At 43.4% G+C, this 144,179-nt stretch overlaps 1 protein-coding gene, 1 long non-coding RNA gene and 1 pseudogene across 3 annotated transcripts; 1 reads left to right on the top strand and 2 right to left on the bottom strand.

Annotated features, from left to right (window-relative positions):
• Window positions 1-7,642: 7,642 nt before the first annotated feature.
• On the bottom strand, window positions 7,643-8,387 carry LOC133229410 (ubiquitin-conjugating enzyme E2 variant 1-like; annotated as a pseudogene).
• A 56,320-nt stretch (window positions 8,388-64,707) lies between these two features.
• LOC133230141 (uncharacterized) lies at window positions 64,708-69,641 on the bottom strand. Its single transcript, XR_009730759.1, has 2 exons — window positions 69,488-69,641; window positions 64,708-67,586 (listed from the first exon to the last, which is right to left on the bottom strand). It is a non-coding gene; the product is annotated as an uncharacterized LOC133230141 (long non-coding RNA).
• Window positions 69,642-69,808: 167 nt separating this feature from the next.
• N4BP1 (NEDD4 binding protein 1) lies at window positions 69,809-132,963 on the top strand. Of its 2 annotated transcripts, XM_061387113.1 has the most exons (8): window positions 69,809-70,097; window positions 71,492-71,512; window positions 105,864-107,557; window positions 114,058-114,188; window positions 115,744-115,840; window positions 118,170-118,277; window positions 120,211-120,318; window positions 122,104-132,963. In XM_061387113.1, exons 1-8 carry the CDS (start codon window positions 69,900-69,902, stop codon window positions 122,459-122,461), a joined length of 2,715 nt encoding a protein of 904 aa, XP_061243097.1. In that variant the 5' UTR covers window positions 69,809-69,899; the 3' UTR covers window positions 122,462-132,963. The 2 variants fall into 2 exon arrangements, with proteins under 2 accessions (XP_061243097.1, XP_061243098.1); XM_061387114.1 differs by lacking the exon at window positions 71,492-71,512.
• The last annotated feature ends 11,216 nt before the right edge of the window (window positions 132,964-144,179 follow it).

The raw sequence follows: 144,179 nt of genomic DNA, 5'->3' as shown, positions 1-144,179 counted from the left end.
GGTAAAAGCAAATATTATGAGATGTTACATTACCTTAAGGTGGCATATCTGCAAATTCCAATGAAGGAGCCAAATAGAACCTCGCTGGTACAAAGGCCTCGGAACATTCCAGTTTGTGAACTATGCCTCACTCTGACTCTCTGACAGTTCTCAGGATACGTCCAAGTCTTATCTCTTTTTTGCCACATATATCCTTTTGGTAAAATCTCATTCTGCAGCCATCTTTGTAAGGTCCTCATCACTATACCAAAGCATCCTAATGAGCCAGGGCTTTTAATCAAACAATGCGTCTGAGGGTTTACACAGCTCTTTCCAGCCCGCTAGCACCAAATCCTCACAGTAGCTCAGAGTGGGAGGCAGCAGAGCGACCACTCCATCCCCCAGATGTGGAGACTGAGGCTCACAGAGGCTGAAAGAACTGACCGAGTTCACCCACCTAATAAGGTAAGTCAGGGCAGAGCTCAAATCCTATTCTACCTGCCAGCCCAGTGCTGCCTACGTAAAGGAATAGCAGAAGAGACACCAAGCCACTGAGGACCCTCCATATGACAAGCACTGTGCTAGCAGGGTTGGAAACACGAGGAAACAACAACAAAGATTTCTGCCTCACTGAGCTTCCGTTCATATGTAGCCATGTGACGCACACTGTAGATGGAAGGTGAATTCCAGAAGCCCACCACGCAATCTGCCTCGTTTTACTGCAACTTCAGCACTTCAGGCCTTGTATATAACTGTTAAGTACACTCAGGGACTTCCCTGGTGGTCCAGTGGTTAAGAATCTCCTTCCAATTCAGGGGACATGGGGTCAATCCCTAGCTGGGCAGCTAAGATCCCACATGCCAGGGGGCAACTAAGCCTGTTCCAGCCAACTACAGAGCCCACGTGCTCTGGAGCCCACATGCTGAAACTAAAGCCCGATGCAGCCAAAAAGACAATAAATAAATATTTTTAAATAAATACACACACACACACACACAGAGATGTATTTGTTTATACCTGTAATTGCTATAATTGCAAGATTCCATCATTATTATCCAGACAGTTTGGGCAATTCAAGCCAGGATCCACTTACTAGATTCAAAACTTCCAGCCCAGCTGCCTCATCCGAAGAGTGGGGATAACAATAGCACCTGCCTCACAGTTGGGTATGAAGATTCAACTAGTATAAATATGTAGGGTATTTTTATTATCTTTTTGGCTGCGCTGGGTCTATTAGCGGCATACAGGACCTTTGGTTATCCTTTTGGCACGTGGGATCTTTAGTTGCGGCATATGGGATCTAGTTCCCGGATCAGGGATCAAACACAGGAGCCCTGCATTGGGAGTGCAGCATCTTAGCCACTGGACCAGCAAGGAAGCCCCTGTAAAGTATTTAGAATGGTATCTGGCATATAAATTCATGCAATGTTAGTAGAATTAGTAGGATTGTGAGTATGATTATTAAAATTCTTACTATTGAAAGTTAAAATTGTGTTTTCCTCAAGGGGGCAAGGGAAGGAACTAGAAATGTAAACCCTAATTTAAGTCGGGCCCTGTCTATCACTTGCTGTGTGTCTTTAGGTGAGCCGCTTCACCTCTGTAAACTCCAGTCCACCTACCAACAAAATGGAGTGCAGTAACATCCATGACTTTTGGTCTCTTGTGAGAATTCACTGGTGTGTTGCACTTAGCACTGTGACTGGCACATATTCAACACTGAATAAGCAGTACCCACTGCTATAAGTACAACTGCACTCATCTCACACACTAGTAGAGTAATGCTCAAAATTCTCCAAACTAGACTTCAATGTACGTGAACTGAAAACTTCCAGATGTTCAAGCTGGATTTAGAAAAGGCAGAGGAACCAGAGATCAGATTGCCAGCATCCACTGGATCATAGAAAAAGCAATGGAATTCCAGAAAAACATCTGCTTCTTTGACGACACCGAAGCCTTTGACTGTGTGGATCACAATAACCTGTGGGAAATTTTTCAAGAGATGGGAATACCAGACCACCTTACCTGCCTCCTGAGAAATCTGTATGCAGGTCAAGAAGCAACAGTTAGAACCAGACATGGAACAACAGACTGGTTCCAAATTAGGAAAGGAGTACGTCAAGGCTGTATATTGTCACCCTGCTTAATTAATTTATATGCAGAGTACATCACGCAAAATGCGGGGCTGGAAGAAGCACAAGCTGGAATCAAGATTGCCGGGAGAAATATCAATAACCTCAGATATGCAGATGACACCACCCTTATGACAGAAAATTAAGAGGAACTAAAGAGCCCCTTGGTGAAGGTGAAAGAGGAAAGTGAAAAAGTTGGCTTAAAACTGAACATTCAAAAAACTAATATTATGGTATCCGGTCCCATCACTTCATGGCAAATAGATGGGGAAACAATGGAAATAGTGACAGACTTTATTTTCTTGAGCTCCCAAATCAATGCAGATTGTGACTGTATCCATGAAATTAAAAGATGCCTGTTCCTTGGAAGAAAAACTATGGAAAACCTAGACAGCAATATTAAAAAACAGAGGCATTACTTTGCCAACAAAGGTCCATCTAATCAAAACTGGTTTTTGCAATAATCACGTATGGATGTGAGAATTGCACCATAAAGAAAGCTGAGCTCCAAAGAATTGATGCTTTTGAACTGTGGTGTTGGAGAAGACTCTTGAGAGTCCCTTAGACAGCAAGGAGATCAAACCAGTCAATCCTAAAGGCAATCAGTCCTGAATACTCATTGGAAGGACTGATGCTGAAGCTAAAGCTCCAACACTTTGGCCACCTGATGTGAAGAACCGATTTATTGGAAAAGACCCTGATGCTGGGAAAGATTGAAGGCAGGAGGAGAGGGGGATGACAGAGGATGGGATGGTTGGATGGCATCACTAACTCGATGGCAATGAGTTTGAGTAAGCTCCAGGAGTTGGTGATGGACAAGGAAGCCTGGCATGCTGCAGTCCACGGGGTCGCAAAGAGTCGAAACTGAGTGACTGAGTGACTGAACTGAACTGATTGCTACCTAGCATCATTGTTGTCGTTACCTCTGAACTTCAATGAGTGGCAGCAAAGCAAATTTAATTTTGAAAATATGCATATTTTATTAGGAAAATTAATAGTGTGGCCTATTATATAATTAGATATTTCCTATTTGACCCTGGTTCTGATATGACAACTGGGAGGAATGTTTGACCCATAGGTGCTATCCAACACAATTTTTAATTTAATTGACTAGTATGTTGTCTTGAATTAATTAATATTCAAGATCCATTTCCTCTTTGCATCCTCTTCTTCACTTGTCCAGGAAGGAAGGATCTCCAAGGACTGGATAGATCTGTGAACATTATTGGACTAAAGAGTGGAGACACTCCGTATTAGGTGGTGAGAGGGGTAAGGAGGCCAGCTCTGATACCCAGCCCCCTCCTCACCTCCTGCCACCTCACCTCCTCCTCACCATCCCACATGGCACCAGCCCTGACACAGGACTAGATCAGCCTGGTGCCAGGCACTGGAGACTAGTGTTTTCTTTTTACACTGCCAGTCCCTCTTGTAAGTCTTCTGGCTCTGGATGGAGGGGATGGGTCAGCCTTTCTTCTTGATATTAAGAACTGATCAGGCTTCCCTGGTAGTACAGTGGTTGAGAATGTGCCTGCCGATGCAGGGGACATGGGTTCGATCCCTGTTCTGGGAAGATCCTACATGCCTCGTGGTGACTACGCTAGTGAGCCCACACGCAGCAGCTACTGAAGCCCATGCACCCAGGGTCCGTGCTCCACAAGAGAAGCCACCAGAATGAGTAGCCCATGCATCACAGCTAGAGAGTAGTCCCTGCTTCCTGCAACTAGAGAAAGCCTGCACAAATCAATGAAGACCCAGTGCAGCCAAAAATAAATAAATAATTTAAAAAAAAAGAATTAAGCCTTCAGTCTTCACACTGAGGGACCACAGAGGCAAAGCAAGACCCACACTGCCCTCCATTTCCACCGTGTCTGTGCGAAAGGCTGGCCTGTGTTGTCCAGCTCAGCTTGCCAGAGTCCTCTGCATTGGGAGGTAGTGCCAGTTCCCATCTCATTGTTCATTTCCTCAGGGTTCCTGGTGGCTCTGACAGTAAGGAGTCTGCCTGCAATGCGGGCGACCTGAGTTCAATCCCTGGGTCGGGAAGATTCCCTGGAGAAGAAAATGACAACCCACTCCAGTATTCTTGCCTGGAAAATTCCATGGACGAGCCTGGTGGGCTACAGTCCATAGGGTCACAGAGTCAGACACAACTGAGTGACTTCACTTCCACTTCACTTTTCTGGGGGGGGAAAGAACAAGTGGAATTTGGGTTTTCTTGTCTTCTTGGCCAAACTTCACCTTCACACTATCTCTCATTAGGCTATATGACAGAATGAATAAACAGACGAATATTTATACATTTATCACAGTGCCGACCTCAGGTAGCGTATCCTCTGACTTCGGGGGCACACCAGGCACTCTCCAGTGCTCTCTTTTCACTTAGAGACTGAGAGGACCGCAGGGTCCACGTGATGCAGCTACAAGAAAGTGGTGACTCTGGCTCCCTGAGTGTCTGTGTGGAGGAGCCCCTTCCAGCCCACATGGCCCAGGGTTGGTTATTAACACAGCATAGCTCAGACCATCCGGACTCTGTGGCTCAGGTGTGAAAGCAACATGGCTTAATTTCAAAGACATGCTGCACGTTGAGTATCAATAATCAGTATCAATCTCCTGAGAGTCAAACTGTCTAGTTTGTTTTAACTTCTTAACATATAGATATATGTATTTATTTGGCTGTGTTGGGTCTTAGTTGGGGCATGAGGGATCTTTCATCGTGGCACTCGGGGGTCTCTCTAGTTGTGGGGCACAAGCTCCAGAGCGCGTGGCCTCAGTAGTTAAAGCAAGCAGGCTGACTTTCTCAGTGGCACGTGGGGATCTTGGTTCCCTGACCAGTGATCAAACTCTGCATTGGAAGGTGGGTTCTTAGCCACCAGGCCACCAGGGAAGTCCCAAGGCTGTCTTAATTTCTTAAATTACATTGTTCTAGGATCCTAGGGATCATGACTGCTGAAGAGATAGGTCCTAGCAATCAAAATATAGCAGTCAGGAGAGGGGGGGAAAAGTGGATATCACCAAAAAAAGAGAAGCAACATAATAAAAATTGTATTCTTGGAAGACATTTTTGTTGTAACATGAAGATATATTGGAGGAGGTAGTGACTTGAAGGGCGGAGAACAAATAAGGCTAGGAATAAGAAAGATACAGGGGGAAGAGGCCATAAAATGGTGGCACTATGAGAATGACGGAAGATGATGGGAAGGGGGCCCTGGAGACTCCAGGCAGCCACGTGAACTTTGACCTTCCCTTTGCCCGTAGTCCTAGTGTCCCCAAATTACTTAGCTTCTCTTTATCTTCGCTTTCCTTGCCATCCCCACAAATGTAAGCAAGCTTAACCATTTTAAGCAAAGCACCACCTTTCTCAGCTGATAAAAAAAAAAAAAAAACTTGTTACTCATCATAGATCCACCTAGTCTTGGATCCTATCTCCTCCTCTTTTATTAAAAATATATATATATTAGTGCACACTTTTTTATTACATTAAAATCAAGTAATGGTCTGACAATAAAAAGATTGTTTATGGAATACTGTTATGTTCATCTTTACTTATAGGATGTTAAACCCTTAGAACTAAGGTTTTTTCCCAGAAAAAGATTCATGGAAACATCAATTGTTTTTCAGACTTGATAGTTGTTGCTTCAAAAGGTAATTTTACACAAATACTAAATTTAAAAAAAAACCCTTAGAACACAATGAATCACTTTTATTTCGATATGCATCCACATTTTAGAATTTCACGGTCCTAAACAGAAAATTGAAAAACACTGCAATTTACCAGGAATTTCAGGGATCTGCCATGCACACTGGGTTCTTTTTTCATCTATGCTGAGGACCGTGAGAAGCAGCAGCACCAAAACGAAAAAGTATGCACTGAATTCAAGGCTCTTTTTGTTCCAGTTGTCAGATTCCAAACTAAACCCAAATGGATTGCAAGTATGACCATACAAGAGCACTGTTTAAAACATCTTCAATTTTTAAAAGCAAAAGCCATTACTGGAAAAGAAAACAATGCATTCAGAGGGATCATGTGTGCTTACGAGTGTCTTCTGTGGCCTTTCTTCCAGTTTAACCACCAAGGACTTTGAGAGCTGGCAGGTCTGAGTAACCCTGGTGACTATTCTTCTCACTTTATTAAAACCTGAGCTAGAAAAACCTGCATCAGCGGATGATGACAGCAGAGGGTGGCAGGGCTGAGAACCTAACATTCATTTCCCAGGCTGGTGGAGAGTAAATAAGTGTGGTTCCAAAACTAAATGAGGGAGGTCAGAGACTCTTTCCAACCTTACCTGATGGTGTCCATCCAAAGCAAGGAGGTGTCATGGAAAGTGTTGGGTGGCGACATTGCCAAAAGGGAACTTGAGGAGGAGGAAGGAAAAGTCATCACCCCTCATAAAAGTTGGGGGAGGAGATATGGAGAAAGCTAGCACAACTGAGAGACTTCCCTTTCACTTTTCACTTCCATGCTTTGAAGAAGGAAATGGCAACCCACTCCAGTGTTCTTGCCTGGAGAACCCCAGGGACGGGGGAGCCTGGTGGGCTGCCGTCTATGGGGTCGCACAGAGTCGGACATGACTGAAGCGACTTAGCAGCAGGAATTCCTGAAGGGAGCAGAGGGGGTAACAGTCTATGCTTTGCCCAAGGGTGATAGTACAGAGTGGGGAAAAGGATGATGGCTCAGAAGAAGGAGCATCATTTAAGACAAAGAAAGAAACCAGGGGTGCAGAAGAAGCACACACACACACCCAGCAGCAGTCACACAGGCTATGACCTGAAATCTTCACATCTACTCTAACAAGCCACCCCAAGCTGGAGGGCTGTTGCAGGGAGGGAAGGAAGTAGGGGAAGGGAAGGGAGAGAAGGCAGAGACCCTAGGCCAGGTAATCAACAGCAAGGGGATTATGTGATGTGTATTTTCACGGTTGAGTCAGATGTGCCTCACCAGTTATAATGAGAATCAGTGTAAATGTACCTTCTTGATCCCAGAAGTTCAACTATGTGGAAAGTGGTTACACTTGACAGGATGATACTTTATAGCACAACTTCAGTTCAGTTCAGTTCAGTTCAGTCGCTCAGTCGTGTCCGACTCTTTGTGACCCCATGAATTGCAGCATGCCAGCTTAGGTATTTCAAATCAACAAAAAATTAGCATCATTTGCAGTAACTTAAGACAAACTGCCTTTGAATGGGGGTTTCCTTTCCAGTGGACTTCCCTGGTGGCTCAGATGGTAAAGAATCTGCCTGCAGTGCAGGAGACCCAGGTTCAATCCCTGGGTCTGGAAGATCCCTGGAGAAGAAAATGGCAGCCCACTCCAGTATTCTTGCCTGGAGAATTCCATGGACAGAGGAATTCTTTCCAGTACTTTGAGGTCTGTAAGACTTATCTAGAAAATTTACTCCTATGGAAAATGTTTGCAACCCTATGAACTGTAGCCCACCAGGCTCTTCCGTCCATGGAATTTTCCAGGCAAGAATACTGGAATGGGTTGCCATTTCCTCCTTCATGGGTTGGGAATCTTCCCAACCCAGGGATCAAACCCGCATCTCTTGCACTCCTGCCTTGGCAGGTGGATTCTTTTCCACTAGCACCACTTGTGGAAAATGAAGACTGCTTCAATCAAATAGGGGTTATAGGGGAGGGCCTGTGGTTTTTCTTTTTGATTAATTGCTGTAACACTGTCCTTCAAGGGGCTGAGGGAGTTTCACATTTTCTTTAGACATCATTAGACGCTGAGGCTCTTGCAGGACAACTTTGATGCTCTATGAATTCTGCCATTTTGCTAGCAGGGATATGACTCTTGGGCCCACCACTCCATTAGAAATATTAACTCCATTCATATTTTTGCTATAAATCTTACAAAAGGGATAGTGCTTTGGGTATTTATGTCCACATTCTATTTTAAGGCTGTATATTCACGTTTCATAAAGAGTCCGAGCTCATGGTGGCTGCCATCTTGCATTGCTGTTGCTCTCTCCTCCTCTTTACTGGAGATTCTGAGAGCTTTCAACTTTCTATTTTGACAGATTCTGCTAACAGAGGTGAATAATAGTAGCAAGGGAAAGCTCCCTTCTGAGAGGAAAAAAAATTTCCAACATAGAGAAATGCCTATCTTTTCCCTCAAACCATTTCTCCTGGTACCTGAGTGGGAATAATATATGGAGTCTGAATCATAGGTCCAGCTGACTTCAATAAAGACAGGAATACTTTTAGAATTGAAGCCACATGTTATAATGGTGGAGGAAAAGAGGGTAAGAAGTGACTCCCTCCTGACTTTGTGAAGCTTGCATGTTTACCACCAGATTTAATTTACTGATACATGAGAAAGAAACTTCTATAATATCTCTTCAAAGTATTCTTATCTTCAATTTTCAGTTATTCGTGGATAAGTCTAATTTTTATCAGTACCATGGGGCTTCCTACTTTGCCCACTCTTTATTGAAGACGGAAGTGAAATATATGAACTGACCTTTCATATCACACAGTTAATAGGAAGCAAAACAGCATAAACCCAGATCTCTCTGACTCTGAGCCTAAGCTCTTTCCACAGTACCACAGAGCTGCTCTGCCTAGCATTTTGATAAGCAAAGAACAGCACACCTGAGGTCAGCACAAAGTACCAAAAGCAGGGAAATCTCCTGGGGTTAGTGAGTAGCTTTTGTAAAGCTATAATCTATTATAAAAACAAAGGGAAAACTGCCCTAAATGAAATTCTTTCAGATATAAGTAAGAGAATTTCAACTCAAACTCTATTAAGCAAAAGGAAACTAATTACTCCAATGAACTGGTTAGTGTCGGGATTTGCCACCTTCATGCACATGTGAATCAAGGGACTTAATGCTCTGTCTTGCATCTTCTCTATCTTTATCTCTGTCTCTTTGTCCTTCACCTATCGGGCTGATTTCATTTGCTCCTACAGCAGTAAATCTTTCTCCATTAGGCAAAGGAAGATGGTCCTTAACAGTCCCAAATTTACATTCTCCCAGCCTAACACACTTAGACAAAAGAGCGTCCCTTTGTCTCAGTATCTACATATCAGTCCCAAAGAAGACCATGATTGACATTATCTACCTCTGGAACAATCACTATTGCTGTGAAATGAGGTACCAAGACTGGCCAGCCAGGGTGGGTGAGTAGGAATGGAGTAAAGGGTAGAGAGGTATATTTCCATTAGAATGTAGTGGGGGGAGATGGTTTCCAAAAGAAAAAACATAAGAGCAGGAAAAACATTATATTCACTCCAGGAGTCACTAAATATTTTTGAGCAAGGGAGTAAAAAAATGAAACAAGAAATAAATAAATAAAAATAAACATGAATGCCCTGAACAGATGGGTTGGTGGGTAAAAAGAAGGAAGCTTTTAGAATAATCAGGAAGAGAGTAATGAAGGGCTTAGCCAGAGGGATGTGAAAGTGAAGTGAAGTGAAGTCGCTCAGTCGTGTCCGACTCTTTGCGACCCCATGGACTGTAGCCTACCAGGCTCCTCCCTCCATGGGATTCTCCCGGCAAGAGTCCTGGAGTGGGTTGCCATTTCCTCCTCCAGGGGATCTTCCCGACCCAGGGATCAAGCCCAGGTCTCCCACATTGGAGGCGGACGCTTTAACCTCTGAGCCACCAGGGAAGCCCAACCAGAGGGATGGTAGTACACAATAAAAAATGTCAGCCCCATTTCTACTTCCAGTTGTGAGGGAATAACAGTCTAGACTAACCCCTCATCACAAACAATTGGGAAACTATACAAAATATATTTTCAGATATTGGACACAGGCAACAAAACACTGTGATCCCTGAGAGAAGGGAAATAAACAAGGTAAATTCCATGATCACCCTAACTTCCTGTCTGGAGTCAATTTCCGGATTGTGGTGAAGGGAAGGGGAACCTAAACAGAGAGAACAGAGGGTATTATTGAATTGAGGAGTCAAAGATCAGCATTTGAGGGAGCTGAGTTATCTAAAATTTGTAGGGCAGAATGTCAAAAAAGAGGAAACTATCACAAAATGAGGTCTAAATATCTGCACAGAGATTCCCTTGATTCTTTGTTCAAATAACAACCTATATATGGTGAAACTCGATAAAGCTGGGCAAAGGATAAACTCTGGGGAAAGAATAATCATTAAAGAGCTATAGGCTAAATAATTTGCAGAGCTCACTTTGGACCTGGAATCATTCAAGTTCTCACCAGCAATAGTGGAGAGACCTTACTGAATCACAGAATCTTTAGTAGAAGGCAAAAAAAAAAAAAAAAATGGTGTCTTAGTAGTGGAGCTAAACTAACCCTGGAGGAAAGGTCAGTGTTAAGTCACCCTTAAATAGTTCAAAAACAAGCATCAAAACAATCAAGCTAACCTGGAGTAACTTAACTGCCTTCCAGAAAAAAGTCCAAAACTCTTTAAGAGATTACAGAAAATGCACCACTCAATGCATAATATGCAACATCTAGCATTCAATAAAAAATTACTAGACATCTGTAGAAATGTGATCCATAAAGAAAGAAAAAAATCAATAAAAACATATGTATAAATGACAAAAATTACATATTTAACAAGTTCCTAAAACAATTCTTGAAAATACATTCAGAGTGCTTAAGTAGTTAAAGAAAAACATTAACATGGTGAGAACTGAGTGGAAATTATAAAAAAAAGAATCAAACGGACCTACCAAACATGAAAACTACAAATCACAATAAGAAAAACTTCACTGGATGGAAATAAGTGCATACTAGACACTGCAGAAGAAAAGAACTATGAAGTTGAAATCATAACAATAGAAACAGAAATGGTAAATATTAAAGGCTTTTTTCTCATTTTTAAAATTTCTTTAAAGGTAATTGTTTGAACCAAAAATAACAATATATTTGGGGATTTATAACATATATAGAGGTAAAATATCTGTGCAAAGAATGGGAGGAGGAGAGGGAAGTATAGTGTTGTAAGATTCTTATATTGTACATAAGTCTGCAATGTTACTTTTGTTCATTTAATTTTAAATACTAAAACAACCACATAAAAAATATCTAAGGGACATCCCTGGTGGTCCAGTGGCTAAGGCTGCACACTGCCAGTGCAGGAAGCCCAGGTTCAATCCCTTGTTAAGGAACAAGATTTCACACGCACAACTAAGAGTTTGCATGCCATAACTAAAGATCCCACATGCCACAAGTCTAAAAAGATCCCATGTGTGTGTGTGTGCATGCTAAGTCACTTCAGTCATGTCTTTGCAACTCTTTGCAACCTATGGAGGTAGCCCACCAGGCTCCTCTGTCCATGGGATTCTCCAGGCAAGAATATTGGAGTGCTTTGCTATTTCCCTCTGCAGCAGATCTTCCTGACCCAGTGATTGACCCCAGGTCTCCTGCACCGCAAGCAGATTATTTACCATCTGAGCTACCAGAGAAGCCCAAAAGATCCCACATGCTGCAACAAAGATCCAGGAAAGCCAAACGAATAAATAAATATTTTTTTTAATATGTAAAATATGTTTAGCTAATTAGCCAATACAGTGGAAGTGAGAAATAGATTTAAGGGCCTAGATTGGATAGATAGAGTGCCTGATGAGCTATGGCATGAGGTTCGTGACGTTGTACAGGAGATAGGGATCAAAACTATTCCCATGGAAAAGAAATGCAAAAAAGAAAAATGGCTGTCTGGGGGGAGGCCTTACAAATAGCTATGAAAAGAAGAGAAGCGAAAAGCAAAGGAGAAAAGGAAAGATATAAACATCTGAATGCAGAGTTTCAAAGAATAGCAAGAAGAGATAAGAAAGCCTTCTTCACCGATCAATGCAAAGAAATAGAGGAAAACAACAGAAGGGGAAAGACTAGAGATCTCTTCAAGAAAATCAGAAATACCAAAGGAACATTTCATGCAAAGATGGGCTCGGTAAAGGACAGAAATGGTATGGACCTAACAGAAGCAGAAGATATTAAGAAGAGATGGCAAGAATACACAGAAGAACTGTACAAAAAAGATCTTCATGACCCAGATAATCACGATGGTGTGATCACTGACCTAGAGCCAGACATCCTGGAATGTGAAGTCAAGGGGGCCTTAGAAAGTATCGCTACAAACAAAGCTAGTGGAGGTGATGGAATTCCAGTGGAGCTATTCCAAATCCTGAAAAATGATGCTATGAAAGTGCTGCACTCAATATGCCAGCAAATTTGGAAAACACAGCAGTGGCCACAGGACTGGAAAAGGTCAGTTTTCATTCCAATCCCAAAGAAAGGCAATGCTAAAGAATGCTCAAACGACCATACAACTGCACTCATCTCACACGCTAGTAAAGTAATGCTTAAAATTCTCCAAGCCAGGCTTCAGCAATATGTGAAACGTGAACTTCCTGATGTTCAAGCTGGTTTTAGAAAAGGCTGAGGAACCAGAGATCAAATTGCCAACATCCGCTGGATCATGGAAAAAGCAAGAGAGTTCCAGAAAAAGCATCTATTTCTGCTTTATTGACTATGCCAAAGCCTTTGACTGTGTGGATCACAATAAACTGTGGAAAATTCTGAAAGAGATGGGAATACCAGACCACTTAATCTGCCTCTTGAGAAATCTGTATGCAGGTCAGGAAGCAACAGTTAGAACTGGACATGGAACAACAGACTGGTTCCAAATAGGAAAAGGAGTACGTCAAGGCTGTATATTGTCACCCTGTTTATTTAACTTTTATGCAGAGTACATAATGAGAAATGCTGGATTGGAAGAAACACAAGCTGGAATCAAGATTGGCGGGAGAAATATCAATAACCTCAGATATGCAGATGACACAACCCTTATGGCAGAAAGTGAAGAGGAACTAAAAAGCCTCTTGATGAAGGTGAAAGTGGAGAGTGAAAAAGTTGGCTTAAAGCTCAACATTCAGAAAACAAAGATCATGGCATCCGGTCCCACTACTTCATGGGAAATAGATGGGGAAACAGTGGAAACAGTGTCAGACTTTATTTTTCTGGGCTCCAAAATCACTGCAGATGGTGACTGCAGCCATGAAATTAAAAGACGCTTACTCCTTGGAAGGAAAGTTATGACCAACCTAGATAGCATATTCAAAAGCAGACACATTACTTTGCCAACAAAGGTCTGTCTAGTCAAGGCTATGGTTTTTCCTGTGGTCATGTATGGATGTGAGAGTTGGACTGTGAAGAAGGCTGAGCGCCGAAGAATTGATGCTTTTGAAGTGTGGTGTTGGAGAAGACTCTTGAGAGTCCCTTGGACTGCAAGGAGATCCAACCAGTCCATTCTGAAGGAGATCAGCCCTGAGATTTCTTTGGAAGGAATGATGCTAAAGCTGAAACTCCAGTACTTTGGCCACCTCATGTGAAGAGTTAACTCATTGGAAAAGACTCTGATGCCGGGAGGGATTGGGGGCAAGAGGAGAAGTGCAGGACAGAGGATGAGATGGCTGGATGGCATCACTGACTCGATGGATGTGAGTCTGAGTGAACTCTGGGAGTTGGTGATGGACAGGGAGGCCTGGCGTGCTGTGATTCATGGGGTCGAAAAGAGTCAGACATGACTGAGTGACTGGACTGATCTGATCTGATCTGAGAATAAAATGGAATGTTAGAAGACAATCCAAAAGAAGTCAAGAAAGGAGGGGAGAAGGAATAAAGAGTAGATGAGGGAAATAGAAAATAAATATCAAGCTGGTAGACTGAAATCCAGTTTTTTAAATTACTACATTAAATTGAAACAGTATAAGCATTTCAATTAAAGTCAGTTTGCCAAATTGGATTTAAAAAACAAAAACAAAGAAAAACATAATCCAACTATATGATGAATTCAAGAAACTCACTTTAAATACTAAAATACAAAGTGTAAGTGTAAAAAGTATAGTAAAATATATATAGTGTAAGCAATAATAATAATAAAAGTTAGAAGGCTTTGTTAATATCAAACAAAGTAAACATCAGATCAAAGACTATTCAGTTCAGTTCAGTCACTCAGTCGTGTCCGACTCTTTGCGACCCCATGAATTGCAGCACGCCAGGCTCCCTGTCCATCACCAACTCCTGGAGTTCACTCAGACTCACATCCATTGAGTCAGTGATGCCATCCAGCCATCTCATCCTCTGTCATCCCCTTCTCCTCCTGCCCCCAATCCCTCCCAGCATCAGAGTCTTTTCCAATGAGTCAACTCTTCACATGAGGTGGCCAAAGTACTGGAGTTTCAGCTTTAGCATCATTCCTTCCAAAGAACACCCAGGGCTGATCTCCTTCAGAATGGACTGGGTGGATCTCCTTGCAGTCCAAGGGACTCTCAAGAGTCTTCTCCAACACCACACTTCAAAAGCATCAATTCTTCGGTGCTCAGCTTTCTTCACAGTCCAACTCTCACATCCATACATGACCACAGGAAAAACCATAGCCTTGACTAGACAGACTTTTGTTGGCAAAGTAACGTCTCTGCTTTTGAATATGCTATCTAGGTTGGCCATAACTTTTCTTCCAAGGAGTAAGCGTCTTTTAATTTTGTGGCTGCAGTCACCATCTGCAGTGATTTTGGAGCCCAGAAAAATAAAGTCTGACACTGTTTCCACTGTTTCCCCATCTATTTCCCATGAAATGTTGGGAACTTACCAGGGATTAAAAGGAATAGTTCATAATGATAGTCAATCTATCGAGAATATGTAACAATACTCAATTTAAGTACAAATTGATAATAGAGCTTCAAAATATATATAGCAATAACTAACAGAATTAAAAACAGAATAATCCATGATTACAACTGGGTATTTCAACACAGCTTTTCTCAGTAATTAATAGAACTGGACAGTAAATCAGTAGGGCCACAGAACACTTAACACTTTCAATCAGCTTGACACAGTTGACATTTACAGGGGAAAACAATAGAATGGGGAAGACTAGAGATCTCTTCAAGAAAACTGGAGAGATCGAGGGAACAGTTCATGCAAAGATGGTCACAACAAAGGATAGAAATAACAAGGACCTAACAGAAGAGAAAAGATTAAAAAAGAGATGGCAAGAATACACATAAGAACTATACAAAAAAGATCTTCATGACCCAGATAAACACAATGGTGTGGTCACTCACGTAGAGACAGACATCCTGGAGTCTGAATTCAAGTGGGTCTTAGGAAACATTACTACGAACAAAGGTAGTGGGGGTGATGGAATTCCAGCTTAGCTATTTAAACCCTAAAAGATGATGCTATTAAAGCGCTGGACTCAATATGCCAGAAAACTTGGAAAATTCAGCAGTAGACACAAGACTGGAAAAGGTAAGTTTTCATTTCAATCTCAAAGAAGGGCAATGGCAAAGAATGTTCAAATTACCCCACAAGTGTGTTCATTTCTCATGCTAGTAATGTTTAAAATCCTTCAAGCTAGCTAGGCTTCAGATTCGTGAAACAGAACTTCCAGATGTACAAGCTGGGTTTAGAAAAAGCAGAAGAACCAGAGATCAAATTGCCAACATGTACTGGATCATAGAGAAAGCAAGGGAATTCCATAAAAATATCTACTTCTGCTTCTTTGACAACACCGAAGCCTTTGACTGTGTGGATCACAACAACCTGTGGGAAATTCTTAAAGAGATGGGACTACCAGACCACCTTACCTGTCTCCTGAGAAACCTGTATACAGGTCAAGAAGCAACAGAATCTTACATGGAACAACTGACTGGTTCAAAATTTGGAAAGGAGTATGACAAGACTGTATATTGTCACCCTGTGTATTTAATTTCTATGCAGACTTGTTGGTCAGTCACGTCCAACTCTGTGCGACCCCATGGACTGCAGTATGCCAGGCTTCCCAGTCTTTCACTATCTCCCAGAGTTTGTTCAAACTCACATCCTCTGAGTTAGTGATGCCATCCAACCATCTCATCCTCTGTCTCCCCTTTCTCCTCCTGCCTTCAATCTTTCCCAGCATCAGGATCTTTTCTAATGAATCAGCTCTTTGCATCAGGTGGCCAAAGTATAGGAGCTTTAGCTTCAGCATCAGTCCTTCCAATGAATGTTTAAGGTTGATTTCCTTTAAGATTAACTGGTTTGACTTTTGTGTGCAAAATGATGTCTCCGCTTTTTTAATATTCTATATAGATTTGTCATAGTTTTCCTTCCAAGAAGCAAGTGTCTTTTTAATTTCAAGGCTGTAGTCACTGTCCTCAGAGATTTGGGAGCCAAATAAAATAAAATCTACCACTGCATCCATGTTTTCCCTTTATATTTGCCGTGAAGTGGTGGAACTGGATGCCAGTTTTTTGAATGTTAAGTTTTAAGCCAGCTTTTCACTCCCCTTTTTCACCCTCATCAAGAGAATCTTTGAGAATCTGGAGTGGTGGCTGTGCTGTGCTGGAGCAGCTGTGAGGAGATACCCCACATCCAAGGGCAAAGGAGAAGCCCCAGCAAGACAGTAGGAGGGGCAAAATCGTGTTTAGAATCAAACCCCATACCTGCCAGAGACACTCAGAGGGCTCAAACAAACCTTGAGCACACCAGACCCAGAGACCACACAGAGACTAAGACAGAGCTGTATTTGTGCATCTCCTGTGGAGGTACAGGTCAGCAGTGGACTACCACAGGGTGGGGGCTCTGGGTGCAGCAGACCTGGGTATGGCATAAGCCCTCTTGGAGGAGGTCTCCATTAACCCCAACATAGAGCTGCCAAAACTTACACAGGACTGGGAAATAGACTCTTGGGGGGCACAAACAGAACCAGGACCCAGAATAAAGGAGCAGTGACCCCACAAAAGACTGACCCAGACTTGCCCTTGAGTGTCCAGGAGTCTCTGGTGGAGGCATAGGTCACTATGCCTATGTGCTGCAGCATTGGGGGCACTGAGTGTAGCAGTGCGTGCTTGGGACCTTTTGAAGGTTGCCATTATCTTCATTACCTCCACCACAGTTTGGCCCCAGGTAAATAACAGGAAGGGAACACAGCCTCACCCATCAACAGAAAATTCGATTAAAGATTTACTGAACATCAGAACAAGAACTAGTTTCCCCCTCAGTTAGTCTCTCCCATAAGAAAGCTTCCATAAGCCTCTTATCCTTCTCCATCAGAGGGCAGACAGACTGAAAGCCATAATCACAGAAAACTAACCAGTTTGATCACATGGACCACAGCCTTGTCTAACTCAATGAAACTATAAGCCATGCCATGTAGTGCCATCCAAGATGGACGGGTCATGGTGGAGAGTTCTGACAAAACGTGGTCCACTGGAGAAGGGAATGGCAAATCACTTCAGTATTCTTGCCTGGAAAACCCCATGAACAGAATGAAAAGGCAAAAAGATAGGACCCTGAAAGATGAACACCCCAGGTCAGTAGGTGCCCAGTATGCTACTGGAGATCAGAGGAGAATTAACTCCAGAAAGACTGAAGAGACGAAGCCAAAGCAAAAACAACACCCAGCTGTGGATATGACTGGTGGTGGAAGTAAAGTCCAGTGCTGTAAAGAGCAATATTGCATAGGAACCTGGAATGTTAGGTCCATTAATTAAGGCAAATTAGAAGCAGTCAAACAGATGTCAAGAGTGATTGTTGACATTTTAGGAATCAGCAAACTAAAATAGACTAGAATGGGTGAATTTAACTCAGACGACCATTATATCCATTACTGTAGCCAAGAATCCCTTAGAAGAAATGAAGTAGCCATCATAATCAACAAAAGAGTCTGAAATGCAGTACTTGGAGGCAATCTCAAAAATGACAGAATGATCTCTGTTCCTTTCCAGGCAAGCCATTCACTATCACAGTAATCCAGGTCTACACCCCAACCAGTAATACTGAAGAAGCTGAAGTTGAATGGTTCTATGAAGACCTACAAGACCTTCTAGAACTAACACCCAAAAGGGATGTCCTTTTCATTATAGGGGACTGGAATGCAAAAGTAGGAAGTCAAGAGATACCTGGAGTAAGGAAAATTTGGCCTTGGAGTACAGAATTAAGCAGGGCAAAGGCTAATAGAGTTTTGCCAACAGAACACACTGGTCATAGCAAACACCCTCTTCCAACAACACAAGGAAAGACTCTACACACGGACATCACCAGATGGTCAATACCAAAATCAGATTGATTATATTCTTTGCAGCCAAAGATGGAGAAGCTCTATACAGTCAGGAAAAACAAGACCATAAGCTGACTCTGACTCAGATCATGAACTTCTTATTGTCAAATTCAGACTTAAGTTGAAGAAGGTAGGGGAAACCACTAGATCATTCAGGTATGACTAAAATCAAATCCCTTATGATTATACAGCAAAAGTGACAAATATATTCAAGGGATTAGATCTGATAGACAGAGTGCCTGAAGAACTATGGATGGAGGTTCATGACATTGTACAGGAGACAGGGATCAAGACCATCCCAAAGAAAAAGAAATGCAGGGAGGCCCTAAGACGGCAGAGGAATAGGACGAGGAGATCACTTTCTCCACCACAAATTCATCAAAAGATCAAGTGAACGCTGAGAAAATTCCACAAAACATCTCCGAATGCTGACAGAAGACACCAGGCACCCAGAAAGGCAACCCATACTCTTTGAAAGGAGGTAGGACAAAATATAAAAGATAAAAAGAGAGACTAAAGAGTTAGGTAGCAATACAGGCATACCTCAAGAAACAAGAAAAAAGTCAAATAAATAACCTAACTCTACACCTAAAGCAACTAGAAAAGGAAGAAATGAAGAACCCCAGGGTTAGTAGAAGGAAAGAAATCTTAAAAATTAGGGCAGAAATAAATGCAAAAGAAACAAAGGAGACCGTAGCAAAAATCAACAAAGCCAAAAGCTGGTTCTTTGAAAGGATAAATAAAATTGACAAACCATTAGCCAGACTCATCAAGAAACAAAGGGAGAAAAATCAAATCAATAAAACTGGAAATGAAAATGGAGAGATCACAACAGACAACACACAAATACAAAGGATCATTAAGAGACTACTATCAGCAATTATATGCCAATAAAATGGACAACGTGGAAGAAATGGACAAATTCTTAGAAAAGTACAACTTTCCAAAACTGAACCAGGAAGAAATAGAAAATCTTAATAGACCCATCACAAGCACGGAAATTGAAACTGTAATCAGAAGTCTTTCAGCAAACAAAAGCCCAGGTCCAGATGGCTTCACAGCTGAATTCTACCAAAAATTTAGAGAAGAGCTAACACCTATCCTACTCAAACTCTTCCAGAAAATTGCAGAGGAAGGTAAACTTCCAAACTCATTCTATGAGGCCACCATCAGCCTAATACCAAAACCAGACAAAGATGCCACAAAAAAAGAAAACTACAGGCCAATATCACTGATGAACATAGATGCAAAAATCCTTAACAAAATTCTAGCAATCAGAATCCAACAACACATTAAAAAGATCATACACCATGACCAAGTGGGCTTTATCCCAGGGATGCAAGGATTCTTCAATATCCACAAATCAATCAATGTAATACACCACATCAACAAATTGAAAAATAAAAGCCATATGATTATCTCAATAGATGCAGAGAAAGCCTTTGACAAAATTCAACATCCATTTATGATAAAAACTCTCCAAAAAGCAGGAATAGAAGGAACATACCTCAACATAATAAAAGCTATATATGACAAACCCACAGCAAACATTATCCTCAATGGTGAAAAATTGAAAGCATTTTCCCTAAAGTCAGGAACAAGACAAGGGTGCCCACTTTCACCACTACTATTCAACATAGTTTTGGAAGTTTTTGCCACAGCAATCAGAGCAGAAAAAGAAATAAAAGGAATCCAAATTGGAAAAGAAAAAGTAAAACTCTCACTGTTTGCAGATGACATGATCCTCTACATAGAAAATCCTAAAGACTCCACCAGAAAATTACTAGAGCTAATCAATGAATATAGTAAAGTTGCAGGATATAAAATCAACACACAGAAATCCCTTGCATTCCTATACACTAATAATGAGAAAATAGAAAGAGAAATTAAGGAAACAATTCCATTCACCATTGCAACTAAAAGAATAAAATACTTAGGAATATACCTACCCAAAGAAACTAAAGACCTATGTATAGAAAACTATAAAACACTGGTGAAAGAAATCAAAGAGGACACTAATAGATGGAGAAATATACTATGTTCATGGATCGGAAGAATCAATATAGTGAAAATGAGTATACTACCCAAAGCAATCTATAGATTCAACGCAATCCCTATCAAGCTACCAACGGTATTTTTCACAGAGCTAGAACAAATAATTTCACAATTTGTATGGAAATACAAAAAATCTCGAATAGCCAAAGCAATCTTGAGAAAGAAGAATGGAACTGGAGGAATCAACCTGCCTGACTTCAAGCTCTACTACAAAGCCACAGTCATCAAGACAGTATGGTACTGACACAAAGACAGAAATATAGATCAATGGAACAAAATAGAAAGCCCAGAGATGAACCCACACACCTATGGACAGCTTATCTTTGACAAAGGAGGCAAGAATATATAATGCAGAAAAGACAATCTCTTTAACAAGTGGTGCTGGGAAAACTGGTCAACCACTTGTAAAAGAATGAAACTAGAACACTTTCTAACACCATACACACAAAAAAAAAACTCAAAATGGATTAAAGATCTAAACATAAGACCAGAAACTATAAAACCCTTAGAGGAGAACATAGGCAAAACACTCTCTGACATAAATCACAGCAGGATCCTCTATGACCCACCGCCCAGAATATTGGAAACAAAAGCAAAAATAAACAAATGTGACCCAATTAAAATTAAAAGCTTCTGCACAACAAAAGAAACTATAAGCAAGGTGAAAAGACAGCCTTCAGAATGGGAGAAAATAATAGCAAATGAAGCAACAGACAAACAACTAATCTCAAAAATATACAAGCAACTCCTGCAGCTCAATTCCAAAAAAATAAACGAGCCAATCAATAAATGGGCCAAAGAACTAAATAGACATTTCTCCAAAGAAGACATACAGATGGCTAACAAACACATGAAAAGATGCTCAACATCACTCATTATCAGAGAAATGCAAATCAAAACCACAATGAGGTACCATTTCACACCAGTCAGAATGGCTGTGATCCTAAAGTCTACAAGCAATAAATGCTTGAGAGGATGTGGAGAAAAGGGAACCCTCTTACACTGTTGGTGGGAATGCAAATTAGTACAGCCGCTATGGAGAACAGTGTGGAGATTCCTTAAAAAACTGGAAATAGAACTGCCATAGGACCCAGAAATCCCACTACTGGGCATACACACCAAGGAAACTAGAATTGAAAGAGATACGTGTACCCCAATGTTCATCACAGCACTGTTTATAATAGCCAGGACATGGAAGCAACCTAGATGTCCATCAGCAGATGAATGGATAAGAAAGCTGTGGTACATATACACAATGGAGTATTACTCAGCCATTAAAAAGAATACATTTGAATCAGTTCTAATGAGGTGGATGAAACTGGAGCCTATTATACAGAGTGAAGTAAGCCAGAAAGAAAAACACCAATACAGTATACTAATGCATATATATGGAATTTAGAAAGATGGTAACGATAACCCTGTATGCGAGACAGCAAAAGAGACACAGATGTATAGAACAGTCTTTTGGACTCTGTGGGAGAGGGAGGTGGGGGAGATGATTTGGGAGTATGGCATTGAAACATGTATAATATCATATAAGAAACGAATCGCCAGTCCAATGCAGGATGCAGGATACAGGATGCTTGGGGCTGGTGCACTGGGATGACCCAGAGGGATGGTATGGGGAGGGAGGTAGGAGCGGGGTTCAGGATTGGGAACACGTGTACACCCGTGACAGATTCATGCTGATGTATGGAAAAACCAATACAATATTGTAAAGTAATTAGCCTCTAAATAAATAAATTTAAATTTAAAAAAATAAATAAATAAAGAGTTAGGGATGGAGGCCTGTCCCGGGGAGGGAGTCGTGAAGGAGGAGAAGTTTCCAAACACCGGGAAACCCTCTCACCAGCAGGCCCGTGAGGAGTTTCAGAATCTCAGAAGGCAACATAACTGGGAGGGAAAAACAAAAATCCCACAGAATACGCGCCTAACTACAACTCCCAGCAGAGAAGTAGCCCAGATGCTCACGTCCGCCAGCAGCGAGCGGGGGCTGAACAGGGAAGCAGGGGCTGCATGCTTAGGGTAAGGACTGGGGCTGAATACCCTGAGGACAATCTGAGGGAGCTAATGTGAGATAGCAACCCAAACTGTGGGATAGCCAGAGAGAGAGGAGGAAAAAAAAGGAAAGAGAATGTTCCTGTGATAAGCTCTAACCTAAGGCCCTGTGGGGCCTGCTCACAGAACAAAGGACTGAGCAAATACTAGAGGAGAGCTAGCTGACTTTGGACTGGCCCCTCCCCCTGCAGGAGGCAGAGAGGCATGCGGGAGGCAGAGCCGGAAGGCAAGGGGTCCTCTTGGCCCCAGAGATGGCATCCTCAACCAAACTGCGAGCAAGCTCCCAGTTGCTAACCAAGTCTTCTTTGGGCCCTGGACGGTTGACATCTGCCAGGAGGGTCACAGTCAGAGATCAGCTTCCCAGAAGAGAAACATGGCACATGTGAGACAGCGCTCTTGCTGCGCACCAGGAAACCGAGCGGCCGGGACCCGGGAGGTGATAAGAGGCACTGCATGCCTGGGAGAGTGCACTCACCAACCACCTGGTCGGATGAGCTGCTCGGACCTGGGAAGGGCACAAAACACAGACCCAACCGAGTCTGTGCCTTTGTGGAGTACCTGAGAACCTGAATCTCAGCAGTTTAGACCTGGGAAGTGCATGAAACACAGGGCCTGCTTTGGACAGTTCCCCTGCAGAACAACCTGGAAGCCTGACCAGTGTAGACCGGGAAAGCACACACATCATGAGCAGGGGCAAAGCCAGTGTGGCCCAGACACTGCGAGCACTCCCCACACATGCCATGGTATTAGTTTGCAGTGTTCCTCTCCCCACCCCTCCACAGCACAACTGAACAAGTGAGCCTAAATAAGTGACTACTTTTGCCCCCTTGTGTCAGGATGGATATTAGACATTGAAGAGACTTGCAAAACAGAAGAAGCCAAAATAAACAAAGAAGAGGGAACCGCTTTAGAAGTGACAGGTGCAACAGATGAAAACCCTGTAGTTAGCACTGACTACATTGGAAGGAGCCTATAGAGCTTGAGAAGAAGTATAAGCTGGAACAAGGAACTATCTGAAACTAAACTGACCTCACACTGTCTGCAACAGCTCCAGAGAAATTCCTGGGTATATTTTGCTATTATCATTAAAAAAATTTTTTTTTTTATTTTTAAGTTCTTTATTACTCCTTTAATTTTCATTTTTATAACCTACTATTACCTTGCCAAAAAAAAAAAGACCCTATTTTTAAAGCAAATTTCATATATATATTTTTTATAATTATGTGATTTTGCTTTTTTTTTAATATTGTATTTTCAAGAGTCTAACCTCTACTGTAGATTTTTAATCTTTGCTTTGTGGTATTTGTTAGAATTCTGTACCTTTAAGAATCCAATCTTCAGTACCCATTTTTACTTAGGAGTGTGATTACTGGCTTGATTGCTCTCTCCCCTTTTGACTCTCCTTTTTCTCCCCCAGATCACCTCTATCTCCTCCCTCCCCCTTCTCTTTTCTACCTACCTCTGTGAATCTCTTTGGGTGTTCCGGGCTGTGAAGAACACTTAGGGAATGGATTGCTGGCTAGATCTGTCTCCTTTTGACTCCCCCTCTTCTCCTCCTATGATTTTTCCAGTGGTCATGTATGGATGCAAGAGTTGGACTGTGAAGAAAGCTGAGCGCAAAGAATTGATGCTTTTGAACTGTGGTGTTGGAGAAGACTCTTGAGAGTCCCTTGAACTGCAAGGAGATCCAACCAGTCCATTCTAAAGGAGATAAGCCCTGGGTGTCCTTTAGAAGGAATGATGCTAAAGCTGAAACTCCAGTACTCTGGCCACCTCATGCGAAGAGTTGACTCATTGGAAAAGACTCTGATGCTGCGAGGGATTGGGGGCAGGAGGAACAGGGGATGACAGAAGATGAGATGGCTGGCATCACTGACTTGATGGACGTGAGTTTGAGTGAACTCCGGGAGATGGTGATGTACAGGGAGGCCTGGCATGCTGTGATTCATGGGGTCGCAAAGAGTCGGACACGACTGAGCAACAGAACTGAACTGAACTTCTCCTCCTTGTAACCTCTATCTCCTTCATCCCTCTTCTCTTCTCTGTGTAACTCCGTGAACCTCTCTGAGTGTTCCAGACTGTGGAGAGTACACAGGGAATTGATTACTGGCCAGATTTCTCTCTCCCCTTTTGATTCCACCTCTTCTCCTCCTGGTCACCTCTATCTCCCTCCTCCCTCTTCTCTTCTCCATGTAACTCTGTGAAACTCTCTGGGTGTCCCTCACTGTGGAGAATCTTTTCACCATTAACCTAGATGTTTTATCATTGGTGCTGTATGAATGGAGAAGCCTTGAGGCTACTGTAAGAATAAGACTGAAAGCCAGAGGCAGGAGGCTTAACTCCAAAACTTGAGAACATCAGAGAACTCCTGATTTCACGGAATATTAATTGAAAAGAGCTCATCCAAAAGCCATACCTACACTGAAACCAAGCTCCAAGAGCCAAGAAGTTTCAGAGCAAGACATACCAAGCTAATTCTCCAACAACGCAGGAAGATAACCCTGAGCATTAAAACACAGGCGGCCAAAAGTCACACCAAAGACATACACACATAGACACCGCAAAACTCACTACTGGACACTTCATTGCACTCCAGAGAGAAGAGATCCAGCTCCACCCACCAGAACACTGACACAAGATTTCCCTAACCAGGAAATCTTGACAAGTCACTCATTCAACCCCACCCACTGGGAGGAACCTCCACAATAAAGAAGAACCACAAACTTCCAGCATACAGAAATGCCACCCCAAACACAGCAATCTAAACAAGATGAAAAGGCAGAGAAATATTCATCAGGTAAAGGAACATGATAAATGCCCACCAAATCTAACAAAAGAGGAGGAGATAAGGAGTCTACCTGAAAAAGAATTCAGAATAATGATATGAAAGATGATCCAAACCTTGAAAACAAAATGGAGTTACAGATAAATAGTCTGGAGACAAGGACTGAGAAGATGCAAGAAATGTTTAACAAGGACCTAGAAGAAATAAAAAAGAGAGTCAATCAATAATGAATAATGCAATAATTGAGATCAAAAGCATTCTGGAGGGAACCAACAGAATAACTGAGGCAGAAGATAGGATAAGTGAGGTGGAAGATAGAATGGTGGAAATAAATGGAGCAGAGAGAAAAAAAGAAAAAAGAATTAAATGAGCACAACCTCAGAGACTTCTGAGACAATGTTAAATGCCCCAACATTCGAATCATAGGAGTCCCAGAAGAAGAAGACAAAAAGAAAGGTCATGAGAAAATACTTGAGGAGATAATAGTTGAAAACTTCCCTAAAATGGGGAAGGAAATAGACACCCAAGTCCAAGAAACCCAGAGTCCCAAACAGGATAAACACAAGGCAAAACACCCTAAGACACATTTTAATCAAATTAATGAAGATCAAACACAAAGAGCAAATTTTAAAAGCAGCAAGGGAAAAGCAACAAATAACACACAAGGGGATTCCCATAAGGATAACAGCTGATCTTTCAATAGAAACTCTTCAGTCCAGAAGGGAATGGCAGGACATACTTAAAGTGGTGAAAGAGAAAAACCTACAACCCAGATTACTATACCCAGCAAGGATCTCATTCAAATATTAAGGAGAAATCAAAAGCTTTACCAACAAGCAAAAGCTGAGAGAATTCAGCACCACCAAACCAGCTCTTCAACAGATGCTAAAGGATCTTCTCTAGACAGGAAACACAGAAAAGGTTTATAAACTCAAACCAAAAACAACAAAGTAAATGGCAACAGGATCATACTTATCAATAATTACCTTAAATGTAAATGGGTTGAATGCCCCAACCAAAAGACAAAGACTGGCTGAAAGGATACAAAAACAAGATCCCTATATATGCTGTCAACAAGAGTCCCACCTCAAACCAAGGGACACATACAGACTGAAAGTGAAGGGCTGGAAAAAGATACTTCATGCAAATGGAGACTGAAAGAAAGCAGGAGTAGCAATACTCATATCAGATAAAATAGACTTTGAAATAAAGGCTGTGAAGAGAGACAAAGGAGGACACTACATAATGATCAAAGGATCAATCCAAGAAGAAGATATAACAATTATAAATATATATGCACCCTACATAGAAGCATCATAATATGTAAGGCAAATGCTAAGAAGTATGAAAGGGGAAATTAACAGTAACACATTAATAGTGGGAGACCCCATTCACACCTATGGATAGATCAATTAAACAGAAAATTAGCAAGGAAACACAAACTTTAAATTATACAATGGACAAGGTAGACCTAATTGGTATCTGTAGGACATTTAACTCCAAAACAATGTATTTCACCTTTTTCCAAGTGCACACAAAACATTCTCCAGGATAGATCACATCCTGGGCCATAAATTTAGCCTTGGTAAATTCAAAAAATTGAAGTCATTTCAAGCTTCTTTTCTGATCACAATGCAGTAAGATTAGATGTCAACTACAGGGGGAAAAAAAACTATTAAAAATACAAACATATGCAAGCTAAAAACATGCTTCTGAATATCCAACAAATCACAGAAGAAATCAAAGAATAAATCAAAATATGCATAGAAATGAATGAAAATGAAAACACAACAACCCAAAACCTATGGGATTCAGTAAAAACAGTGCTAAGGGGAAGGTTCATAGCAATACAAGCTTACCTCAAGAAACAAGAGAAAAATCAAACAAATAACCTAACCCTACACCTAAAGCAACTAGAAAAAGAAGAAATGAAGAACCCCAGGGATAGTAGAAGGAAAGAAATCATAAAAATTAGAGCAAAATAAATGAAAAAGAAACAAAGGAGACCGTAGCAAAAATCAACAAAACTAAAAGCTGGTTCTTTGAGAAGACAAATAAAATAGACAAACCATTAGCCATACTCATCAAGAAAAAAAGGGAGAAGAATCAAATCAACAAAAGTAGAAATGAAAATGGAGAAATCACAACAGACAACACAGAAATACAAAGGATCATAAGAGACTACTATCAGCAACTATATGCCAATAAAATGGACAACGTGGAAGAAATGGACGAATTCTTAGAAAAGTATACATTTCCAAAACTGAACCAGGAAGAAATAGAAAATCTTAATAGACCTATCACAACCACGGAAATCAAAACTATAATCAGAAATCTTCCAAAAATAAAAGCCCAGGACCAGATGGCTTCACAGCTGAATTCTACCAAAAATTTAGAGAAGAGCTAACACTATCCTACTCAAACTCTTCCAGAAAATTGCAGAGGAAGGTAAATTTCCAAACTTGTTCTATGAGGCCACCATCAGCCTAATACCAAAACCAGACAAAGATGTCACAAAAAAAGAAAACTATGGGCCAATATCACTGATGAACATAGATGCAAAAATCCTTAACAAAATTCTAGCAAACAGAATCCAACAACATATTAAAAAGGTCATACATCATGACTAAGTGGGCTTCATCCCAGGGATGCAAGATTTCTTCAATATTTGCAAATCAATCAAAGAAATACACCACAATAACAAATTGAAAGAGAAAAACCATATGATTATCTCAATAGATGCAGAGAAAACCTTGACAAAATTCAACATCCATTTATGATAAAAACCCTCCAGAAAACAGGAATAGAAGGAACATACCTCAACATAATAAAAGCTATATATGACAAACCCACAGCAAACATTATCCTCAATGGTGAAAAATTGAAAGCAATTCCCTTAAAGTCAGGAATGAGACAAGGGTGCCCACTCTCACCACTACTATTCAACATAGTTTTGGAAGTTTTGGCCACAGCAATCAGAGCAGAAAAAGAAATAAGAGGAATTCAGATTGGAAAAGAAGAAGTAAAACTCTCACTATTTGCAGATGACATGATCCTCTACATAGAAAACCCTAAAGACTCCACCAGAAAAATACTAGAGCTAATCAATGAATATAGTAAAGTTGCAGGATATAAAATTAACACACAGAAATCCCTTGTATTCCTATACACTAACAATGAGAAAACAGAAAGAGAAATTAAGGAAACAATTCCATTCACCATTGCAACAAAAAGAAAAAATACTTAGGAATATATCTACCTAAAGAAACAAAAGACCTATATATAGAAAACTATAAAACACTGATAAAGGAAATCAAAGAGGACACTAATAGATGGAGAAATATACAATGTTCATGGAAGAATCAATATAGTAAAAATGAGTATACTATCCAAAGCAATCTATAGATTCAACACAATCCCTATCAAGCTACCAACAGTATTTTTCTCCAAACTAGAACAAAGAATTTCACAATTTGTAGGGAAATACAAAAAATCTTGAATAGCCAAAGCAATCTTGAGAAAGAAGAATGGAACTGGAGGAATCAACCTGCCTGACTTCAGACTATACTACAAAGCTACAGTCATCAAGACAGTATGGTACCGGCACAAAGACAGAAATATAGATCAATGGAACAAAATAGAAAGCCCAGAGATAAATCCACACACCTATGGACAGCTTATCTTTGACAAAGGAGGCAAGAATATACAATGGAGAAAAGACAATCTCTTTAACAAGTGCTGCTGGGAAAACTGGTCAACCATCTGTAAAAGAATGAAATTAGAACACTTTCTAACACCATACACAAAAATAAACTCAAAATGGATTAAAGATCTAAACATAAGACCAGAAACTATAAAACTCCTAGAGGAAAACATAGGCAAAACACTCTCTGACATAAATCACAGCAGGATCCTCTATGGCCCACCTCCCAGAGTAATGGAAATAAAAGCAAAAATAAGCAAAGGGGACCTAATTAAACTTAAAAGCTTTTGCACAATGAAGAAAACTATAAGCAAGATAAAAAGATAGCCTTTAGAATGGGTGAAAATAATAGCAAATTAAGCAACTGACAAAGAATTAATCTCAAAAATATACAAGCAGCTCATGCAGCTTAATTTCAGAAAAATAAATGACCCAATCCAAAAATGGTCCAAAGAACTAAATAGACATTTCTCCAAAGAAGACATACAGATGGCTAACAAACACATGAAAAGATGCTCAACATCACTCATTATCAGAGAAATGCAAATCAAAACCACAATGAGGTACCATTTCACACCAGTCAGAATGGCTGGTATCAAAGTCTACAAACAATAAATGCTGGAGAGGGTGCGGAGAAAAGGGAACCCTCTTACACTGTTGGTGGGAATGCATACTAGTACAGCCACTATAGAGAACAGTGTGGCGATTCCTTAAAAAACTGGAAATAGAACTACCATATGACCCAGCAATCCCAGTGCTGGGCATACACACCAAGGAAACTAGAATTGAAAGAGACACACATACCCCACTGTTCATCACAGCACTGTTTACAAATAGCCAGGACATGGAAGCAACCTAGATGTCTATCAGCAGACAAATGGATAGGAAAGCTGTGATACATATACAGAATGGACTGTTATTCAGCTATAAAAAAGAATGCATTTGAATCAGTTCTAATGAGGTGGATAAAACTGGAGCCTTTTATACAGAGTGAAGTAAGTCAGAAAGAAAAACACCAATACAGTATATTAATGCATATATATAGAATTTAGAAAGATGGTAATGATAACCCTATATGGGAGACAGCAAAAGAGACACAAAAGTAAAGAACAGTCTTTTGGACTCTGTGGGAGAAGGCGAAGGTGGGATGATTTGAGAGAATAGCATTGAAATATGTATATTATCATATGTGAAATAGATCACCAGTCCAGGTTCAATGCATGAGACAGGGTGCTCAGGGCTGGTGCACTGGGATGACCCAGAGGGATGGGATGGGGAGGGAGGTGGGAGGGGGTTCAGGATGGGGAACACATGTATACCCAAGGCTGATTCATGTCAATGTATGGCAAAAAAAAAAACCACTACAATATTGTAAAGCAATTATCCCTCAATTAAAATAAATTAATTTTGTAAAAATCTTTACATTCAGAAAACAAAGATCATGGCATCTGGTCTCATCACTTCATGGCAAATAGAAGGGGAAACAGTGAAAAGAGTGACAACTTTATTTTTGGAGGCTCCAAAATCACTGTAGATGGTGACTGTAGCCATGAAATTAAAAGATGCTTGCTCCTTGGAAGAAAAGTTATGACCAACCTAGACAGCATATTAAAAAGCAGACACATCACTTTGCCAACAAAGGTCCATCTAGTCAAAGCTATGGCTTTTCCAGTAGTCAGGTATGGATGTGAGAGTTGGACTATAAAGAAAGCTGAGTGCTGAAGAATTGATGCTTTTGAACTGTGGTGTTGGAGAAGACTCTTGAGAGTCCCTTCTACTGCAAGGACATCAAACCAATCAATCCTAAAGGAAATCAACCCTGGTTATTCATTGGAAGGACTGATGTTGAAGCTGAAGTGCCAATACTTTGGCCACCTGATGTGAAGAGCCGAATGACTGGAAAAGACACTAATGCTGGGAAAGATTGAAGGCAAAGGAGAAGAGAGTGGCAGAGGATGAGATGGTTAGATAGCATCAGTGACTCCGTGGACATGAATTTGAGCAAACTTTGAGAGATAGTGAAGGACAGGAAAGCATGGCATGCTGCAATCCATTGGGTCACAAAGAGTCAGAACTGAGCCACTGAACAACAATCACCCAACAGCTGTGGAATACAGTCTTTTCAAGGGCATATGGAATTTGCAACAAGATAACATGTACTAGTTTGAGCATTCTTTGGCATTGCCTTTCTTTGGGATTGGAATGAAAACTGACCTCTTCCAGTCCTGTGGCCACTGCTGAGTTTTCCAAATTTGCTGGCATACAATTGCACTCATCTCACACGCTAGTGTGAAAAAGTAATGCTCAAAATTCTCCAAGCCAGGCTTCAGCAATATGTGAACCGTGAACTTCCTGATGTTCAAGCTAGTTTTAGAAAAGGCTGAGGAACCAGAGATCAAATTGCCAACATCCGCTGGATCATGGAAAAAGCAAGAGAGTTCCAGAAAAGCATCTATTTCTGCTTTATTGACTATGCCAAAGCCTTTGACTGTGCGGATCACAATAAACTGTGGAAAATTCTGAAAGAGATGGGGATACCAGACCACCTGATCTGCCTCTTGAGAAATTTGTATGCAGGTCAGGAAGCAACAGTTAGAACTGGACATGGAACAACAGACTGATTTCAAATAGGAAAAGGAGTTCGTCAAGGCTGCATATTGTCACCCTGTTTATTTAACTTATATGCAGAGTACATCATGAGAAACGCTGGGCTGGAAGAAGCACAAGCTGGAATCAAGATTGCCGGGAGAAATATCAATAACCTCAGATATGCAGATGACATCACCCTTATGGCAGAAAGTGAAGAGGAACTAAAAAGCCTCTTGATGAAAGTGAAAGTGGAGAGTGAAAAAGTTGGCTTAAAGCTCAACGTTCAGAAAACGAAGATCATGGCATCCAGTCCCATCACTTCATGGGAAATAGATGGGGAAACAGTGGAAACAGTGCCAGACTTTATTTTTCTGAGCTCCAAAATCACTGCAGATGGTGACTGCAGCCATGAAATTAAAAGGTGCTTACTCCTTGGAAGGAAAGTTATGACCAACCTAGATAGCATATTCAAAAGCAGAGACATTACTTTGCCAAAAAAGGTTCGTCTAGTCAACGCTATGGTTTTTCCTGTGGTCATGTATGGATGTGAGAGTTGGACTGTGAAGAAAGCTGAGCGCCGAAGAATTGATGCCTTTGAAGTGCGGTGTTGGAGAAGACTCTTGAGAGTCCCTTGGACTGCAAGGAGATCCACCCAGTCCATTCTGAAGGAGATCAGCCCTGGGTGTTCTTTGGAAGGAATGATGCTAAAGCTGAAACTCCAGGACTTTGGCCACCTCATGCAAAGAGCTGACTCATTGGAAAAGACTCTGATGCTGGGAGGGATTGAGGGCAAGAGGAGAAGGGGACGGCAGAGGATGAGATGGCTGGATGGCATCACTGACTTGATGGACGTGAGTCTCAGTGAACTCAGGGAGTTGGTGATGAACAGGGAGGCCTGGCGTGCTGCAATTCATGGGGTCGCAGAGAGTCAGACACGACTGAGCAACTGATCTGATCTGATCTGAACATGTACTAGGGGCTTTCCTGGTAGCTCAGCCAGTAAAGAATACACCTGCAATGCAAGAGACTCTGGTTCAATTCCTGGGTCAGGAAGATCTTCTGGAGAAGGGATAGGCTACCCACTCCAGTATTCTTGAGCTTTCCTGTTGTCTCAGATAGTGAAGAACCCACCTGCAATGAGGGAGACCTGGTTTTGATCCCTGGGTTTGGCAGATCCCCTGAAGGAAGGCATGGCAACCCACTCCAGTATTTCTGCCTGGAGAATCCCCATGGACAGAGAAGCCTGGTGGGTTACAGCCCATGAGGTCACAAAGAGTTGGACATGACTGAGCAACTAAGCACAGCACAGAAGCAACATGTACTAGGTCATAAAACAAATTTCACTAAGTTTAAATGTATTGACATTATACAAAATATGTTCTCTAATCACAATGAAATTAAATCAGAAATCAATAACAATATGTGGAAAATTCCCAAAATGTTTTAAAATCAAAGAACAGATTTCTCAATAACATATGAGTAAAAAAAGAAATAAAAATAGTAATAAAAATTTGGATCTAATGAAAATAAAACCACAACATATGAAAATGTGGAGGGTACAGCTAAGACAATACTGAGAAGGAAATTTATGGTTTTAAATGTTTTAAAGTTAACTATCTAAGATTCTACTTTAAGAATTTGGAACCCCACTTCTTATTTGCTACAGGACTTAAAAGACAAATGCATTAAAAAATTATAAATATATGTGATGGGTACACAATATACAAAGATATAATCTGTGACATCAATAATATATAAAGTAGCAGGCAAAACTGTAAGGAAGTAGTCTTTGTATGCAACTGAAATTAAATTTGTACCAATTTAAAATCGATTGTTATAAATTTAGGATGTTATTTGTAATCTCCACAGTAATTCAAAGAATGTATCTATAGAATATACACAAAGGAAATAAGAAAATCAAATGTTTCATTATAAAAAAAATAAACTAGGGGCTTCCTTGGTGGTTCAGTGGTTAACACGCCATGCTTCCACTACAGGGGCACAAGTTTGATCCCTGGTCAGGGAATTAAGATCCCACATGCCATGCACTGTGGCCAGAAAACAGAAAAAAATAAAAAACAAATAAACTAAACACAAAAGAAAACAATAATGAAAAAAAGAGGGATGGAAAGTCGTAAGACATACAGAAAGCATAACAAAGTGGCAAAAGTAAGTCCTTTCCTATCAGCAATTACTTTAAATGTAGATGAATTACACTCTTCAGCCAAAAGTCATAGAATGAATAACTGATTGAAAAACGATCCAATTACATGATATCTACAAGAGACTCACTTTAGACATAATGAATACATAGAATGAAGGTAAAAAAGATAGAAAAAGATAATTCATACAAATAATAACTAAATGAGAGTAGTGATGACCACATTAATATCAGACAAAATAGACTTTAAGTCTAAATATTGTTACAAGAATCAAGGAAGGACATCATTTACAGATAAAAGGGTCAATTTCCCAAGAAGATATAACAATTACCAAACATAAGAGCTCAAAAATATAGGAAGCAAATATTCAGTTCAAATGAACTGAAAGGAGAAATAGACATTCTACAATAGAAGAGATTTCAATACCCCCACTTTTAATAATGGCTATAACAGCTGACAGAAAATGAAAAAAGAAATAGAGGACTTAATCAGCACTATAAACCAATGGAACCTAATAGTCATATACAGAATACTCCACCCAATAGTGGAAGAATATATATTTTTCTCAAGTATACATGGAGCATTCTCCACAATAGATAATATATTATGGCCAAAAAGTCTTAAAATTTAAAAGATTGAAATACTACCAGATATTTTTACCAATTACAGAGGAATGAATCTAGAAATCAATAGCAAAGGAAAAACCAAACAATTCACAAATATGTGGAAATTAAATAACACATTCTTGATGGCACCCCACTCCAGTACTCTTGCCTGGAAAATCCCATGGACGGAGGAGCCTGAAAGGCTGCAGTCCATGGGGTCGCGAAGAGTCAGACATGACTGAGCAACTTCCCTTTCACTTTTCACTTTCATGCATTGGAGAAGGAAACGGCAACCCACTCCAGTGTTCTTGCCTGGAGAATCCCAGGGATGGGGGAGGCTGGTGGGTTGCTGTCTATGGGATCACAGAGTCGGACACAACTGAAGGGACTTAGCAGTAGCAAACAACCAATGGCCTAAAGAGGAAATCAAAAGGCAAATTAGAAAATATCTCAATTCAAATGAAAGTGAAAACACAACATACCAAAACACAGGATGTGATGAAACCAGTGCTAAGGAGAATCTTTATGGCTGTACAAAAGACAAAAGGATCTCAAATCAAGAATACAAGTTATACCTTGAGGAATGAATAAAGAAAAGAGCAAATTAAGCCAAAAGAAGCAGAAAGGAAATAATAAGGATAAACAAAACCGAGATAAATAAAATAGAGAACAGGAAAACAACAAGAAAATTAATGGTACCGAAAGCTGGTTCTTCAAAAATATCAACAAAATTGACAACTCTTTAGCTAGATTAAACAGAAACAAAGAGAGAGGTCTCAAATTACTAAAATCATAAGTAAAAATGGAGTCATTACTATCAATTCTACAGAAACAAAAAGGACTATAAAAGAGTAACATGAAAAATTGTATACCAGGGAATTCCCTGGTGGTCCAGTAGTTAGGGGAGCCTGGCAGGCTACACCCATAGGGTCGCACAGAGTCAGACACGACTGAAGCAACTTAGTACACTCATACACCAGTAGTTCACACTCCATGCTCTTACTGCAGAGGGCTTGGGTTTGATCCCTAATCAGGGAACTAAGATCCCACATGCAACACAGTATGACGAAAAAGCAAAAAACTGTATACCAAAGAAATGAATAATCTCAATGTAAAGGACAAAGGCCTAGCAACACACACCCTATGAAAGCTGAATATTAAAGAACAAGAAAATCTAAACAGATCTACACCTACTAAGGAACCTGAATGTATAATTTAAAACTTGAAGGCGTTGGCACCCCACTCCAGTACTCTTGCCTGGAAAATCCCATGGACGGAGGGTCCTGGTGGGCTGCAGTCCATGGGGTCGCTAGGAGTCGGACACGACTGAGAGACTTCACTTTATTTTTTCATTTTCATGCATTGGAGAAGGAAATGGCAACCCACTCCAGTGTTCTTGCCTGGAGAATCCCAGGTACAGGGGAGCCTGGTGGGCTGCTGTCTATGGGGTCACACAGAGTCAGACACAACTGAAGGGACTTAGCAGCAGCAGAAGCAGCAAATAAAACCCCTGAGCCAAGTGGCTTTAATGGTGAGTTCTATGAAATATTTAAAGAACTAACAACTGTTTTCAAATTCTACCAAAAAATTTAACAGAAGGGAACAGTTCCTCAATCATTCTATGAGGCCAGCATTACCATGATATCAAAGCCAAAGACACTACCAGAAAAAATAAATAAATAGTATCTTTTATAAATACTGATATAAAAATCCTCCGCAATACGTAAACCGTGAACTTCCAGTTGTTCAAGCTGGTTTTAGAAAAGGCAGAGGAACCAGAGACCAAATTGCCAACATCCGCTGGATCATCAAAAAAGCAAGAGAGTTCCAGAAAAACGTCTATTTCTGCTTTATTAACTATGCCAAAGCTTGTGACTGTGTGGATCACAATAAACTGTGAAAAATACCGAAAGAGATGGGAATACTAGACCACCTGACCTGCCTCTTGAGAAATTTGTATGCAGGTCAGGAAGCAACAGTTAGAACTGGGCATGGAACAAAAGACTGGTTCCAAATAGGAAAAGGAGTACATCAAGGCTGTATATTGTCTCCCTGCTTATTTAACTTATATGCAGAGTACATCATGTGAAATGCTGGCTGGAAGAAGCACAAGCTGGAATCAAGATTGCTGGGAGAAATATCAATAACCTCAGATATGCAGCTGACATCACCCTGATGGCAGAAAGTGAAGAGGAACTAAAAAGCCTCTTGATGAAAGTGAAAGAGGAGAGTGAAAAAGTTGGCTTAAAGCTCAACATTCAGAAAATGAAGATCATGGCATCTGGTCCCATCACTTCATGGGAAATAGATGGGGAAACAGTGGAAACAGTGTCAGACTTTATTTTTGGGGGCTCCAAAATCACTGCAGATAGTGACTGCAGCCATGAAATTAAAAGACAATTACTCCTTGGAAGGAAAGTTATGACCAACCTAGATAGCATATTCAAAAGCAGAGACATTACTTTGCCAACAAAGGTCCGTCTAGTCAAGGCTATGGTTTTTCCAGTAGTCATGTATGGATGTGAGAGTTGGACTGTGAAGAAAGCTGAGCACTGAAGAATTGATGCTTTTGAAGTGTGGTGTTGGAGAAGACTCTTGAGAGTCCCTTGGACTGCAAGGAGATCCACCCAGTCCATTCTGAAGGAGATCAGCCCTGGGTGTTCTTTGGAAGGAATGATGCTAAAGCTGAAACTCCAGGACTTTGGCCACCTCATGCAAAGAGCTGACTCATTGGAAAAGACTCTGATGCTGGGAGGGATTGGGGGCAGGAGGAGAAGGGGATGACAGAGGATGAGATGGCTGGATGGCATCACTGACTCGATGGACGTGAGTCTGAGTGAACTCTGGGCGTTGGTGATGGACAGGGAGGCCTGGCATGCTGTGATTCATGGGGTCACAAAGAGTTGGACACAACTGAGTGACTGAACTGAATTGAACTGAAAAATCCTCAACAAAACACTAGCAAACGAAATTCATCAACATGTTAAAATGATTAGAAAAAATTATAAAACATGACCAAGTGGGATTTATTCCTGAAATGCATAGATGGTTTAACATATGCAAAACAATGAATGAAGTGGGGAAACTATCACACAACAATCCTCTCAATAGTGACAGATAAAGCATTTGGCAAATCCAGTACCCTTGTATGGAAAAAAAAATAATTCAGCAAACTCAGAATAGAAGAAAATTACCTCAGTATCAAAAAGGTCATATACATACAGCTAATGTCATATGCAGAGTACATCATGAGAAACGCTGGGCTGGAAGAAGCACAAGCTGGAATCAAGATTGCTGGGAGAAATATCAATAACCTCAGATATGCAGATGATACAACTCTTATGGCAGAAAGTGAAGAGGAACTAAAAAGCCTCTTGATGAAAGTGAAAGAAGAGAGTGAAAAAGTTGGCTTAAAGCTCAACATTCAGAAAATGAAGATCATGGCATCTGGTCCCATCACTTCATGGGAAATAGATGGGGAAACAGTGGAAACAGTGTCCGACTTTATTTTTGGGGGCTCCAAAATCACTGCAGATGGTGACTGCAGCCATGAAATTAAAAGATGCTTACTCCTTGGAAGGAAAGTTATGACCAACCTAGATAGCATATTCAAAAGCAGAGACATTACTTTGCCAACAAAGGTCTGTCTAGTCAAGGCTATGGTTTTTCCATTGGTCATGTATGGATGTGAGAGTTGGACTGTGAAGAAAACTGAGCACTGAAGAATTGATGCTTTTGAAGTGTGGTGTTGGAGAAGACTCTTGAGAGTCCCTTGGACTGCAAGGAGATCCACCCAGTCCATTCTGAAGGAGATCAGCCCTGGGTGTTCTTTGGAAGGAATGATGCTAAAGCTGAAACTCCAGGACTTTGGCCACCTCATGCGAAGAGTTGACTCATTGGAAAAGACTCTGATGCTGGGAGGGATTGGGGGCAGGAGGAGAAGGGGATGACAGAGGATGAGACGGCTGGATGGCATCACCGACTTGATGAACGTGAGTTTGAGTAAACTCCGGGAGTTGGTGATGGACAGGGAGGCCTGGCATGCTGCAATTCATGGGGTCGCAGAGAGTCGGACACGACTGAGCAACTGAACTGAACTGAATGTCATACTCAATGGTGAAGGATGAAAAGATTTTCCTCTAAGACACAGAAACAAAGCAAAGATTCCCACTTTCATAACTTCTATTCAACATAGTATTGGAAATACTATAGAAGTATTGGAAATATTAACCAGAGCAATCACATAAGGAAATGAAATGCAAGGCATCTAAAGGAAGTAGGGGAAAAGTACAATTATCTCTGTTCACAGATGACATAATCTTATAGTTCAGTTCAGTTCAGTTCAGTCGCACAGTCATGTCCGACTCTTTGTGACCCCATGAATCACAGCACGCCAGGCCTCCCTGTCCATCACCAACTCCCAGAGTTCACTCAGACTCACGTCCATCGAGTCAGTGATGCCATCCAGCCATCTCATCCTCTGTCATCCCCTTCTCCTCCTGCCCCCAATCCCTCCCAGCATCAGAGTCTTTTCCAATGAGTCAACTCTTCGCATGAGGTGGCCAAAGTCCTGGAGTTTCAGCTTTAGCATCATTCCTTCCAAAGAACACCCAGGGCTGATCTCCTTCAGAATGGACTGGGTGGATCTCCTTGCAGTCCAAGGGACTCTCAAGAGTCTTCTCCAACACCACACTTCAAAAGCATCAATTCTTCAGTGCTCAGCTTTCTTCACAGTCCAACTCTCACATCCATACATGACTACTGGAAAAACCATAGCCTTGACTAGACGGACCTTTGTTGGCAAAGTAATGTCTCTGCTTTTGAATATGCTATCTAGGTTGGTCATAACTTTCCTTCCAAGGAGTAATTGTCTTTTAATTTCATGGCTGCAGTCACCATCTGCAGTGATTTTAGAGCCCCCAAAAATAAAGTCTGACACTGTTTCCACTGTTTCCCCATCTATTTCCCATGAAGTGATGGGACCAGATGCCATGATCTTCATTTTCTGAATGTTGAGCTTTAAGCCAACTTTTTCACTCTCCTCTTTCACTTTCATCAAGAGGCTTTTTAGTTCCTCTTCACTTTCTGCCATAAGGGTGATGTCATCTGCATATCCGAGGTTATTGGTATTTCTCCCGGCAATCTTGATTCCAGCTTGTGCTTCTTCCAGCCCAGCATTTCTCATGATGTACTCTGCATATAAGTTAAATAAGCAGGGTGACAATATATAGCCTTGACGTACTCCTTTTCCTATTTGGAACCAGTCTTTTGTTCCATGTCCAGTTCTAACTGTTGCTTCCTGACCTGCATACAAATTTCTCAAGAGGCAGGTCAGGTGGTCTGGTTTTCCCATCTCTTGAAGAATTTTCCATAGTTTATTGTGATCCACACAGTCAAAGGCTTTGGCATAGTCAATAAAACAGAAATAGATGTTTTTCTGGAACTCTCTTGCTTTTTCTAGAAAATTCTAAATATTACGCACTAATACTACTTCTAAATATTACTAATACCTAATACTTAATATTACGCTGTTTGAACTTATACACAGATTCAACAGAGCTGCAGGACACAAAATCAATATACAAAATCAGTTGCATTTCTATAGACTAACAATGGGCAATATGAAAGGAAAATTAATAAAACAATCTCTTTTAAAATAGCACCAAAACGGTTGCCCGGCTAGCTCAGTCGGTAGAGCATGAGACTCTTAAAATAGCACCAAAAAGAATAAAATAACTAGGAATAAACTTAATAAAAAAGGTGAATTATTTACACACTGAAAACTACAAAACACTGCTGAAAGAAATTAAATACTTAAACAAATGAAAATGCATGTTCAAAGATTGGAAAACTTAATATTGTTAAAATATCCTTACCACCCAAAGAAATCTACAGATTCAATGCAAAGTCTATCAAAATCTTAACAATTTTTTTGCAAAAACGGAAATGTCTATCCAAAATCTCAAGGAACTCCAAGTAGTCAAAACAATCTTTTTAAAATTTTTTAAAAAAAGAATAAAGTTATAAACCTCATACTTCCTGATTGCAATACATATTACAACTATAGTATTCAAAACTGTAGTACTGGCATAATAGCAGACCAATGGAATATAACAGAGATCCCAGAAATAAACCCTCATATGTGTGGTCAAATTAATTTCAAAAAGGGAGCCAGGACTACACAATGGGGAAATAACTGCATCTTCAATAAATGGTCCTGGGAAATCCAAATATCCACATGCAAAAGAACAACGATGGACGCGTCCGTACCTTACACAATAGACAAAAATGAACTCAATGTGAATCAAACTTTAAGAGCTAAAACTATAAAACCCCTATTAGAGTTTTTACATAAGAGTAAAGTGTCATGACATTTGGCAATGATTTCTTGGCTATAAGCACTGACAACAAAAGAAAAAATACATATGGTGGACTTCATCAAAATTAAAAACTTTGTGCATCAGAGGGCACTACCCACAGAGTGGAAAAGCAACTCATGGAATGAGAGGAAATATGTGCAAATCATATACCTTATAAGAGGTTAGAACCCAGAACACATAAAGAAGTACAACTCAAAAACAACCACAAAATATCCCACTAAAAATTGGAGAAAGGAGACTTCCAGTGTTCATGAAAAACTTCAATTAATTTCAGTGCTAATTGAAAAATTAGCATCTCTCTTTGGATCCATAAGAGAGGTGGGTTAAACTCTGTCCCCAAAATTAGAGAGATAGGCAGATAAAAAGAATCAAAGTGCACTGCAGCAGAAACTCACAAACGGAAACTGTGGTGAGAACCAGTGTGAAGAAGTGCAGGGACAGGAACAAAAACCTTTGCTATAATTAGTTAATTGCTAGAGACTTGGTGTGGACAACTCTAGAGTTAAAAACTTCAGGGGGATCCAGTCATGGGGGGCTCCCACACTTGTGAGTTTTACCTCCAGGAGAACCACCAGGTTCTTACAGTAAATAATGGAGAGAAATTCTTTCATGCTTCCAGCAAGGGATGCCTTAATAAAACCTTCCCTCAGGAGAAACAAGTTAGCCGGAGTTGAACCTGCTGGGGTTTAGCAGAGCTCAAGGGACCTGGAGAAAGAGAAATACCCAACTCCAGACCATTTGAGCCATTCTTTCCCAAATAAGGGGTGAAGATGGTGGGGAGAATTCAGAAACATTTGTGAGTTCATAGTCCAGGTACTGGAGAAGGCAATGGCACCCCAATCCAGTACTCTTGCTTGGAAAATCCCATGGGCGGAGGAGCCTGGTAGACCGAAGTCTGTGGGGTCGCTAAGAGTCAGACACGACCGATCGACTTCACTTTCACTTTTCACTTTCATGCATTGGAGAAGGAAATGGCAACCCACTCCACTGTTCTTGCCTGGAGAATCCCAGGGATGGGGGAGCCTGGTGGGCTGCAGTCTATGGGGTCGCACAGAGTCGGACACGACTGAAGTGACTTAGCAGCAGCAGTCCAGGTACATAGTCTCACTAAAACACTGGAACATAATTGTAGGACTACAGAATGTTTTCCCTCCTCCTCTCATACCTTACCACCGTATTACTAAAGACCTACCACAGCAGTTTTTTTATCCAGTACATCATGTCTGGCCATCAAGAAAAGGTTAAGGTATACTCAAAGGTAAAAAACACAATTTGAAGAGACAGTGCAAGTATGATAACCAGACATAACAGGGTTGTCAGAATTATCAGACTGGAAATTTTAATCAACTATAACTAATATGCTAAGGGCTATAATTGATAAAGTAGACAGCATGCAAGAAAAGATGGGCATGTAAACAAAAAGACGAAAATTCTAAGAAAAAAAATTTTAAATGCTAGATACTAAAAACACTAACAGAAACTAACAAAAATGCCTTTGGTGGGCTGGATCCAGATGAGGTAAGAATCTCTGAGCTTGAGGATATATCGATAGAAATCCTCAAAACTGAAAAGTAAAGAGAACAAAGATTGAAAAGAACAGAATATCCAGGGACTGTGGGACAACTACAAAAGTTGTAGCATGACATATAATGAGAATACCAGAAGAAGGAGAAAGAGAAAAAAAGAACAAAAGAAATATTTGAAGGAACAGTAATTGAGACTTTCTTAAAATTAGTGTCAGACAGCAAACCATAGATCCAGAGAGCTCTGAGAACACCAAACAGGGTACATGCCCAAAACAAAAACAACAAACAAAAAACTACACATGAGTATATCATTTTCAAACTACAGAAAATCAAAGAAAGAACCTAGGGGTGAGGGGGAATCTTACCTTATGAAGATAATCATTACATCCAACTTCTCAGAAAGCAGGCAACCAAGAAAAGAGTGAAGTGAAATACTAAGTGTTGACAGAAAAAAAAAAAATCTAGACCTAGAATTTTGTACACTGCAAAACTATTCTTCAAAAGTGAAGGGAAAATAAAGACTTTCTCAGACAAACAAAAATTAAGAGGATTTGTTGACAGTCAACATGCTTTGCAAGAAATATTAAAAGAAATTCTCTTGAGAAAAAGGAAATACTATATGTCAGAAACTCAAATCTGCATAAAGTAAGAAAGAGCATCAAAAAAGGGATTAGTGAAGGTAATTTTTAAATCATTTTTCTTATTTAATTGATTTATGAAAAAAATTCAAAATAATAATAGCAAAAATGCATTCAATTATGGATGCTTACATATATTTAACATATACATGCTATGTATGCTTAGTCACAAGTGAAATGAATGAAAGCAATAATACAAGGAAGGGAAGGGGGAAATTAAGATTAATTTATTATTATTTTAAGTACTTACACTACCTGTGAGGTGATAAATTGTTATTTGAAAGTAAAGTTGGATTGACTATAAATGTATATTGCAAACTCTAGGGTAATCACTACAAATTATTGAAAAATAAGTATAACTAATATGCTAAGAAAGCAGAATCACATGATCATCTCAACAGATGCACAAAAACTATTTGATGAAATTCAATATCCATTTATGATATTAAAAAAAACTCAACAAACTGAGTACAGATGGAATGAACATGCCTTAACATATTAAAGGCCAATATGATAAGCCCATAGCTAACATCACACTCAATAATGAAAATGTTCAAAATGTTACCTCTAAAATCAAGAATAAAATGGGGTTGCCCACTCTCACCACTTTTATTCAACATAGTACTGTAAGTCCTAGCCAGAACAAGTAGGCTATAAAAAATAAAAATAAATAAATAAAAGGCATCAAAATGAAAAAGGAAGAAATAAAACTGTCTTTATTTGCAGATGATATGACACAGAAAACCCTAAAGACTTCACTTAAAAATTGTTGGCGTTAATAAATGAATTCAGTAAAGTTGCATGATACAAAATTAATATTAAAAAATCAGTTGTCTTTCTATATACTAACAACAAACCATCAGAAAGAGGAATTAAGAAAATAATCCCATTTATAATTTCATCAAAGAATAAATATTTGGAATAAATTTAATCAAGGATGTGAAAGACCTATACACTGAAAACTGTAAGACATTAATAAAAGAAACTGAAGAAGACACAATAAATAGAAAAATATTCTATGTTCATGAATTGGAAGAATTAATATTGATAAAATGTCCATACCACCCAAAGCAATCTACAGTCAATGCAATCCCTATCAAAATTCCAAGGGCATTTTTCACACACACACAAAAAAATCCCCAAATGCATGAGAAAACCATAAAAGACCCTGAATAGACAAAGCAATCTATAGAAAGCAGAACAAACCTGAAAGTATCACACAGCCTGATTTCAAAACTATATTACAAAGCTATACTAATCAAAACAGTGTGGTACTCGCATAAAAGTAGTCACACAAATCAGTGAAACAAAATAGAGAGCCCAGAAATAAACTCACACATATATGGTCAACAAATTTATGACCAAGGGGCCAAGAACAACAATAGGGGGAAATAGTCTATGCAGTAAATGATGTTAAAAAAAAAAAAACTAGATACCCACATGCAAAAGAATGTAATTGGACTCTTATAATACACAAAAAGTAATCCAAAATAATTTAAAGCCTTAAATGTAAGACCTGAAACCACAAAACTCCTAGAAAAATACAGGGGAAAATCTCCTTGATATGGGTCTTATCAATGATTTATTGGATATGGCACCAAATGCACAGCAAACAAAAGCAAAAATAAACAAGTGGAACTACATCAAACTAAAAAGTTCCTGTAAACAAAAGAAACAATCAACAAAACGAAAAGGCAACCACACAAAATTCACAAAAAATTAACCTGAAATAGATCATTAGCTCTAAAAGAAGACGTGGATAATTTTGAAATAAGTTGGCAAAATTTTTTTCAATAGGATACAAAATGCACAAATCTTAAAAAAAAAAAAAGATAAAATTAAACTTCATCAAAATTAAAAACTCCTCCAGGGTTATGCAAAAATTCCTTAGATGTGCCTTCACTTTCCATTTCTGAAGTTCTTTGGAATTACTTGAGATTAACCCACCCAGAATGTCTAAGTCTCAGCCCTGTGCACTTGATGTGAAATTTGAGGCTGACATTTGCACTGTAACAGATGGCAATAAATTTTAAGGAAGTTAATAACACAGGCAAGGACTGCCGTTTAATTGGTTGCTTTGAAAAGAATGAATAATCCTTTTGGAATTTGTACATATAGTCATCCATGCTTAAATTTATTTTCTTCGCAAATGACTTTGTCTGCTGGTGGGTCTTTGAGGTCTTCCTCACACCTTATAGCTAGAAAGAGGGAAGCAAGGAGTTGCTGCAGGCAGGAAAAGACCCCAGAAGAAAGACGAAAAGAAGAGTGGAGACAGAGGACGGGGAAAGAGCAAATAAGTGTGATGAGACCCTTCATCACCTAACAGACCAGCAGGCGATCCACAAGGGGAAAAGGGGAAAGATGAAAATCAGTGTTTCCCAAGGAAAGGACCCCAGGCACATGGCCAAGAGGTGGGGTTCTCCCTGACTCCTGCTTATAAATGACAAGCATGTGTGCCCTGGTCTAAGGACAGAGAAAAACGAGGGACCCTTCTCAGTCACAAGTCAGAACTCCTTGTGGACTTTGAGAATGGGAACTGTCAGCCTGCTTACCACAGTGCTAGGCAAGTAGGGCTGTGAAACTCACTACTATTCTGCAAATTCTTGGACATTAAAACAGACAAGGAGGGCTTCCCTGGTTGTCCAGTGTCTAAGACTTTGCACTCCCAATGCAGGGGGCCAGAGTTTGATCCCTGGTCAGAGAACTAGATCCCACATGCTGCACTAGAGAGTCCATATACCACAATGAAGAGAGAAGATCCCACATGTTTCAACTAAGACCTGGTACAGCCAAATAAATAAAAATAAAAATAGACAAGGTCCCTGCCCTCAGAGACAGTCAAGCAGGGAAAGACAGATACACAAACCCACCAAGATAAGATTACAAAATCAGCACAAGTGCTAGGAGAAAAAGAAGAGGATGTTTCTATTTTGATTCACAGTGTCAGATGTTGCAAAGGTAGGGCCCCAGCAGGGAAGGAGCCTACCCTGCTGACCCAGGACTCATCTTTGGTCCCTCTCCTCTGCAGCCAAGATGTCTGGGCCAAGGCACTTCCTAGCTGGCATTACTGACTGGGAGAGAGTCAGGGGGACAGATGGCTCCCTCCCACACAGTGCCGTGAAACACTTACAGCAAAGGGGACTTGGCCAGAGGAAGACTGGGGACCAGGGCATGTTATATGACAAAATAAATAGCCTTCCCGCTTCTTAAACACCACAAGAAAATGTGAAAATAAAATCTTGAGAATCCACTTGGCAAAAGAAAAGAAATATTTTCACTCCTGCATTTCTAAAGATATTTTTTTAAATGAAAGTGCAAGCCACAGAGTGAGAGAAAATACAGTATATATATTTGAAAAAGGATTAGTGTCCAGATAATGTTTTAAAGATCATGGCATCTGGTCTCATCACTTCATGGGAAATAGATGGGGCGACAGTGGAAACAGTGTCAGACTTTATTTTTGGGGGCTCCAGAATCACTGCAGATGGTGATTGCAGCCATGAAATTAAAAGACGCTTACTCCTTGGAAGGAAAGTTATGACCAACCTAGATAGCATATTGAAAAGCAGAGACATTACTTTGCCAACAAAGGTCCGTCTAGTCAAGGCTATGGTTTTTCCAGTGGTCATGTATGGATAAGGAGTTGGACTGTGAAGAAAGCTGAGTGCCGAAGAATGGATGCTTTTGAACTGTGGTGTTGGAGAAGACTCTTGAGAATCCCTTGGACTGCAAGGAGATCCAACCAGTCCATTCTAAAGGAGATCAGTTCTGGGTGTTCATTGGAAGGACTGATGCTAAAGCTGAAACTCCAATACTTTGGCCATCTGATACGAAGAGCTGACTCATTGGAAAAGACCCTGATGCTGGGAAAGATTGAGGGCAGGAGGAGAAGGGGACGACAGAGGATGAGATGGTTGGATGGCATCACCAACTGACTCAATGGACATGGGTTAGGGTGGACTCCGGGAGTTGGTGATGGACAGGGAGGCCTGGCATGCTGCGATTCATGGGGTCGCAGAGAGACAGACACGACAGAGTGACTGAACTGAATATTTTTTAAAATTCCTACAACTCAATAAAAAAAACAATGCCCAATAAAAACTGAGCCAAAAAAAAAAAAAAATGTGAGTAGACACACCACAAAAGAAGACATAAAAATAACCAATAAGCCCACAAAAAGATACTCAGTATCATTAGTCATCAAGAAAGTCCAAATTAAAATCAAAGATATCAGTGCACATTCAATAAAATAGCTAATACTAAAAAGAGTGGGGACTTCTGAACTTCCACTGGCAGGGGATGGGCAGGGCGGGGGGCCGGGGGGCGGGGAGAGGTGGAGGTGGGGGCAGGGTCAATTCCTGGTCTGGGAACTAAGATGTCACATGCCAGTGCAGCATGGCCAAAACCAAATAAATAAAAGCAGGGCGGAATGGGGGGAGGGAAGACCGACATTACGCATCAACAGTATGGATATGGAGCAACCCAAGATTCTTATACATTGCTAATGGAAATGCAAAAAAATCTCCTTGGAATGTAGTTTGGCATTTTCCTTAAAGGCTACCTGTTATCATATGTCTCCTCGGTACCTACCTAAGAGAAATGGAAGTGCGTGCCCACGCAAAATCTTAAACAAGGAATGTTCATGACAGCTTCACTCATATTGTCTAAAAACCGGAAACAACCTAAATGCCTACCAAGAAATAAATGAATAAACAAATTAGAAAAATACAACGGAATCCAGTCAGAAACAAAATGAACACACAGGATCTATATGAGTCTCAAAACATGCTGGGAGAGGAAAGCCAGCCATCAAAGAGTACGTTATGCAGGATTCTCCTTACAGAAGCTCTAGAAATGGCAAATCACACCTTCAGTAGCGGAAAGGAGATCCGTGAACACAAGGAGGTGTGGGGTGATGTCAGTGTTCTATATCTGAGTATGGTGGCAGTGAACGCCTGGGTGTAAACAGCGGCCAACGCCTGTGGAACTGCACACAGAGAAGGGATGCATGTTATTGTACAAATACTATACCTCAATAAAGCTGGCTTTAAAAATATCTCAGGCCTGGAGACTTAAAGCATGATGCCACTGAAATAAGGAAGTCAGGAGAATTTCCTTGCTGAGATAAGAGAGCTGAAACTTGCCTCTGGCCCTACCTTCTCCTGCCAGCTCCACCCTCTGCTGGCCTTTTCTCCCAATGAGTCCAGATTTTCCAGACACCCAGACAGAGGAGTGTCTCATCCATATGATAGTCCTGCAGCCAATTCTCTAACAGTCCAGTGGTTAGGACTCTGTACTTTCACAACTGAGGGCATGGGTTCAATCCCTGGAGTTAAAGTCATATAATTCCAGTGGCACAGCCAAAAAAAAAAAGAAAAAAAAATAGTCTTGCAAATATGTAAAGAAAGGAAAATACTAGGTTGTAACAAGACCTAGAGTGAGGAACCAAAAGCCCCTCAGCATTAACCACCCACCACCCACCCCCAGCTGGGCAGCCTTAGTCAAGGAAGGCGCTTTACTCTGTAGCCCTTGGATTCTCGTCTGTAAAAGCCCTGGTGACTTGGAGAGGGCAGCTTGCTGGAGTGACGAGGCTGGAGCTGGACCAAGGGGACTGAGAAGGGAGGTGCAGGAGAGCACAGTGCTCTGTGTTCCCATCTCATCCAGCTTAACCACAGAACTCACAGTTCTTATTTCAGGGGATTAATACCGATGAATCCAGTCAAGAAAACAGGCCTGGGACCTCTGTGATGGGCCAGTGGCTAAGACTCTTCGCTCCCAATGCAGGGGGCTGGGGTTTGATCCCTGGTCAGAGAATTGGATTCCACATGCTTCAGTTAAGACCTGGCACAATCAAATAAATTAAATAAATAAGTCAATTCTTTTAAAAAATAAAGAAAACAGACCTGTGGGCCCTTTGTCAATTGTGAAGAGCCTAGTGGCTCGAATGGTACAGAATCTGCTTGCAATGTGGGAGATCCAGGTTCAGTCTCTGGGTCAGGAAGATTCCCTGGAGACGGGAATGGTGACCCGCTATAGTATTCTTGCCTGGAGAATCCCACGGACAGAGGAGCCTGGTGGGCTGCAGTCCATGGGGTCCCAAAGAGTCAGACATGACTAAGCGACTAGCACAAGCAATTGTAAGAGATTGGCATTTTGCCCCACTCCTCCTGCATTTTCTCTTAGCTTATTTCCTCAACGGATCTTGACAGGACAGTTTTCTCCTCCCTCGATGCGTGTGCCTGCACATGGAGCAGGCACCTTATTTCACAGGAATTCCCTTTCTAACACTCCAAGTCCTTTTCTTTGGCCCTGTTTCCTCTTTTCTGTATAATCCAGTCTATGGTAGAATTGGCAGTTTGAAGCAGCTTCGATACATTCATTGTATTCAATCATTTTAATATTCAATTTCATTCAGACCCATAAGCAGAGATGTAGCCCTTTGTGGGGGAGGGCACAACTCAACACTAAGCCTCTCAAAGAAACAGCCAGTCCTCAGCTCAGCGTTTCCCTGGCGGCAGTCATGTGAATATACCTTCCTTATCCTGCTGAACTGCTATTGCATATTCCCTTGTATTGCACTTAGTCGCTCAGTCCTTTGCGATGCCATGGACTGCAGCATGCCAGGCTTCCCTGTCCTTCACCATCTCCCAGAGCTTGCTGAAACTTGTCCATTGAATTGGTGATACCATTCAACCATCTCATCCTCTGTTGTCCCCTTCTCCTCCTGCCTTCAATCTTTCCCAGCATCAGGGTCTTTTCTAATGAGTCAGCTCTTCGCATCAGGTGGCCAAAGTATTGGAGCTTCAACATTAGCATCAGTCCTTCCAAAGAATATTCAGGGTTGATTTCCTTTAGCATTCACTGGTTTGATCTCCTTGCAGTCCAAAGGACTCTCAAGAGTCTTCTCCAACACCACACTTCAAAAGCATCAATTCTTTGGCATTCAGCCTTCTTTAGGGTCCAACTCTCACATCCATACATGACCACTGGAAAAACCATAGCTTTGACTAGATGGACATTTGTTGGCAAAGGAATGGCTCTGCTTTGTAATATGCTGTCTAGGTTTGTCATAGCTTTTCTTCCAAGGAGTAAGCATCTTTTAATTTCATGGCTATAGTCACTATCTGCACTGATTTTGGAGCCCAAGAAAATAAAGTCTGCCACTGTTTCCATGGTTTCCCCATTTATTTGCCATGAAGTGATGGGACCAGATGCCATGAACTTAGTTTTCTGAATGCTGAGTTTTAAGCCAATTTTTTCACTCTCCTCTTTCACCTTCATCAAGAGGCTCTTTAGTTCCTCTTTGCTTTCTGCCGTAAGGGTGGTCAGTCAGTTCAGTCACTCAGTCATGTACAACTCTTTGCAACCCCCATGAACTGCAGCACGCCAGGCCTCCCTGTCCATCACCAACTCCCGGAGTTCACTCAAACTCATGTCCATCGAGTCGGTGATGCCATCCAGCCATCTCATCCTCTGTCATCCCCTTCTCCTCCTGCCCCCAATCCCTCCCAGCATCAGAGTCTTTTCCAGTGAGTCAACTCTTCACATGAGGTGGCCAAAGTATTGGAGTTTCAGCTTTAGTATCAATCCTTCCAAAGAACACCCAGGACTGATCTCCTTTAGAATAGACTGGTTGGATCTCCTTGCAGTCCAAGGGACTCTCAAGAGTCTTCTCCAACACCACAATTCAAAAGCATCAATTCTTCGGCGCTCAGATTTCTTCACAGTCCAACTCTCACATCCATACATGACCACTGGAAAAACCATAGCCTTGACTAGATGGGTGGTATCATCTGCATATCTGAGGTTATTGATATTTTTCCTGGCAATCTTGATTCCAGCTTGTGCTTCACCCAGCCTTGCATTTTGCATGATGTACTCTGCATATAAGTTAAATAGGCAGGATGACAAGATACAGCTTTGACATACTCCTTTCCCAATTTCGAACCAGTCCATTGTTCCATAAAGAGTTCTAACTGTTGTTTTTTGACCTGCATACAGATTTCTCAGGAGGCAGTTAAGGTGGTCTGGTATTCCCATCTCTTGAAGAATTTTCCACAGTTTGTTATGATCCACACAGTCAAAGGTTTTAGTGTAGTTAATGAAGCAGAAGCAGATGTTTTTCTGGAATTCTCTTGCTTTTTCTGTGATCCAACGGAAGTTGGCAATTGAATCTCTGGTTCCTCTGCCTTTTCTAAATCCAGCTTAAACATCTGGAAGTTCTTGGTTCACGTACTGTGGAAGCCTAGCTTGGAGAATTTTGAGCATTGCTTTGCTGGCATGTGAAATAAGTGCAATTGTGTGGTAGTTTGAACACTCTTTGGCACTACCTTTCTTTGGGATTGGAATGAAAACTGACCTTTTCCAGTCCTGAAGCCACTGCTAGAACAAAGTGAAGTTGCTCAGTCACGTCTAACTCCTTGCAACCCCATGGACTGTAGCCCACCAGGCTCCTCTATCCATGGGATTTTCCAGGCAAGAATACTGGAGTGGGTTGCCACTTCCTTCTCCAGGGGATCTTCCCAACCCAGGATCAAACCCCAGTCTCCCACATTGCAAGCAGACTCTTTACTGTCTGAGCCACCAAATTTGCTGATATATTGAATGCAGCACTTTTACATCATCATCTTTTAGGATGAGAAATAGCTCAGCTGGAATGCTATCACCTCCACTAGCTTTGTTCATAGTGGTGCTTCATAAGACCCACTTGACTTTGGACTCCAACTAACCTAATTTTCTTTAAATCAACTTCATATCAATTTATTATTTTTTAAATATCAATTTATTTGACCACACCAGGTCTTAGTTGCAGCATGCAAGGATCTTTAGTTGCAGCATGTGTGATTTAATTCTCTGACCAGGAGTCAAACCCAGGCCATCTGCCTTGGGAGCACAGAGTCTTAGCCATTTGGACAGAGAAGTCTCCAGTTTATTAGTTTTTAACTTAGTGTACTCTTAACAATAATAACCACGAAATCATGGGTATATGTGTTAATAACACATTTTCTCATTTTTCAAATAGAGCTTCCACTGTACATGCTCTGTCTAGACTGAGGTTTTTGCTTTGGGGGCTTATATTAGTCTGCTAGGGCTGCCATAACCAATTACCACAGCCTGGAAGGCTTAAACAACAGAATTGCATTTCCTCACAGTTCTGTAAGTCTGAGATCAAGTTGTTGGCGGTGCTGATTTCTCCCGAGGCCTCTCGCCTTGGTGTGTGGATGCTGCCTTCCTGTGGAACAGGGAGAGATTCTATGAGGTCAACAGCTCAAATAGTATTACCCACTGTCCTACAAACTCAGAAAGATCAGGTGAATGACTTGCCTGCGACTCCCTGGGTAGGAGAGAAGGGCACTCATGCCAGAACCCAGGTCTCTGACTCCTGGCCCAGTGCTCATGGTATGGCTCCAGTAAATAGAATAGCACAGGTCTAACAACAGTCTAAAATGTGGGGGTCTACACCGGAAAGGCCTCCTTCTCTTGCTACAGAGGGAATATATCAAAAACTGTTAGAACTGGGGACTTCCCTAGGGGTCCAGAGGCTAGGATTCCATGCTACCACTGCAGGGGGCCAGGGTTCAATCCCTGGCCAGAGAACTTGATCCCACATGTCTCAACTAAAGATCATGTGTGACAACTGAAGGAAAAAAAAAAAAAAAAAGATCCTGCATGCTGCAAAGAAGATTGAAGATCCTGTGTGCCACAACCAAGACCCCACACAAATAAATACATAAGCATTCAAAAAAAACAAACAAACAACTGTAAGAATTGTTTGCTCTGGAGCCAGGCTACCCTGAGTTCCCTCCTAGATCCGGCCTTCACCTCCCAGGGAGCCTGAGCAAATCGCTTCATCCCTCTTCATCTCTGCTCCCGCAGCCCTGCAACATTACCTGTTGCAACAGTACCTGCTTCAAATAAGCTAATCCATGAGGAGGACTTGGCGCAGAGTATGACATATACGAAAGGCTCAGTAGGATGTAGCTATCAACTATCCTGTTATCACAGACAGACTTCATTCTCCCCAGTGGCATTCTGAGCGGTAATGCCAGGCTCTTGCCACAGGGTGGCACTCTTGTCTCTGGCCTCCGTTCTTTCCTGAGTCACAGTTAAAGCTTCATTTCTCAAAATGCCAGATTGGGCAAGGATGAAAGACATACAGAAAAAGATGAAAAAGTCTGGGTACTACAGCCAAAAGTGAAGAATCTGCTCACATCAAAAATGAAGAAACTGCTTCATTCATTTATCTCTGCTGGCTCTTACAACTATGTTCCCAAGACTGGCTGGTCCCCAAGCTTCAGAAAAGGCTGAAGGAGCTGGTAAAACTAGATGGTCCAGCCGCCCCCCACCAAACACACACACCCCGTGGTGAGGGGTCAGGAGTCTGGCCTGGAAGGAGTCTGAGGGAAAAGGGTGACCGAAAGGGTGGCTGAAAAGGGCAACTGAAAGACACTGCCGCAGAGCAGACTCTCAGACTTTTCTTCTTCTTTTTTCCTTTTAATATTTACCTTTATTTATTTATTTGGCTGCGGGTTGAGTCTTAGCCATGGCACATGGATCTTTGTCGTGCCATGCAAGATCTTCCTTGTGGAATCTTTAGTTGCAGCATATGACTTAGTTCAGCATGCAGGATCTAGTTCCTTGACGAGGGATCGGACTCAGGTCCCCTACATCCGGAGCAGGTCCCCACTGGACCAGGAGGGAAGCCCCTCTCACAAACATTAATGCATATGCAAATCTCCTGGGGACCTTGCTAAAATGCAGGTTCTGATTCAGCTAGTCTGGGAATGGGGACCTGGAATTCTGCATTTCTAACAAGCCCATCAGTGACAGACTATTTTCCTGGGCTCCAAAGTCACTGCAGATAGTGACTGCAGCCATGAAATTAAAAGACACTTGCTACTTGGAAGAAAAGCAATGACAAATCTAGACAGCATATTAAAAAGCAGAGCCATTCCCTTGCCAACAAAGGTCCATCTAGTCAAAGTTATGGTTTTTCCAATAGTCATGTATGCATGTGAGAGTTGGACCCTAAAGAAGGCTGAGTGCTGAGGAATTGACGCTTTTGAACTGTGGTGTTGGAGAAAATTCTTGAGAGTCCCTTGGACTTCAGGGAGATCAAACCAGTCCATCCTAAAGGAGATCAGTCCTGAATATTCTTTGGAAGGACTGATGCTGATGCTGAAACTCTAATACTTTGGCCTCCTGATGTGAAGAGCTGACTCATTAGAAAAGACCCTGATGCTGGGAAAGATTGAGGGCAAGAGGAGAAGGGGATGACAGAGGATGAGATGGTTGGATGGCATCACCGACTCAATGGACATGAGTTTGAGCAAGCGTCGGGAGACGTAGAAGGACAGGGAGGCCTCGTGTGCTGCAGTCCACGGGGTCATAAAGAGTCAGACACGACTGAGCAACTGAACAACAACAAGCTCTCAGGGGATGCCTACGTTGCTGGTCCTTGCACTGCTGAACCTTGAGTACCAAGACCCTAAAGGACCTGGCCCTTTGCCTGGAGAAGAGAGCAGCATACACTCTGAGCTCTTACTGTGTGTAAGCTCTTGATGGGTACTGATTCTTCAAGGCCTCACAGTAGCACCATGCAATCAGTACTACTGTCCCTCCTTTATGGATGAGAAACAAAAATGGTAACTCTCCCAGAGTCATAACAGCTAATTAGCCCCAGATCCGAGGCTCGCAATACACTTTTGCTAAAGCAAAGTTTAAACGTGGCCCAGCTTTCCTCCTTCACTTGCCAGGACAAACAGGAGAGGCCACAGAGGCAGCAGAGCAGTGAAGAGCACGGATTCCGGAGCCAAACTCCCCAGACTCACAACCTCAGCTCTACCGCTTAGGAGCTGGGTGGCTTTGCCAGGTGGCCTGACCTCTCTGTGCCTCATTTTCTTCATTTCAAAACTGAGGCTAACGATAGCACCTATTTCGGGGAGTTGTTACAAGGACAAAGTGAGGCGCTTGAATAAGGTGCTGAGCAGGCACCCGGGACGTGATCAGGGCTCAATGTTGCCTGTGCCCAGGTGGTTCCTCCAAAGCTGAGAGAACAGCAGGGACAACAGTCTCCACTTCAGGTCTTTAGGAGCTCACAGTTCAGTGGGAGCAGTGGAAGAAAGTGCTATTGGAAGGGCCATCAGAGCACTCACGGAGTGACCCCATGTGGCACTGAAAGAGGTGGCACCCCAGCACGTCTGCGAGCAGTGTATATGAATTCACTTGCGTGCATCCTCCCCCTACAAAAAACCTTTAATACCTTGGGTGACTCCACCCACCACCCCACCCAGCTGATCTCTGGCAGCCTTGGCCTGCAGTGGCTTAAAGCAGGATTCGATTCCTGGCCAGAGATTGAAGTCAGGCCAAGGCAGGGAGAGCACTGCATCCTAACCACGAGAACACCAGGGATCCACGGCCACGGACAAGACCATGACCCATCAGCTGTGTAGAGATGAAATTCCACGTAGAGATGGAAAGTAGTGAAACAAGTGTTTATTAGGAGGAAAAAGCGTACCCGTGGGTAGACTCACAGGGGTGGGCTCAGAGAAAGAGACTTGCCGCACCCTTGTGATAGTTTGAATCACTTGTATGGGCATTTCTTCCAGTTTCCTCTGGCCAATCATCTTGCTTTGCCTGGTTCTGAGCCTGTATTTGGTCTATCCCTGGTGGTTCAGACTGTAAGGAATCTGCCCGCAATGCAGAAGACCCAGGTTCGATTCCTGGTTCGGGAAGATCTCCTGGAGAAGGGAATAGCAACCCACTCCAGTATTCTTGCCTGGAGAATCCCAAGGACAGAGGAGCCTGGTGGATTATACAATCCATGGGGTCGCAAAGAGTCAGACACGACTGAGCGACTAACACACGCAGGCTCCTCCCATGTGTGCATGGGCATCTCTTGGCCAAGACGGATTCTAGGAAAGAGGCCTATGAGTAGATTGGCATCACCTACTATGGGGTGGCACCTCCTCCCTTTTTGATCTGCAAGGAGCCTTTCTGCACTTTTGTGGTCAGGAAGGTCTCCTTGACTTTGAGAATGAAGAATATGTGGTCTTTTACCTCTTATCTGGGCAGGGCTGAGCTTTTCCTCCCTCCTGCTATTTTAGACAATCTGTCCACAGGGGATGAATTCTGGTGCACAGCCTAGGACCCGTCTAGTTCCTGCCTCACAACAAGCCCAGAGAGAGCCTGAAATGGGGCCTGTGAATCTGCAGGAGCCTCTGTGGCATAAGCCTCTCATGGTGTGGGGTGACTGCACCGTGTGAAGACACTTGGTTTGGACCACAAGGTCCCTAAAGGCACAGCTGATACCCTATATCACGTGATCCATTCCAGTACTGGAGGAAAACCAACCTGGGATTTACTGAGGGAAGGGATCAAGGCTTGAACGTGGGCCTGTCCATTTTCAAGGGTGAGTCTAAACAGTACATTTTATTCTGATGTCATGGTTTAAACTCTGGGTAAGCTGAATGGGCTCCTTTGGGTTATTAGTTTCTTGTGTCTTCAAGAAACTGGAAATAACCTTAACGCCCATCGGCAGGGGAGTGGTGAGTGCAACCATTGTACAGTGAGCAACTCTGAGCAGCTAACAAAGGCAAGGAGGTGCGGCATTATTTATTATACAATAGCCAAGATGTGGAAACCACTCAGGTGTCCATGGATGAATGGATAAAGGAGATGTGAATTTGTATGTACACAATGGAACACTATTCAGTCATTAAAAAAAAAGAAGGAAATCCTGCCATTTGACGTGGGTGGACCTTGAGGGTATTAGGTTAAGGGAAGTAAGTCAGAAAGACAAACATCATATGATCTCACTTATATGTGAAATCTAACACAGAAACAAAAACCACACCCATATCTGCAGAGCAGGGAGTGGGAGGGTGGAAAATACAGGCAGAGGGGGTTAAAAGGTACAAACTTCCAGTTATAAAATAGATGTCGTGGGGATATGGGGCTTCCCTGGTAGCTCAGACAGTATCTGCCTGTAATGCGGGATTCCCGGGTTTGATTACTGGGTCAGGAAGATCCCCTGGAGAAGGGAATGGCAACCCACTCCAGTATTCTTGTCTGGAGAATCCCAGGTGGGCTACAGTCCTTGGGGTCAAAAAGAATCAGCACAACTGAACATTTAATGCTTTCACTTTTCACAGGGGTATAATGTACAGCATGGCAACTCTAGTTAATACTGTACTGAACATATATGAAAGTTGCTAAGAGAATTAATATTAAAAGTCCTCATCACAAGAAATCTCTGTAAGGTGACGGATGTTAACTAGACTTATTGTAACTAACTTATAGACTTATTGTAGTTAATGTATACAGATGTTGAATCATTATGTTGTACACCTGAAGCTACTATAATATGTTGGTTATACCTTAATTTAAAATTTTTCATTATTAATTAATTTTAAAAAGGAATGAAGGGCCTTGCTGTTCTGATTTACAAAGATCTCCAAGACATAGTGTCCCAGGACAATAACAAGATGCAGATTGGTATGTATAGTTTGTTATTCTTTGTGCAAAAAGGAAAGGAATAGGGTGTATTTGTATTTACTCCTGTGTGCTTTAAAAAGGAAAGATTTATATGAAACTGACAGCAATGCTTACCCATGGTGAGGGGTCACTAGACAACAGGGGACAATGGCAAGAGAGACTCCTTCCACAGAATGCTTCTTTTTAAAAATTGTGGTTTTAAAAAAAACACATATTAAAAAATAAATACATAAAAAGGAATAGATTAAAAAACACATATAAAATTCACCATCTTAAAATTTCCAAGCACAGTGGTTAGGACTGTTAAGTGTATTGACATTGCTTTGCAATGTGCTGAATACGTTTTAGTATTAATGCTTCAGAAAATTGCTGACGGCTTCCCTGGTGGCTCAGTGGTTAAAATCCTCCTGCCAGTGCAGGCGGCATGGGTTCGATCCCCGGTCTTGGAAGACCCCACAAGCCTTGGAGCAAGTAAGCCTGAGTGCCACAACTACTGAGCCTGAGCTCTAGAGCCCCAGGAGCTGCAGCCACTGAGGCCCATGCACCCTAGAGCCCGTGCTCCGCAACAAACGAGAAGCCCGCACACCACAACTAGTGAGCAGCCTGAGTAGGCCTCTCACTGCAACCAGAGAAAAGCCGGTGCAGCACTGAAAACTCAGCACGGCCATAGACACACGAATAAATAAATCTTTTAAAACATTGTTGAACCACATACCTGTATTGCCTGTTTTAAAAACTAACTTTAAAATCATTATACCCAAATAATATGAATAAAGAAAATCACTGTATTGGGACAAGTTGAGGGAAAAGAACATGTGCCTTGAAATTAAAATGAACTGAATTCCAAGCCTCCCCCTGCCATTTACTGGTCTGGGGCAAATCAAGTAATCCTCTAAGCTTTAGATCTCCTCTTTCTTTAAAATGTACAGAAAGAAGGTGCCCACATAAAGGGCAGTTGTTGTTTAGTTACTAAGCCGTGTCAGACTCTTTTGTGACCCCATGGACTGCAGCCCACCAGGCTCCTCTGTCCATGGGGAATCTCTAAGCAAGAATATTGAAGTGGGTTGACATTTCCTTCTCCAGGGGATCTTCCCCACACAGGAGTCAAACACGCATCTCCTGCACTGACAGGCGGATTCTTTATCACCGAGCCACCTGGGAAGCCCCTTCAAAGGGCAGTGGTGAGTTTTAAATGAAAATTCTCATAATGTCCTGGTGTACTACCTGGTAGGAAGTTTCCCATCCACAATCAGTTATTTTTTCACCATACCTAGAAGAAGCCTGGACAAAGAGGTGCCTTTCAGGCCAGTGCAGTGGTGTGCAAACTTTGGAGGACACTGCAAAGAATCATTGCAGGGGTGACTTCCGGGACCCAAACCCACTGCCCCATAATCTACGGGTGAGACCAGAACACTCCAATTCTAACGTCCGCCGCCCCGCACCCTCATTCCATCGAAATGCCAAACCCTCCCATCCCCACCACAACTCAGACCAAAGCGAGAGAACGCCTAAGGTGGAAAGCCCGTGCTCCTGGGGGCATCCCGGCCTACAGCTGCAAAACCTAACTGGACTTTGAGCTGTTTGCTCAAGTTACCACTAAGTGGAGGTGGTGGGGTGCTGGGGGTGGGGTTGGGGGGGGGGGGGCAAGAGGTGGGAGGCCCAGGCGGACTGAAATGGAGATGTCACTCTGGATGCAGAGAAGTTCCAGCCTGCTAGCTGAGGCTGCTAAGAAAGAGAGCTTTGGGGAACGATTTCAGTGCGTGTTGCCGGGGTGGGGGGGGGGGGGGGTGGAGAGGGGGGTTGCCGTTTCTGTAATGCATCGCCTTCCTCTCCGCTTAAAGTAGCAAAAAGAATGCACTGTCCCAATTAAATTCATTCATCATCCACTTACTGAGCTTCTGGTGCAGCTCCCCAGCTTCTCTCTCCACACGGTGGATGTGGTGGGGAACAGACCCAGTGCCCCCTTGCTTGCCTGCGGGTGCCAGGTCTAAGCGTTTATGTCAGAGAAAAGTACGGCGGGACGGGGCTGCTGCTGCTGCTGCTGCTGCCGCCCACTTTTCTTCGGTTCCCTCCGAGGCCCGTCCCGCCGTGGGAGGCTTTTTTGCCTATCACCCGGATCTGTTTACTTTGCATTCCCTTTCGGCCTTGCCACCTGCTCCCAAAAGATCTGCGCCTCGGAATTTCCCTGGGATTTTCATCCTCTGCCTCCGCAGGAAGGGCGCTCGAAATTGGCGGTTGCACTGCGCCATAGAGACAGCAGGTGGCGCCCTGGGCTTTAGAAAACCTTGAGTACCAGCCTTTCCTAGAGAGAGCAGAGTTGCCCGGTGCGGAGGGACCTTATAAAGGAAGCCAGTGTGCATGTGAACCGTGAAGTCGGTTTCCGTTACACCGTCTCCTGGTCTAAGCTCTAGAGCTGGCAGGAGAGGGAAAGAAGGAGGCGTCGGCTGGAAGGGCGCCAACCTCCTCATTGCAGAAAAGGGGAACTCAGCACAGGGCAGGGAGGCTCAGCTGGGCCCCCAAGAGAAAGGGCAGAGCCCAGATTCCAGTTCTGGAGCTGGCTATACGACCCACCGACTGGGCTCAAAGATTTCCACTATTCGCCCATCTCTGCTTACCGGAAGGTGTGCTGGGTTCTGAACTAAGATGAGCATTTCCCACATCCAGCCCTTTACATCCCTCTTCGTGATTCTGGCCATTATCTCCACATCACCCAAGTTATTATCTGGTTATCATCCGTCTTAAAATCAACTCACTTTTTAAAGTTAAATATAATTATACAGGAAACATTTTATTGCTATAATAACTAGAAGCCCAATATTTCTTGCCAAAACAAGACTGTAAAAATAAATACTTAACAATTATGATTACTTAGAGGTCTGGCTGTTCCCCAATGAAAATTTTTTGCCATAGCAGCAGCATCATGTTTTCCACACTTTAGGAAAAACTGAGATTCCAGCACAAGCTCTCCCAGGAATTCTGAATGAGAGGAGACAGAAGTAGGGATGAGGGAGAAGGAGGCAGGGGGAGCTGGAGAGAGAGGAAGCTACACTTTTTACCCGGATGCAGAACAAAGAGAGCCTTGATGGATAGCCCATGTCCTTCCTGCAGTGCACACATATTTCCAGAAACTGCAAGTTATTTTTTACTCTGGAAAGCTGGAGGAAAAGGGTGGAGGCCTGGCTTCCTGTGAGCCTGCCCCACCCTGGAGTTCTTATGGAAAGCAAGATAACATCTCAGGGTAAGGAGATCCTTAGAGTCGCCCAGCCAGAGTGTTAGAGTGGAATGAAGGCAGGCCTCCACCCTTCTGCTTCTGCAGAGAAGTCTCCAATATTCCAGACCTGCTCTGCCAGTTCTGTCTCTGTCCCTTCCTCATGATGGAAACCAGACAAGTTCCTTCACCTAACTAAGTCTCAGATTCCTCATCTGTAAAATGGGCATGATGCCTGATTCTTAGAGTTGTTTGTGGGGGCTAAATAGAATTGTTTGTGTAGAGTCAGCCAATCAACAATTTCCAGAACACCTACTATTTTAAGTGCTGAGTGCACAGCTCAGTTCCTCATGTAGGGTTAAGCATGCAAGAAGTATTTGGAAAAATAGCATATATAATATACACATAAGTTTGTGTAGTGTATCTTCCACGCCACAGCAATTTCGGCCAATCCCCTCCTCATATGTGGTCTGCATCCTCTGAGCGCCCCTCAGCTCTCCCTCATGGTGGTGACAGCATCCTCCCTTCCACTATGGAGACATCAACTTCCCTCTCCTTCTCCAGGAAGACAAGCAGAGCCCACTTTAGTCATCGCTGCCTCCTCCCTCCCACCCTGTAGAACACCCTGAATATTACAGGCACTCATGTGAAGTTTGTTGTCTGAAATTCCACTGCCCATATAGCTCAGACCAGAGGTCCCACAGAGCAAACACCTTTTGTTGGGCCATTTTGTTCCGAAAGCCTAATCAGCCAGGTGTTAAACCTGATTAAGGTTGAGCACCCAGAGGCTCCCCATCCAACCCCCAACTTGGTGGCCTCCCCAGCACTTGAACCCTACAGCCCCTCCTACCTCCCACTTCCCGGGCTCAACCATGCCTCCCACAAATGGAAAATCTAATTACCAGGATGCTGAAGCCCTTGCCTCTGTGATTTGGAGACCTCATTTATCAAGGAATATTGATCATTCTCCGAAGACTTTCCATCTCATGTAAAATAAAATCCAACATCCTTCCCCGGTTCACTTGGCCCCCCATGCACCAGCCACCGCCCACCTTCTCTTCTCACCTTTACTCCCCAGCTTCAGGCACACGGGTCTTCTTGTTGCTCTGCAAACACACTAACCACTATCTCTGTCTAGAAGATAGATATCTGAAGCTCTTCTCCAGATGTCCCCATGGCACCCCCATCCATATTTCTGCTCAAATGTCAGCCTCTCCAAGAGGCCTTCCCTGTCCAGCCTGTGTGTTGTTGTTGTTCTGTCACCAAGTCGTGTCCAACTCTTTGCGACCCCATGAACTGCAACACGCCAGTCTTCCCTGTCCTTCGCTTTCTCCCTGAGTTTGCTCAAACTCATGTCCATTGAGTCGGTGATGCTATCCAACCATCTCATCCTCTGTTGTCCCCTTCTCCTCCTGCCTTCGATCTTTCCCACCATCAGGGTCTTTTCCAATGAGTGGGTTCTTCACATCAGATGGCCAAAGTAGTGGAGCTTCAGCTTCAGCATCAGTCCTTCCAATGAATATTCAGGACTGATTTCCTTTAGGATTGACTGATTTGATCTCATTGCTATCCAAGGGACTCTCAAGAGTATTCTTTAGCATCACAGTTCAAAAGTATCAATTCTTTGGCACTCAGCCTTCTTTATGGTCCAAACCTCACATCCGTACATGACTACTAGAAAAACCATAGCTGTGTAAATAGCACAAACACAGCTTCTCCTTTGCAGAATCCTTGTCACTGTCGGGAAACTCTTTTTCTCCATTTTTTATACTTCCATGTGGAGGGAGACCAGCAGACTATCTCTCTTGGCTTGTCGCCCTACCCGTCACTCCCTGTTCCCCACGGAAGGATTGAGTTGCCTGACGGATGAGTTTGGGGGAAGACACTGAGGAAGCCCGGCTCTGCCCCCTTCTTGGGGAGCCAGCCTTTCTGCAGGAAGCAAGCCCTCTTCTCTGGTCTCAGTCTCACAAAAGAGGCTTCCCACCTGCCCTGGATGGAGGGAGAAGAAGAGTAGGCTCAAGGGCATCCAGCCGCGCCAGCCACTGGACTCTGTAGTTCATGAGTAAAGCAACATCTAGACATAGCCTTCAGTCAACATTGCTAGTTATAAGCTTAAGTATCTATTGCTTTTATGTTGACCTGCCAATTGGTTGGATTTAGATGTGTTTGTTTTACCTATCACTGCACAACAAATCACCCCAAACTCAGGAGCTTAAATTAAGAATGTACTATTTTTCATGAGTCTGTGGGTTGACCAGATAGTTCTTTTGCTTCCCAGGTTGTCAGTTGGAATGACGGACCAGCTGGTAAGTCCAAAATGGCCTCACTTGCATGGTTGGTATTTGGCACTAGCCACTAGCTGGGAACTCATCTGGAGCTGTCTGCTGGGCCTGGAAGCGGGGCTGTGGGGGAGGGTCTTGGCTTTCCTCCATATAGCTGCTTGGGCTTCCTCTCAGCATGGTAACCAAGTTCTAAGAAGGGCTGTTCCACAAGCAAGTGTTCAAATAGGAAGGAAGTAGAAGTCGACAATCTTTTTTTTTTTTTTTAACGTATTTATTTGTTTTTAGTTTTGGTTACACTGTGTCTTTGTGGCTCTAAGCGGGCTTTCTCTAGTTGTAGTGAGTAGGGGCTCTTCTTCGTTGCAGTGCTTGAGCTTCCTATTGTGGTGGCTTCTCTTGTTGCAGTGCATGGGCTTAGTTGTCCCACAGCATGTGGAATCTTCCTGGCCCAGGGATCAAACCTGTGCCCCCTTCATTTGCAGGCAGATTCCTATCCACTGCACCACCAAGGAAGTCTGCCAACACTCTTAAGAACTGGTCCTAGAAGCCCTGGATTATCACTCCTACTGAATTCTATGGGTCAGTGCAGTCACAGAGCCAGCCCAGAGTCTTGATGTGAAGAGCAGTCTATACATACAGTGAGGGAAGAGCCAGAATTGAAGACTGCTTACCACAGATGGGAGATGGAATATTGAGCCCGCCAAACTCCTACAGTTACTTCCCCACACCGTATCATTCAATAATTCATTCATTCATTGTCTCTTCCCTTCTACTAAGTTCATGAGAGCAGACATGTTGCTTTGTTGATTGCTGTAATCCCAGGACTCAGAACAATGCCTGACACATTGTAGGAGCTCAGTAAATATTTGCGGAATGAATGAATTAAACAGTCATTCAACTGCCCTCACCAACTACAGGAAGTTGAACAGGCCAATAAGAATTCACGAAAGAAGTGCAATTTAAGCTTGTATTTAAAGGCAGGTAGTCCTGGCAAGAACATGTTCTACAGACAGGTTGAGGAGATGCAATGATAGGAGCTGAGTTGCTCAGCCACTTGCCTGGTGGACACATGACTGACCAGAACTCTCTTGAACTCTGCTGTTCCACATTTGATACAGACAGGAGACCAAATTAAAAGAACTCAGCGAGCTTTCATTACACTCGATGTGTGTGTGTGTGTGTGTGTGTGTGTGTGTGTGTCCCACAGGGAGTATGCAGAAGGCAGGAGGAGATGGAATCTGAATTTCCATTAGCTCAGCCCCAGAGACAGGGCTTTCCCTGAACTTGTTGTATAGCCCAGTCATTCTCATTAGAGGTACTTATGGGATTAGCACTCCCCCCCACCCCCCAACACACACACCCTTCCTCAGGCAATATATCTGGAGACACTTTTGTTGTGGTCACAAGTGAGGTGGGATGGTGCTACTGGCATCCAGTGAGTGAGGCCAGGGATGCTACCAAACATCTAATAATTCAAAGGATAGGCCCCCGCAACAAAGAATTAACTGCCCCAAATATTGACTGTGTCATTGTTGAGAAACCCTGCTGTAAAGAATGATGGGAAAATACTGTGAATTAGGAGCATCTGGGAGCTGGCAGGCAATATTTGTAGTAGCATACGGTCCAGAAATTGTGTTCCCACTTAAGATGACTGAGTTTTATAAATAACTCCTCCTCAATATTGTAGCAGTTGTAGCACATTAAATTGATGTTAAGGGAGCTTCAATAGCATAGAAAATAAAAATGCAAAGGAGTTATAGAGGCAGAAAAGTACATGATGAGAAGTAGCAGAAGCAGGAAAGAGCCCCTTGCACTTTAAAAAAATATTTATTTTTATCTATTTATTGGAAGGATTGATGCTGAAGCTGAAGCTTTGGCCACCTGATGCGATGAACTGACTCATTGGAAAAGACCCTGATGCTGGGAAAGACTGAAGGCAGGAGAAGGGGACAACAGAGGATGAGATGGTTGGATGGCATCACCGACTCAGTGGACATGAGTTTGGGCAAGCTCTGGGAGTTGGTGATGGACAAGGAAGACTGGTGTGCTGCAGTCCATGGGGTTGCAAAGAGTCAGACATGACTGAGCAACTGAACTGAACTGATTTATTTATTTGGTTGCACTGGGTCTTAGATTTGGCACAGGGGATCTTCGATCTTTACTGTGGCACTTGGAATCTTTTGGGAACTTCCCTTGTGGCTCAGCCAGTAAAGAATCTGCCTGCAATGCGGGAGACCTGGGTTCGATCCCTGGGTTGGGAAGATCCCCTGGAGAAGGAAAAGGCTACCCACTCCAGTATCCTGGGCTGGACAATTCCATGGACTGTATAACCCATGGGGTCGCAAAGAGTTGGACACGACTGAGCGAGCTTCACTTCACTTTTGGAATCCTCTGGCTTTGGCATACAAACTCTCAGTTGCGGCATGTGGGATCTAGTTCCATGATCAGGGATCAAACACAGGCCCCTGCATTGGGAACTGGAGTCTTAGCCCCTGGACAACCAGGGAAGTCCTGAAATCCTTTCATTTTAATGCCAAGATTCCACCACCAAAATCCCACTCAAATTCCCCTTCTCTGTCTCCATTCCAGTGTTCCTGGTCCAAGCCACTGTCATCTCCCTCCTAAACCCATGGCTTCCCCGCTGGCTCAGCGATAAGGAATCCGCTTGGCAATGCAGGAGCCACAGGAGACATGGGTTTGATCCCTAGGAAGATCCCCTGGAGGAGGGCATTGGCAACCCACTCCAGTATTCTTGCCTGGAGAATCCCATGGACAGAGGAGCCTGGTGGGCTACAGTCCATGGGGTCACAAAGAGTTGGATGCAACTGAATGACTCAGCGACTAAGCACAGCATAGCACAGCCTTATTTTACCTGTGGGTGCCCCCTGCCTCACAGCACACTCCAGCCATGAAGGGCTACTCACCATTCCTGGACTACCTCCAGCTCAATCCAGTCTCAAGTCCCTGCCCCCAAGAAACTGAAGGTCTGATGACACCTGGAGATGGGCATGGGTCAATCATGTCACAGAAATACATGTAAAAACTGGTCCTAGTGCTGTGAGAGGGCCACAGTGACCCGGGAGCCTGGGACCAGGGGACTTGACTCATCAGAGAGACCAGTGAATGAATTATGGAACAAATCACTCCAGAACTGAGATCTGATGGATGGGCAGGAGTTAACTTGGTGGGAAAAAATGCTGGAGGAAGTAATGGCTTGTGCAAATACCCCCAGGAAGTGTAAGCTAGGCCAAGTGGAGAGAGGAGCAGAGGAGCAAGCAGATGGATCTTGCAAGTGCTGCAAATCAAGGTAAAAAATTTGAATTTCACTCTGAGCATATTGCAAAGCTCTTGTAAGGTCTTAAGCATGAGATTAACTGACGAAATTTGCTATTCGAGAAGAGAACTCTAGACACAGCATCAATACTTGTAAATAATTTCTCCCAATCTTATAACAGTCATCGCTCCTGAAATTTAGAGACAGGCCAGGAAGAATTGTGAAGGAGACCCTACAACTGTCAATGGGAGAGATGACATGACTTGAACTAGCGACAAGGGAAATCAGAAACACTGAACAATTTGCCAATGTATTAAAAGTTGTGTGTGGCTAAGCACAGTTGTATTCCTGTTTCTTACTCTCAAGTCCTGGGTGTTATTACACCAAAGTAAAGAACCCAGCAAGACCTGTCATCTTGAGTCTGTTTATCAGATTAGTGGGTGAACCAAGCAATATGACAGGTGTAAGTCTGTCTATTTTGACAGCATCCCGACGTAAGAAGGATCGAAACATTAGGGGGTTGGTGGGCTTCCCTAGTAGCTCAGACAGTAGAGAATCTGCCTGCAATGCAGAGACCCAAGTTCAATCCTTGGGTTGGGATGATCCCCTGGAGAAGGGATTGGCATCCCACTTCAATATTCTTGCTTGGAGAATTCCATGGACAGGGGAGCCTGGCAGGCTACAGTCAGTGGGGTCACAAAGAATCAGACATGACTGAGCAACTAACACACACACATGAGATTCTATTGTCTTCTCATGCTTACTGTCAAAGTGAAAAATATTTACAACCTAAAAGCTGAGGGTTAAGTTTCATTTGGCAGGAATATTTAGGACAGGCAGCATCTCAAGTAGCCCTGAGAGAACTGCTCTGAGGAGGCGAAGGCAGGAACCAAGTTATATAGAAGTTCTGCAACAAAGGGCAGGTAATGTGAACATCAAAAGATTGTTAATTAAAGGAAGATGCAAGAGTCGAGGCTCACTGGAATCATTTCTTTGACATGCACCTCACCTGTCTGGGGTCAGTATCCTGTTTTCACATCCTGAATTTCCTCAGGGCTCACTGTAGGTCTGATGGCTTCTAGGTGGCAGGTATTCTTTCCTTCTTGAGTTCCCTCAGGGCTCACCATCAGTGGTGGCTGCAATCACTGAAGACGGTGATATCCTTGTCTACTGATATGGCAGGAAATACTTCATTTCTCATTACTTTTGCATAAGGGCAGAAAAGGGGGCCCATTGCACATAACAGCACACAGTACAGAGTCAGACTGCCTAGATTCAAATGCCTATTCCTACCACTTCACTTACCAGCTCTGTGGAACATTCCAGAATCTCTCTAGCTTTTCTTTCCTCATCTTTAAAATAAGCACGATAAAAATAGCAACCACTGCTGGAGTTTTTGGAAACCAATAAACACTCTTTCTGCCCCTCTTGCGTTCAGAACTGAGAAATAAAAGCAGGTGTCAGGTAGAGATCAAAGAGTCGTCTTTACTACTGACAAAGCTGGACTGGAGGATGTGGCTGAGGTGACAATACTTCACCCAGTCACTGACATAGTGAGCAACCACAGACAGCAGACACACCCTCTCTGGGAGCAGAGATCCTTCTCGGAAAGTTGGCCATTGGTGGGGTCTGACAAGTTCTGCTCCTGCCCTGGTGGAGCATGGGCAAGCGGCACTGCGTCTGTTCTTCCACAGTCAACCCTGCTGGAGAAAAGTGGAATACACTGCCTCCCCTCCCATGATAACGTGGCAAAGGGAAAGAAGTGATTCCCTCAACACCCTCTCACTGGTTGCTATGGAAACTAGAGAAAAACTGCTACAGCATCTGTAATGTAGAATAGAGACTCCATGAAGGTCTCTTCCCTGGTGCCAGTTGTCATGGGTGAGAGAAACCAGCCAGGTAGTCGAGGCTGACCAAGAGATGGAAGTTGTGGTTCAGAAACTGCAGGAAGCAAGGGAGTTTCTTAAAAGGGGATTTCTCTCTCTCCTTGTTCCCTATACTCAGGAAACCTTGAGAGTTCCCTAAAGGGAAATGCTGACCAGGATGGGAACTGGCAAGTCTTCTAACCAGGGGAAAAAAAAAAAAACAAACCAAAGCTGTATCTCTGCTGATACACGAACCGAATGACTTCTGAACGGAGTCCAAATGCCCAACTTTCTTTTATGGTTGTGTGTATGCACTACTTAAGCTGTTTCAGGGTGAGTTTTGGTGGGGGAAAGGGAAGAAGCTGTAGTATGCTTTTCAAAGCAGTGTCTCTCTCAGTCCTAACAAGCAATTAAGACTCACCAGCAGGGAAGTCATTGGGAGCAAACAGGAACCACCCGGGGAAAGCCCTTTCAGATCACTGAACAATAGCAACTCCATTTAAGGTGAGGACACTGAGAAGACAGGAAATAACACGCTGTGCTGACTCCAGCTCTGAGTGCAGTCTATTTGGGAGGCCACTGCTCTCCACCTGACCTGCCTCAGCCAATCTCAGGTCATCCACCTGATGGATGAAGGTGGCGGGCTGTGCGGATACCTAGGGAAAGCCCAGGGGAGCAGGAAGTTGTGCGTCTGTTAAGCCTAGTGGCTCTCCTCCCTGTGCTGAGTCATCCTTCGGTGGGGTACCAGGGGGCCACACCTGTCTGAACTTCTGAGGCATATGGAAAACCCCAGCAGCCAGGATTCTTGAGAGGTTTTACCTTGGGTAATCCCTCTCACCAAGATCTTTCCCCTTTGGCCTTTCCAACGGCAACATGTTTAGATCCCCTTCTTTCTCCTCAAGGGGTAATCCATACAGAGCAAGGGGGCCCCCAGGCTCACTAATTCAATATGGCTGCATAATCCACACAAAGCTTTTCTGTGAAAATAGAGCCCTAAATATATTGCTAATTTAACAATAATAATAGCTAATAATGCATGCTCACTTAGGTACTATATTGATTTTCGTAACAGCAGGAAGTACTGTTGCTATGCACATTGACAGATGAGAAAATGTGGGGTTAGACAAGCAATACGCTCACAGTCCCGAAGTCTCTATTATATGACAACATTTAGGACAGAGAAAGGAAACCACTTTATCTTCCACCTGGGAGCAACCCAGGTATCTAAAGCCCAAGAGGGTTTAGAGTGTCCTTGCCCACGTCCCACATTAAAAAATCACACAGGAGCCCCTAATCCCCCAGGTCTTGTACCTCTCCTTATAACACTTCCTCCTCCCCTCCCAAAAGAAAACACTGTTTTGACTTTTCCTTAATCATTCCTTTTTCAATTCTCCATACACATTATCCCCACTTTCTTCTCTTCCTGTTACCATTTTTACTGAAATAACAACGGAAAGAGGGAAAACAAAGGAAGCGGGGAGGAGGGGGAAGGAGAGGAGGAGAGAGGAGAGTGAGAGGAGGAGGGAGGAAGAGAGAACCATCTATCAACTCATGAGAAGCTGGATAACTCAATTTGCTAGAGCCCTAGGTTGGGCTTCAAAATGTCTGAAAGCAAGCCAAATCCCTAGCGTGACACTGGGTCAGTCTCCCGTACTGTCTCGGGGCTCCAATTTCCCCATCTGAGAAACCATTAATTCACCAGCCACCAGGCCACTCAAAAGCCTCAGTGCTCTCACCAAAGACCACCCGGGGCCCTCTCGAGCGCCATCCTTATGCCAACAACAAACATGGCGACTGAGCGTGACGTCCACTTCTATCGCCTCCGCCCCCACGCCCACCCCCACCCCCAGGGGGTGGCGACTCTCAATGACGGCGGCGGGCGGGGCGCATGCGCGGCGGCGGGGCCCGGCCCGCGGCGGCGGCGGCGGCGGCGGCGGCGGCGAAGGGGCTATCTGCCCTCAGTTGCCCAGTTGCGGCGGCCGCAGCGGGATGGTGTAGCTGGCCTTCCGGCCAGGCGGCGGGGCGCGGGCCGGGGCTAGGCGGCCGAAACGGCCGACGCCGCCTGACGGGCTCGGGTGCAGCGGCAGCACGCTGAGGGGGCGTCGCCGCCGCCGGCCCCCGGCGCCGCCGCGGGAGGCCGCGCCCGCCATGGCGGCCCGGGCCGTGCTGGACGAGTTCACGGCGCCGGCCGAGAAGGCGGCGCTGCTGGAGAGGAGCCGGGGCCGCATCGAGGGCCTCTTCGGCGTGAGCCTGGCCGTGCTCGGCGCGCTCGGAGCTGAGGAACCGCTGCCCGCGCGCATCTGGCTGCAGCTCCGCGGGGCGCAGGAGGCGGTGCACAGCGCCAAGGTGAGTCCGGCCGCCGCCCCCGCGAGATCGCCTTCCCGGGCCCGGCCCCCTGCCGCGCGCGCGGCCTTGGGTTAATCGGGGGTCCCTTGGGCGCCCCACCCCCTTCTTCCCCGCGCGACCGTAGCCAGGCGCTGTTCTGAGAGCGCCGTTCCGAGCTTCGGCTCTCGAACCATGTGACCTTGGCTAGCGGTTTCATCCCAGGCGCCTCAGTTTCCCTGTGTGTAAACTGGCGTTGACGAAAGCACCTGACTCGAAGGGCTGTGGCGAGGATTCGCCTAGGCGATGTGCAGAGGCTGGCCCGGAGTGAAGGCGTCGAGAGTGTTGCCTGTTGTTCAGCCCGCGGGCTGGTGCGTAGGGCCTGCTGGCTGGGCGCGCGACCTCCGGGCCCACCACCTCAGCCACTTTTCTCTTCCCAGGCCTCCGCTACAGGGATTCTGACCCTTCGAGGGATGTCAGTCCCTTTGAGAATCTGACAAAACCATCGTAGTAGTGCAGTACTCAGAGAACATCAAAAAGAGAAGGGAATGTTTAATAATGGTGCTAAAAATAGCATGATTCCTCGTATTTTGTGTGCCACTAACATTTGTCGAATGGTTATAGCACATCAGACGTTATGTGTAATACCTCAGAAGGATTATCAGTTGCAGCCCTTAAAAAAAAAATCCAGTGAGGTAGATTTTATTATCTTCCTGTCTGTAACAGCTGGGGAAACTGAAACTTTCGGAGAGGTGACTCACCTTCTCTCTAAATCAGCATTTCAGACTTATACCTACTTTAGACATCTTCAGCTACTCCCTTCCCTCCGCAAGCCAAAATACTGCAAGAGTACATCCTCCCCTCACCCTTACCCCACCCCCACCAGCCAAGTTTCTCCAGTTTTTCCCATCAAGTAAGTGGGAGAGTCACAACTCGGACAGAAGCAGTTTGTTTCCAGAGACCTTGTTCTTGATACCATCTTCGAAATGATGAGCACTGGGGGTGGGGGGATCCTTTGTTCATATCCTCCTTCAGAAATTTCACAATGCCCTTGAAGAATCTGATTAGCTGTAACTCTTAACTTTTCTTAGCTTAAAGAAAAAAAAAAAAAAAACTGGTTGCTTGCTTTTAATGTGTTTAGAGAAGATAGGACGTTTAACTGTGTGATTCTTCTCCAAGCTTAAAGCAGTGCAGATGTTGAATCAAGTTTACTTTGCTGTTCTTGATTTTTTTAAAATTACTTTACTGATTTCAGACAGCTGGTTTAACTTGTTCCCAGTCCTCTCCTGATTTTCTCCTCCAGCTACTCAGTTTCTTCCCACTCACCAGGGCTGAAAAGTTTGACATGACTAAGTCCTATAATGACTTCTGAAGTCTCTTCCATGCATTCATTCCTTTCTTTTCCATTACTTTTGCAGCAATTAAGACCTTCTTTCTTGGTATGTGCCCTTTCTATTTCATTGCCTTCCCTCTCTCCCCGCTACAACTTGCATGAGACTAATCTTCCCACAAGAAGTCTCCTATTGCCTAGCTCATTTCACTCTAAACTTTTCTGATTTACAAAACACTTATTAATCCAAGCCTACTTTATTTTTGCAGTTTTCTGCCTTAGCATCTCTCAGCTTAAAACTCAGCTGTAGTTTGACTGCTACACTGCTTTTATTGTGTACTCTGCCTGCTCCAAGTTCAGCTTCACTCATGGCTCACTGGAAAGTACTCCTTTTGCTCTGCAGAAAAACCCTGCCAGACCCTCCCATCTCCAGTCCTCTTGCCTGTCCCTGCTGTGCAACTCAGCATAAGCTAATTGGAAAAGGTGTGTCTTACCTTATCTTGGGTATGTGTCACCTGCCCGTTTATCTTTGTTATATGTGTTGTGCATAATCCAGCCTTCCCACTTGTAAGAAATACTTTTTTTTTTCCCCCTTGAGAGTTATGGGTAAGAGTTGAATGCCGTACTGAAAGGCTTTGTTCTCGTTAATTCGTTTTGGAGTTTGCTTTACCTTCTTTTGAGAAGAGAAGATTTGATTTTTAAAAAATTTACTTCATTTCTAAAAACTAAGAACGAGGGACTTCCCTGGCGTCTCAGTAGTTAGCACTGTGTGTCCACTGCAGGCAGGGGCATGGGCTCATTCCTTGCCAGGGAGCTAAGATACTGCATGTTATGCAGTGCAGCCAAAAAAATTTAAGAATAGGAGAACAAACTTCAACATCTACAATATTTTAAGTTAAGCTGTGGAGGAAAAGATTTAGGGGAAGGCAGATTCAGGGGAAGGACTTTTTGAAGCTTTTTTAGCTGATATGTGTATGTGCTTAGTTCTGTCTGTCTCTTTGAGACTGTATGGACTGTAGTCTACCAGGCTCCTCTGTCCATGGGATTCTCCAGGCAAGAATACTGGAGTGGGTTGCCATTTCCTTCTCCTTGGGGCTTTTCCCGACCCAGGGCTTAGAACCCATGTCTCCTGCATCTCCTTGCATTTGCAAGCAGATTTTTTTTTTTTACCACTGAGCCACCAGGGAAGTAGAGTCTCTGATTAATTGCAACTTTCTGGGTCTCATCAAATGGTTCATGTTGTTTTCCTGCTTTAAAAATGTTAATTCACTACTCTTCAGCAAATGCTCAGGTAGAGGAGAATGTGGAGGTTTAGTTAGGGCTCCATGGAGAGGTGAGGTGTGGCCTCTGGTAGAAAGTGATAATGTTCTGGGAAGTTTTTTTTTTTTAATAAAAGCACATGCTCTAGGAGTGACCACTTTTGTCAAAGGGGAATTTGTTGGAGGAAGTAGCACTTGAGCTGGTCTTTGAAGAACCAGGACATTCCCAGGTAGAAATGGTTGCATGCAAGGACCTAGAAGCCAGAAAAACATGGAGTGTTTGGTTAGGAAGTGTCAAGGTGAGAGGTGAACCCTCCAGGGACCCAAATGCAGGCCAGTTGGGCCTTATCAGTAGGGAGTCAGTGAGGATTTAGGGAAAGGAAGGATTTGCTTGAAACTCTGTATTTGAAGACAGTTAAGACCCAACTGTGGAGGGAACATTGTTCCAATTTAGAACTAGGCATGAATAGGTGAGGAGGTTTCACTAGGACTGGCAACTAAGTGTATGTAGGGACTGAGGGAGAGATTTGAAGCCCCAGTGCAGAAAGGATGGATGGCAGATACATTGTTTGATCTGTAGGTTGGTGGGATCAGCTTTCCCATACTTAAAACTTCTGTGCCAAGAAGTATGTTAGGTTGCCTCTTGACCTCAAGGAACCCACAGCCTAATAAGCCTAATATGGGAGATAAAGTTGGAAACATTATTAAAGAGTTGATGTGCAGTGTGTTACATTAATAGGGGAAAGGAAGGGTTGCTCTGCCCAAGGCGGTGAGGCGTCAGATTTACATTTCTAAGCATTGCCTGCATCGTCAGTGTTTGTACTACTTGTTTTATGCTGCTTAGTACCACTTGCTGGCGGACAAGTGTTTAGCAGCTTTTATAGCAGTGTGACAGTACTACAGGGGCTAGAGAAGCAGTGTCTGAAAGTGAGAGGGAAACCAGAAGGGGCATTGTGCATAAGGGACCAGTGGGAGGGGACTGAGGTCCAAGGTGGCAGACATCATGGAAACAAAGGAGATTGACTTTCAGAGAGGAAGTGGAGGCACTGATATGAGCTGCCCAATTTACAAAGAAATCAAAGATGCAAAGCAGGGATGGGATCCTTGGAGTCTGGCATTGGTGGGGAGAGATGAGGCTGAAGAGATCTCAGCTCCCGAGAGTGCAAAGAGTTAGATCCTTCCTTTAGATCAAAGAGCCCCTGGGACCAGGTGAGGAGACTGCATGGGGAAGTGGCTGGTTGGTAGGAAGGAACTGGTGAACCAGGGTGCTCGTGCACAGTGTGGGCCTGGTGATGTCTGATCTGCTCACCCAAAGGAAGCCAGATGTCTGCATTTCATAATGGGAAGTCTGTTTTAAGAGACAACTAATCTATGTTTTGAAAACCATACATGCTGTGAATTACAGCTCAATAAAAGTTCTACACCACTATATTTTTAAAGTACATATTCTGAAAAATAAAAATAAAAATCAATCTTGGATAACATGTCAGTGGACCGGGTTCAGCTTTTGGATTACATTTTTAGGACCTCTGCTTTAGATAGTAGGAGACAAGATGAATAAAGATACACATTTTTTTCCATTTGAGAAAGAGGGCATTTGAAGGCTTAGACTTCACTTTCATTTTTCACTTTCATGCATTGGAGGAGGAAATGGCAACCCACTCCAGTGTTCTTGCCTGGAGAATCCCAGGGACAGAGGAGCCTGGTGGGCTGCCGTCTATGGGGTCACACAGAGTCGGACACGACTGAAGTGACTTAGCAGCGGCAGCAGCAGTACTGTCTTAGTAAAATAGGATGCCAGTTTACACCCAAAGAGGGAGGGTAAGAACCTGAAGACAGTGCAGTAAGTTAGCGTAGATGCAGTGGAACTGTTGGAAGTGCATTGGAAAGGAACAAAAAAAGTACTGGAATTGAAGTAAGGACCAGGGGAAATTAGATGGTTTGAATTTATTGTATCACTTGATCTAGAAATTCTCAAGTAGGTGATGATTTCTGGCACTCAGAATGTTGATGAAGCCAGCACATAAAGACTGCAGGAGTCTAAGGTGCAATTGAGGAAGGCTAAATGGGGCCCAGGAGAAGGCAATGGCACCCCACTCCAGTACTCTTGCCTGGAAAATCCCATGGATGGAGGAGCCTGGTAGGCTGCAGTCCATGGGGTCGCTAAGAGTCGGACACGACTGAGCGACTTCACTTTCACTTTTCACTTTCATGTATTGGAGAAGGAAATGGCAGCCCACTCCTGTGTTCTTGCCTGGAGAATCCCAGGGACGGGGGAGCCTGGTGGGCTGCCGTCTATCGGGTCGCACAGAGTCGGACATGACTGAAGTGACTTAGCATAGCATAGCAAATGGGGGCCCAAGAAGTGTTTCTGAATGATCATCTAGGACAGTCCAAGAATAATTTAAGACTTATCTTCTACTATCAGTGGACTAATAGCTTGAGACATTCAGACCAGAAAGGAGGGAGGTGAAGGCAGAAAGGACATAAAGAACTGTAAGAATCAAGGAAGGGACAGGACCTTCGACTGAGTCCCCTCCTAGACTCAGGGGATCCTGCAGGCAGAGGACAAGTTCAGTCAATGTCGAAGAATTCTATAGGTGGTCGTTAGAGAGGCAGCTCAGAGATCAGAATCTTGGATATGGAAGATTTCTGAGGATGATTCTGAGGACCAAGGGGTGGTGCCTCAGTGGCCTCGGGTAAAGCGAAAGCATTCTTTTTAACTTAGAGAAAGAAATGAAAGGCTAAAGGATGATAGAGTGTGACATCTAGAGATAATGCAGTGCTGAGGTCACTGAGGTCCATAGCAGGGAGTTGGGTGCTAGAGTTAGTTCGTGAGCTTAGGAGCCTGTCCTGGAGGTTAACACAGGAGTGATTGGAAGTAAACAGCATGGCTGCTTGTTGTATGACTTCTCCATGAGCCTTTATGGTACTGAATTTGCTACCTACAGCTGCCCATCAGTTGGTGTTATTTTAGGCATTACTTCATGGCAATGAATAGCCACCATGAAGCATAGCCAGTGACCTACCAAAACCATCAATCTGGAGGACTTATAAGGAGGGTAATTTGGAGGACTTATCAATCTTAAACACTGAAATTATTACTCAATGCTGTGGTAAAGTAAACTTAACATCCAACCTGCTTTTAATTTGGGAGGAAAAAAAGAGAGAGTCTTATGAAGAGTTGGTGATTGTCTTTACCTGAGTTTTTGCTCACATATTTGTGGAGTAAGAGAGGAGAAAGATAAGGGTAAAGAAAATGCAATTCCAGTAGAAGTGGTGTATATTATTTCACTGACTTCAGAGGGTTAAAATGCACCCTGTGTTGTTTAATTTCCTTTTTTGTTAGAAGAATTTGGTATCTGGTTTCATGAACAGATTCTTGAACAGTAGATTTGTTCATGGAGGAAATAATCCATAGATGTAATAGTGGGTATGACAGATTTTGTTTCGATTTTACCAGAAAAGGAGGCCTTTTTGCATTTCCTGGAATGATAATTTTTAACTGACTATGGTTGTGAAAATCATCTTCTTAAGAAAAAGTGATTTGTTCATTCTCTTTTTAATGGTTAATATTTTGGGGTTATACCAGAATGTTGAAATAAGGGATACTCTCACTGCTCGTACTAGGGTCAAAGTGATTGCTTATGACTGTAGTTTCCTCTTCCTGATTTGTTTACCAGCTAGAGTATTGTAGGGTTTTAATTAAATCAGGGATATTTTGTTCGGTGAAGTTAGAAATCTTGCATTTCAAAAACAGTTATGGGGGAAGATCCTTACAGTAATTAAAGATCTGCTTTTTAAAAAATCAGTTATGTCTTATGGAAACAACATAGGAAAATCCTTTTGTTTAAAGAAACCAAATTATTTCTCTTTTTTTGGCTGCACTGGGTCTTGGTTACTTTGTATGCGCTTTCTCTAGTTGCAGTGAGTGGTGGCTTCTCTTCCTTGTCGCTGTGATGTGCCGGCTTCTCATTGCGGTGGCTTCTCGTGGAATACAGACTCTGGGGGTGCTCAGGCTTCAGTATTTGTGACTCGCTGGCTTAGTGGTGCACAGGCTTAGTTGCTTCTTGGCATGTGGAATCTTCGCAGACCAGGGATCAAACCTGTGTCCTCTGCCTTGGAGGAGATTCCTATCCACTGCACCACCAGGGAAGTCCAGAATAATTTCTTTTGTTAATTTAAGAGTTTCCTTTCAACTTAGAGAAAATTGTGTTCAGTTTTAGTGCTAATAGAATTAGTTACCTTAATTGATGAGTAAGAGCTGTGTGGATTCACATCTGAATTTTCTGTGTAAAAGTCAGTTGTGATTATGGCACCTTTTCTTCGAAGCTGTCTACCAGTCACCTAGGATCCATATCCATTCTTGAACCTGCGTGTTTAGTTCACAGTGTGTTTCATTATTAACCCTATTTTTAGGGCATTTTTAAAATTAAGATAGTTTAGGTTAATGCTGATGGTATTATCTCTAATAGGCTGATAGATAGATCAAGATTTGGCTGAAGTGACAGAAATCTATACAAAATGGTTTAGTTTTCTTTAACACAATAAGAAACCTTAAACAATAGTTCAAGCTGAGTAGTAGTTAGGAGCTATCAGGGTCAAGGCCTCTGCAGTTCTTTTGGCCTTTCCCTTATGGTCACAAAATAACTGTGCAGCTCCAGCCACCACGTCTCTGTTTCAAGAAGGAAGAAAGAAGACACAATAGCTTTCAACAACATCCCAGCAGACTTTTCCTTATGTCTTTTGGCCAGGATGATGTCATATGGCCAATATGGAAAAGGAGCTAGGAAATGTTCAGTTTTAACTAGATACATTACTGCCCTGAACAAAATCTGGATTCTGTTGTTAAAGAAGCAGAACATGGATAGTGGTAGACAATAGGAAGGACTGCTGCATCATGTCATCTACTTCTTAAAATATGCCCTGAATCCCCAATGTGTTTTTTAGTTTTGTTTTCATGAATAGGAATTTTTTAAGTGAGCACTTTAGTTTCATTTTTTTTTTAAGTGTAATTTCTAAAGATACAAAGTGAGCACACATCAAACATTTATTTAACTTGTCTGTGAGGTAACTAGCTGCATAGGAGAGCTGGTTCAAGAATCAGAAGATATGATCAGAGGTACTGAAAAAAGAATGTTGGACTAAGACTGCTAGACTGGATACAAAATTTGTTCATATCGTACAGGATAGTGAAACTGTGATTTTGGAGGTTATCTCAGAAATCATCTGTGCCTTTATTGGACAAAAATCTGCAAGTTAATGTGTTCTTGCTTTTTTCAATATGATAGTATGTCAAAAAAACACATACTCCTAGAGCATACATACATGGGCAAACTTTTTCCATAAAGAGCCAGATAATAAATTTTCAGACTTTGTGAACCAGACAGGGTCTCTGTCTCATATTTTTCTTTGTTTTTGTTTTTTACAACCCTTTAAAAGTTAGAAACAATTCTTTGGGCCTGTACAAAAATACTTTGAAGTCTGGATTTACACTGTCCAATATGTGGCCGTTACCACATCTGGCTGTCTAATGAATGAAGTTAAATATTCATTTCCTCATTGTATTTCAGGTGCTCAATGGCCATACATAGCTAGTGGAATACCGATGTGGACAGTGCAGGTATAGGACATGTGTCACTACAGGAAGTTCTGTTGGATGGTGCTGCTCCAGCTATTAAATGACCCTTGACTGGACAGAACTGCTAGATAGTTCTCTAGTATGACATTGAAAGAGCTTGCAGCTATTCTTTTATCTTAATTCCAGAGTTTGTGTAATTTGTGTTATTTGTGCCCCTTTTAGTCATGAATAGCCTCAAGGATTACTTTTAATCACACACGTGAATGCATACACTTACAGACTAGCCTGATTGTATGTAGAGTATGGCAGGAGATATTGGCAACAGCTAAGACTAGAGAATTATCCTCTCTGGAAATTTCATAAGGAGCCTTAGGTTGCCTTTTCAGTAGCCGAGTACTTATCATTTGTTTTTGTTTTTAATTGCCCCTTTTGGCTCTTCTGTTTTAAAACTAGGAAGCAAACCTTACCCAAACAAATCAAGAAGACCGTTGCTGCGCAGTCACCTGTAGCGTTTATACACTTGGGTGAATCCTTCTCCTCAAGACTCCCAAAATATGCTACAATTTCTGGCTCACCAGGAAGGGGTTTTTGTTTTTATATTGCATGTATGCCACAGTCCTTGTGTTTTAATGGTAACCTTGCCATACCTGATTAAATGAAATTTATTCTTAAATATGACCTTGTAGTTATGGCCTGGGTTGCATGATGAATTTGTCTGATTTTGCCCTAGTAGAAGGAAGGACAGATTCTTCACAGTCCTGTGCAAATAACTACATTGCCATGAAAGGTGAGGAGACTCAGTAAAAGTGGACCAAGTTTCCCTTTTGATTTGACACAGTTAATAAATGTTCGCAATTTAAGAAATTCCGAGTGCCCCAAAGAAAGGAATGGTTTTAGCATCCTTATGAGGTGAAAGAGAAATCTCTGTGATTGATTGCCTAGTGACCTTTGCGAAACAGCAAAGATAGTTTAGGTGTAGAAGACTTTCAGAGTGGTATGCTACAAAGTCACAGAAAGAACAAATTACTCAGACATTCAGTAACATGCATGAATCTCCGAAATATTGTGCCAAATGAGAACAGTCTCACACAAAACAAGTGCATACTAATTCTATATGTGTGACGTACTGGGCAAGGCAAGACTTAATTGTGTAATTATGGTGGGGAAAAATAAGACTAATTAGAGCAGAACACCTGGAAAAAGACATTAAATACAGACTGGGTATTAGATGATACTAAGGAATTATTATTCATTTTGTTGGGTACAATAATGACATTGTGCTTATATTAAAAAGAAAACATGTAGTGTGTGTGTTTAAACTATGCTTGGCGTCTCTCACTTGGAAATTAGCCATGTATCCAAAGAATGTCCATTAGGGAACCATTTACTGTTAGTCCAACCAGGGACTTAAAGTTAAGTAAGGATATTGGAAAGTATGCTTAAACTGACAAGTACTGAGCAACATATAACTTCTGATATATATAAAAAAGTTATAATTCGGTGTAGTTGAATATGTACATTTTTCTTCTGCATAATCAGTCTTTTCATGAAAGGAAAACCTTAAAGTAAAAAGAAAATCTTATGCATGCATTGTACTCTGCACTGGTAAAATCAGAGAAAGGACATCTGTTTTTAAGTTAGCATTAAAATGATCAAATCAGATAGATTTGTATAAGGATTTTTTTTTTAGCCATGCCGTATGACCTGGATTATCTTAGTTTTCTTCCAGGGACTGAACCCAGACCGTGGCAGTGAAAGTGCTGAGTCTTAATCACTGGACCACCAGGGTTTGTTTTTCTTAAACATGAATTTATATTCTAAAAACAAATGCCTTTGGAGTTTCAGCTTCTGTGCATTTTAGGTTGTTTTTGTCGTTAAGAAGTTAACTCATTATAAGTTCAGATGTTTAGTTTCTTTATTTTCTAGGAGTAATATAGATTTATGTGAAAGCTTGTTGTTTTCTATAAACCAACTTAAACAGAAGTTCTTTAGGAATCTTTATTATCTACTTTATTAATAACTATATTTCACATTCACACCATGAAGAAATAAATGCTTTTTCTCGTCTCAGTTCAGTTCAGTCGCTAAGTCGTGTCTGACTCCTTGCGACCCCATGAATCGCAGCATGCCAGGCCTCCCTGTCCATCACCTACTCCCGGAGTTCGCTCAGACTCACGTCCATCGAGTCAGTGATGCCATCCAGCTATCTCATCCTCTGTCGTCCCCTTCTCCTCCTGCCTCCAATCCCTCCCAGCATCAGAGTCTTTTCCAATGAGTCAGCTCTCTGCATGAGGTGGCCAAAGTACTGGAGTTTCAGCTTTAGCATCATTCCTTCCAAAGAACACCCAGGGCTGATCTCCTTCAGAATGGACTGGTTGGATCTCCTTGCAGTCCAAGGGACTCTCAAGAGTCTTCTCCAACACCACAGTTCAAAAGCATCAACTCTTTGGCGCTCAGCCTTCTTCACAGTCCAACTCTCACATCCATACGTGACCAATGGAAAAACCATAGCCTTGACTAGACAAACCTTTGTTGGCAAAGTAATGTCTCTGCTTTTGAATATGCTATCTAGGTTGGACATAACTTTTCTTCCAAGGAGTAAGCGTCTTTTAATTTCATGGCTGCAGTCACCATCTGCAGTGATTTTGAAGCCCAGAAAAATAAAGTCTGACACTGTTTCCACTGTTTCCCCATCTATTTCCCATGAAGTAGTGGGACCGGATGCCATGATCTTCGTTTTCTGAATGTTGAGCTTTAAGCCAACTTTTTCACTCTCGACTTTCACCTTCATCAAGAGGCTTTTGAGTTCCTCTTCACTTTCTGACATAAGGGTGGTGTCATCTGCATATCTGAGGTTATTGATATTTCTCCCAGCAATCTTGATTCCAGCTTGTTTAGAGACACAGAAAACTTTTAGCTTTGGTTCCCTGATCTTAGCCACAGGTCGCAAAGTAATCCAAAACCACAAAACTGGTGCAGGTTTCATAAGAGCTATTCTGTCAGTGGGCCTGAAACATGTTCTTGCACAAACAGAAGAACAAAAAGCTAAAACCAGATATTCCTGTAGTCTGTCATGCCACAAAAAGTGGCTCCCTGTTACCTCCTGACAGGTTGCCACATGATCAGATTGTAAAATCAGATTCCTACAGACTAGATTCATGTGTGAAACTGAATAGGTAGAAATGCCCAGGGGATAGTCTGCAGCCTGACAGTATTAAAGACTAGAGATGGACATTTGGAGTTACTGCCAGAGAAGTAAAAGTTATCTTTGGAACATAAAAGAGCCTATTAGAGTATAATTGAGGGAGAGGCCCAAGACAGAACCTTATGTAATATCTGCATTTAAGGTACAGTAGGGAAAGGCAGCAAAGGATTTGGGGGGATAGTCAGAATGATAGGCTTTAGTCATTCAGGAAAGTGGTTTCAGTTTGAATGGGGGCAGAATCCAGATTTCAAGGGGTTGATGGGGAATGGGGTTTGGGATACTTTTTCAGAAAGTGTGAAGAGGAAAAGACAGAGTGGTTCTATGTATGCGCAGTTGGGCTGAAGGAAGTGGGTTTTTTTTAGGATCAAGGAGACCCACGCTGGTTTGTAGACAGAGGGACATGGGTGGGTAGATGAAGGGGGAGTGATGAATCAAGGTCTAAGAAAATGGCATGACTTTGAAGGAGAAAAAAGGAGAAGGGTTTATGAAAGGTAGAATGTTTAGATGAAAGCAGAGAGGCAGTCAAAGGAATTCATACATTCCCGGCTCATTTACTAAGAGTAAGGAGAGTGACAGAAATGACATTGGAGACCCAAAGAGCTTACTTGGTTAAGAGTGAAGATTAAATTGCTCAGGAGAACTGACAGTTTTGGAAGCTGTAGCATTTGAGAGACTTACAGTTGTAATGGGGGTGAGCACTAGGGTGAATGTGGCTCCTAGCACTGTCCCTAGAAGTACACTCAGAGTGAGCATGCAAGGAAGTCTTTGCAGGGCAATTCAGGTGCTCCTCCTGGGGAAGAACTTGTAGACATTTCAGAAATCAAATTGAGAAGAAAGATGGAACGGAAAGCAAATGTTGGAAATGCACTGGGAAAAATGGTTAAAATGGTTATTTTAATTCTCTAGCAGTATTATCAATGTTGCTCATCAGATAGAGACATGTTATCTTAACAGGTTAAAATGTTACCTTAACCTGTTACAGATTTGTCAGTCAGTTCAGTTGTTCAGTCGTGTTTGGACTCTTTGCTACCCATGGATTGTAGCACACCAGGCTTCCCTGTCCATTACCACTTTGCAGAGCTTGATTAAACTCATGTCCATCGAGTCATGATGCCATCCAACCATCTCATCCTCTCTCGTCCCCTTCTCCTCCTGCCTTCAATCTTTCCCAGCATCAGGGTCTTTTCCAGTGAGTCAGCTCTTCATATCAGGTGGCCGAAGTATTGGAGCCTCAGCTTCAGCATCAGTCCTTCCAATGAATATTCAGGATTGATTTCCTTTAGGATTGACTGGTTTGATCTCCTTGCAGTCCGAGGGACTCTTGAGTCTTCTCCAACACCGTAGTTCAAAAGCATCAGTTCTTCAGTGCTAAGCTTTCTTTATGGTCCAACTCTCACATCCATACATGACTACTGGAAAAACAATAGCTTTGGCTAACTAGATGGACTGCGCTGTCTAGGTTTGTCATAGCTTTTCTTCCACGGAGCAAGTATGTTTTAATTTCATGGCTGCAGTCACCATCTGCAATGATTTTGGAGCCCAAGAAAATAAAGTCTCACTGTTTCCATTATTTCCCCAATTGTTTGCCATAAAGTGATGGGACTGGATGCCATGATCCTAGTTTTTTGAGTTGAGTTTTAAGGCGACTTTTTCACTCCTCTTTAACTTTCATCAAGAGGCTCTTTAGTTCCTCTTTGCTTTCTGCCGTAAGGGTGGTGTCATCTACATATCTGAGGTTATTGATGATTCTCCCGGCAATCTTGATTCTGGCTTGTGCTTCTTCCACCCCGGCATTTTGCATGATGTACTCTGCATATAGGTTGAATAAGCAGGGTGACAGTATACAGCCTTGATGTACACCTTTCCCAGTTTTGAGCCAGTCCATTGTGCATGTCCAGTTCTAACTTGTTTCTGGACCTGTGTGCAGATTTCTCAGGAGGTAGGTAAAGTAGTCTGGTATTCCTATCTCTTTAAGAGTTTTCCACAGTTTGTTGTGATGCACACAGAAGCTTTGGCGTAGTCAATAAAGCAGAAGTAGATGTTTTTCTGGAACTCTCTTGCTTTTTCAGTGATCCAGCAGATCAGTTTGATCTCTGGCAATTTGATCTCTGGTTCCTCTGCCTTTTCTAAATCCAGCTTGAACATCTGGAAGTTCGCGGTTAACATACTGTTGAAGCCTCGCTTGGAGAATTGTGAGCATTACTTTGCTAGCGTGTGAGATGAATGCAGTTGTGTGGTAGTTTGAACATTCTTTGGCATTGACTTTCTTTGGGATTGGAATGAAAACTGAACTTTTCCAGTCCTGTGACCACTGCTGAGTTTTCCAAATTTGTTGGCATACTGAGTACAGCACTTTAACAGCATCATCTTTTAGGACTTGAAATACCTCAGCTAGAATTCCATCTAGCTTTGTTTGTAATGATGCTTCCTAAGGCCCACTTGACTTCAGACTCCAGGATATCTGGCTCTAGATGAGTGATCACACCATCTTGGTGATCACACCGTCTTGGTTATCTGGGTCATTAAGATCTTTTTTTGTATAGTTCTTCTGTGTATTCTTGCCACCTTTTCTTAATATCTTCTGCTTCTGTTAGGTCCATACCGTTTCTGTCCTTTATTGTGCCCATCTTTGCATGAAATGTTCCCTTGGTATCTCTGCTTTTCTTGAAGAGATCTCTAGTCTTTCCCATTCTATTGTTTTCCTCTATTTCTTTGCATCGATCACTCAGGAAGGCTTTCTTATCTCTCCTTGCTATTTTTTGGAACTGTGCATTCAGATGGGTATAGCTTTCCTTTTCTCTTTTGCTTTTACCTTCTCTTCTTTTCTCAGCTGTTTGTAAGGCCTCCTCAGACAACCATTTTGCCTCTTTGCATTTCTTTTTCTTGGGGTCTTGATCACTGCCTCCTGTACGGTGTCACAAACCTCTGTCCACAGTTCTTCAAGCACTCTATCAGATCTAATCCCTTGAATCTATTTGTCACTTCCACTGTATAATTATATGGGATTTGATTTAGCTCATACCTGAATGGTCTGATGTTTTTCCCTGCTTTCTTCAGTTTAAGTCTGAATTTTGCAATAAGGAGTTTATGATCTGAGCCACAATCAGCTCCTGGTCTTATGTTTGCTGACTGTATAGGGCTTCTCCATCTTCGACTGCAAAGAATATAATCAGTCTGATTTTGATATTGACCATCTGGTGGTGTCCATGTGTAGAATTATCTCTTGTGTTGTTAGAAGAAAGTGAAAGTCAGTCAGTCGTGTCCAACTTTTTGTGACCCCATGGACTATACAGTCCATGGAATTTTCCAGGCCAGAATGCTGAAATAGTTTGCCATTCCCTTCTCCAGTGGACCACATTTTGTCAGAACTCTCCATCATGACCCATTAGAGATTTGTACGTATTTATATTAAATGTTTGTTTTCCTCAAGGCATTTTAATGCTTCTAATTTACATATATTCTGTAGGAATCATGTGTCAGTGTCTAAAAATATTACTCTTCCTCCCTTCTTTTCTCTTACAGATAACATACAGCACCATTTATGCAGGAGCATCCTGAGTTACAAGAAATCTTTAGAATCCTTAAGTGTACAGCCAAAGTAGAGAACTGCTGATTGGAACGATTTTAGAGCTCTGCCTGTAGTATATTAAAGCTTCGTTGCCTGCATAGTTTCTCCTTCCTCACTGGTGTGTGGTTGACTTGTGTATCTTCTGTTATATTGTGCCAGGGTACAGTTACACTCCTGGCACCTGCCAGAGTGTGTCAGCTCTGCACTCATGACAGATGATCCCACGTTGCTACGTTTTTCAACCGTTGTGTCTTCCTTATTTTTGCACCTGTGCTGTCAATTATTCGCTGTTGCATGCTGTGCAGGTAGCACCCTATGCTGTTCCTTTTATACTTTTATTCAACCGTATGTGATTTGGGAGACAAGCTGATAAAGTCCTTCAAGTGTGTGCCCATAATAAGAGATGGTAGCTGGTGAACAGTGGTGCCAAGAACCCTTTCCCCAGGGCACACATACTCTGGAACAGCCACTTTGATCCTTTCTGTTTTTAGCTGTTGTGAGTAGCAGGGGTTGCCAGGAGCTTCTCCGATCCATGAATTGTTATGATCGAGTTAAGAAGAACTGAACTTGTAGAAAGTAGAATAATAGAAATCCATTTTGCCATATGCAAGGGAAGTTACTATTGTATATATTATTATATTATATACTCTTCCTCCCCCCCCTTTTTCCTTAAAAGCCTGAGTAAAGTAAAACAGTATTAACACTATAGGATGGAAGAAAACAGTTTTTGACTAACACTGAGATGTTCGGATGCCAAATACAGTCAAATGGAAATGATGACTGCTTGGATCCACAGAGTCTTTATTATCAATACAGCTGATGGCCAAACGTCTAGAATGTGATAACACTGTATGCCTGTATACATTATTTCTCACTCCTGGAGTATAAAAATCAATTGTTGCTACTTAGTAATTTCCCAAGAGTAAATTATTTATGAAAAAAAAATTGAGTCTGAATCTCAAGGATAACTACTCCTTCCTCTTGGGAAATACCCAAACAGAAAGGAGTTTTGGGTAGGTGAAGCTATCACATTAGCTCCTAGCACAGTTCTTCCTCAAGCCTATGCAGTTAGTCTTGCATTAATAGTTTTGGTTATTTGGGGATAACGTCAGACAGCTCTACTTCTATTGGCATGTCTCTGCCAGCCTTCCTAGCGCTTACACAACAGGAGCCCTCCTGAGGCCCTCTGTAATCTTGTCATACAGCATCTGAGCATGTTATACATCCACTTTTAAATTTTTGAAATAAAATTAGGAAGAAGGGAGGGTAATAAAATAATATTTGCACATGGGTAAAATAAATCAGATATTACTGAAAGTTTTTATGGTGAAGAATAGCAGTCCCTTTGTTTCTTCCCTACTCCCAACTTCCTAATGGCATCTACTGTTTTTAGCTATTTGCTCTGATGTTTACCTAAATAATTATGAATAATATACTGCTATTTCTTATCAGTATTGGACATTATTCACTTTCTTTAAGAAAAATGATGAAGCAAAAACCAGATCCATTTGCTCAGTTGCTCTGGTCTGAATATTTGTGTCTCCTCAAAATTAATGAATGTTGAAATTCTAATGCCCGCTGTGATGATAGGAGAGTGGCTTTTGGCGGGTGATTGGGTCATGAGGACAGAACCCCCATGGATGAGATTAATACCATTAGACAATAGGCCTGAGAGAGCTCCACTGCCCTTCGCCACATGAGGACACGAAGTCCACAGTCTGAAAGAGGGCCCTCACCTGACCGTGGTGGCGCCCTGATGTTGGACTTCCAGCCTCCTCCAGAACTGAGAGAAATAGATTTCCGTTGTTTATAAGCCACCCAATCTGTGGTATTTGTTACAGCAGCTCAAACAGACTAAGACACCAACTTTTTTTTTCTTTTTTTTTTTTTCACTTAAAGCAAGCTTATATAATTATGATATATGAATACTACTCATTGCAAGGGCAAGTTTTATATCTATTACATTATGTTCTCTTTCTGATTTAGCCTTTTTCTTAGGATTTTTATCTGTCCGTTTCTCATCTACTTAGGAAATTTGCTTTAAGTGCATCTCTAATAGTTTATAAATATTCCTTTATAGCAACTATTCTTTGAGTCTCTTTTTCCAGGAGAACACCCCTAGAGCCCTTTTCCCTCCTCCAGTCAGCTGGTTGCACATCTTATCTGCTGCACGGCTGTAATCTGTGGACTTCTATTCTACTCTTGGATGGAATTTACTAATTACTCCATCTCCCATGTTTTTGGTGGCCTTCATCTTAAAATAGTTTCTCAAGAAAAGAATCTGTGGGAGTAATTTTTTCAGCCTGTAGCATGCTAGAAATGTTTTTATTCTGCTTTATATTTGGTATGTAATGTGGACATTATAGACTGAAAATCATTTTTCCTTAGAGTTTTGAATGCACTGTTAACCTTTTCCCCCTGATTTTCCAGAATTGCTATTGAGAATTTGACATTCTGATGGTCATTCTCTTATGCATGTCCTGTTCCCACCCTGCACCCAGGGTTTTTCTCTAGTGAACCTTTAAAAACTCATCATGTTTGGATACTCTTTGGACCCTTTCAAAGTGGGATTTGGGTGCATTGGCTTCCAGACAAGACTTAATGTAATTTTTTGACTAGTTTTGCCTGGGGTCTTCTATAGTTCAGTTCAAGGAAATGATTTGTGTTATTTCTTTATTAAGTGTCACCCTGTCTTTTTGGAATGCCAGTTGTTCAGATTTAGGATATCCTTGATAGACCTTTAAAGTTTCTTTTCTCTCATTTTTTTCTGATACTTTTGGAGGGTTCTCTTCCACTTTGCCTTTCAGTTCTTCTATTGACTCTGTTAATATTTTGACCATTACACTCTTTTTAAAAACATTTGACTTTAATTGGCTGCACTGGGTTTTCTCTGACACACAGGCTCTAGGCGCACAGGCTCAGTAGCTGCAGCATGTGGGCTCTCCAGTCGTGACACAGGTTTAGTTGCCCCTCAGCATGTGGGGTCTTAGTTCCCCCACCAGGGATCAACCCACGTCCCCTGCTTTAGAAGGTGGATTCTTAACCACTAGACCACCAGGAAAGTCCCTGGCCATCATATTCTTAATTTGCTAATGCTCTTATTCTGATTATTTTTCTTTTCTTTTTTTTTTTTAAAAACATTTGATTCCTGTTTTGTGAATTCATTATCATCTTACATCTGTTTGAAAGCACTAATTAAAATTTTGTTGAAGTTTTCTTTTCTACCCTGAATTACCTACTTTCTCTCCATTTTGTGTTCTACTTTATTGGTTTCAGTCTTCATGTTTGCCAAACTTTCTTCTGACAGGTTTTTTGTTTTTTAATATTTAATATTAAATCTGAAAAACCGATTGGAAGCTTTGTGTCTGGGCAGAATCTGTTGATAAGCGGCCTTTTTAGATCAAGTAGAGAATCAGCCCTTGTTTAAGAGGGTATTTGTTTTAGAAGTCTGTTATCTGGAGAAGAAACTTCTCTCCAGGTTGATTCACTGTTGCTGAGTGGATGTAACCAACTTTTTCTTATCCAGTAGCTGCATAGTAGTCTCAGCATATTTGACGCCTGTGAATTCAACCTTACTTATGCTAAATAGGCAGCAGCATTTACATATTAGCAGGCAGCAGGGAGCAACTCCAGTTCTGAGTAAGACTCCACCCTGCCACTCATACTGATACAGTGATAAAACTTGGACAAAATGCACTGAGCAGCTGTTTGAGAACTCTGAAAAGTAAACAGCAGGCAGAGCAGGAAAGAAGACCATGGTTCACAGTACAACCAAACCATTGGTGAGTGTACCAGTTTTACCCGTCTGTCATGCCTCAGCCTGGACTCAGTACAGCCTAACCTGGAAGCGGAAATGGGCACTAGGGCACAAAAAGAGCACCAGGAGAAGCCCTCCAGTTTGAACTCAAGGGACAGTAAATGGAGTATCTATGATATGTGAAGGTCTATATCATAGATACTCCAATGTTTTTCTTCATTCTATTGGATACCAGGTTCTGAACATCCATGATGGTGGCAGTAGCTTGCAGAAGCCAGAATTCTGGGGGAGGAGAACCTTCCCCTCTGATTGGTGGGGTTGTCGTCCTGAGAGGATAGGGCCAGTCCTGTTGCTTTTTCTCCCTCTCTGTCCTTTGGCTGGACCCAGGCACAGTTCCAGAAGTGCAACCAAATGGGGTAACCAAAGCCCTAGCTTTCTGACTGGAAGACTGAAAAGAGGAGCCCAGGGAACCAGAAAGCACTAGAAAGATGGCAGAGAGGGAGGAGCTCAGAAAAATGACTCCCTAATAGTTGTTTGTGATCTCCCAGGCTCATCCCCAAGCTACACACATGCGCGGATCTACTCCCTGTCAGCACAGCAAAGACTTTCGAGTACTGAACTAATAGGAAAACCACCAGCCAGGTCCCCGATTGGCCACTGGGTACCACACCTGTGGGACAGATACAAATAGCACTGCAAAGGCTTTAAAAAATGAACTGATATTGGAACCACAGCTCACAGAAGACTGGGTACCTCTTGCAGCCTGAGTCTAACTAGATTGAATACCTGCTAGAACAGAAGTACTGACTTCCATCACAGATTTATTTAAATGAGCTAGAACTCAGTATTGAAAATGGATACAATACAAAATTACTTGGCATATGAAGAACCACGAAAATGTCAGCTCTCATGAGAAAAGTGGAGAAGGCAATGGGAACCCACTTCAGTACTCTTGCCTGGAAAATCCCATGGACGAAGGAGCCTGGTAGGCTGCAGTCCATGGAGTCGCAAAGAGTCGGACACGACTGAGCAACTTCACTTTCACTTTTCACTTTCATGCATTGGAGAAGGAAATGGCAACCCACTCCAGTGTTCTTGCCTGGAGAATCCCAGGGACAAGGGAGCCTGGTGGGCTGCCGTCTATGAGGTCACACAGAGTTGGACATGACTGAAGCGACTTAGCAACAGCAGCAGCATGAGAGAAGACAGAGGACATCAGTGCCAAGACAACACAGGTGTTGAAATTATTTAACAAAGAATTTAAAACATGTATTATAAAAATGCTTCAACAGGCTAATCACAAGTACTCTTAAAGCTATTAGAAAAATAGTTTCAGCAAAGAAGTAGAAGACATAAAGAAGAACCAAATGAAAAGGTTAGAACTGAAAGCTACAATAACCTAAATAGCACCTCTCTGGATGAACTTAGATTTTAAGTGGAGATGACAGAGGAGTTCAGTGAACTTTGTAATCTGAACAAGATGAGTAGAGGACAAAGTGTGGTTCTAAAAAAAATATTTGGAGAAATAATAGCTGAACACTTCCCAAATTTGGCAGAAGATGTAAACATAATGATTCAAGAAGTTGTGAATGCAAGCATAATAAACTCAAAGAATTCCACACCCAGACATGCCATAACCACACTGCTGAAAACTGAAGACATATTAAAAATCAAAAAAGCATCGAGACAAAAAAGTTCAGGGAACAACTATAGTGAGTAAATGATCAGAAACCAAGGAGGCCAGAGAAGTAGCACATTATTCTTTAAGTGGTGAAAGAAAAGGACCAAGAATTCTCTGTTCAGTGAAATTATTCTTTGAGAATGAAAGTAAAATAAAACATGATAAAGCATTCTTGGCTGAGGAAAAAACTAAGAAATCATTGCCAGTAGCCTGCTACAAAAGAATTGCTAAAGGAAGCTTTTCAGACAGAAATGATAACACTGTATCTGGTAAATATAATAGATTACTGTCTCCCCTTGAGTTCTTTGAGTTAGTGGTTGAAAGTGAAATTTATGACATTGTCTGATAGGATTTCAGCTTTATACTTGTGTAATTTATGAGATAGCTATAACATACAAGAGAACAAGGAGGGTAGACCAAGGGTAAAGGAACTCATATGATGAGTTCCTGTAGGAGTTTGAGTTAGGGAGGTGACAGAGTGATGGCATGGAGAAGTCAATGCTGTTAAAAGAAGATTTTGATTACTTACATTTTCCAAGAAAAGAGAGCGTGTCTCCCCCTTGCTAGGCATTTTTGGTTGCTGTTGTTGTTCAGTTGCTAAGCCGTGTCTGACTCTTTGCGACTCCATGCAACTCCAGCATGCCAGTCTTCCCTTTCCTTCACTATCTCCTGGACTTTACTCAAACTCATGTCCATTGAGTTGGTGATGCCATTAAACCATCTCATCCTCTGTGGTCACCCTCTCCTGCCTTCAGTCTTTCCCAGCATCAGGGTTTTTTTTCCCTATTGAGTCAGCTTTTCACATCAGGTGGCCAAAGTATTGGAGCTTCAGCTTCAGCATCAGTCCTTCCAATGAATATTTGGGATTGATTTCCTTTAGGATTGACTGGTTTGATCTCCTTGCAGTCCAAGGGACTGTCAAGAGTCTTCTCCAACACCACAGTTCTAAAGCATCAATTTGTTGGCACTCAGCTTTTATGGTCCAACTCTCATATCCATACACGACTAGTGGAAAAACCGAAGCTTTGGCTATATGGACCTTAGTCAACAAAGTGATGTCTCTGCTTTTTAATACAGTGTCTAGGTTTGTCATAGCCTTTCTTCCAAGGAGCAAGTATCTTTTAATTTCATTACCGCAGTCACCATTCTCAGTGATTTTGGAGCCCAGGAAAATAAAATCCATCACTGTTTCCACTTTTTCCCCATCTATTTGCCATGAAATGATGGGACCGTATGCCATGATCTTTGTTTTTTTGAATGTTGAGTTTTAAGCCAGCTTTTTCCACCCTTATAAGAGGCTCTTTAGTTCCTCTTCACTTTCTGCCATTAGAGTGGTATCATTTATATCTGAGGTTGTTGATATTTCTCCTGGCAATCTTGATTCCAGCTTGTGAGCCATCCAGCCCAGCATTTCACATGATGTACTCTGCATGTAAGTTAAATAAGCAGGGTGACAATATCCAGGAGACAGAATCCCAGGTGCCACAGCGGTAAAGAACCTGCCTGCCAATGTAGGAGATGCAGGTTTGATCCCTGGGTCAAAAAGATCCTCTGGAGAAGGAAATGGCAACCCACTTCTGTATTCTTGCCTGGGAAGTCCCATGGACAGAGGAACCTGGCAGGCTACAGCTCATGGAGTCACAGAGTTGGTACAACCACGCAACTGAGCACACATGCGGAAGCAGGAGTGAGGGGAAGACACAGCAGGACTGTCGAGTCTGGATAACTCCTCTTGGCTTTGGGGCATAGCAGCTGTCCTTAGTTGTTTGGTACCTGGCCTTGGATTGTTACAAGGCTTGGTATATGAATTAGATAAGGAAAATGGGCCTGTGTATGTGAAAAGGAAGCTCTAAGCAGGCTGCCCACAACTCCAAGGAATCAACTAACCCTGGCTGGAGGTGGGGGAATCTCTCCCCATGTCTGAAAGGCCTCCGAAGATGTCAAAACACATAGAGATACAGGAAATAAAAAACAGTATGGGTGTAAGGCTTATACATTCTTCTTGAAGTGGTGGAATGTTGATTTTAAGTGGACTGTGAAAATTAAGTGTATATTGTAGTTGACATAACTATTATAAAAACTATGTAAAGAGATACAGTAAAAAAGAATGCAATAAATTAAATTGTAGTACTAAAAAATGTTTGTATAAGGCACAAGAAGTCCAGAGAGGGGAAAAGGAATTAAAAATAGAGAACAGGCTGAAAAAAAACTAATGGTAGGCTTAAATCCAAACTTACCAATAATTTCATTAAAATTAAATAGTCTAAACATACCAATTTAAAAAGAGATTGTCAGAATGGATTTAAAAAACAACCAAATTATGTGATGTCTTGGATAAACTTGTTTCATTGATACAGGTGAGTTAAAATTAAAAGGAAGGTAAAATATACTGTGTAAACATTAATCAAAAGAAAGCTGGAGTGGCAATACACAGATAAAATATTCAGGCAAAATACCCTTCAGAGTGAAGAGTCAGTTCACTGAGAATACATAGCAGTGCTAAATGTGTATATTCCTAATAATATAACTGCAAAATAAAGATGAAAAACTGGTAGAACTGAAAGGAGAAATTGACATATTCACAGTTATAGTTGGAGGCTTCAACATGTTTCTCAACAAATGATAAAACCAATAGACGGAAAATCAGCAAGAATATAGGAGAATGCAACACCGTTAACCAGCAAGGTTCTAATCAGTGTTTATAGAGCATTCTGCCCAGCAACAGCACAGTACATGTTCTTTTCAAGGCCTACAGAATGTATATCAAGATAGACCTAACCTGGGCATAAAACAACTAACAAATTTGAAAGAACCAAATCATATGGAGTGTGTTCTCTGATCAGAAAGGAATCAAACTAGAATAACAGAAAGATAATGAGAAAATATCCAGATACTTAAAAACTCAATAACAGACCTCTAAATATTGGATATGGAGAAGGCAATGGCACCCCACTCCAGTACTCTTGCCTGGAAATCCCATGGACGGAGGAGCCTGGTGGGCTGCAGTCCATGGGGTTGCACAGAGTCGGACACGACTGAAATGACTTAGCAGCAGCAGCAAATATTGGATAATTTGAAGAGAAATTTTAAAATACATTGAACTGAAGAGAAAATGAAAATATATATCAAAATTTGTGAGAGGTAGCTAAAGTGAAAGTCGGTCAGTCGTGTCCCATGCTTTGCGACCCCATGGATTGTAGCCTGCCAGGTTCCTCTGTCCATGGAATTCTCCAGTCCAGATTACTGGAGGGGGTAGCCATTCCCTTCTCCAGAGGATCTTCCCAACCCAGGGATCAAACCCAGGTCTCCTGCATTGCAGGCAGATTCTATACCTTCTGAGCCACCAGGGAAGCCCAAAGAGAAAGTCTGTTTCCACCCAGTTTCAAACCGGGGACCTTTCATGTGAGGCAAATGTGATAACCACTGCACTATGGAAACAAGGTCTGTGTAGCTAAAGCAATGATGAAGGAAATACAACACATAATTAGAAAAGAAGAAAAGTCTCAAATCAGTAATCTTAACTTTCACCTCTTGGAACTGGAAAAAGATGAGTAGAATAAACCCAAAGTAAGCAAATGGAATGAAATAATGAGTGGAGATCAATGAAGTTGAAAATAATAGATAAACTTGATTAAATAACAAGCTTGTTCTTGGGGGAAAAATCAATGAAACTGACAGACTTCAGCAATACCGAAGAAGACGTAAATTACTGATACCAAAATGTCAACTACAGTCCCTGCAAACATCAGAGATAAGGAAATCCTATAACTTTACATGGATAAATTTGACAACTTAGATGAAATCAGCCAATTCCTAAAAAAGTATAAACTACCATAACTTACCCAATATGATCACAGATCATTTGAATAGACTTACAGCTATTAGGGAAATTGAATTAGTAATATAAAAATTCTCATAAAAAACATTACTGGGCCCAAGTTGTAGCAGAGAAATCTGCAAGGTGTTTTTAAGAGTTAACATCAACTCTATGCAATCTTGTGCAGAAAATACAAGGGGAGTGAAGACTCCTATATTCATTTGCCGTCTGTGTTTTCTCAATACCCAAACAAAGGTGGTACAAAATAATAGCAAGCAGAATCCATCAACCTACAAAACAATTATACATCAATGACCCAATGGTGATTATCCCACGATGCAAGGCTGGTTCAGTATTGAAAAATCAGTTACTGCAATCTATCATGCTAACAGGCTGAAAAAGTAAATCAGGACATGATTACATCGGTGCATTTAGTAAAGCATTTAACAAGTTTCAACACTTGAGTTTCATGTTCATACTCATAGCCAAAAAGGAATATAGGATACCATTATATCTACTACTGTGGGCAAGAATCCCTTAGCAGAAAAGGAGTAGCCTACCTAGTCAACAGGAGAGTCCAAAATGCAGTACTTGGGTACAAATCTCAAAAGTGACAGAATAATCTCGGTTCATTTCCAAGGCAAACCATTCATCACAGTAATCCAAGTCTATTCCCCAACCACTAATGCCGAGGAAGCTGAAGTTGACTAGTTCTATAAATACCTACAAGACCTCCTAGAACTAACACTAAAAAAAGATGTCCTTTTCATATCATAGGGAATTGGAATGCAAAAATAGGAAGTCAAGAGATACCAGGCCTTGGAGTACAAAATGCAGCAGGGCAAAAGCTAACAGAGTTTTGTCAAGAGAACACATTGGTTGTAGCAAAAACCCTTTCCCAGCAACACAGGAGATCCTTTTAGAGATGACTTCACCATCACCAAATAGTCAGTACTGAAATCAGATTGATTATGTTCTTTGTAGCCAAAGATGAAAAAGTTTTATACAGTCAGCTAAAACAAGACATGGAGCTGACTGTGGCTCAGCTCATCAGCTCCTTACTGCAAAATTCAGGCTTAAATTGAAGAAAGTGGTGAAAGCTACTAGGCCACTCAGCCTAAAACAAATCCTTTATGATTATACAGTAGCTGTTGTTCAGTTGCTAAGTGGTGTCTGACTTTTTGCAAACCCATGAACTGCAGCACACAAGGTTTCTCTGTCCTTCACTGTCTCCCTGAGTTTGCTCAAACTCATATCCATTGAGTTGGTGATGCCAACCAACCATTTCATCTTCTGTCACTCCCTTCTCCTCTTGCACTCAGTCTTTCCCAGAATCAGGATCTTTTCCAATGAGTCATCTCTTCGCATCAGGTGTCCATAGTATTAGAGCTTCAGCTTCAGCATCAGTCTTTCCTGTGAATATTCAGGGTTGATTTTCTTTGGGATTGACTGGTTTGGTCACCTTGCTGTCCAAGGGACTGTCGAGAGTATTCTCCAGCACCACAATTCAAAAGCATCAGTTCTTTGGCACTCAACCTTCCTTACAGTCCAGCTCTCAAATCTGTACATGACTACTGGAAAAACCATAGCTTTGACTACACAGGTCTTTGTTGGCAGAGTGATGTCTCTGCTTTTTAATACACTATCTAAGTTTGTCAAGAGAAGTTGCTCAGTCGTGTGCGACTATTTGCAATCCCACGGACTGTAGTTTACCAGGCTCCTCTGTCCATGGAATTTTCCAGGCAAAAGTAGTGGAGTGGCTTGCCATTTCCTTCTCCAGGGAAACTTCCCGACCCGGAGATTGAACCTGGGTCTCCCACATGGCAGGCAGATGCTTTACCCACTGAGCTACCAGGGAAGCCACCAGGTTTGTCATAGCTTTTCTTCCAAGGAACAAGCGTCTTTTAATTTTGTGGCTGCAGTCACTGTCCCCAGTCATTTTGGAGCCCAAGAAAATGAAAGCTGTTACTGTTTTCTCTTTTCCCCAATATGTTTGCCATGAAGTGATGGGACTAGATGACATGACCTAGTTTTTTGAATGTTGAGTTTTAAGCCAGCTTTTGCACACTCATATTTTACCTTCATCAAGAGGCTCTTTAGTTCCTCCTCACTTTCTGCCATTAATGTGGTATCATCTCTGTATCTGAGGTTGTTGATCTTTCTCCCAGCAATCTTGATTCCAGTTTGTGCTTCATTCAGTCCTGCATTTGCATGATGTATCTACATAGAAGTTAAGTAAGCAGGGTGACAATATACAGTCTCAATGTACTCCTCTCGATTTTGAATGAATTCATTGTTCCATGTCCAGTTCTAACTGTTGCTTTTTGACCTGCATACAGGTTTCTCAGGAGGCAGGTAAGGTGGTTTGGTATTCCCATCTCTTTCAGAATTTTCCACAGTTTGTTGCAATCCACAGAGTCAAAGACTGTAGCATAGTCAGTGAGGCGAAAGTAGATTTTGTTTGGAATTTCCTTGCTTTTTCTGTGATCCAGTGGATATTGGGAGTTTGATCTGCTTACCCTGCCTTTTCTAAATCCAACTCGTACATCTGGAAGTTCTTGGTTCATGTATTGTTGAAGCCTAGCTTGAAGGATTTTGAGCATTACCTTCTAGCATGTGGAATGAGCACAGTTGTGCGGTAGTTTGAACAATCTTTGGCATTGTCCTTCTTTGGGATTTGAATGAAAGCTGACCTTTTCTAGTCCTGTGGCCACTGCGGAGTTTTCCAAATTTTTTGATATATTGAGTGCAGCACATTAACAGCATCATCTTTTGGGATTAGAAATAGCTCAGCTGGAATTCCATCATCTCCATGAGCTTTGTTCTTTGTGAGGCTTCTAAGGCCCACTTGACTTCACATTCCAGGATGTCTGGCTCTAGGTGAGTGATCACACCATTGTGGTTATCTGGTTCGTTAAGATCTTTTTTGTACAGTTTCTTCTGTGTATTCTTGCCACCTTTTCTTAATGTCTTTTGCCTTTCTCAGGTCCTTGCCGTATTTCTGTCCTTTATTGTGCTGATCTTTGCATGAACTGTTTCCTGAGTATCTCCAGTTTTCTTGAAGAGATCTCTAGTCTTTCCCATTCTATTGTTTCCCTCTATTTCTTTGCTTTGTTCACGGAAGTCTTTTTTTATCTCTTTTTGCTATTCTCTGGAACTCTGCATTCAATTGAGTATATCTTTCCCTTTCTCCTTTGCCTTTCACTTTTCTTCTTTTCTCAACTATTTGTAAGGCCTCCTTAGAAAACCACTTGACCTTCTTGCATTTCTTTTTCTTGGGGATGGTTTTAGTCACCACCTCCTGTACAAACCTCCATCCATAATTCTTCAGCACTCTGTCTACCACGTCTAGTCCCTTGAATCTATTTGTTACCTCCACCGAATAATCATAAGGGATTTGATTTAGGCCATACCTGAATGGCCTAGTGGTTTTCCCTACTTCTTCAATTTGAGCCTAAATTTTGCAATAGGGAGCTGATAATCTGAGCCACAGTCAACTCCAGGTCTTATTTTTGCTGACTGTATAGAGCTTCTCCATCTTTGGCTGCAAAAAATATAATCAGTCTGATTTTGGTATTGATCATCTGGTGATGTCCATGTGTAGAATCGTCTCTTGTGTTATTGGAAGAGGGTGTTTGCTATGACCGGTGCGTTCTGTTGGCAAAACTGTTAGCCTTTGACCTGCTTCATTTTGTAACTCCAAGGCCAAATATGCCTGTTATTCCAGGTGTCTCTTGACTTCCTACTTTTGTATTCCAGTCCTCCATGATGAAAAGGATATCTTTTTTTTTTTGGTGCTAGATCTAGGAGGTCTTGTAGGTCTCAGAGAATTGTTCAACTTCAGCTTCTTTGGCATTACTGGTTAGGGGATAGACTTGGATTACTGTGATGTTGAATGGTTTCCATTGGAAATGAACTGAGATCATTCTGTTGTTTTTGAGATTGCATCCAGGAACTGCATTTTGGACTCTTTTTGTTGATTATAAGAGTTAGTTCATTTCTTCTAAGTGATTCTTATGCACAGTAATAGATATAATAGTTATCTGAATTAAATTTGCTCATTCCTGTCCATTTTAGTTCACTGATTCATAAAATATTGATGTTCACTCTTGCCGTATTCTGTTTGACCACTTCCAATTTACCTTGATTCATGGACCTAACATTCTAGGTTCTTTACATCAAACTTTTACTTTCACCACCAAACACATCCACAGCTGGGCATTGTCATCACTTTGGTTCAGCCTCTTAATTGTTTTTGGAGCTGTTTTCTTGCTCTTCCCCAGCAGGTTCGTCCAGTAGCATATTGGACACCTACCAGCCTGGGGAGTTCATCTTTCAGTGTCGTATCTTTTTGCCTTTTCATGCTCTTCATAGGGTTTTAAGGCAAGAATACTGAAGTGGTTGCCATTCCCTTCTCCAGTGGACCACGTTTTATCAGGCCCTGACTAGCAGGGACATGCCTTTTAGCTACTCCACGTAGCTAGATGGCATGCCTGGCACACTGGTTGTCCCACTGCCTTATTGAGTGTGTAAACCTTCACTGGCCATTCAGTGTTGGTCAGTGTGCCACCTAGGGGCCGAGGCAGAGGCCCTGCTGGAGTCGCTGGGAAGGGATCCCGAGAAGGCTGGAGCCAATATTGGAGGACGCCCAGGAGCAGAGGGCTCCCCAGCCCCACAACTGCTGATGGCCATCTTGGGCCATTCTGCTCCCCAGCAGCAGAGGGCACCTCACCTCTTCACTGCCGCTCGCTGCTTTAGGACCAATCTGCTGCCCAGGAGCAGATGGCACCCCAGATTATACAGTGGAGGTGATGAATAGATTCAACGGATTAGGTCTAGTAGACAGAGTGCCTGAGAACTATGGACAGAGGTTTGTAGCATTATACAGGAGGTGATGACTAAAACTGTCCCCAAGAAAAAGAAGAGGTGGCAAGAATACACAGAGAAACTATACAAGAAAGGTCTTAATGACTAGGGTAACCATGATGGTGTGGTTGGTCAGATAGAGCCAGACCTGGAGTATGACGTCAAGAGGGCCTTAGGAAGCATAATTACAAACAAAGCTAGTGGAGATAATGGAATTCCAGATGAGCTATTTCTAATCCAAAAAGATGATTCTGTTAAATTGCTGCACTCAACATACCAGCAAATTTGGAAAACTCAGCAGTGGCCACAGAAATGGAAAAGGACAGTTTTCATTCCAATCCCAAAGAAGGGCAATGCCAAAGAATGTTCTATTGTAGAGTTGCCCTCACTTCGCATGCTAGTAAGGTTATGCTCAAAATCCTTCAAGCTAGGCTTCAACAATACATGAACTAAGAACTTCCAGATGTATAGGCTGGATTTAGAAAAGGCAGAGGAATCAGAGATCAAATTACCAACATTCGCTGGATCATAGAGAAAGCAAGGGAATTGCAGAGAAACATCTGCTTCATTGACTCCCCTAAAGTTTTTGACTCTGTGGATCACAACAAACTGTGGAAAATTCTGAAAGAGATGGAATCCCAGATCACCTTACCTGCCTCCTTTGAAACTTGATGCAGGTCAAGAAGCAACAGTTAGAACCCTACATGGAACAACTGACTGGTTCCAAATTGGGAAAGATGTACAACAAAGCTGTAATTATTACCCTGCTTATTTAACTTCTATGCAGAGTATATCACACAACATGCTGGGCTGGATGAACCACAAGGTGGAATCACTATTGCTGGGAGAAATATCAGCAACCTCGCATATGCAGATGGTAGTACTGTAATGGCAGAAAGTGAAGAGAAACTAAAGTGCCTCCTGATGAGGGCAAAAGAGGAGAGTGAAAAAACTGGTTTAAAACTCAACATTCAGAAAAATAAGATGGTACCATCTGGTCCCATCACTTCATGGCAAATAGATGGGGTGAAAAGTACAAATAGTGACAGATTTTACTTTCTTAGGCTCCTAAATCACTGTGGATGGTGACTACAGCCATGGAATTAAAAGGCACTTGATTGTTGGAAGGAAAGCTATGACAAATGTAGACAGTGTTTTAAAAAGCAGGGACATCACTTTGCCAACACAAGTCCCTCTAGTCAAAGCTGTGGTTTTTCCAGTAGTCGTGTACGGAACACCATAAAGAAGGCTGAGTGCTGAAGAATTGACACTTTTGAATTGTGGTGCTGGAGAAGACTCTTGAGAGTCCCTTGGACTGCAAGGAGATCAAATCAGTCAATCCTAAAGGAAATCAACCCTGAATTCTCATTGGAAGGTCTGATGCTGAAGCTCCAGTATTTTGGCCACCTGCTTCAAAGAGCTGACATTGGAAAAGACCCTGACTATAGGAAAGATTGAAGGCAAAAGGAGAAGAGGACGGCAGAGAATGAAATGGTTAAATGGCATCACCAGCTCAATGGACGTGAATTTATGCAAACTGGAAGACAGTGAAGGACAGGGAAGCCTGGTGTGCTGCAGTCCATGGGATCAAAGAGTGTCAGACACAACTTAGCAACTGAACAGCAACAGTCCTTAATATGATAAAGAATATGTACAAAAATCTAACTTAGTGGTGAAAGACTGCATGTTTTCTTTATAGATTGTGATCAAAAGAAGCACGCCACCTCTCATTACTGCTCTTTGGCACAGTGCTGAAAGTTCTAGCTAGGACAGCAAGGTAGGAAAGTAAAAGGCATATAGATGAGAAAAAAAAAAATCTAAATGATGTAACTGTCTAACTGGAAAACCCCAGGGAATATAGAAAACTCCTGGAATTAGAAATCGGATCAGCAGGGTCACAGGATATATGGTCCTGTTTATTAGCAGTGAACACATAGCAACCAAAATTAAAATGCAGTGCCATGTTCAGTTACTCAAAAACATGAAAAGCTTGGGTGTAAACCTCACAAAACATGTATAGGACTTGTATGCTCAAAACTATGAAACACTGATGAAAGAAAGCAAAGATCTAGAGAAATGAAGAGACAGCATGTTCATGCAAGAGTCTACAGATGTAATTTATCCTCAAAGTGCAAATTGAACATAATTGCTAAATAAGATTAAGTTAAAATTTGATATGGAAAGGCAAAGGAAGTAGAATAGCTGAAAATAACTTTTAAAAGAAGAAAAATGTGGGAGCAGTCACTACCCAATTTGAAGACATTGTATAATTACAGTAGTTGATACTGTGTGGTATTGGTGCGATGTTGGTGAAGGGATAAATTCATAAGTTGATGGAACAGAATTGGGAACCCAGAAATAGCCCCACACAAGTATGGCCAGCTGATATTTGACGAACACACAAAAGCAACTTAACAGAGAAAAAAGATAGTCTTCTCAGGAAATGATGCTAGAGCAGCTAGATATCCACAACCAAAAACATGAACCTTGGCTTAAACCTTGCATTTGATACTAAAATTAACTCTAAATGGATTCTAGATTTAAATGTAAAACTTTCAGATGCTAACACACAGGAAGTCTTTGGGACCTAAGGCTTGGTAACAGAAAAAACCAATAAACGGACTTCATTAATATGAAAAATGTTTCCCGTCACAAAAGATCCTGTTAAGAGGATGAAACACAAGCTATAGGAGAGAAAAATGCCAGCCTCGTACTTCACAAAATATTCATGTCTAGAATACATGAAGAACTTTCAAAGTTCAATAGTAAAATCTACACAGTCCATTTTTAGAAAGTGAACTAAAAGAAATGAGCAAACACTTCACCCAAGAGGGACTATAGATGGTAAACAGAATATGCAAAATGTTCAACATCACTTGCCACTAGGGAAATGGCAAAGACCATGATGAGATACACTGCACTCTTACTGGTTTGGTCTAGTTGCTAAGTTGTGTCCGACTCTTTGGGACCCCATGGACTGTAGACTGCCAGGCTCCTCTGTCCATGGGATTCTCCAGATGAGAATACTGGAGTGGGTTGCCATGCCCTCCTCAAGGGAATCTTCCCGATCCAGGGATCGAACCCAGCTTGCCTGCGTTGCAGGCAGATTCTTTACTAACTGAACTACATGGGAAAAACTCTTACTAGCATTTTTAAAATAAAAGCTAGTGGCAATATCAAATTCTGGGAAGGATGCAGAGAAAGTGGATCTTTTATACATTGCTAATAGGAACATAAAATGGTTTAGTCGTTCTGGACCATACTTTGGCAGTTCCTTGTAAAACTAAACATGTACTTACCATACCACCCAACAGTTGCACTCCTGGGCGTTATTTCAGAGAAATGAAAATGTAGGTCCACATTAAAACCTGTACATGATTGTTCAGAGCATCTTTATTTGTAATAGCCCCAAATAGGAGTAACTGAAATGTCCCTCAATAGACAGATGATTAGAAAACTAGTTAAGAGGACTTCCCTGGTGGTCCGTTAGTTAAGAATCTTTGCAATGCAGGGGAGGTCCACAGAGCAGCTAAGCCCTGCATACGCCAACTAGAAGAGTCTTTGTGCCGCTTGAAGCAAAAGATCCCACGTGACATGACAATCCCATGTCCCACGGCTGAGACTCGATGCAACCAAGTAAATAATCCATGTTGTAGAGTAGTACTCAGTGGTAACAAGAAATGAACTGGTGGTACATGCACCAACTTGGATGGATTTTAAAGTGTTACATTGAGTGAAAAAAGCCAGTCTCAAAAGTCACATATAACATTCTCAAAATCACAGATTAATGGTTGCCAAGGGTAGGGATAGTAGATGGAAGTACAGTAAAGTGTGATTATGAAAGGATAACATGAAGGAAATCTTTGTAGTGATAATTCTGTATCTTGATTGAAGTAGTGTTTTCATGAAGTCTATACTTGTGAATTAAAAGACGCTTATTCCTTGGAGGAAAAGCTGTGACAAACCTAGACAGTGTATTAAAAAGCAGAGACATTACTTAGCTGACAAAGGTCCGTATAGTCAAAGCTATGGTTTTTCTACTAGTCATGTATGGATATGAGAGTTGGACCATAAAGACGGCTGAGTGCCAAAGAATTGATGCTTTCAAACTGTGGTGTTGGAGAAGACTCTTGACAGTCCCTTGGACTGCAAGGAGATCAAACCTAAAGGAAGTCAGTCTCAAATATTCATTGGAAGGACTGATGCTGAAGCTGAAGCTCCAATACTTTGGCCACCTGATGTGAAGAGCTGACCCAATAGGGGGGAAAACCCTGATGCTGGGAAAGGTTAAAGGCAGGAGGAGAAGGTGATGACAGGGGATGAGATGGTTAAATGACGTCACTGACTCAATGGACATGAGTTTGAGCAAACTCTGGGAGATAGTGAAGGACAGGGAAGCCTGGCGTGCTGCAGTCTATGGGATTGCAAAGAGTCAGACATAACTGAGTGACTGAACAGCAATACTTGTGATAAAATGGCATAGAACTATATGCACTCACTGTATAAATGTAAATGTCCTGGTTTTGATTTTGTACTGCAGTTATTAATATGTATTATGTAATAATTGGAGGAAACTGGGTAAAGAGTACACAGAACTTGTATGTACTATCTTTACAACTTCCTCTGCAATTTCAAAATAAAGTTATCTTTGCAATTTCAAAATAAAAACTTCAGACCGCAGTCTACATGCAACATAAGTTCAAACAAGTGATAGTAAAATGTTGCCCATTTGGAAATCTTAAAAAGACGCTCACATTAATATTTAACACTGCTTGTACATCTAGGGAAAAAGGACAGTTGATAACTGTATTTTGTGTTTAACACAATTACCATGGTACAAAAGTCAGTTCAGTCACTCAGTTGTGTCCGACTCCTTGCAACCTCATGGACTTCAGGACGCCAGGCCTCCCTGTCCATCGCCAACTCCCGGGGTTTACTCAAACTCATGTCCATTGAGTCGGTCATGCCATCCAACCATCTCATCTTCTGTCGTCCCCTTCTCCTCCCGCCTTCAATCTTTCCCAGCATCAGAGTCTTTTCCAAGGAGTCAGCTCTTCACATCAGGTAGCCAAAGTAGTGGAGCTTCAGCTTCAGCATCAGTCCTTCCAATGAATATTCAGGACTGATCTCCTTTAGGATGGACTGGTTTGATCTCCTTGCAGTCCAAGGGACTCTCAAGAATCTTCTCCAGCGCCACACTTCAAAAGCATCAATACTTCAGCACTCAGCTTTCTTTATAGTCCAGCTCTCACAAAAGTAGCTCTAATAAATTGTTCTTTTTTTTTTTTTAAGGCTCCTCTGTCCAGCATCAGCTATTTTTATTCTTTACTAACAAGCCCACAAATATTCCAGGCTTATCCAAAGGAGCCTAAGGAAGTACAGAACTCATGACTGAACATTATACTACTTGGGTCGAGCTTTTCCCCTTGTTGTTTTCCTTGTATTCCTTATGTTTCATCTCCTCATCAGGAATTTTGTATTCTAATTGTTTAAGCATGGAATATGTACACATTTGTATATAAATTATAGTAGAAGTTATGTGGCCGTGGTAACACGTATACATGGTAGGTGCGGGTTTGTAAAGCCTCATAACTACATAGATTGAACTTTTAAATGGCATCATTTTGGATAACACCAATCTAATTTTAGTTTAAAGTTTAGATTGGGTATCCCCAGGCTGTCTGTCCAGAAAGCTTTCACTGGTAATTTAAAGTAACAGTGTTTTTACTGTTTGGAAAGCACTTATGACACCCTGTTGTTAGAACTTTACATTCATTATTAAATTGAATTTCTTCACAGACCTCTGAAATTGCACTAGTCTCTCTCTCTCTCTTTCTTTCATAGTTGCAGAAACCAGGCTGAGAGGGGTTAGGTAACTTGAGCAAGGTCACCAGTTGTATGGCTGCAATTTGAGCCTGGGAACTGACTCCAGTGCCCAAGTTACTAACAACTGTGTTCCACTGTGGGTCTGAGGGCTCACATGTTTACTTGATTCACACTTCTCCCTCCACTGGCAACCAAATTGCTCAAGAATCCAGTTCCCTTTCTTACCTCGTACAGGCCTCTTTCAGTACCGGATTTCACTAGAAACTATAGCTTTATATCTGAGAATGGTGGTACTAGTCAGCATTCTCTGGTTCTTTATATTTAGATCTACATCTAATAATGACAGAAAACAGACATAAAATTACATAGGGTATATACATTGTTCCAGCCAGCTAGAAAAATTTTTGTTGTTAAACTGATCTTGTTTTAAATGCCTTCAAAAATCAGTCTGTTTTATCTGGAAACAATAGTCGCAAAGAAAAAGCCAAGGTTTGTTTTAGAGTAAATCCTTTGACTTAACTCCTTTCTGAATTATGTCATAGTAGTAATAAATGACAGCTTGTAGCAAGCAAAGATGTTTATTCTTTATAGGCGTAAATAAATCCAGTCTTGGTCATTATCAACTGTGCAGCTGGGCAAACTCCTAAAGATTGCATTGCAAGATACACTATTGAAAATGTTACAAATACCTGCCTTTTACGCTTAAATGCAGAGTTTTCAGTTCCTCTGAAAACAATTAAACAGCTTATATCTTTTATTTTAAAAACATGGTATTTTTTTCAAAGATATTAGCAGGCTTTTGACTTTTGTAAGGTTTGGTATTTGTATTTTGTATCTAACATAATATGTGCTGTAAAGTGGTTTTATAAATTGATCTAATTTCTTATCTTCTCTTTACAGGAATATATTAAAGGAATCTGTGAACCTGAACTAGAAGAAAGAGAATGTTATCCCAAGGCCATGCACTGCATTTTTGTTGGGGCACAGAGCCTGTTTCTGAAGAGCTTGATTCAGGACACCTGTGCCGATCTCTGCATTCTCGACATCGGTCTCCTTGGCATCAGGGGAAGTGCCGAAGCTGTGGTCATGGCTCGGAGTCACATTCAGCAGTTTGTAAAGCTCTTTGAGAATAATGAGAACCTACCCAACAGCCAGAAAGAATCAGAGGTAAAAAGGGAATTTAAACAATTTGTTGAAGCCCGTGCAGACAGTTACACAATGGATTTGTTAATTTTACCCACTTCCTTGAAAAAAGAACTCTTGGCACTCACCCAAGGTGAGGAGAATCTATTTGAAACAGGAGATGATGATGTTGTTGAAATTAGAGATTCTGCACAAGCAGAGTTTACACAGAATGCTGCCACAGGGCTGACTATTTCCAGAGATGAAATTGTTTTGCAGGAAGATGCAAGAAATAAAGCGGGGACTCCCGTTTCTGAGCTCACAAAACAAATGGACACAGTCTTTTCTAGTTCACAAGATGTACTTTTTGTTCCAATAAATGGTGTAACCCCAGATGAAGAGGCACTTTCCAAAGACAGAGTTTGTCACAAGAGGAGGTTTTCTGATTCTGAAGAAAGGCATACCAAGAAACAGTTTTCTTTGGAAAATGTTGAAGAGGGAGAGCTTCTACATGATGGTAAGACATTAGCTGGAAGTGTAATCATTGACGTCTCTGATTCTTCTACTGAGGCCGAAAATTTAAGTCCAGACGTAAAAGACACTACTGAGGAAATGGAGTACAACATTCTCGTGAACTTTTTTAAAACCATGGGCTATTCCCAAGAAATTGTTGAAAAGGTCATTAGGGAGTATGGGCCATCTACTGAACCGTTATTACTCTTGGAGGAAATTGAAAAAGAAAATAAAAGATTCCAAGGAGACAGAGAACTTTCACCTGGTACTGTGTATCCAGAGACCAGCAGAACCAAAAATAAAGGTGTCTGTAGCAGCATAAATGAGCTTACAGCAGATTCCACTCCAAAGAAAACACAAACTCACACACAGCAAAATATGGTGGAAAATTTTTCTCAGTTACCATTCAGAGTTGAATCAAAACCATGTACCTCAAATTGCAAAATTAATACTTTCAGAACAGTGCCAGTAGAACAGAAACAAGAAATCTGGAGTTCAAATCAGAACTACATTTGTAACATAGACCTTGAGACCGATGGCCCTTTACCCGCTGTTGTCCCTTCAAGTCCCAAAGAAGTTGTCAGTTTTGTTTCAAGAGGAGCTTCAAGTCACCAGCCCAGAATTCCGGTTTTTCCTGAAAATGGTTTGCAGCAGCAAGCAGAACCTTTGCTTCCAAATAGTATGAAGTCTGCCTGTGAAAACCGCTCGAGGTGTTGTAGCTCTCCTCAGTCTAAGCCCGGCTGTCCACCCCTTTCTCCACCGATGCCGCTCTCCCAGCTGTTACCTTCAGTTACTGATGCTAGGTTGGCGGGACCTTCTGAGCATATTGATTGCTCAGTTACGGGGGTTCAAAGATTTCGAGATACTCTGAAAGTGCCCTACAAGCTGGAATTAAAAAATGAACCAGGGAGGACGGATTTGAAGCACATTGTTATAGATGGAAGCAATGTTGCGATTACGTAAGTCCACTCTCTTCAAATTATAGCTTTCAATAGGGCTCTTAGCCGTGTCTCAGAATTGCAGTGTTTATAGGAACTATCCTGTGTGTAGTTGACCCCATTCTCTGGCATTGTAGACTCTTTCTTCACTCTGCTGAGCCTATATTTCTGAGGACAGGGAATGACAGAAAATTTGGCTTTTCACATTGCATTTCCCAGTGATAAGCAGTATAGAGACTTAAATCCTCAGGTTCTTAATGCTGTCTTAACACCACTGGGTTCTGAATACAAGGATGAAGCTTAAAACAAAAATGAGATTTCTTTTTCTTTTTCTGTACAACATGCCAGGTCTTTACCCTAGAATGTGCAGTGATAATAGGCATGATGTACTTCTGTTATACTTTTGTTGATAAGAGTGACAGCAGTTTCCTTTCAAAGGAATTCTTCAGTTTGAGTTTCTTTATGGGCCTCTGCTCTTACTGAAAGTTTGTATAGTTAAAGAAGTTAAATGATCATTTCTATTTAGCCTGTCTTAGAACTCTAAGGGGCAGTTTGATATAAGGAGAATGTAGGGGTCAGAGTCAGAGTTTCCGCCCACTGGGAACCAGCTGTTTGACCTCAGATGGGTTTCAGCCTGCTTGGTTTCACTTGATACAACTTTTTGCCCTGAGATAAAGGACATCTTTATCATGCTGTTTCAACAACTGCTAGGTAAAATCTCTCTCTGGTTTTCAAAACCAGTCACTCTACTGATTTTGAAGATGTCTTTAGTTCAGTTCAGTTCAGTCTCTCAGTCGTGTCTGACTCTTTGTGACCCCATGAACCACAGCACGCCAGACCTCCCTGTCCATCACCAACTCCTGGAGCTTACTCAAGCTCATGTCTATTGAGTTGGTGATGCCATTCAACCATCTCATACTCTGTCGTTCCCTTCTCCCCCACCTTCAATCTCTCCCAGCATCGGGGTCTTTTCAAATGAGTCAGCTCTTCACATCAGGTGGTCAAAGTATTGGAGTTTCAGCTTCAACATCAGTCCTTCGAATGAACACTCAGGACTGATCTCCTTTAGGATGGACTGGTTGGATCTCTTTGTAGTCCAAGGGATTAGCATTTTAAGTAGCTGCAATTCAAGAAAAGGGGCACCTGGACATGGAATGAAGGAGAAGTTGAAATACAGTTGGCCCTCTAATGATGTGGGGTTGGGAGCCGTTGACCCCCTGCATGGTCAGAATTAACTTTATTGTCAGCCCTCCATAAAGCTGTTCTGTATCTTTTAGTACTGTAGTATTTACTCTTGAAAAAAGGTCCATGTTTAAGTGGACCCTGTGTTCAAACTTGTGTTGTTTCAGGGTCATATGTACTTTCCTGAATTGCTGGATGCTTATATGACCTCTTTCCTAGGAGTTCTAAAACATCAATTAATCCCCTGATTTTTCAGGAATACTTGATAAAATTGAAAAATGAATTGAAAACTATTATTAAATTATGCATTTATTACATACTTGTTATTTTTTGTTAAATTTTCAGAGAAATTCACAAGAAGATGATATGATGAATTCCACACATGTTGGAATTCACATTCATTTGAGATTTGCGTGTGCCGTCTCCTAGCTTCAGTGATTATCAGCTCAGGCCTGTCTCGTTCTGTCCTTTCACTTTGTTTCATCTGTGCCCCACCTGCTGCCTTTCACCCATTTTGAAGGAATTTTCAGATATCTCATTTCCATCTATAAATATTTTAATATTTTAGTATCTATTTTTTAAATATAAAGATTCTCTTGATTTTTATTTTTTGAATGGTGCTGTTCTTTGCTTTCAAAAATAAGAAAAGAAAATGCCAGCACTTCACATGTAAAAGTGAATATAGGCAGTAAAAATATGTAATCTGGTTGTCTTCATTTCCAAATAATGCTGTTTATTGTCATTTCACTTTGTCTTTGGCAGTTCTTTTGGGGGGAACCCAGCAAATGGCCCACAACTGTATGGCATTATCTAAGTAAAAATGTAAAGTACAATTTCAATTACTCACAGCCCAAGCCCTACAGCAGTTCCTCATTGTTACAATTTCTTGAGCCTAATGATGATATAAAATTTAGGTCACGATTATGAGTAATATTAATCCTTTTTCATTTTTCTGTATGTGGAGAGATTTCCCAAATTGGTGTTCAAAGACTAAGAAATGCAAATTAAGATAGAATGAACAATGATAATGATACTTTTAAAAAGCCTTTTTGTAGTAACTAGTGTACTTCTCAGAGGAGTTACTGTTGAAATTTATAGTCACACTGGCTGTACAGAACAGGATGTTTTTGCATATCTGGTCCCTCCTACTTTGCCCATAATGCCCCCAAGCCATTGTGACACCCCAAAACACTGTTACATAATTCCTAACCTCGTTCAGTACAGTGCCATTTCTTTTGAAAACCACTGGATTAGTGCACTAAGGGAAACTACAGGCTGATTGAGAGGATTTTAATTTACTTTGAATTCATAGATGTCTCAATTAAAAGCAACTCTTTTACAAAGGATATATTATCCTAGGCAGACAGACTTATACTTAATTTGATGGAGATTGATCTCAAAATGTCAGTAATTAAAATTAACTCTTATTCTGGGAAGAAACTGTTTAATGGGTACAGGGGTTTTTTTTGGAGTGATGGAAATGTTTTGGAACAAGATACAAATGGTTACACAACATTGTGAATATACTAAATTCACTTTAAAATGATTATTTTACATTGTGTGAATTTCACCTCAATTTTTTTGAGTCAGAAAAAAAATTATCATTCTAAATCAGCTGCTTCAGTTTAAATGGGAATTACAGACTATAAATTCCATAAAAGTGATTCATGTGTATTCAGCTCACTGAACTATCCCCAAGGTCCATGGTGCCTGGCACATAGTAACCACTCGGTGACAATGTGTTGAATGAATTAAAGACTTAATGAAGATTAGGATTATTTAAATGACTTTTCACCACCTATTTATAGCTTGGTCTTCCAGTTGCTGTAGTAAATCAATTTGGATTACATTTCAACAAATATTTGGAATCTTAAAACAGAAACACTTGTTATATATCAGGTACTGACTTTATCTTTGAAAACATAACCTTTACACCAGTTTTGTGAGGTAAAAATTATCTATAATATACATAACATGAAATGGCTTGAAAGTCTTGTCCAAGATTATGCAGCTACAAAATTTTGACCCATGATACAGTTCTCCAGAGCCATCGTACACCCCACCTCTTCCCACAGAAGTTGAGATTAAATTTTTAGACCTTAGAGCCATTGGATACATTACTCCTGAGTTGCTTAAGCACTGCTGAGTAAACCTCACTAGCTTGACCCAGCTAGTTGGGGAAGTAGTTAAAAAGGAAACTTGAGTATTTGAGCAATAGGTTTGAACCCTTTCTTAAAGCCACTCAAGCCCACTCATCCCTGGGTTTCTGCAAAGCCTCATTTATTTGCCAGGCCAGTGTGATGTCTGCAGTTTCTAACACACCGTGAGAAATTCCGAAATACCCCATTTAATGCTGCTGATTATGCATATCTCTACTTGGTTTTTCCCCTTTGTCACCGTGAATGAGTCAAACGATGAGTAAATGGAAATTGTATGTGGTGTATGGCTAGACATCACCGCAGTGGCCAGATAACATTTGGTCTCTGTCAGTCTGAAACTTCAGCAAAGAGCACCTGACTTATCTGAATAGATCATTTTCCATGTAGATGAGGTTTGTCCGTTCACTTGCCTATATATTGTAACCATTTTTTCATGGTAGTCATATATCAGGGTTCCATGGCTCTTGTTATTAAATGGAGGCTACAGAAAAGAATTCCTCTTTCCTGGGTAACTCAGAAAGGGTTTTTCTCTGTTTCCGCACACTGCCCTGCCTGGTTCTGTGATGGCCCTGCATTTTAATCTGTTTTATCAGGTATTTATCACCCATCTCCTCTCTGCTTTGAATCCTTTTCTTTCTAGTTGAGTGTCTGCTACAATACAGAAGAGGAAAACAACACAATGGTGTAACTTGTCTCCAAGTATATGGAAACAGAAGTTTAAATCTCCCTTGAGAGCCTGCACATCTGGCTTCTCAGGCTTAATATCTGTTAATTCTCTATTTGCATCTGGGAGCCCTAGAGCTTTGGCCTTCACCAGGGTAGAGAAGTATTATTATATGTGTACCCTTTGTCTCTGAGTCAAAAAAGACATTTGGTCTGTGTTTACCTGTCAGCAAGTTGCTTTTCTGTGATTACAGAGAGGCTAGGAGACAGCACATTTTTTGCTTGATTATAATATGAAAATAAAAGTGGGACCTTATTATTTTAAATTCAATAATTTGGCTCTACTTGATTTTATTTCTGTTGTTTTGTCTTCTGAATTAGTCCATATGTTCTTTACCAGAAGTTTGAACTGCTATTTATTCCTGAATCAGCTCTAGAAATTTTTCAGGGTATTAAAAATGTTTTGCTCTAATCACTGAGGATAACTAACCCTTTGAATTTTTTTTTTTCATTTATTTTTTAATCTGTGCTGATAGGCTTTGCTGCGCAGGCTTTTCTCTAGCTGTGGACAGCAGGGGCTGCTCTCTAGTTGCAGTGTGCAGGCTTCTCGTCATGGTAGCTTTTCTTGTTGCGTAGAGCACAGGCTCTCGAGCACACAGGCTTCAACAGTTTTGGCACGTGGGCTCAGTAGTTGCGGCTTCCAGGCTCTAGAGCACAGGGTCAAGAGCCTAGTTGCCCCTAGGCTTGTGGGATCTTCCCAGACCAGTGATCAAACCCGTGTCTTCTGCTTCGTCAGGTGGATTCTTTACCACTTAGCCACCAGGGAAGCCCCTGGAATTTTGTTTTCGTGCTAATGTTTCTAGAAATTCCACTTTCCCCCTCTAAGCTTGGGAGGCGTTCCAGGGCAGTAGAATTTTATCTACTGTCATTTCCCTCCTTTTCTTGAAAAGCTTTAGTCGCTTGATCATGTCTAACTCGTCGTGACCCTGTGGATTGTAGCCCACCAGACTCCTCTGTCCATGAAATTCTCCATGCAAGAATCCTGGAGTGACAGCTATCCCTTCTCCAGGGATCTTCCTGTCCCAGGGATTAAACCCAGGTCTCTTGCATTGCAGGTAGATTCTTTACCATCTGAACCACCAGGACCCAAAGGAATGGACTGAGACTTTATTTCCACTTAGTTTCTGCTGTTGCTGTCAACAGAAACATTTAAGGAAAAGAGGAAAAAGAGTTCATATACATTTGTGTCTGATGAATTAGCTAAGAAGGCACTTAATAAGCTTTTTTAGTGCATGTCTCTCAAGACTAAGACCCTCTGTACAAAAACTACCTGCCTCAAGCCGATTTTCCAGTAACAAGTGTCATATTGCTACATTCCTGCCATATTTAAACGCTTTTAGATAAACAAGCCACTGCTAAGTTATTTCATCAAGAATGGGTTTGTTTACTTGTGTACATTTTCTGGAGTGGAGCTGATGCCTGTGGAGTCTGATTTATGATTGACTGAGAAGAGTGGGTTTTAGCCTCTAAAAGGAGGCATTTCTGAGCCACTCTTCTGGATGTTAGATGCTTGTTACAGGTCCAGCCCATTCTTGCTCCATGAAAACGTAGATTTAGCTGGGGACCATACCGCTGGGGCTAGTTGAAAGGGTTAAAACCTCTGCTTTTCCTTAACTGCTGGAGAATAATTTTAAAATATTTTTCTTCATTTGTTTTGAAATTGGTTTTGGGGTGGGGAAACAGTTTTTAATCCTCTGTACCATGAGTTACAAAGTAAGGGCCCGATCTGGCCACCATGTTCTGGTAAACATGGAACGTAGCTCCAGCCCCTCTCTTAGAGTTGGCAGTTGTGTGGTGCGGCATGTCTGGCTCTCACTCATGTTCAGTACTGTCCCTTATTTAATTACTTTCCCCTTGCTGTCTGCTTCCGTCACGAGAATCACGTGCCATGGCCCCCAGGTAGTTCCATGTGAGCCTTGCCATCAGCTCGTTTCCTGGAAGCTGTAAACTGAGTTGGCTTCCCAGTTGTCCAGAGAGGGGATGCAGCCCTCCTGGATGGAGGCAGATGTATTTGAAACCCCTGGAAGCTGTGGTGGTGAGAACATGTCATGGAATCGTTCTGATCATAGCTGCTTCTGCTGCGGCCACAAATTCCTTCTAACATTCATCAAAGATTCTTGGAGGCCAGTGGACTAGGACTCTCTAGAATGGGCTCTTCATCTAAAACCAAACATAAAAGGTGTAGTAAACAAGTATAGCCCCGAAGCTCAAACTGCCCTCTACCACAGAAGCACACTCAAATCAACTAAATAAAATAAAACCGAAGTCACAAAGCTATTGAGTCACATCTCCTGTCGTAGTTTCTCTTGGCTTTGCAAAGCAGCAAACTATTAAAGGAAATATTGTCCTAATTGTTTTTGTTGTTTGTAGATTTTACTTTTTCACTTTATCCTGGTAAAACTTAACATGCTTTAAACATGCTTTCAACTGAAATAAATTTTACTTATTTTCATATAGCCATGGTCTGAAAAAGTTCTTTTCTTGTCGTGGAATTGCAATTGCGGTTGAATACTTTTGGAAGCTCGGCAACAGAAACATCACTGTATTTGTTCCACAGTGGAGAACAAGGCGGGATCCTAATGTCACAGGTGAGACAAACTGATTTTTCCAGGTTACTAATAATTAGGTAATCAGTTGGCTCTTAATTGCAACACACACTACTTAGAATAGTGCCATGTGCCATAGGCAGCAGCTTTAAAAACAAAACTAAATTTGTTGCATCCAGTTTAAAAAAAAAATCAGTTGAAGAGAGTTTTATAGCATAAGACATACTTGGGGGAGGGATGGAAAGTTTAATAGATGTTTATATAAAAAGTTATGTTAGTCTTCATTATATATCACAAAAATTTTCTTTGACTTTCTAAAAAGTTGATTAAATATGTCTTTCTACGAGGCTAGGTTTCTTCCTCTTTAAATAGTATTTTTGAAAATGATCATTTGATAAATTTGGAACCCTCCCATAGGATGTCTTTTTAACAGTTTGTTTAATAGCTTAATATAAGTCATTTATGTTCACTGTGTGGTACTGCATGGCTGACCTGCAGGCCACACACGAAAGATTTGAACTTATTGTGGATCCTGAAATATCCAGAGAAAGTTAAGGTTTTTCTTTTCTTGGGTCTTAATAGGAAGATTGGTGAAAGGGCTGTGCCAAGCAGCTTGATGCATCAGACTACCTGGAAATAAAGGTAGACTGGGAGGAGGAAGGGTGAGAACAGGACCCACCCAGCACATTCAGCAGGAAGTAATACAACTTAGTCGCTGTTGAGGTAGAAATGGTAAAAGGACACTTCCCAGGTATCCCAACTTCCCTCCTCAGGGGAAGTGTATTTGTCCTAGCAGAGGGTCCTTGAGAATGAGGCAGAACTACTCATTTCAGTCATTTTGCAGTAGGATCCCTGAAAGAGTCTTGTAAGCCTTATGTGCTTGCATTTCTAGAGCCATAAAGCACTGTGTTAGGACATTTCAGCCTAAGTCAGTGGTGAGTACCATCGCAGGGAATGCAGTAGTGGGAATCTCAGACCCTGAGCCTGTAGCTGCTATTTTGCCTATTACTCGTTTGTGGCTTTGGCCCTCTTTTATTCTCTGTCATGACCCACTCCCATGAAAATCAGTAAATATTTGTACCAATAACAGAGAAGAGATTAGATAGGGTAGCAATCAGAGGGAGATTTGACAGACTCTTGGAATAGGGACCAAGCAGACCTTTCTTGTGATCAGGACAGAACAGTCTGTCTGCCTCTCTGGCATCCCTCTTCTATTCCAACCCCTGCCCTCTCTCAGGGACTTGGCCCTCACTCTCTTTGTCCTCTGTTGCTTGTAATGTAGCGGAGAAAAAGTTCTTAATAGTAAGATCCTTTATGTATAGGTTTATGGTTTATTCTTCTTACAAAGCAGATAAGTTGAACATTTTTAAGTTTAAAAAATAGCTAAAGTCAATTTTTACATTACATTTGTTTTGGAATATGTCTTCCTTGATTTTCCCCCCTTCCCAGTAAGTTCATAAAATGCAATCTTTGTGAGTCAATAGAAAAAAAGTTACCCACAAGTCTCCAAGTGAAACATTTGGGATGCTTTCATTTATTCAAACATCTGGGTAGATAGCCTTTTTCTGAATGTGTATTCAACTTATTCCATAAACAGAACAGCACTTCTTAACCCAGCTCCAGGAGCTTGGAATATTATCTTTAACTCCTGCACGGATGGTCTTTGGAGAAAGAATTGCTTCTCATGATGACAGGTATGAAAGGCTGTTTTCCTTTCTAAAGTGGGTGTGGGGTGGTGAGGAGCCAGCCACCTGCTCCACCAGACAGTTCATCAGGCACCTGAATCTACCTCTTAAAAGGACATGCTTGACCCGAGTTTGAGAATTTTAACATTCATAGTCTTTAAGGTTATACTAATACACTCAGAGACATTACCAAAGAAGCTATTGAGTTAAAAAACTTTTTTAATAAAACATGGCTGAGAATCTGTAAGTAAAAAGCCCATATTGAGTTGTAGTCTTTTTAAATACTTCCTAGAAGTAATGTTTGTCTTGTCTTAGTGTGGCAGCCTCAAGAGTGCTTTTTACACTTCCTCTGTCTCCTCCTGGTTATATCTGGCTGGTGACTTAGTCTGTCATTGTGATGCCTGAGCCCTCAGTATTTCTTCCATATAATAGAAGATGGTCTCAGCTGCTCCTCATGTTAAAGGAATAAGCTGCGTTTCTTAGGTTGGTACACTGCTCAGAGAGCAGGTGCTGAGACGAGTGTCTGGGAACTGAAGTGCTGGCCTCCTGCTCTTTACTCTCCTGCCCTCACCCTTTTTCCATCTGACCTCCAGCACTTACAGCTCCCTGGTGCTTTTGCCTCATTGTTCTACCACAGTGCTCCCTCACGTTGAAGACAGTGCTTAGCTTGTAACCCAAGGTAGTGAATGATGGTCAGATGGGTGAGAGATGAAAAGAGGAGCTTGGCAGGGGAAGAGAACTTGGAGTGAACAGACATTCAGCAAAAGGTCCAAAGGGCCTCCTCACTGACAACCCCTTGCCCTTCACCAGGCTGGTATGAGAGAGCAGATCTGGGGAGAATCCGAGATGGCATGAAAGAATGCAGGAGGAAGCACCTGGGGGTAGGGGCGTAGGTGAGAAAGTATTGGGAGATTGGGGTGGAGGGACTACCCTTGCTCCAGAGATTCTGAGCAGGGACCCTGGAGAGCTCACATGAAAAGGCAGGTTGGACTGCCAGGCTCACGAAGCGCCTTCAGATGGTTTTAACGCAGCAGCTTCCTTCTCACACCTACAGAATTTGAATGCATACACAAGTATGTCAACTATGTTTTCACTTAATTTATATGGCTCTCTGGGTTTTTAGCGGATGTGAACATGTGTCCTAATTCACAGTACACGCCCAGAAGCTTTACTGCCTATTTTCGTTAATACTTGTGGACAAACATTACTCCTCACTGTTCGTGCCAATTAGAAATAATTTAAGATACTCATGCTAAATCATATTTACTTATCAAGGTTCCTAAGATTTCTGAAACTAATGAGGCTTTTTTGATCTCCTTTTAAGTACCCCCTACTGATAATAAAAGCAGTTGTTTTGCACCTTTAATTCAGTGATTTCACTTATTTTATTGTTTCATTATCTGCATTGCCTCAGACAAATGTGGTCATCCTGACTAGGGGATGAAACTCATATTGTCCTCACAGATCTCTCATTGAGAGGGTTTGAACATGAATAATCTCGAATAATGAAATAGAATTCTCTGTAATGTTTACTTGTTACACTTTTTGATCACCATATGAAAGTGAAAAGTGAAAGTGAAGTCACTCAGTCGTGTCTGACTCTTTGCGACCCCGTGGACTGTAGCCCACCAAGTTCCTCCGTCCATGGGCTTCTCCAGGAAGGCATACTGGAATGGGTTGCCATTTCCTTCTCCAGGGGATCTTCCCAACCCAGGGATCAAACCCAGGTCTCCCACATTGCAGGTAGACGCTTTAACCTCTGAGCCACCAGGGAAGCCCATATGATCACCATATATCTTCTCATAATTTGCATTTGCATGGATCTATAACTTGGACTAAACCTAATGGCAGTTCTGGACATCTCTTCTTAAGTCAGGGCAGAAAATGTGCATTAGGCTAAAAAAAAAAAAAATGGAAGGCTGACTGTGGCAAGGCTAATCTTAGAACCAAAGTACCATAGCTTAGCAACTGAAAACTGAATAGTGATTTCACAGGCATCAATTCTGATTCATTCCTTCTCTAGTCCTCATGCATTATCATATTACCACTCTACTGATAATACAACTTGTCTAGAAAAATGTATAAATTATGCTTAAGATTATTTTTTAAAAAGATTTTATGAAAACCAGGCCTTCATTTATAATCATTCTAGTAATTTCAGGTGTTCAGTATTTCAAGTTGATGTTCACTTGACAGGGGCTTAACTTTTCTGCATCCCAGCCTTGGTTAAATTGTTTTATTTTTCTGTGAAGAGGAAATGCTTTTGTTTTTTATAGTAAAGCTACTCTGAACCAGGGCTGCCTGCTTGCCTGTTTTAACCACTCTTATATTACCATAGGTTTCTACTACACTTAGCGGACAAAACTGGTGGCATAATTGTAACAAATGATAACTTCAGAGAATTTGTGACCGAGTCAGTCTCCTGGAGAGAAATAATTACAAAAAGGTAATACTTTTTTCTTTGTCTTTGGTCAGAGATGTTTTTTGTTGTTTACTGTTTGTTTTTTGTCCACCTTGGAAGCAGTTCAGGAGACCAAAGGTATCATAAGACTGTGCTTCCAATCCACAGGGTAGCTGGCCCCTGTCAGGAAGCGGGAGGACTGAGCACAGAGCAGCAACACCAGCAAGTGATGTGTGAACGTGCTCTGGTGCCCACAGGTGTCTTCTGTAGACCAGTGTCCCCTGGCAAGAGGCGTATCTTTGTGGTCCAGTTAGCTCTTTTAACTGTGTGATGGAGCAGAAATGACTACCTAGTTTGACCATGGCCTGATGCCGAGGGACACTTGAGCAAGTCATTGGGCCTCCCCCAGGCTTTACTCAACAGTGAAATATGAAGGCTAAGTTTGATAACAGCTGTGATTTCAGCAAGAGGATAGTCCCAAAATCAGTATGCTGACTGGGTTTTCACTTTGGGGAAAGGAAAGAATATTTCTAGTTTTTAATATCTGATACTTTTCTTGAGCATTTTACCATCAAAGTTTAGTCATCTGAATTGAAAGCACATTGAATATCCAAAATAACAAAGTTTTCTGTTTGTGATGACACCCTGAGTGTGTTCAGCTACATTAAGATCAGTGAGCACAGGCTTCCAGGACTTTCTGTAAACAAGCATCATCTGACAAGTACTTACCAAAAACCAGTAGTCTTATGGTAGTGCCAGGGATGAGTCATAAATGCCGGAAATCTAAAAGACATACCTTGAGATTGTGTATAACTGGTATATAACCAGTGTAACTACATACTTACCTGTCTAGGGGGTTTCATGGTTGCCTCTTGTCTGATATTTATGTTTTTTGAATCATTAGAGGGTTTTAGAATATGATACCCAGGTGAAAGTTAGTTACTATATGCATTTGACCCATATGCTGTTAAGAAACTTTGGTGATAGCTGAAGTGAGAATTGGTCTTTGACCTTCTGGGTACAGTTAACAAGCCATTAATCTTCTAGCACATGTTTCTGTTGGATTTGTGCCCTGAGCTCATTGTCAGTATTTATCAGACACTCATCTGTGTATGCATAGAAGGTTTAAGTGCAGTGAAGAATCAGTCACACACCAACCCATTGCCTTCAGAAGTCATAAAGCAAGGCAGAAACCAAGATCCAGGCAGCAAATCAGGCATTTGGACTTTTTTTAAAACATTTTTCTAGACTTGATAAATCATATTCAACTGACCTTCAGTATTTCTTCATACACTAATTCCCTTTTTTAAAAGAACATCAGTAGGTTTGCTCATGAGCTCATTTATTGAAAAATTAAACCTTTGTTGAGCACCCATTGTATCCTAAGGTGACAGTCTTTCCATCTTGTTTTTCAAAGTTATATTGAACATTATATTAGGAAAAGAAGCTGCTTCCCAAGCCCAGATAAAAATCTGAAAGTCTTGGTAAGAAATAAGAGGGCCAGTAGGTAAAAGTTTCTTACTCTGTTGTATTTGTATCCAAAAGAGAAAGTGGTTTCACTGGGGTGTGTTTGGTTTTCTTTGCTTTAGTGGTTAAGTGAAAGTCTCAGTCACGTCCAGCTCTTTGTGACCCCATGCACTATACATATACAGTCCATGGAATTCTCCAGGCCAGAATACTGGAGCGGGTAGCTTTTCCCTTCTCCAGGGGATCTTCCCAGCCCAGGGATCAAACCCAGGTCTCCCACGTTGCAGGCAGATGCTTCACTAGCTGAGCCACAAGGGAAGCCCAAGAATACTGACAGAAGGGAATACTGATAGAAGAACACCCCAAGAAGGGATGGGCAGCCTATCCCTTCTCTAGGGGTCTTCCCGACTCAGGAATTGAACCGGGCTCTCTTGCGTTGCAGATGGATTCGGTTAAGCAGTCTTTTAATTTACTTTTTTCTCCCACACTGTAATTATTCTCCCTGTTGTAGATTGCTCCAGTATACCTTTGTGGGGGACATATTTATGGTTCCTGATGACCCTCTGGGAAGAAGTGGACCTCGATTAGAAGAATTTCTTCGGAAGGAAGTCTTCCTTAGGTATTTGTTTCCTTTTCCAGATTGTCTTGTGTTTACAAATTTGTTTCAGTTGTTTGTGCTTCAAGTGCAAGTGCACTCTCTCCCTGAGTATTATAAATGGTATTTTATTTTAAAAACTAGCCGTAAATTTAGTGCTGGTGAAATACAGGTGGAATGTCTTCCAGAGACCAAATCTTCATTTGTGGTCCATTTGGTTTTAATCCCAGAAGAGAGGATGGAGAGCCAGACTTTCTGTAGGCCAAAGAAGACAGAGCAGATTTTGCTAGTGGTCACTTACTAGTGAATGCTAATTAGGTTCTTTGTGTGTGTGAGAGTATCTTTTTCAGTTCATTTTGCCAAGTCATTTACTTTGAATGTTTTATGCTTATATGAATTTATTTACTATTCAGGAATCACTACCTGGGAAACTGTTGCTATCTACCTCACTGAGTAGAGAAGCAAGTATTCTATGTTTGTCTGAAATTAATTTGGTAGCTCAGGTTTTCTTTCTTGTAGATTGGGGTTTTTTTGTTTGTGTTTAAAGACATGTTTACATTTTCAGAATTCTCAAGAATGGACATTGTCCATTCTTAAGTGGACAGATCGTATTCCCCAGTGATAGGCCTTTTCTCTTTTTAAAAAGTGAAATAAGCTACATTTCTGTGTATTTCTCAGCTGAAAGGGGTGTAAGCTGAAAGAAGTGAGAGACAGCTCCCCCAGTGTTTCAAGACAGTGAGACTTCAGAGCTGATTCTCTCCGTTTATGACAGGGCCTTTGGGGGATTCTGGGTTTGGATTGGAAAGGGCAGGTGGCTCACACAGAAGTGTCTTCAGCACACGAGACTGGCATGATTCCACTCCCAGGTCTTGTGAATCATTTCTCTTTTGAGCCTTTGTGTTGTATTACACACTCCGTTCCCACAGGTCCTGCTTCTCTACCTACCTCCACCAAGAGAATGGCAGCCATTTTAAACACCTGCTGAATGGCCATACATCCTATTTTTTCTTCCAAAGTCTGAACTTGGAAATTCTCTGCTAGGCTTTAAGACCTCAGGCCTGTGTGCAAGCATCAGGGTCCATGGGTCAAACTTAATGGAAGGAGAGTTCTGTCTCCTTCTCCAGCCTCAGCAGCCTGGCAGCAGGGTCAGTCTTGCCTACTCACATAAGACGCATTGAATACAAAGTTAGTCATTGCACCCTCTGCCGCACCGCTCCCCCCCCCCCCGCCCCGCCCCAACGGAGGGACTGAGCTTTTGAAGTTGGGAAAAGTGTTCAGCAGCCCCATTTCTCTACTGCAAGCAGAATCAGGTGGGGGGCTTTTTAATGGTAGAGATGCCCTAGACACACTCATGTGCATTCAAGTTGTGGACACCAACATCTCACTCAGACTTGAAGGGCTGGGGAGGCAGCCTCTCTGCCCAAAGATCCCCATCAGCCTGGCCCCACAGAGAATCTGAATCTGCAAGAGAGTATGGTCCTGCGTCCAGATCTTTTGAAAGCTTCCTGGTACACCCTGGTTCAGAGCCAAGCAGCTGGATGGGGTCAGTCCTCACAGCAGCAGGCCAGGAAATGGAGTGGCTCATAAAGAGCCAGCATTCCCTGTCATGACTGGGCTGGAATTGGTGTTAGCGGCATCCCCACAGGCCTGTCTGTGGGTGGTTGCCCTCCCTGCCATGGCTGCAGTCTTCTCTTGCCTTCAGAGGCCAGGGAGTAGCTCCTTGAGTTTTGGAGTCAGAAGCAGGTATTTTTAGACAGATTTCTTGTTTGTCTCCTAACCTAGCTCACCAGGGCTTGCTTCCATTCACAGAGATATGCAGCCCCTACTCAACGCCCTGCCAAATGTGGGCATGTTTGAACCCAGCTTCAGAGTCCCTGGCGCCCAGGCAGCCAGCACCAGCCACCAGCCTCCGACCCGGATTCAGGGCACCCCACCCAGCCACTGGCTTCCTCAGCAACCCCGCTTCCCACTTTTGCCCAACCTTTCCAACATCCAGCAGAATCTGCCCATGCCAGCACAGAGATCTCCTGCAGAAACCAACGAGCTGAGGGAAGCCCTTCTGAAGATCTTCCCTGACTCGGAGCAAAAACTGAAAATCGACCAGATCTTGGCAGCTCATCCATACATGAAAGACCTGAACGCACTCTCCGCCATGGTATTGGACTGAAGGCTGTTGGGAACTGGGGCTCTGGGCTGAAGACACACACTCAAGCTAGTATCTGCATGTGCCAGCAGGAAGTGACATAATGTGAAAAAACCAATTTCCCAGTGGAAATGCTGTTGTAGTGTATAGGAGAAAAAAAAAACACAGATGTTTTGTGTATAAAAAAAATCTGGGTTTTCAAAACCAGCTTTTTTATATATATACATTATGCTGCTATTACGGATTTAACATTTTCTGTAAAAGGAAAGTCTACATTTTCTGCCTGTTCAGAACTGTTTAATAGCAGTTACTCTTGAGTGCACTTACATTTTTATGTTTTTTAAACTATTTTCCTTAATGCTGAAAATATTGACAAATGGATATGATTAGCCTTTCTTAAAAAAAAAAAAAAAAGTTGCTTTCTTAGGGAAAGCAAGAACTCTTAAAGTATATTTTCTTGAGATGACTATGTCACGTCCACTGACATGACGTGTGCTCACCCTCCTAGCCTCCTCTACCCTCGCCCCTGGAATTAGAGTCCGTGTGAGTTAATTTTGCTCCTCTGGGGTCTTTGATTGGAGCCATTTGTGAGAGTGGACAGGTGATGCCACTAGATGGCACCTTGTGCCTAGCCATCGTTAATGACCAGGGCAGAGCTAGACGCATGGAGTATCCAGCTGGGAGAACCTTGAGAGCCCACGTAGTCCAGCCCTTCCTCCCTTCCCACCTGGCAGAAGAGGGAACTGAGGCTCCAAGTGCCCTCTGTCTGGACGCGCCCAAGTCCACAGCTGTGAACTGGATCCCTCGTGCATGGCTGGGACACGCAGCACTCAGTCCCTGACTGGCTCTAGAAGTCCCATCTCAGCTTCTGAAGATGCTAGTGGGACGTGAGGAAGTTCAGTGAAGAGCGTCATTATTACAGTAGTTTGGTGTCCACAGCCTTGGGAGATGCCCCATGTGAAGTTTGTGCAGCTTTGCCAAAAAACTGATTTTCTATTCTCAAGAATGACCCAAGCCAATAAATAGCATTAGTAGCTTCTGTGGGGGCCCAGAGCCCTGTATTTATTTTTCCTGTGTTAATCTCTTTAGTGTTCTCCTAAGCTGCCCTTCCTATGGGTCTGTCTCAGAATTGATATCTTAGTATTGTGTTTTCAGTGTTGCCTAAATTCTGTGTCAGTGAAAATTCTTTTTCTGGATAATTAACTGTTAACATCTTTCTTGTTCTCTGGACCTTCAAAGGGCTTTGTATTTAATACTTGCTCTTTCCCCAGGCTGCTCATGATCAGTTTCACATCTGCCTTGTAGATCACATCTCTTGTGGCCCCCAGAAACAATTCCAGAGGACTCAGTGCCAGTTCGTTCTTCATGGTGAAGGGACTTAGTTGGCCATGAGCAGACCTGGCTGGCTCCCCCCAGTGCTCCCTCTAGGCACGTATGATCCTGCATCCCTCCAGGGATGAGTCCAGAGTCCTCAGGTGGCCAGATTCGGACTTCAGTCACTTTTTCTCTTGGATGCCTTTAAGATGCATTCTGGTGTGGAGTTGGTCGTCAGCTGGGGGTAGGATACCCAAGTCATCCAGCTGTGCACGTGGAGGACAGAAGGCAACTTCAGTCACAGTCCCTGTGCCTCAGCTTCACAAATGATGGTTTTAAAAAACAACAGCAGAGGTGTGAGGCCTGGGTCCCCCTCACAGTGACTTTACCTTCCAGGTCAAGTGGCCGTGCCAATCCAGCACTGCTGCTGTTCAGAGAAGGACCCGAGGGGCATGCCTTGATTGCCAGGACTTACCCACCGGTCTTCCTGGGAGGGGGGCTGAGGCGCCACTGATGCTGGGTAGAGCTAGCTAGGCCTAGAGGTCAGGAGTTTTCTAGGCTCTAGAAGTGACCTGACCTTTGAATTACATAAGCCTCTGTGATCTTAGTATTGTCTCTGAGAGCTCCACCAGCCCTTTCCTCTTTCTTGGGTGCAGGAAGGAAGAGTGCGGAAGGTAAGTGGGAGGAGTTTCAGAAAAGCATTACTGACTTACCTTGGTAAATTATAACATGAAACAGAATCCACAGTTCTTTCTGAAATCTGTCAAGTATAGTTAAATTTAATATTTTAAAGCTCAATTCTCAAACCATTATTTCAAGAAGTCATGACTTGTTCTCAGACTCCTCTTAATACTAGGCTCAGTGTTGATACTCCCAGTCTACCTCCCCTGGTAGGTTTTTGGAACCACCTTGGGGACTGTCTGTAGCAGTGTTTCCTGTAACTCCTCCAGGTGACTCTGCATCTTGTATTCCATGGCATTCCTGTGAAGCAGGAGGCAGGGCAGAGGGTGCCACCCTCCTTCAGTAGACTCGGAGAAGTTGTCCGGAAAAGAATAAGTAGGCAGTGATGCTGAATGATCTCTGGGCCTACATTCTTCCCCACACCCCAGACTGCCACCTGGGAGCAGAAAGACTGGTTTGGTCTTTCTGTCAAGTAGCCAGTGTTTGAGACCCTACAGTCCAGTGGCTAAAAAAACAGTAAGAAGGCTCGGCCATCCTGGATGAAGGGTCAGCATTGTTCTGGCAGGCTTAGCAGGGTGTGGCTGTCACCAGGGACTCCGCTGACCTGTTGTAGCTTTTGGTGTCAGTGAGAGGAGGGATAATCTTGCTTTATTGCTTAGGCTTATTGTGGCATTTGTGGAATATGATCCACACATAAAATCCATGATGCTCTGAACCCCCACCCCCACTGAGTCTCATGCCCTTCCCCCCACCATGGCAAATGGCACTGGGCCCCCTGGAGTTGGGCCTTGGCACCACTCCCACCTCAGGCCCAGCCTGCCTCCCACACATGTCTGAGACACAGCCTTCCTTAAGGAATTTCTCCCCACCTCTACCTCCCCAGCAACCCTCTACGTCCCCACCTGTCCTCTTCCATCCTGTGTCCCTTAGCCCATCTCCTCTCATCTCCCAGCTATAGTTTGTTTGGTTAGTTACTCTGACTACCCCATTTCTTCGTTATCTACCTCTCTCATTATTCCCTACATATTTCACATCCTGAGATTAAAACAACCTGATTTCCCTAAGGATCTCTGTTCATTGCTACCTTCCTTCCCCTTCCCACTTTTCACTTCTGTGTCTGCAAACTTGGCCTCCACCCCATCACATGGGATGAATCGAGGGAAGTCATTGGAGACCAGTCAGTTTCCAAATTCGGAAACCTTTTCCCAATCCTGAATCTGCATGTCCACATTCAGTAACCATAGCATGACGTTGTTGACCCTTCAGTTCAGTTCAGTCGCTCAGTCCTGTCTGATTCTTTGCGACCCCATGAATCGCAGCACACCAGGCCTCCCTGTCCATCACCAACTCCCAGAGTTCATTCAAACTCATGTCCATCGAGTCGGTGATGCCCTCCAGCCATCTCATCCTCTGTCGTCCCCTTCTCCTCCTGCCCCCAATCCCTTCTAGCATCAGGGTCTTTTCCAATGAGTCAACTCTTCGTATGAGGTGGCCAAAGTACTGGAGTATCAGCTTTAGCATCATTCCTTCCAAAGAACACCCAGGACTGATCTCCTTTAGAATGGACTGGTTGGATCTCCTTGCAGTCCAAGGGATTCTCAAGAGTCTTCTCCAACACCACAGTTCAAAAGCATCAATTCTTCGGTGCTCAGCTTTCTTTACAGTCCAACTCTCACATCCATACATGACCACAGGAAAAACCATGCCCTTGACTAGATGGACCTTTGTTGGCAAAGTAATGTCTCTGCTTTTGAATATGCTATCTAGGTTGGTCATCAGTTTCCTTCCAAGGAGTAGTTCAGTTCAGTCACTCAGTCGTGTCCGACTCTTTGCATCTGTTGACCCTTACTTTCCCTATTTTCTGAGATTTCCCTCACTCCTAAACAGTCTTCATTCCTTTTCCTTCTTTTACCTAAAGGCCAGTTCAGCAGAAAGACCAGCTCAATAGGTGGTTTCCAAACTTCAGACCAGCTATGGGACGCATGATGGGGAGGGCAGTTCTTAATACAGATGACTGGGCACTACCCAGAGGTTTATTTAGTAGCTCTGGTGCAAAGCGTGGAAATCTGCCATTTCAGCAAATTCCCTGGATGGTTCCCACACAGGTGGTCCATGGACCACATTTTGAGACACACTCACCCTTAGAGATCAGCACACTTCCTTGACTTGAACCGCCCCCTCTTTGCTGAAGTGACTCCCAGCTCCAGCCCTGCCCCTTATGAGTGCATATTTAGGTCTACCTAGAAGCCCTGAGACATCCCCAGACCCATTGCCCCCCAGACCCTCTGCCTGCATCTGTTCTCTTGTCTTTTCCCACCCACTCTGCCACAAGGTCCCCGCATCCACCGTTGTCCCTTTTTGGCCATTGCCCCCCACCCCGCATCTTGTGCTTACGGCCTCCCTGTGGGCATCAGCCTCTGACCTGTCAGCCCACCTCACAGCTTTCCCGCCTCTAACTACCCCCTTGAGACTGCACAGCTGCTAGATTTATCTTCTGAAGATACGCTTCTGCACACCCCTGTTCTTGCAGTGACCAGTGGCTCTCTTGACCAGAGTATCAAGTTTAGACCTTCCTGAGCTTAGTATCCTTGGCAGTCTACCTCCCAGTCGTACATGATGGCCCACTCTGTATAGCCCATCTATCCACTCACTGCAGCCGCACAATTTCCTCAGTTACCTGTGGGCTCCCACTCCGAGTGAATCTCTTCTCTGCTAAAAATGCCCTTTCTCCCAGATGGCTTCCCCCTCAAAGGCCCGGCCCTGGGTCCTCTGTACCCTTGCCTAAAGCTTCTGAGCAGAAGCAGCCTCATGGTGTCTTGTGACCCCACAGCACTTGTCTTGCTTTCGGCACTTGCCGCTCTGGTTGGTGTCGCTGCGGCTGATTGTGTGCTCTGTCTTACCTCTCTTTCTAGACTGTGAGCTCCTCGTGGGCAGGGCTTTCTGTGTTCACTCTCTGTGTTTCCCACGGCACCTAGCGCAGTGCCTTGCACTTAATAGGTGCTCAATAAAGTCTGCTAATTGAACTGGAGGATGGTGCCTTCTTGACAGCGGCATCTAGCAGCCAGCAAGGCCTTCAAGTATCAGATTCTCTGCAGTTGCTCCCTGGAACCCACTACTCTTCATTTTTCCTTCTTGTCAAGTCTCTAACACCACCAGGTCCGGGAATGGGCACCTGCCCCCGGCTGAGCCAAGCAGTGTGCTCTGACTTGCTGCCCACACGGTGGCCAATCTAGGCCAGTCAGAGTACGCCTTGTGATTGCCCCCTCTGGTGGTGGGGGCTAAGATGTGTCATGCTCAGATCTGATGTAGGCTGTTTTCTGCCCTGGGTGGGAGGCAGGGTGGAGAGAAGCGGAAGCATGACAGTGTGATTCCTGTTGTCATGGAAACATGATGGCACTCACACTCTTCCCCAGAAGCCTGTTACCCTGACACGCTTCACTTTTTCTTTATGTTGGGTTTATATCCCTTGAAATCAAAGACTCTTAAGTGAAATACATATCAGTGTCCGTACACTTGGCAGATTAAATAAGGGAGGCTCATCACATCTTTAGGGAGATCCCAAAGACCAGTGCTCCCCAGGTGGCTCAGTGGTAAAGAATCCACTTGCCAAGCAGGACACCCGGGTTTGATCGTGTGTTGGGAAGACACCCTGGAGGAGGAAATGGCCACCCACTCCAATATTCTTGCCTGGAAAATTCCATGGATATAGGAACCTGGCGGGCAACCGTCCATGGGGGTCACAGAGTCAGACACAACTGAGCGACTGACCACACACAGCAAGACCAGTGCATCGGTGCTGCAGAAGTGTCCCCCTGGTCAGTTTTCAAGGAATCTCAGGAGACTCCACCCCCACACTCAACACAGACTGGCTCCTCCAGGGCATCTTCATCCTCTTGGGTTGTGTCTCACAAACGCCTTCATGTAGATTTCCTTGTTCTGTCCCCTATCTGGACAGAGGCCAGGCCAGCTGCTTGGGAGTTAGGCCTTCCACATTCTGCCATGCCCTCACTGGTAAGACAGCCGTGACAGGGCCAGCCCTGCTAGTCCAGGGCTGCCACGAGGAAGAAACGGGCCTAGAGCAGCGCCTGACAGAACCACCTCAGTGACAGTCACGACCGGTTCTGCCCCGCAGCCCGGCGGACACTTCACACCCTGTAGGCCATCCCAGAGGCAGAGACCTTGTCTTCCGGATGCTGAATGTTCTCTGTTCTTGCCAACTCATCCTGAGTGTGGTCCAGACCCTCCTCAGGGCCGCAGAGGTCCTGCTGTCCCCCGGGCAGGACGTCAGTCCTCTGATAACGCTCGATGCCCTTGAGTGCCTGGTGGGGTCTCGGCAGGGAGGGACCCAGGAGGATGCCAGCAGAACTACTGCTTGGCCACAGAGTGAGGGAGCGCTGATCCCCTGGCTGACACAGCCCCTCCAGGTTGCTTCCTGACTCATCCGCCCCTCCCACACTCCTTTGAAGTCTCCATCTTGGAGGCGTGTGTGTGTGTGTGTGTGCGCGCGTGCATGCGTGTGTGTGTGTGTGTCCGTCCAGGATGCAGGACTTGAATTCCTGCAGGCCATTTCAGTCTCATCTGTGTGTCTCAAAGCATGTGTGTGTATGCCCAGGATGCAGGACTTGAATTCCTACAGGCCATTTCACCTCCCCAAGAGGCAGACTCCGCCAAGGTGACTTGGCCACCAGAATGGCACCTGAGATGGACTGCCTCCCTCCATCCAGTGACCAGAGTAGAGGGCTTGTGACCTGGGTCAAGGTGGTCAGCCCGCTGGCCAGAGGGAGGCTGTGGAAGGAAGCTGCCTCCCCCATTCCTGAGACATGGGGCCCGTGTCCAGCCTGGTTCCTGTGGGAGGTGCTGGGAACACATTGTTGTTTTTTGTTTTTTTTTTAAGTTGACCAGCACTGTAGAAGCGCTGTCTGGAGTACGCCTCTGTGTGCGTCATACCCTCCTTTCTTTTCCTTTACGGGGACGCAGAGCAGTAGAATGACCTTTGATGGTTTTTGAAACTGAAAGCAGCCTTTTTTATAGCTCGGGTTCCAGTCTCGTGTCATATGTGGTTCCAGGGCTGGTGACAGTCATTGGGGAAACGGAACCTGGGCAGGCAGGGGGTTTGCCCAGAAACTGGTCATCAGCGCGCAGAGTAAGCCCTGGAGCTGCAGCACCCGAGCCCCAGGGCTTCTGGAATCACCCCCCTGCCACCTCCTCCCACAAGACTCCGCGCCGCAGACGGTGGCCTCTGGGGCTTTCCTTCCCACTCCCTCCACTGGTCCCCAGCAAGCCCGACTTGGCCTCGAAGCCTGAAACCCAGTCTGGGGTCAGGCCTGGGCAGGCCCTGCCCTCTCCCCTCGCGGCTCTCAGAGAGAGGGGGAGGGGGCCTTCCCTGAAAAGAATGCGCTTGTCTGCCCGCCTGTCTGGCTCCGGGATCAGTCTAGGGTTTCAGCCACCAAAAAAGGCTGCAGGAAGGAGAGGGCCTCCTGCGGCTGGCCGGGAGAAGCTGCGGACACTGGATCACACGACCTCCCAGACCAGAGGGTCCCTCGACGGCGACAGCAGGTCCCACCCCCACCTTGCAGCCCCTTCCCACTGAGGTGGTCAGGGCCCTGCCGCTTACTCCCATTTTAAGGCTAAGGAACCTGAGGCCCAGTGGTAAGTGGTGGGTGGAGGGCTGGAACCCCAGCACCAAATCCTCTGCTCTGCTTGCCAGCCCCTCTCCCCTGTCCCCCAGCTGTCCCAAGCAGCCGCTGCGTGCCTGGGGCAGTGCTGGGGGAGGGGAGGAGGCCAGAAGGGCCCTTTCCAAAGTACCCCGTGCTCCCCCAGCCCTAGCAGTGAAGGTGTGTGGGCCCTGCTCTGGCCCTTCTTGCTGTGTGATCTAGAGGGAGTTACTCACCCTCTCAGATGAGGCCAGTCCCCTCATCTCTGAATGAAAGTGAGGGCGCCACCCTCACAATGGGTGGTTTTCAATCCTGATGTGCATCAGAGCCACCTGGAGGAAGGGCCATAAATACGCTGGCGCCCAGGCCTCACCCGGACTGGGGAGATCAGTGAACGGAAGCCCAGGGATCCCAGCGAGCCCCTGACTGAGAACCGACATCCCATGAAGAGTTGGTCCCACCAGGATGAAATCCCAAGACAAGGGCCTGGCCCCTGACAGTCCTTCCCTTTCCTGACACCCACCTTCCTTACCTCATGTGGCTCCAGCAAGGGCTCATCCTCAACGTCTCATCCAACTTCAGGTATTTTACAAATCCTCGTTCCCGCAGAGGCAACACTCGGAGCAGGAGAGCAGAGGGAGCAGGGGGATGGGGCCCTCTCTCCTGTGACCAGTGGCTGGAGCTGGCTTGGCCATTTCTCCCACCACCAGCTCAGCTGTGTGTCCTCGCTTCCCGGCTCTACTTAAACCTGGGGACGGTTTTGAACGAGGACAGAGTGGAGCTCCTGGTGACCTCCTAGCACATCGGCCTCTTTTCTACCAAGCAAGGGGCTTCCTGCCACCCGTTACCCACCCTGTAGACCCCTGTCACTGCTCCACACGTGCTGACAGGGCCTTGGAGCCCAGCGGGGTCAGTGCATGCCTTGAAGACAGGAGGAGTCCGCCACATGAAGACCTCCTATTTCAACAAGCAGAGGCTAGCGGGCTTGGGCTCCAGCAGCCCCCAGCCACTAGGTGAAGCAAGCTTTCATCCAGATCTAGTCTGCTGCCCCGCTGGGAGAGGTGGTGTCTTCCTTCAGAGTGTTTCTAGTCGTCTGACACTTCCAGCTTTCTTGGCCCAGGGCCTGAACATGAGCACTGAGCATCACCAGCAGATGGAAGTTGTGCTGTGTGGGGACAGTGGAAGGTGACTGGCTGATGGCATAAGCCAGCTGGTGTGAAGAGGCCCTCATCTGCCACAGCGCTGGTGGCATCAGGGGGCTTCCTGCCTCGGAAGTCTCAGCACCCAGCTCGAAGCCGTCTGCCGCTGCCACCTGAGAATTACTGTCAGGATTACTGTCCCAGCTTCACCCACCTTGGGGCCTCCATATCCGCCATCACTGTCAAGGTGACTCCCAGGAAAGTCTGAGGCCTGGGGTTGAGAGCCCTCCCAACAGGAAGTGACTTGACGACATGAGCCTCGACCCTCTCCCTTCCCCACGGCCCCATCCAGACTGAACCCAGACCCCATTTGTCTGGTCTTTCCAGGTGTCCTTCACAGTCCCACCCACAGCTGTTCACCATCTTCCTACTTGGGTGGGTCTCTACAGCTCCCCAGTGGGGCAGGCAAGAATGATTCCCCTATCCTACAGATGTGAAAACGGAGGCAGGGCTGTTCTGAGACAAGACCTGCAGGGCCCAGACTTGAACCCTTGTGTCCACACGCCTGTGAATAACTGTCCAGTGAATGACTGTCCAGTGAATGACTCCGGAAGCCACAGTGGGGTGTCCATGCATCCACTCACTGATGTCAGTCTCTAGTCCCTTCTGAGTACGATTTTTCTGCTGGGATGGGCAATGATAGGGGGCTGACCGCCTACCTGGGCGAGGAGACCAGAGACAGAAGTGTGAGTGTGGTGGATGGGGGTCAGCCTGGTGGAGGGGGTGGGGCTGTGGATGGAGAGCGCTCAGGGCAGGGGAACAGCAGCTAGAGAGGAAGACCATAGGGGAGGCTGGAGATGTCAGGGAAGAGGGCTTGATTTGTCCTAAGGGATGTGTTCTGCCTTCTTATTTCTCTGAATTTGGGGCCAGCTAGGGTACACAGTCCACTCTTTGGAAAAGCCTTTCCCAAGCCTGTTCCCGCACCTTGCAGACATCCCTTGCCCCAGCCTTTCCTGGCTCTTGGAACGGAAAGTTGGTATAGGTTTCTGGCTGACCCAGCTCTGCTCCTGCGGTGGGTAGAGAGGGTCACTGGAGATGGGCTCCACCCAAGGAATCCCCACTGGGCTCCCAGGAGACACCCCGGGAGCCCCACCTGTTAGCAGCATGTGGTGGCCTTTCACCAAATGGTCACGCCTAGATCTTCCCCCAAGATGGCTGGGCAGCAACACCTCGAGCCCTCCATTTGTCGCTTCCCTGAAGAGCGGGGACCGAGGGCTGTTTTGTCCAGTCGCCTGTGACCGCAGAGTTGCAGGGCCTTCCCTGGTATAAGAAAGGCACTTTGGCTCCTCTCTGGGAAAAGGGCAATTTGGCTTTTCTAGGGGCAGAGATTTGTTCCTAATCACGACAGTGTATAACCTCCCTAACTCCTGCATGCCTTGGTTTTGGTCATCTCCACTTTGCAAGATAATGCCTGTTGTCTGCCTTATATTAATCAAACAGACTTAATTCCTTTGTCCTTTATTTAAACTTTTTGTTTTAACCAAATTCATTTGTTTATTAAGTTATTGGGTTTTTATTATGTGCCAAGCAGCATGTTTTGCTAAATTCAGTATAATTCATGAGGGAAATAAAAAGCTCAAGAAAGAGATCACTGTAATTCATAAAGCAGTTTCATTGCAAAATTTGCAAACCAAGTGATTTCAGATAAGCTTTTGTTAATAAAATATTTTAAATCTGATTTTTTTCATGTTGAAACTTTATTATTTCTTTTAAATGAAGCTAACATTTATTGGTTTAACTCAGGCCTTGTTTTTGTTTGTTTTTTTTTCTTTTTTCTTTTTTAACTGTTTGAAGTGTGGTTGACATATAGATAAGCACACAAGTCATAAACAGGCAGTTTGCTGAGTGTTCCCAAACCCATCATACCATGCCACCAGCATCCAGACAAAAAACAGAACATGTGAGCTCCCAGGAGCCCCCAGTGCCCTCCCCATCCCACCAAGGTAACCACAACCTTGACTTCCAATGGGCCTTAAGAAGGCATCACCCTCTTCCTTCTGTACAGGATAGACCAGGACCCTTAAAAAGAAGGGGAGAGAAAGAGCAGAAAGGCGGCTTCCAGGATTCCTGTGCACTCTCGTGCCCTGGAGCTGGTTGGGGCCCCATGGACTCTGGGGCTTTTCCAGCCAGCTGAGCTCAGGAGTACCCAGGAGTCCCCTCTGGCAAGTGAATCTACAGAAAAACACTTGTCCATTGCTTTCCAAGAAAAAGCACTTTTTTCTTGTTTTTAAAAATTGTATGAGGTCTTCAGAATCACATGCCCAATTGGTGTGGACCAGAGAAAAGTAGCAAAGTTTCATTTTTTTAAAAGCTGGAACATTCAAGGAAGAGCCATCCAGCTGGCTTGCATTCCAGGACATTTTTTCAGCACCCTGCCTTCCGTCACCCTTCTCTGAAGGCAGGGCGCCCCTCGCCTGCCTGTCGTCCTGCCCTTGGTAATTGCAACCAGCTGTCCAGAGTGGAAATTCACACTTCCAGGTCCATGCAGGCTGCTCTCTGGGTGTCTATGAAGGCGGAAGTCCCCTGCCACCCCCAAGCCCATCTCCTCTCAGGTCAAGGAACTCCACCACCACCACCACCACCACCAGTTCTGGTTCCAGCATTTCTGTGAACTCCCTTGGGCTTGTCCCTTTGCCTCTTGGAGTATCAATATCCCCAGATGTAAAACAAGTGAGCCCCCACCCTGCTACTGGACTGGTCTTCTGTGAGACAGACCCATGGAAGTAAGATTGCTGCAAGATTTGGGAGGGATAGTTCTCCAGGCATCAGCTCCATGCCCACTCTTCCAGGAAGTCTCCCAGGAAGGCCCCTGTCCCTCAGCACATTGGCGTCTGGCAGCTAGTCCTGTGTACTCAGCAGGTCCTACATGCACTGCAGGGAGAGCACACCTGTGCACAAGGCGGTATGGCGTCTGTCCTGCTGGAGCTGTGACTTGGGTCTCTTACCTGGCTGCATCTCCCATTACTCCTTCTGGGTGAGTATTATGTGAGTAGTAGGCCGGAGCTTGAGCTTGCAATTCTATTCATATATTTCTCTCAAGAAACCTGGTTCCAAGAACAGATGCGCTCAACCTGGCTGAAAATAGGAGCAAATTTTTCAGGAGCTACCAGTCCCAGGCAGCGCTAGTGGTAAAGAACCCACATGCCAGTGCAGGAGATTAAGGAGACCTGGGTTTGACCCCTGGGTCCAGAAGATCCTCTGGAGGAGAACATGGCAACCCACTCTAGTATTCTTGCCTGGAGAATCCCATGGACAGAGAAAGAGGAGCCTGGAGGGCTACAGTGCATAGCTTTGCAAAGAGCTGGATATGACTGAAGCGACTTAGCATGTAAACATCAGTCCAGTTCTGGCTCTTCCAGGTCTCACCAGGCTTCCTTGGACAAACTTCACCCCTCCCCCACTTCAGGGTGAGCGGTGGGGAGCTGACCTCTGAAAACTCGTCCAGCTCTGATCTTTGCTGATTCTTGGGATCTGTTTTTCTCGTCCAGAGAACAGGAGGCCAAGAGCAGAAAGAATAAACTGAGACTTCTTTAGAAAGCAAGCAGAAGTTTCTTAAAAGTTAGATCAATGTCTACCTTATGGTCCAGCAATTCCACTTCCAGGTATTTACTGAAGAGAGTGAACACATATGTCCACAAAAAGGCTTGTATAAGAACATCTATAGCAGCCTTATTCCTAATCACCCAAACAGGAAGCAGTTCAAGCGTCCAAGAGGTGACATGACAAACCAGTTGTGGAACATCCAGACGATGGAATATTACTCAGCAGATACTCAGACAATACCATTCTGGCTGTACAGGTGATGCAGCAGGATGTATGAATCCCACAGTCATTACACTGAGTGAGAAAAGCCAGATGGAGTGTACATGCTGCATGAATTACATATAGAAAGTTCTAGAACAGGCAAAACTACTCTATGGGAGTAGCAATCAGAAAGTAGTGGTGAAGGGAAGCCCTGAGGGAACTTTCTGGGGCAATGGAACTCTTTTTTTTTTTTTAAATATTAATATTTATTTGGCCGCACCAGATCTTAGTTATGGCATGCAGGATCTGACCAGGGATGGAACCTGGGCCTCCTGTATTGGGAGCTTGGAGTCTAAGCCACTGGACCACCAGGGAAGTCCCCTGGAACTGTTTTATGTCTTGTTTTGAGTGGTGGGTATATAGGTGTATACTACTGTCAAAACACTGACTGAACAATTAAGATTTTTACGTTTTAATGTACATAAATATTGCCTTAATTTAAAAATTAATTAAAACAGGAAAAGAAAAGAAGGAAAAGCAGCTAAAACCTTTAGGTCAGGCAGGGAGGCTGCAGGCTGGGAGTCCAGTTTGTCTTGTTAGAAGTTAACAGTTTGCAGGCTGGAGACACGAGGATCCTGGTGGGCCATTTTCACAGGCACAGTGTCATCAAGTGAGACCAAGAGGGTGGGAGTGCAGGGGAAGCAGGGACGTGAGGAGCAGCTTAAAGTTTCATTAGCTACAGCCCAGGAGAAGGGCTAATCTGTCCTTGAATTGGACGTTCACTGAGCTCTCCCCATGCAGACACCATGGCAGGCACTGAAGGTACAGCAGTGACCAGAAGACGTGGTCCCTGCCCTCTGGGAGCTCTGTGAGAGAGAGACCTTGAGCTGCGTGAATCATACCAACAAGCCCCTCAGCCCTGGACCGAGGACTGAGAAAGCACAGGGAACTCCCAGATCACCAGCCTGGAGTCCTCCCCCTGTTCAGGTCCAGAAGAGTCACTCAGGAACCCTGAGTTTAGAGCTGAGTTCTGAACGACTGCAAGATATTAACCAGATGCAGAGTACTGAAGAGGGCATCTTTCCCCAAAGCCAGAACTTAACGCAGGAACCACAGACCCCAGGGCCGAAGGGGTCAGGCGGGCAGCAGCACTGCTGGAGCGGAGCATTGGACAAAGCAGCGGCGACCGTTGCCGTGCGGCAGTTGTTGCAGGCCTGGTGTGGTCCCATCTTCCTATTTTTGTGTTTCAAGAAAACCTAGAAATCTGGAGTTTTTTCAATGTAAACTCAAATCAGTTTTCAACTCTTGTCACATTTTAAAATCACTTTTATAGATTTATCACTTCTATAAATCACTTCAGAGCAGCTGCAATCAAACTTCCAGCAGGATTTTTTTGGTAAAAAATTTGCAAACTGAGTTTAAAACTTATGTTGAAAAGCAAAAGAACCTAGAATATCCAAAAACAATCTTGGAAAAGAACAACCAAGTTGGAAGAATCTCACTACCTGATTTCCAGATTTAGTAGAAATCTACAGTCTCAGGACATTATGTTTCTGGCCAAAGGACAGATGTGTAGATCAGTGGAATAGAAGAGTGTCCAGAACTAGACTGACACAAATATGATCAACAGATTTTGGACAAAAGTTCAAACAGAATTCAATGAAGAAAGGATCAAGTTTTCATTAAATGATATGACAGTGTGACAGATGGAGTCTTAGGTGGCCCCTCATGACTCCTGCCTTCTTGTGTTCACACCTTTGTGTAAACCCCTCCTCTTGAGTGTAGGTGGGACCTGTGACTTGCTTCTAACCAATGGAATATGGCAAAGTGATGGGATGTCATTCCCATGGCTACATCATGTTGTATGAGGTTCCATCTTGCTGCCCACTTGCTCCAGAGGCTCTCCCTGATGACTTGATGGAGTAGGCAGCTGTGTTTGGAAAGCCTGCAAAGCAAGGAACTGCAGGAGAGAGACTTCTAGGAACTAGGTGGCCTCTAGGAGCTGAAAGTCACCAGCAAGATGAATTCCCCCAACAATTTGGATGAGCTTGGAAGCATATTCTTTCCAGTCAAGCCTCCAGATGAGAACATAGCCCAACGAGACCCTACGATGACCCAGCTAAGTTGAGCTCAGACTCCTGACCCGCAGAAACTGTGAGATAATAAATAAATGTGTTTTGTTTTAAGCCTCTAAATTTGTGATAATTTATGATGCAACACAGAAAATCCATAAGCCAAAAAATAAAACCTCTGGACTTCCCTGGTGGTCCAGTGGTTAAAAATCTACCTGCCAATGCTGAAGACATGGGTTCCATCCCTGGTCTGGGAAGATCCAGCATGTCTGGGAATAGCTAAGCCCGTGACCATAACTACTGAGGCCACACGCTGCAACTGCTGAAGCCGTGTGCCTAGAACCTGTGCTCTGCAACAAGAGAAACCACCACAGTGAGAAGCTCTCACACAACAAAGAGTAGCCCCTGCTCCCCGCAACCAGAGAAAGCCCATGCAGCAACAATGATAAATGAATTTTTAAAAATAAAACCTCTACCTAAATCTCATATCATATACAAAAATCAACTCTCAATGCAAAAGCATAAAACTTCCAGATAAAACAAACACTGAACACTGGCCAGACAGTGGACAAGGTAGGAGCCACGGGGCAGGACAGAGGCAGTGATGGAGGGAAGTGCAGTTGTGACCCACTAGGACTCAAGGTCCAGAGCTGCCCAGGTGTCACGTGAATAGCAGCAGCTTCAGCCCTGGGATCTCTCTGGGGGCATCTCTGGTCTCCTCTTGCTCCCAGCTGCCCAGTCCTACTGCTTTCTCTAATCTAGTCCAAATCTGATCGGTTTCGCTAACACCACCCCGACAGGTCAGAGTTCTTTGCCGCGTCGTAGGTGACTGACCAACCTATGGATGCACAGTCCTGGCTCAGTGCCACCCTAGTTCTTTCAGTTTCCACCCCTGAGCTCAGCCAACCACTGCCACCTCCCAGTGGGGTCGCGGGAGGGACACTGGATGATGCAGATGCTGTGACTGTCTCATTAGAAAGACACATTTCTGTGCTTAAGTCCCTTTGTGCCATGGTTCTGAGGTTCCCTGGAGAGGGACACAGACCAGGGATCCCATGGTCCTCTGGTGCCCCCCCATGCCCTTACTCCTGCTGCGCTGCAAGCTCAGGCGAGCTGCAGCTGCTGTGGAAGCCCCACTGAAAAGGCTGGGAAGCGACCCAGAGACAGGTGTTAGAAGCTGGGGCGGGGGTGGTGCAGAAAGCTACCCGGGAAGGGCAGGGCCATCCCTTTCTAAGAAGATGCTCTGGGGAAATAGGCTGCCCTGAGTCACCACTGCCAGCCGGCTCCCAGGGGCCTCTGGGCGGAGTGAATTCAGCAGCACATCTGTGTGCAAGAGCGATGCAGGGCCCAGGAGAGGGGAGGACTCAAGTAACTGAAGAGAACCGGCTCATGAGCCAAGCAAGTGTCACCATTTGTGGAGGGAAGAGCAAAAGGTCCTATGGAACCAAAGGTAGGTAGAGGGTGCTGGGCTCCCCATTTAAGAGGGGCTGAGTTTTACACCGCTTTGGGTAATCTACCCAGATCAGTCCCTGACACAGCCCCGCAACAAACACCCTCCTGTGTTTTTTCATTCATGGCCAAACCCCCTAGGGTTCTCAGAACACTCTGCCTCCCTCTCTCCCAGGCTGGTGATTCAGTCAAGTCTGTATAAGCACAGCCTTGAAAGAACAGAATAGAAGGATTAGCTGGCTTCCTGATGGGCAGTGGGTGGCAGCAGGGTGGGGTGGGGACCATGACTCCTCCTCGAATGTCCAAAGGACACAAAAGCTGTCGCAACGATCACAAAAAGTAAATCTGAGTTTGTTTTTTCCTGTGGCCTTCATCAAGCTAGGAAAGGAGAAGAAAGAAAACGGGGACTATGCAGGAGAAGGGGTCACTGTGCTCTCCCTGGCCCTAAACAAGATGTCAGGCAGGCATCCAACCATTCGGAAGACCTTGGAGGTAAGAGATGGGGCAGAAACCTCTGAGGACAGATGGAGGCAAAGGCCTGTGACTCCCAGACCTCCTGCGATGCTGTTGTTGCTTGTCATGAGATGCAGGTTGCCATGGTGATGGGGGGATGCAAGGTCCAACCGAGGAGAGGAGACTGGGAAAAGGTCTCAAGGGAAGATGCTGGGGGAGGCTATTTTCTTGTTGTGTACCCCACAATGGTCTGAGGACTTTACCCGGCCTCCCCTTAGTGTTGACCAGGGGCCACTGGGTGCATGAACCATCCTGTGACAAGCGACAAGGGTGATCCAAAATATAAGGGACTCCATGGTGGGAGGCTTCCTGGAGGAGACACATGTGGGTTGGGCCAGGCTCTAACAGCCATGGGCTGTGGGAGCGTGCAGAGGGACAGAGCACTCCAGGGTGAGGGGGCACCAAGGCCCCTGCAGGAATCAGCAAGTTGTGTGCAGTGCCCTGGGAAGAGACCAAAGGATCCTCAGCCATGAGGGGGAGCTGCCAAGAGGACCAGAGCCTAAGTCCCTCAGCTCCAGTGGCCATCAGGGTCTGCCGTCTGCTGCCACCCACTGGTCCCCAGCCATCCTGGGGCACCTCCTCACTCACTGTCACCTGCCGGTGCCCAGGAGATTCCTGGAAGCATCGGCATTCTGCCCAGAGGTTGCTGGAGCAAGCCCCCGCCTCTCACCAGCTTCATTCAAGCCTCATGTTGTGAACACAGAGACAAGCACCGTGCCCACTGCGGGGACAACACAGACAAAGCAGACAGGGTTCTGGCCTCGTGGAGCTTACGTTCCAGTGGGAAAATGAAGCATCGCTCACAAAAACATGCAAATAGCCATCGTGACAGCGCTGCTGTGTGCACGTGACGGGGAGGCAGGACCACGGAGTTGGCCAATGCATCTGTTACTACATAGCAAATTACCCTCAAATGCAGTGGCTTAAACAGCAATCATCTTTTACTATCTTTCATGGTTTCTTTGGATCAGAAATGTAGAAAGAAAGGACCCAGTGGGGGTGGCCTATCTCTATGATGCCTGGGGACTCAGCTGGAGGACTTGAAGCCTGGGTGCTGGAATTACCTAAATGCTCACTCACTCCTATGTGAGCCTGTCTTGTTGGTTAGGACACTCCTGTGGTCTTTTTCTGAGGCCTGGGCTTCCTCACAGCATGGTACCTGAGTTCTAAGAACAAACAGCCCAAGAGAGAAAGAGCCAGGAGGAAACCGCATGGCTTTGAAAGGATCTTCAGAAATCATATAGTGTCACTTTGACATTTTCTTCTGGTTGAAGCAGTTATAAAGATGGAGCCAGGTCCAAGTGCAGGAGACAGACTCTGACCCCTTGGAAAAGAAGCATCGGTGGCATCTGGTAAGAACCTGAGGGATGGATATATATATAACACATAGAGCATGCTCATGCCTAGTTATTCAGTCTGACTCTTTGCAACCCTTTTAATGGTAGCCTGCCTGGCTTCCTGTCCATGGGGCTTTCCAGGCAAGAATACTGGAGTGGGTTGCCATTTTCCTCCTCCAGGAAATCTTCCCAACCAAGGGATTGAACCTATGTCTCCTGCATATAAGGCAGATTCTTTACCAGCTGAGCCATCAGGGAAGCCTATTTTATATATATATAATATTAATATATATATGTATGTATATGATATATAGACGCAGCCTTCTTTGGAAAATAGTCAATACATCCCAGAAGCAAGCCTTGCAGGATGCTCTGGAGTCAGCCAGATTCCAGGAAGGAACACTCCAGGCAGAGGGAGAGCATAGGGACCACTCTGAGGTAGAAAGGAGTCGAATGCATGTGAGCACCAAGGAGAAGAAGCCCTGTGCTCCTAGAACAAGGGTGTGCGGGGTCAGAAAGTGAGGCCAGGAAGGTGGGTGGGGCAGAGAACACGGGGATCTGGGGTCGGGTGTGTGGGCTTGGGCTCTGAGCCTGAGGGCACTGTGAAGCCAGGGAGTGACCCAATCAAACAAATGTTCCAACAGGCTTCATCTGCTGCAGAGTGGAGATGGGCTGGATGGGGCAAGAGTGGGTGACAGGAGACAGAAGCATCCGTGCCCCTTGGTCTGAGAACCACCTGCCTAGAGGTAGTGGAGTGAGGACTGAGCCCACCCAGGGGTGTGAAAAAGACCCCCGGAGAAGGCAGGGGGTGGGACGCCAAGGTAGTGCCAGGCAAAGAGGGAGATCCCAGAAGGGAACCTAAGCTAAGCATGAGCTAACAGCAGCCCCGAGAAACCCCCTGACCTGGATCTGGTGAAGAACCTGGTAAAATCTCTTTGACAGGTGCAAATCCCCCAAGGCCCTCTGGGTAAAAGGAATACTGTATTTCTTGGCACTTCTTGATGACATCTCTTGGTCTTTCTAAATAAAATTAAATCCTTTTGGGGCCCCATTTGCTAAGGTTGCAGAGACCAGATTATCTGCCATGATTCAAGGTGTCTTCCCCTGCCTCTGGTTGTGCAAAAACTGCAGAATGTTGCCATCTGGATCCACGGGGACAAGGTCCCACTACCCAGCTGGGGGGTTCCTTGCTGGGGGCCCTGGTTTAGGAAGATGAGGGCCATTCAAAGACAGACCCACATCTCTAGACCCAGGTCTGCATGCCAAAAACAGTGCGGCCCCGCAGTAGGGCCACAGAGGACCAGCAGCTTCCTGGAGCTAGTTCTCCAGGATGAGGGGAATACGCCATCCTCCAGAAGTCCGGCTTCCCATTCTGGGGACCCTCCCTCTTCCTCCTTCAAAGCCCACAGCCCAGCCCCTCCCCTCCTTGGCCGACCATCTGGTGCAGTCCTGCCAAAGAGCCCCCTATTCATCCACAAAGCCTCTCTGAGGAGCTCTGCCTGGAAATCAGACAGCCACTCATTTCCTCCCCTGGGCTTCAGGTGAGTCATGGACCCAACCTTTGCATTCTGGGGATGCTTAGACATCCTCCAGTGTAGACAGCAGTGGAGAGCAGACCCCAGGCTACATGTTTACATAAATCCTCCTGCTGCTTTGCCCTTAGAGGACAGCATGGTGGGCCCTCAGGTTTTCCAAGGGTGGAGGGAATTGTTGGCCCACCTGATCTCAGAGATCCCCTCCAGCCCTGCTGCTCTGAGATTCCAGGACAATAGAGCCACATGCAGAGGCCATGGCATCAAAGGGAGCCCCTCCCCCAGGCCTGCTGGGCAGGGCTGCAGACAGCACCCCCAGGGGCTCCCAAAGCTCAGACAGCCACCGCCCAGGGAGAGTTCGCCTCCCAAAAAAAGGCTGCCATTTCTTGTCTTCCCACACGCGATCCCAAAACAAAACAAAATCCAACACGCTCTTTCCAGCCACCTGGTTGCCCCTGCAAGTCACCTCCCTGGATGCCAGACAAGGCGGCCTTCCCTGGAGGCCCTAGGGATCCCAGAAGACCTGCATCCAGCCAGGCTGCTCTGGAGTGGGGAGTCAGGGCTCCAAGCTGGTGGGAGTCAGGCCGGCAACAGCATCCCTGAAGCTGGGTGAAGCCTGGCAGCAGAGGTCACTTGAATATTTCCCTGCCTAAGACGAAGGGCAGCTTAGTTCAGAGCCAGGAGCCGGGGGCTACCCTCCCAGGGCCGGGTCTGTCTTCAGCATGGCGGGCCCTGAGCTGGAGTTCTGCTCTGGACTCCTAGCCAAGCCTTACTGTTAGGACTGATTTCCCAGAGCCCTGAGCTGCTCCGAGGTTCTGAACAGTTTAGAGCCCAAGGCTCCTCTCTCCCCTTGACCTTTCATTCATCCTTGTCACCTCTCCTTTAATGGACTGATTGCCCCTCTAGGTAACTCCCACTCCACCCTCAACCAAAACTCACCCTCCCACCCAGTGCTTCTGCCTGGAGCCCTGGTGTCTTTCCAACTGGGGATCTTGGAAGTGCTCCTGGCTTTCAGGGCAATGCCAGCACCCTCAGACCTTCTCCTGGAACCAAATAACAGACCCTCATGTCTCAAGTGCCTCTCATGTGTCTGATGATCAACAAAGTGATGACCACTTATGTCTTATGAATTCCTGTTTCACCTGGCTCAGGGGGTTAAGTGTTTCTCCCAGGAAGACACAATGGGAATTCAGTTCAGGTCTGTCTGACCCCCAAAGGCCATGCTCCCTTTCTGTCTCTCTTCTGCACAGCCTTTCCTCACTTCAACCCACCCCTGAGCCTCAGCTAAGTCCTAGCCCTCTGCACCCCAGCTTGGCTATTATGGTGGCCAGGTGCCTCCTTTGGAGAAAGCAGCGCCCCCTGTAGGTTAGGACAGGCTCCAGGAAGAGCTGTCAGCCAGATAATCTGCAGCCACCAGGCCCTGCTGGCTTCCAGGTGACTTTTCCACTATGCGGTCTGGTTCCCTCTGCTACTGGGCCCTGCCCTCCTGCCCCCGGGGAAGGCTGGTGGTGGGGGAATGGACTCCCACTTCATTCCCTGCACACCACGAAACTCTGTTCCTAACTTCCCTTCCTCAAATTTGGAAACCAGTCTCCTGCCAGGTCCCTATTACTTTTCTATCTCTTTTTTTAAATTTAGTTTTTACTTTATATTGGAATATAATCGATTTACAATGTTGTGTTAGTTTCAAGTGTAGAGCAAACTGATTCAGTTATATATCTACATATATCCCTTTTGAGATTCTTTTCCTATATAGATTATTACAGAGTATTGAGTAGAGGCTCCTGTGCTATACAGTAGGTCCTTGTTGATTATCCATTTTCTATATGCATGAGTGCGTGCTCAGTCATGCAATTATGTCCGACTCTTTGCAACGCCATGTACTGTAGCCCACCAGGCTCTTCTGTCCATGGGATTCTCCGGGCAAAAATAATGGAGAGGTCCTGACCCAGGGGTCAAACCCGAGTCTCCTGCATCTCTTGCATTGGCAGGTGGATTCTTTACCACTTAGCCACCTGGGAAGCCCCATTTTATATATAGTAACGTGTGTATGTTAACCCCAAACTCCTAATTTATCCCCACCCCACCCCCATGTTTCCCCTTTGGTAACCGCGTTTGTTTTTGAAGCCTGTTTCCTGTCTGTGTTCTGTAAATAAGCTCATTTGTGTGTGTTTGTTTTTGAAGCCTGTTTCCTGTCTGTGTTCTGTAAATAAGCTCATTTGTGTCCTTACACCTGAAAGTGAAAGT

This window comes from Bos javanicus, chromosome 18, assembly GCF_032452875.1.
Source record: "Bos javanicus breed banteng chromosome 18, ARS-OSU_banteng_1.0, whole genome shotgun sequence".
In the NCBI taxonomy this organism is placed as follows: Eukaryota; Metazoa; Chordata; class Mammalia; order Artiodactyla; family Bovidae; genus Bos; species Bos javanicus.
Note: the sequence above shows the minus strand (reverse complement) of the source record. Positions and strands in the feature narration are given on the sequence as shown.

What these genes read in the sequence shown, in the direction of transcription:
- N4BP1 (XM_061387113.1), top strand. Translation starts at nt 69,900, where the DNA reads ATGGCGGCCCGGGCCGTGCTGGACGAGTTCACGGCGCCGGCCGAGAAG. An exon ending in ATTGCTTCTCATGATGACAG is followed by an intron (nt 115,841 to 118,169) that starts GTATGAAAGGCT and finishes ATATTACCATAG; the next exon opens with GTTTCTACTACACTTAGCGG. An exon ending in CGGAAGGAAGTCTTCCTTAG is followed by an intron (nt 120,319 to 122,103) that starts GTATTTGTTTCC and finishes TTCCATTCACAG; the next exon opens with AGATATGCAGCCCCTACTCA.